The 135,175-nt window shown below is 45.5% G+C and overlaps 1 protein-coding gene across 2 annotated transcripts; it reads left to right on the forward strand.

Moving 5' to 3' along the window:
• Positions 1–39,789: 39,789 nt before the first annotated feature.
• On the forward strand, positions 39,790–103,845 carry ZBTB8B (zinc finger and BTB domain containing 8B). 2 transcript variants are annotated; one of them, XM_078680727.1, is made up of 4 exons: positions 39,790–39,969; positions 42,777–43,749; positions 60,363–60,541; positions 100,246–103,845. In XM_078680727.1, exons 2-4 carry the CDS (start codon positions 42,810–42,812, stop codon positions 100,576–100,578), a joined length of 1,452 nt encoding a protein of 483 aa, XP_078536853.1. In that variant the 5' UTR covers positions 39,790–39,969; positions 42,777–42,809; the 3' UTR covers positions 100,579–103,845. The 2 variants fall into 2 exon arrangements, with proteins under 2 accessions (XP_078536853.1, XP_078536854.1); XM_078680728.1 differs by lacking the exon at positions 39,790–39,969 and adding an exon at positions 40,025–40,050.
• The last annotated feature ends 31,330 nt before the right edge of the window (positions 103,846–135,175 follow it).

The following is a 135,175-nucleotide window of genomic DNA, read 5'->3' on the forward strand; positions in this document are numbered from 1 at the left end:
TGAGAATGTGGGACAGAGGGTGGTGAGTGCTGCCGAGCAGAGAGGGGTGGAGGAAACTCTGCAGAGGGCGATTGCTCTGGACAAGGAAAGCGGTAAGGGGGAGCCAAGGGGGCAAGAAAATGCGGATATGTTGCAGGCAATCATGCAGGTGGAAGCAGAACTTTTGACTAATTCCTCTAATCCCACATGGGGAAGCTCGGTAAGCCTAGTATCGGGAAAAGTAGAAGCTGGTCACCCCAGGGAGAAAGAAGATGTAGGCTCACTGGAGGGGGAGCATTTCTACTCAGTAAATGAGGATTCCGATGTTATACAACAAGAAGGGGAGACAACAGATGAAGAGGTGGAAGAAGAGGCAGAGAAGGAGGAGGATGAAGACGAAGAAGGTTCATTGTCAGCATCTACCTCCTCAGGAACTGACCGAGGCAAAGACACTACACAAAGAAGGAAACAGATAAGGCGCTGCAGGTATGAAAAATCACCCACAAGAGGCGCTGAGAGGAAATTGGATTGGGACTATTCGGCAACATCACAGTCATATCAGGAAGAGCATGAAACTGGTCCAAGGCAACATGATGCACTGGGAATGGTATTCAACATGTTGAAACAAATACAATCTGAAGTGAGATCTACAAGTCGTAAAACAAGACAAGACTTTAAGAAGATTCAAACAACGCTCCGGAAAACAAACAAACTATACGAAGGCCTGTCGGGGAGAGTTGCTGAGGTGGAAGAAAGAACAGGCAAGATAGAGGATGATTTTCGGAGCTTTAGCGAATTTAAAACACAACAGGAAAGGAGGGCAGACGATTTTCTTTGGAAGATGGAAGATTTTGAAAATCGTCAGAGACGCAATAATGTTCGCATTTTGGGGGTGGAAGAAGGGCTCGAAGGGCAGGACCCTAGGGGGTTCATTGTCAAACTACTAAAGGGTGCTTTTCCTGAGTCCCAGTGGCAGTGGGAGGCAGAGATTCAGAGGGCGCATAGATTCCCCTTTCTCCAGCGTAAGACATACGGAGCCGAAGGAGGCTCTAAAGCGCCACTCCCTAGAGCAATATTAGTGTACGTTGGCAATTTTCTGCTCCGAGAAGAAATCATTCAGAAAATCAGACCTGACAGCAAAAGAACTGTGGAGTGGATTACCTTCTTTTCGAGACCAGATTTTTGTCATGTGACAGTTGAAAGGAGATGGCGGCTAAGAAGTATGATCCCGCAGTTTCAGGCTCTAGGTTCAGAGGCGTATTTGTTATTCCCAGCTAGACTGAAAGTGATTATAAAAGGCAGAGTCAGGATGTTTATGTCGGATGTGAAAGCACAGGAGTTTATACAAGAACTGGGAAGGGAGAAGAAATAAGAAATAAGCGATTGATCTCTGCTAAACGGGTTGAAGGTTATTCAAAGTAAATCTATGGTCCCTTGAGGAGAAATGTATTTGGTAGAAAGGGGGGGGCACTGGAGAAGGTGGGAGAGGGGTGCGACTAACACAACCAGGAAGTGTCCACACATAGGTCATTGCTGACCTATTTGCCTGTAGGGAGGGGGATGGGGAGGGAAGGGGTGGGGAGGGGGAAGGGAGGGGGTGGGAGGGAAAAAATCAGTGGAAGGGTATAGTTTGGTTAGGGTTTGTAGCACACATTGATTGCATATATACTTTGGTGTTTATTTTGTTGAGTAGAAAAGGGAGGAGAACGTTTGGAAGAAGAGATAAGATGGCTGAAGAAATGTTTTTTTTTGCTTTAATATACAATGTCATGTAAGCTAGCCTCTATAAATGTATGTGGGTTAAACGATCCAAGGAAAAGGGCGAATGTAGCGGCTTACATCAGAGCTCTACAAGTAGACCTAGTATGCTTACAGGAAACGCATATAGAGGAAAAGCATATATTTGTAATGAACCAACTGGGCTTTGATGTACTGGCAGCTAGTAGGCAAGGAACTAGGACAAGAGGGGTTGCAATCCTGGGGAGAAGAAGAGATGCGGTAGTTAAAAGAAAAAAAGAAGATCAATGGGGGAGATGGGCCATCGCGGAATTATGTTTCAAAGGATTCAGGTTAACATTAGTAACAGTATATGGATCTACTGAGGATGATCCGGAGATTTGGCAATTTATAGATACGGAATTAGCACATGGCCTGAACCAGTGATATGCTGTGGTGATTTTAATCTACATGACCCCACAAGCTCATTCATGAATACAGGAGCGGTGTACAGTGGTAGAAAGAGAAAGGTATATAGGGCTATTGCTAACATGGTCAACAATAATCTTTTGGTAGATCCCTGGGCGATGCAACATCCACTGTTAGATAGTAGTACTTTTTTTTCTGCACCACATCATGTGTTGGTAAGATTAGACTACTTTCTAGTTTCAAGGTCTTTGGTTTCGGAGACACAAATTGAAAAATTACCAAGGATTATCTCCGATCATAGTCCATTAGTACTGACAGTGAAGGTTCCGCAGCTACAGAATAAGAGGGCAACATGGACCTTCGAGAGGAGTCTTCTCCAAGATGTCGAATATAGGAAGCACATGGAGGGATGGATTAGGTCGTTTTGGGAGATTAACCATGGTACTGCCTCTATAGGACAAACTTGGGATTGCTTTAAAGCTGGGGTTAGAGGAGAAACATTGTGCTATGTATTGACAAGACGCAAGAAGGAAAGGTTAAAGACTGAAACCATCCGGCAAAAGTTGAATATAGAGGAAGGAAAATTAGCTGCTGCAGTAGAATCTAAATCCAGTTTGGAACACATATTATTAAACTTGGTAGAATTGAAGGCAGAAGCTGTAGAGAGCTTCTCTAGAAAGCTTGCTGAAAAATATCTAGCTAAAAAAGAAGAAGCCTATGAGTGTAGCGAGAAAGTGGGGCATATCCTTGCGGTTAAAGTTAGACAGCAGAGGGCAGCTGCAGAAATAAAAGAGATATTGGATCCACTGGGTGTCACGGTTACAGACCCGGATAAGATAAGAGATGTTTTTAGAATATTCTATGAAAAATTGTATGCACGGGAAGACACGGGGGAATAGTGGAAATTAGCAATTATCTTAAGGATATAGTCCCAGCATCTATCTCAAGGGAGGAAGGAGAAATGCTAGAATCTAACCTAGGCTTGGAGGAATTTATTGAGGCATTAAGTAGTTTACCATCAGGAAAGGCATCAGGGCCTGACCAAATTCCGGTCGAGTTTTATAAAATATTTCGCGATTGTTTGTTGATTTATATGTTTGAAGTTATGTTATATGTACAACAAGGGGGGCAGCCACCGGATTCATGGGGAGGGGCCGATATAATTGTCATAGCTAAAAAAGGGAAGCCCTTAACTCTCCCGGGATCATACAGGCCAATTACACTGATGAATTCAGACGTTAAGGTATATTCAAAGATGCTGGCAAGGAGATTAGCAGGTTGTATTGAACATTTGGTAAGCCCATCACAACATGGCTTTCTACCTGGGAAGGGTACTACACAGCATATTAGGACAGTGATTACTATGCTGGATGCTGCAGAGGTCACAGGCGACCCTATCTCAGTACTCTTTTTAGATGCCGAGAATGCTTTTGATAGGGTCGCCTGGGAATATCTGTGGGAAGTTATGAAGTGGTGTGGTATCGGGCCAAGATATATACTTGCCATACAGGCCATATATAGAGACCCAGTTGCAAAAATCAGAGTGAATGGAGGGCATTCGGAGTTAGTGCATATACAAAGAGGGACTCGGCAGGGATGCCCGTCTTCTCCACTGCTTTTCGCCCTATACATAGAGCCACTACTTCGCAAATTAGAGGCAAATCCTGTAATTCGGCCTATGTCATTAAATGGTTGCACTATGAAGACTCTCGCCTACGCTGATGACGTGGCTATACTGACTCCGAATCCGGATACAGCTATAGGGGGAGTAGAAGTAGAGGCGCATGGCTTTGGGCGGGTCTCAGGATATAGCCTGAACAAAACCAAAACTTAGATTATCATGAATAGGTTTGCAAGTAGTCACGACAGCAGAGTGGTTAACAGTGCAATATATTTAGGGATTGATATTTCTGCAAATTTGGATGAGTTAGTCGAGCGTAATATGGAGCCACTGATAGTAAAGGTAAAAAGCGACTTGGAAAGGATAAATAACCTGCACCTTTCTTTGGTCGGATGCACGAATGTGTTGAAAATGATGGTCCTACCTAAATTTTTGTACCTATTTAGGTCAATACCCTTAACCTTTGAGAATAAATGGTTTAATATGTTGGAAAGGATAGCTAATAGATTTATTTGGGCCCAAGGAAAAACCCGTAGAGCTTATAAATTCATTACTTTGCCAAGGGATAGAGGGGGTTGGGGTGCACCTGATTTTAGACTGTATTACTTGGCTGCTGCTCTCCAATATATGCAGGGACTAATAGGAGGAGGCGGGGGGCTATCAAAGACTATTAATATGTCAATTGAAGCTTATACACTGGTATTAGGGCAAAATACAGAAAATTGTTTTCTGTACTTTACGGATTTGGGCTTTCTTAGAAGACAGACATTTAAGACTCTTAGGGCGGCACTAAAAATCTGGAGCTCCTTTCTGAAAAAGACGGGTATGGGTAGGTTCAATAGGTACACCAAAATCTATAAAAATAAATCATTCCCTGAAGAAATCTTTGCCGATTCCGTAATGGCGGGCTGGGAAGTCAAAGGGATACATCAAATTGGGGACTTAATAAATTCAGAGACGATTGTACAATTTGAGGATCTGGTAAATGTATATAAAATAAATAGAAGGGACTTTTTTAAGTACCTTCAGATCAGGAGTTTTTTAAGAAATAAACAAGGAGGGCCGTTGGGTTTTCAACCTAATGAATTGATGGAAGGGATAACTACGGGGGAGGAATATTCCATTAGGTCGATATATGCTGCTCTGGCAAAAAATAAAACGGATGACCTGAATAAGCACAGGGATAAATGGGGGGAGAGAATAGAGGCTACTCCCGAATCCTTTAATGAATCACTGGAATTAGGTCGGACAATGCTCTGCTCTGCCCCCTTGCAATCCCAACATTACAAAACACTATTCTCGCTGTACCACACTCCAGCTAGGATTGCAAAATGGGGGGGTACCGAGGGTATTACCTGCCCCAGATGTAATTCCTCTGAGGCAGATATTGTCCACATGTTTGCTACATGTCCCCAGCTATATACTGTAGTTAAGGATATTGAGCATTTCTTAGGCAACTCGTTAAGGATAAAGACAACTCTTACAGTAAGCTTAATTATGCTGGGAGTCGAGGCAGGAAATGCCCAACTGGATACTAACGATGCAATGTTTCTCTTTATGGTTGCTGCTGTCTTTAGATTAATGTTAGCCAGAGTATGGCTGGATAAGAGTCCCCCATCCATGCAAGTATGGTTATCAAATCTTATTGCTATACATAATCTAGAAAAACACGTATATGCAAGAAAAGGTAGGCTGGGGAGAGCGAGAGGTATTAAAATCTGGGGTCCTTTGGAGAAGTGGAGAACAGGGATAGGCTGATAGGTTGTGCTGATGATTTACTAATTTGTTTTCATAAATGCGGCAATGTGATATTTTGGTACCTTGATGTACTGGTTGCTTTTCTCTTGAGCTTATTTTGATTTAATTTAAGTGTCCCTTTTACTACTGTGAGATGAACAAATGTAAGAAAAAAAATTTGTATTATTTTAAGATGTGTGCTTTGGTTTTGAAGTTTAAAATAAAAATATTAAAAAAAAAAAAAAAAAGAAATTAAACGTAAATGACTTTTCCTTTTTAGGTCTTGCGCCTGCGATTGCAGGGGCAAAGCCCCTGCTGTCGCAAAGCGAGTCTATTGTGATCGTTTCAGTCCTTTCAGCTTTCAAGGACTACCCAGAGGAGACAAGAGACTGGCACGCGCACGCAGCCTGCCGGAATCGGATCAGGTCGCGCGCGTGAACACGTGTCACGCGCACAATAACCTGCAAGTTAACCTTGCCTCCCTTTAATCCACAACGGGCAGTAATGCCGCCCATATCACTTAATTTGGACTGAGACTCATGGAAACGAGGCTACGCTTTCAGGTGTGGCCTGCGCCAGAGGAGTCTGCTCACCTGACACCACGGTGTCGCCGTTGAGGTACAGGGCCGTTCCGAGCACCATCATGATCCCCAGGGCGAGAATGTAGGGCCGCCGGCGGCCCCACGGGGAGCGGCAGTGGTCGCTGGCGGAGCCAGCCACGGGCTGCAGCACGAAGCCCAGCACGGGGCTGATGAACCAGACCAGGCTGTAGAGGCTGCGCGGTAGGCCCACGCTCAGCAGCACTGGCATGACGTACGAGGCCTCCACCGTGTAGCAGAACTCCCATCCGAACATGACCAGGCTGTGCATAACCAGTCGGCCCGTGGGCCTGCGGGCCGGCTCCAGCTCCCCCGGGGCGTGCTTCAGGTCTGCGTCGCTGGGCTTCTTGGGCAGGCCTGACATGCAGCGAACCTCGTAGGCCAGGGCCAGCTGCAGGGTTTCCTTGGGGAGAGTCATGGTAGGCGGCCGAGCGGGAGCGTGTGGAGCTCACATGTGAGGACGGGGTCTCCTGACTCTCACCCTCGCCGATCTCGTCTGAGAGGAGTGGCGCCCTCCAGCCCTTCCTGCGTCTGAGACATCACAATATGTGGAAAGCTTCACAAATCCTTTGTCGAGGCTCATTAAAGGTGGATTTTAGCAGGGGCCTGCCTGCGGTGCTCCACCCTTGAAAGAAGTTAGCTGTTTTTATTAGGGCTCGCTGCGAAAAGCGCGGGAAAGCGCGCTCTCGCACATTAAGACGCATGGCAGAGTCGGATTCCGACGCGTGCCTTGGGATTGGGTCACGCGCGTCGGAATCCGACTCTGCCATGCGCCTTGGAAACTGAAACCTAAGAGCCGCGCGACGTGAGCTGTCTACGGTAGAAGCTCACGCGCGCGGCTCATAGGTTTTTATACATGTTAATCTCAGGTGATTTGCAAATGCCAATATGTCTTTCAAAGGTCCCTTTCCCCAAGTTGTGTGACGCCCGGAGTAGTGGCAGGTACTGTCTCCCAGCTGGGACTTCAGTTGCCCTTTGGTTTGCAGGGCCTGGGTGACCATCAGTTGGTAGGGGGAAGGGGGGACATGGAGAGACACCGAACCCCCCCACACCAAAAAACAAAGAAACCCTTAGTTGTCCCATGGAGGTCAGTGAACAATCGATGTGGACTTTAGTGTGGAAAGAGCCCTCCTCGGGATGGACACGCGCTCTCTGCAGCCATTTGCGGGACAGCTTCCCTTGCACTGTGTGATCTCGGCCTCACAGGGTGACCATGTGAGAGGAGGCGATATGGCGGGACACAGGGTGGGGCTGTCTATCTACGATTCTACCTGCACCCCTTCCCTTTTGGGCTCCTAGAGCAGGGACTCCGTGCGCTAGGCGCTGCCTCTGCCTATCAGACCCCGGAACCCAGGTCTCCCTGGTGAGGTAATGTTTATATTACTGTTCACGGCTGCTTATATTAATCTTATTATTACACCATTTACTATATAATATACAATACATAATATATAATATATAACGTTATATATACGTGTTATTCTCATCGGTATCATTATGATTACCATCATCATCTATATCACTATTATTATTATCACCACCTTATCGCCCACGGCCGTTTACATGTATGGCGCGTGCCCATTGACCCCTCCCCCAACAGCACCCGAACGTGCTCTGCCATGCAAGGGGTATATGGTGTCCCAGTGCAAGTGAACAACCAAATGGAATGGATACTTCAAATTACTGAGAACACCAGTTTCTAATGTGAGAGACGGGAAGGGCAAATGTAGCATTTAAAGAAGTACCCCTATTCAGAAGAAGCCATTATCTGCCTGCTCACTGATGCATGCAACATCCTACGATTGCAGAGGATTGAAGGAAACTGTAAACTGAGTAGAGGGCACCTTGGCTAGACCAAAGTCAGACAAGCATTTGCAATGCAATAGGTCTCGCAGTTACGAGAGTTTCAGCTATTGGAATTGTAAATAACAAAGCCTTTAATTTATGTTTTTAAAACAAAAACAAATAAAAGGCATTCTGTTTTGCAATGTCAATAGCTCACACTCGCGTGAATGCGAGACCTATTGCATTGCAAATGCTTGTTAAATAATAATATTAATAAAATTAGATTTTAAAAGACAAGCTGGTCTTGTTTATTCATGATCTAGTTACCAACAGTTGATTCTATCGCCTTTAGTGGCTTGATTATAAATGATAAATGTTTTAAACCATGGTGAAAACAGTAAAACTGCAGTTGTATATAAATGTGTAAATAGAATAAGAATAGCTTTATTAATCAGGCCACATGATTCAGTCGCTTAAAAATGGTCTCATTGGTGTTATGGGCCGTTATATGTGATTCATGTTTAATGGTAAGTATTGAGGTGATAGTTTTCGTTATTGAGACAGTTTTACAATAGGGGCGCTGGATCAATTCCTTGGTAGCAGAGTTCGGTTACTATGGTAACTGACATGTTACATGGTAATTACATAGGATCGATGTTTAACATATGTTGAATTTGTTCAGTAGTTATATGTAGTCGTAAGGTTTTTTCCAGCAGTGGAGTTACTAACTGTATTCAGTTGAAGGATTTGTAAATATGGCGCTTTGAAAATATTTTGTAAAGGAGGTGTCAGTTTACGGAGCGGAGCTGAGCTTCTCTGTCAGAAACTGCAGCAGCAGCATACGTCACAAGAGTCGCGCTGTGATTGGCTAACATACGTCACAGTGTTCGCGCACAGATTGCTTCACGTGACTAAGGCAAGTTTGCATCTGATTGGCTTATCCTGAAAAACAGCAATTCTATTGGTTGAACAGAATAGTGACATAGCTTAACCTGATTGGCTTGTTGGTGAGTTTCGCACACGGATTGGTTGGTGTTGCGGAATAACAACTTCATTGTTACGATCATTACCGAAGTAAGGGAATTAGTTTTAAAACATGGATTATTATTTCAGGAAAGAGAAAAAGAAGCTTTCATGGTTTCAGAAATTGAAAAATAAATTTAAACCTGACAAGGAAATTGCAACGCGAGGTGGAAGATTAATTTATAAGTACAAAACACCTGCAGCGTATATGTTAGGTGAATATGGTTATCATACTTGTCTTTGGATTGAGAATTGGATGGAGTACACTAAAAATGATGGTGTATTAGCATGGCCAGAAGATGGATCTTTTAACATAGCAGTTTTAAAAAACTTAAGAGAAAAGATGATGAAACTTGTACCTAAACCTAGACCTACTCAATTCGAAGCTTTAGTTGAATGGGAGGATGAGATGTTTGAGTTACAACGAGAAAGTAGAGGAGTATCAAGAAATGGACGACTAGATCTAAACAGAGAAACACATCAGGATAGAATGCGTCGATCGAGAAGTACAGACATGTGTGATGGTTTATACCCAGTGAGACTAATTGATGAGGTAACTGGACAAAAGTGTACCCAAAAGAAAAATAATATTATTGAAGAAAATGAGTTAGAAGACGCAATATTAGAAGAAATTTATACTAGAAAACCGCCACCTTATCAACCAGTTTGTACATAGACTTCTCCTAGTGCCCCTCCAAGAGAAATTATTGATGAGTCGTCTCCTAAAACAAATTTGAATAATGGAAAAACACCTGAAAGAGTAGAAACAAGATGTAGTTCTACTATATCAGGAGAAAATAGAAATTATGCTGAAACCCCAGTCCATAGAAATGAAACATCAGTGCATGAAACTCCAGTTCAGAGAAATGTAACCCTAAATAGAAAAAGAACAGAAAGGTATGAGGAATTACCGAGTACCTCAGAGAATATTCGTTCCACGAATGAATTAATACAGCAGTTAACTAAAAACATGGAAGCAGTAACAGTGCCAGTAACGATTGGGCCTGTTCTTCCAGTATTTGATCAAAAAGAAATTAGACATTCAGCTTTGACTGTTCCATTAAATTCAGAAATACAGAAAGTGACTGAAAACTTTTATTCAGATTTGTCTGAAATACATCGAGAGAAAATGTTGATGCCTGACTTAACTTTTAATCAAAGTTTGACAAGTAAAACTCCATCTGGTGCAGAATCAGACTCTGGAAGTCCAGAAAAGAGTCCGAATAAAATAGATTTAACACAAACGCCTGAATGTAAATTACTTGATGTTGCAAAATTGAAAGCAGATATAGAGGAATTAATAATTGGAACAATTGGAACTGACAGTTTGAAGCTATATCAGGAAGAAGTATTGTTTATTTGCAAAAGCATAACTTGGAAAACGAAAAACAAATATGATCAATTAGAGGAAATGGCTGCTGAATTAGAAGTAGATTTGAGTAAGCAAAAGATTATGCAGAAACATTATAGAGTGGATTTCTCTGAAAAAGACATTGAAAACATGAATACCACAGGAAGAATGATTCATATAAAAGACTTAATTGTGGTTTTGAGAAAATGGGGTGACTTAGATAAATGGAGAGTAAAATGGACTAAGAAAAGAGATGAAGACAGAACAAGCTTAGCTTTTCCTGTCAGAGAAAAGAAAGAGGAAGTGGAAGTGGTAAACGAGTTACCGATGAGAGAAATACCGAGAGGTGGGTATGTGCACGTCCCATGGTCAAGACAGGACATTTTAATGTTCACAAATGATTTCCCTCGATTAAGAGAAAAACCTGTAGAATGGTATCGACAGGTAGACAGATTTGTGAAGGTTTCAAAAGTTTTATGGGTTGATCTTGATGGATTCTTTGACATAGCTGTCCCATCAGATCTTTGGGCAGAATGTAAAATTTCTATAGATTGGCCAAAAGAAGAACCTCCTCGACATATAGTGACAGGTGCTCCTTCATCAGATGTATTGAAAGGGAACGAAAAGGTAATTGTGTGGTTGAAAAATAAGATTCCCCCAAAGGAAATAGATAGGGTTAAAATAGATAGAACAACCCAAGAGCCAAAAGAATCAGTTAATTCATTCTATGAGAGACCACTGCTGGTTTTTAAACAATACAGTGGTTATGAGAATTTAAGTGAAAAGGATATGAGCCATTTTATATACAGGTTTGTATATGGCTTGAGACCTAAAATTGGTGAAATGATTAGATCAGGAATAGTTGGTTGGCGATCACTTACATTGGATGATATTTTGAGAAAGGCAAAATACTGTAGTGATGAATTAGATGCAAAACAAAAGAAGCTAAAAGAAAAAGCTATGTGGGCACAGGTAAAAGTGGCTGAACAACAAATAGAAAATTTGGTAAATAAAAATGTTGACCAAAATCAAGGAAAATTTAAAGGTAATTATAATAAGCCAAAATTGATGGGAAATATAGAGGAGTTAAAACAGAAACTCCCATGTTTTAATTGTGGCGAAATTGGACACTGGAAGCGTGAGTGTAAGAATCCGCCCAGAAATTTTAAAAATGCATCATTAAATCCACAGATTCAGAATGAGATAAATCTGCAGCAACAGCTACAGCGACAGGTAGTGAATCAGCAAAGTCAGATACCACAACCGCCACTTCCAAATTGTGTAAATGTGCAGAGACACAGTACAAAAAAAGGATTCAGTGGAGGCGAACAGGTAAACAGACCACCAAGAGTGAATCTGTCGAATGTGTCACAAAAATATTGGTTGAAAGAAGATGGTGGGAGTGAATCTGATGATTACTTCTGACGGTGCCTGAGAGAGGAGGAAGAGTGTGTACTTGGAGCCACTCTTGAGGTAGACCAGTCCGGTCCATTTGTAAATGGTAAAGTGAATGATGTAGAAATTACTTTCCTAGTGGATACAGGTGCTACCCGTTCTACTGTTAGATCGGTGGAAATAGGGAAATTTAAAGACATGCATAAAATTATAGTTTGCAATAGCAGTCCTGTTAATCTTTTAGGTAGGGATATTCTTTGTAAGATAAACTGTAAAATATATTGCTCACCGGATGGTATTGAGCTACAAATTCCAGAAGAAGAAGGGCTTTACAGATTAACAATGTCAATGGTTGAAGCAGAAGAGAGTACATTATTTCCTGTGTTGGATAGAAATAATCTACCTGAAGAATTAAAAGATACAGTGAATGTTAACATTTGGGATTTCACTGGAGATGAAATGGGTCTGATGAAAAATGTGGATCCAGTAAAAATATCAGTAAAACAAGGAGTAGATTATCCAAACATTCCACAGTACAAAATGAAAGCAGAAGTGATTGAAGGTGTTATTCCTGTGATAGACATATTCATAAAACAAGGTGTTCTAAAAGAAATTGAGAGTAGTCCTTGTAATTCACTGATTATGGGAATTAAAAAGCCAAACGGTACTTTCAGGATTGTTCAAGACCTGAGAAAAGTTAACAAAATTATTGTTCCATGTTGCCCAATTGTGCCAAACCCAGCGGTAATTTTATACAGATTCCGCATGATGCAGAATGGTATACAGTTATTGATTTGTGTAATGCATTCTTTACTGTTCCATTGCATCCAGTAAACCAACAAAGGTTTGCGTTCATGTTCAAAGAGCGTATTCTAACATGGTGTTGTATCCCTCAAGGGTATACTGAGAGTCCATCTATTTTTAATCAGTTGTTAAAGAAATCTTTGGAGAATCTAGATTTACCTGGAAAATCTACATTTGTGCAATATATTGATGATCTCCTTGTGGCTGCAAAAACAAGAGATAATTGTGTAACAGATACTATTACTCTGTTATATCATCTGGCAGATGAGGGACATAAAGTGTCTCCTGCAAAATTACAGTTTTGTAAACAAGAAGTAAAATATCTTGGTCACAGAATTGCAAAGGGAATCAGACAAGTGACAACAGAAAGAATAAAAATGATTCAAGCAATGCAACCTCCTAAAACACAGATATATGTTAGAATGTTTCTAGGAATGGTTGGTTATTGTCGCCAATGGATTAGTGGATTTTCAGTAATTGCAAAGCCACTGCAAAGACTGACAAAAGCAGACATAAAAGACCCAATTAGTCTAACAGATATTGAGTTAGAGGCTTTTGAACAGTTAAAAAGACGTTTGTGTGAAGCTCCAGCATTGGGAATGCCAGACTACGAGAAAGAGTTCGAGCTGTATTGCAGTGAAAGAGAAGGTTGTGCATTATCAGTTCTGATTCAAAGACATGAAAAACTCAGAAAGCCAATAGCATATTTCTCAGCTGTTCTTGACCCAGTTGCAAAAGCATTACCAGGTTGCTTAAAAGCAGTAGCTGCAACCAGTGTGAGTCTGGAACAAAGTGAAGGAATAATAATGGGATTCCCAGTAAAGGTATATGTACCACACTCAGTTGATATTCTTCTCACAAGAAGCAGAACACAACATTTGACAAACAGCAGATTAACAAAATATGAAAAGGTTATCCTTGGTTCAGATAATGTCTCAATTGCGAGATGTGTGAATTTAAATCCTTCCACATTATTACCTGATGGTACTGAAACAGAAATCAGAGATGAGGCTGTTGATCATGAATGCCTGGATGTATTAGAATATTGCACGAAACCTAGAAAGGATATAAAAGATGTCCCATTAGCTGAATAAGATTATGTTTTATTTGTTGATGGTTCATGCTTGAGAACAGATGAAGGTGTTCTGAATGCAGCATATTCAGTGTGCACAGTTGCAGATGTGATTGAAGCCTCTTGTCTCAAAGGAATTCGTTCAGCTCATGTAGCAGAATTGATTGCTTTGTTTCGTGCATGTGAATTGGGTAAAGAGCAAAAAATAACTGTAGTGACTGATAGTCAGTATGGTTATGGCGTAGTCCATGATTATGGCCAGCTCTGGTCTCAAAGAGGTTATTTAACTTCTGCAGGATCACCAATTAGAAATGCACAGATGATCAAAAGACTGATCAACGGAATTCAACTTCCACAAAAGATTGCAGTTGTAAAGTGTACAGCACACAAAAAAGGAGAGGACTACATAACAAAAGGAAATTCATATGCTGATGAAGTGGTAAAATTCTGTGCGAAAAATAATGTGTCAATCAATCGGGAAAAAGCAAATGAACATGTTTTGAACTCACTTATGCTAACATCTGTAGTTGAGACTTGGCAAAGAATAAAACAGTTACAAGATGAGGCAGATGAAGAGGAGAAAAACACATGGTTAAAAGCAGGATGCAGACAAAGAGAGGAAGATGAGGTTTGGGTCTACACAGATGACAAAGTAGTAATGCCAGACAGCATGATTTCTGATATGGCACATATGTTTCATGGTCAAGGACATATTGGCAGAGACTCTATGATCAGATTATTTAGACAAACATGGTACAATCCAAAATTCAGGATAATTGCAGAATCCCTTTGCCAGAGGTGCCTTATCTGCCAACAGATCAATCCGAACAGAAAAACTGTTGTGAGCCTGGGAACCATAGAACAGGAGGGTGGTCCTTTTACCAGATTACAGATGGATTTCATTGACATGCCACCTCATAACAAATTGAGATATGTTTTGGTAATAGGCTGTTTGTTTTCAAGATGGGTGGAAGCATTCCCCACATGCCGCAATGATTCAATCACTGTGGCAAAATTACTTTTGAGAGAAATCATACCAAGGTACGGATTTCCTGTGACGGTCGAGACAGATCGTGGCACACATTTTGAAAACAGATTGTTACAATTGGTTTATGAAGCTTTGGACATAAAGCAAAAGCTTCACTGTGCTTACAGACCAGAAGCATCAGGTGTTGTTGAGCAAATGAATGGTACAATAAAAAACAGAATAGCAAAAATGTGTTTAGCAACAGGAATGAAGTGGACTGACGCACTTCCACTTGTATTGATATCTTTGAGAAGCATTCCAGATAGAAAAACAGGTTTGAGCCCTCATGAAATCGTAATGGGCAGGGTCATGAGGCAAGCATTTGTTCCAGTTGATAAATTGTTGGCCATTAATGACGGTATCATAATGGATTACTGTAAAAATCTATCTGATGTGGTGACTTCTGTGTTCCATCAGGTGGGAACTGAAGTAATTACAAAAGAAAAGGAAAAAGCTCATGATCTGTTACCTGGAGACTGGGTGAGGACAAAAGTTCACCGAAGAAGAAACTGCCTAGTACCAAGGTGGCAGAAGGCAAGACAGGTGATATAAGTCACAACAAATGCAGTTAAGTGTAGGGGATTGAAGAGATGGATTCATGCTAGTCATACCATACGAGTCCCAACACCTGAGAATCCTGACGAAGGGGATACAACTGCTGATTCAGATTCAGAAGAAGAACCTGAAAGAAATCAAAATCCAGATTCTGAAGATCGACAGGAAAGTCGACATATGGAAGATTCAAATGCGAATGAGGCATTGAATGAAGAAATTGTGATACAAGATTCTGATGACAATGAAAATGATGAAAATCTGTTAGATCAAATAGCAGAAAAAGAAGCTGAAGAAGAAGTAATTCAAAATCAAGATCGGGAGAGTATTGAAAAGCAGATTGGAAGCTCTGGAAGCAGGAACGAACATTCTGAAACTGGGAAGTTGGAAGAAATCGAAGAAGAAGAGGAAGAAGTTCCGAGTACCAGCTATAAGGATGATGTTCCTAACAGAGTGAAACTGCCGAGTAAAGAAGTTCCTGAATCTGAAAAAGAATCTGATAAAGAAAAACTGATTATCAATGAATCAGCTGATAACACAGAAAGCGAAACAGATGAAAGTGGAGATGAATCAAGAGTGAAAAGTTCAAGAAAAAGAGCTTGGAGGGTGGAACAAAATTCAGCAGAACCAAAAAGAAAACTATCAAGAAAAGGAGATAATTGGCCAAATGAAAACAAAAACCTAAAATTTAAATTAGCAAAAGAGCAGGTTAACGAGATTTCAAGTCAAAAAGAAAAAGTCTCAAATAAGAAAGATCAAGCAGGCAAAAGAATAGAAGTGATAAACAACAGAGCAAATAGAGTAGCAAAGCCAAATCAGAAGTACAAGTCCCCTGAGTGGACTTATATTATCATCCCTCCAATAGTTGAAGTAAATAGTAGTCAAAGTAATTTTGATGATGCAAGTGACAATGATTGATTTTATTCATTAAGCAGACCCCCCAGGATATAGCGGCATGGATTAGCAAATTTAGCGGCACAAAAATGGAAATTTAGCGGCACAAATATGGAAATTTAGCGGCAATTTTGCGGCATTTTATGTGGCCATTTTTCCTAGAACAAACACAGATATCTTAGTTTTTTTACTTATTTAACAACAATGTGGTGCGGTGGGTGAAGGCTCACAGCTACGGTAGGTTTCATGTCTGGCTGCTGCTAGCGTTTCCATGAGCGTTAAATGACATCACTCGGGTCATAGGCTAAAGATAGCTCGCCATTCACGAAACGAGAGGCTACGTGTGTGTCTGGCCGTCACGTGTGGATCAATCCCTCCCCCCTCAGTCCCCACCCGTCTCCCACGATGCCCAGAAGTGCAGTCCCTGAGGGAGGTGCAAGTCTGCTGGACAGCAGTCTCCAGCTGATCGAAGTTAGAATAGGCGACAGGTGGCACGTGGTCTCGATGTTGCCCCTCCTTACTTTCTAGGCATTATTGTTTCAGACAGCATTGCGTTCTTTACTGCGGAAAACTGCTCTATTTGGTAAAAAAAACATTTTCCAGTGTTACTTTATAGAACCAACACGCAGGGGCGGCTGGTGACATTTGAAAGTGGAGTGGCGTAAACTAATTTGCATATTGCACCGCAGCGAGCGAGCCCGAACCACCTTGCATCCATCCATACATCATTCATGCATCCACCCATCCATCCACCCACCCATCCTGCATCCATACATCATTCATTCATGCATCCACCCATCCATCCATCATGCATCCACCCATCATGCATGCATCCATCCATACATCATTCATGCATCCACCCATCCATCCTGCATCCATACATCATTCATTCATGCATCCACCCATCCATCCACCCATCCTGCATCCATACATCATTCATTCATGCATCCATCCACCCATCATGCATCCACCCATCATGCATGCATCCATCCATACATCATTCATGCATCGACCCATCCATCCATCCACCCATCCTGCATCCATACATCATTCATTCATGCATCCACCCATCCATCCACCCATCCTGCATCCATACATCATTCATTCATGCATCCATCCACCCATCATGCATCCTCCCATCATGCATGCATCCATCCATACATCATTCATGCATCGACCCATCCATCCATCCATCCACCCATCCTGCATCCATACATCATTCATTCATGCATCCACCCATCCATCCATCCATCCACCCAGCATCCATACATCATTCATTCATTCACCCACCCATCCATCCACCCACCCATCCTGCATCCATACATCATTCATTCATGCATCCGCCCAGTCTCCACTGCATTTCTATTATGTCCAAACGGTGCCTGGATAAGCTTGGGGACATGGCAGCCGAAATGTTTCTTTCTTTTTGAAATAGATCTATTTTTGTCTGTATGTGTGTGCACATTAATTCTAATTTAATAGACAGCATTGAAGCTTTCAAAATAAAATACCTCTCTTAACACAACAGTTGCGCAGCAGCTCATGCCTCGAAATATCTTTGTGGAAGATATGTTGGCAAAACAGCACGTGCTGTTACAACAAGGCAGGTAAAACAACCAAATGATTCAAAACCCTGTGTAGGCAGATGGTTTTGTAGGGCAGCTTAGAACTCAAACTGCTGCAACTTCCAAAACATCACAAGAGGCTGTGGACGCCTGAAGAAAATATCCGGGAACCTAACGTGTGGTTCTTTTTTTTCTCAATTGCTGCTGATCAAGGCTCCGATTTTCAACAGGCTCTTTCTGAGAAAAAAAAGAGACTGTGAGAGCTGTACACGCATTGTCCTGCTTGATCGCCTTTCACAGCTTGGCCAGGAGGAAGCAGATATTGGACGGCAGCACGGAATGACGTGTGTGCGCGCACAGCCAGTAAATGAAGATTTATGTGTTTTGCTGTCTCCCAGTAGAAACTTTTACAATATCGCGGCCACAAATGTAAATATCGCGGCGGCAATCGCGCTAGTCTCGCGAAATCGCGATAAGCTGGAGGGTCTGATTAAGTGACACAAGGTTGAAGAAATTGTGTTAGGTGACACAAGGTCGAAGAAATTGTGTTAGCTGAAAATACATATTGATGTAAGACATAAGGTCGAAAAAAAGCTGTTAGAAAAAAAATAAAAAAATAAGAAAAAAGAGGGGAGTGATTTTCAGTAATTTTGAATTTTTCTTTAAATTGTTTTTTTAAGGGTTCTTGTTTGTTAGTAAAGATGCCTTCCTATAATAATAATTCGAGATGTTCTATTCTCAGAAGATTTTGCAAAATGTCTTCAATATGTGTAATCTTGATAATTTTAGTTTGGTTAATTCTAGCTGTCATTTTTCCTTTTGGAGTTGATAAGGAAATGTATAAAACTAATATGACTAGTAAAGTTGTGATTGATCATGATAAAGCTGAAAAATCTGATAAAGTCATTGTACACAGACCAGAAATTCATCAGGATAGATCTGTAGGAGATTTTTCTAGTAATACCTTTTCTAGACTTTTATCTGAATATGTTATGGTGATGGATGCAAAAGATTGCTACATTTGTTAAAATGACCTACTTCTGTGTCGGAAGGTGTCACTTATAATATGCTTCCTCTTACTTATGGCATAACCTGTAGCGTAATAGATAGCTTGTTTTATCAAACTGGTCGTTTAGAGTATTATTACTCCGATTTTGATGACATTTTTGCAAATTTAAAGGTTGTAGATAGCTTGAATAAAGTGAAACATGCTAAACAGATGAGGGAATTTCTCCTAGTAACTAATGAACTCACTTATGAGTATGCTTTTAGAAATAATTTAACATGTAAATTGAGAGCTGAAGAAAAATCGTTCTTAAATTTGGTGGAAAAGAGAAGGGCAATTTACAAGCGAAATGAGATGTTGAAACATTCTAAGTCTAAATTTTGGCAAAGGGAAGATGAAAAACTTAATGGTAGAATTGAGAATGTTGCAATTAACATAGATACACCTGTTAGTGGAAAATTCTGCATAAGAAGAGATAATACTTTGTTTGATAATTATTTTGTTGGTGCAAGTCAATGTGAAGACACTTATCGTATAATAGGGGGTTGGGGATTTAAAGGGGGCAAAGATCCAATTTTTCCTGGAATTTATTTTGTATGTGGAAACAAAGCTTATTACAATCTCCCAGACCACTGGTATGGGACTTGTTATGTTGGTTTAGTTTTTCCCAAAATGTTTCATGTAGATAGAAATGCAAAAGGTTCATTTGAAATTGGCAAACATCTGAATGGATTTAAAAGGGAAAGTTTTTCAGAAATATTGGGAGACATATTTGGTGCAATTATACCTATGGTAGAAATAACCCTGAATGCAAACAAAATCAGAAAAATGTCTACAATCGTTGATAGATTGTCAACTGATACTGCAAATGGTTTTCAATTAGTGAATACAGAGCTTATTGCCATGAGAACTATGGTAATGCAAAATCATCTTGCTTTAGACATTTTGCTAGCAAAAGAGGGTCGAGTCTGTGGAATTTTGCATGTCCAGCATTGCTGCACATATATCCCAGACAAGAGCCAGAATATAGAGATGTACATTAGAAACATAACTGAATTACATGACGAAACAGAACATCTAGAAGATGATCGTTTTTCAGAACGTTTAAGCAAAAGATTTTCAGCTATTAGGCACTGGTTTCAAGAGATTGGTAGTTCAATTATAGGCAAAATAGTTTTTCCTTTAATAGTCATAATTATAGTGATACTTTTGTTAAAAATTAGTTGCATGATACACAAGAGAAGAAAACATGTTATGGAAAAGAAATGAATTTACAAACTAAGAAAGGAGAAAGAAAAAGAAATAGAAATAGAAGAGTTTCGAAAAGCTCAATATGAGAGTTGAAGGAAAGTAAATGAATCTGAACTTTAGAAATACTAATATTAAGAAAGTCCAAAACATGTTCAAGGGTTAAAAAAATTATAAATTTTGGGTATAGTTTGGTGATTTTAAAATCACCAGATGAGGGAGTTGATGAAGCAAGCTGCAGAACAATATTTTGTATAAACTTGCGAAGTTAGTCTCTCATAATTATAATAGAATTAACAAGCATGTGGTGAAAATACTAATCAACATGGTATAAGGTTTTTGCATCAAATACACGCGGGTTAACAAATGTGCCTTTATGTCGCATACGCGAAGAAGGAATAATAAACTAACTTGTCTATTGTCTTTGTCAGTAATAAATGCGGCTGGTTAACTAATGGCATGTGCCTATTTTGTGTGCTTATGTTATGTCCTTTCTGTGATAAAAACGCATAAAAGAGTTTCTGCAATCCTTAGGATTGTTAGATATAATGCTGCTTATTTGTGCTACAGCTAGGTAACATAATTAACGGGATTAATTAGTAAAGGGGGTGGGTAACAGAATGGGTTTCAATTCTTTTATTAATTGATGTCTTGTGTTTGTTTAATAATAGTTTCCGAGTGAGGCCTAGAGATGATTCTGAAAAATGGTTGCAGACGCTAAGCTTGTCCAGAGTGGAGCCCTGCACATGCGCAGCTGTGAAGGTTTTTACTGCATCAACATTAATTTTGAAAAAGTAGTTTTTCGGTTGTGATGAACGTGCATTCGAAGAAAGGCTCAAGGACAGGATTTTGTTATTGTCTGCCACGGCTAGGAAGCGAAAGTTATAACTCATGGAAGAAAAGTATCTTTTCTGAGGAAGTCGGAAGATGTCATAATGAAAGACAATGGGCTTATGTTTAAGCCCGGGCCTAGTCAAGTAACGGACGTGAATAAACATTTTATCGTGGACTGACGTGGCTCAGCCAATGAGAGAAACGGATTTTTACGAAAGAATGCAGAAGTTGTTAGTTTAGCTAGAAAGAAAGGTATAAAACTTGACCTTTGGAGTGGAGCAAAAACTCTTGCTGCTTGCCATTCCTGATTGACGTGATATGCTGTCGGACTTTTGGCGCACGTAAGGACAGCAGACTTTAAATGATTTTTCCTTTCTAGGTGATGAGAGAATTAGTCAGGGAAATAGTTTAGGGAATGGAAACCGTTAATTGCTATTAATTCATGATTTGATCTTGCTTTGAAGATGTCAGTATATTAATTCTTTTCCTCACTAAAATGCTGCTTTCTTGATTGCTTATAAAATAAAGAAATTAAACGTAAATGGCTTTTCCTTTTTGAATAATAAAGTTAATAAAATTAGATTTTAAAAGACAAGCTGGTCTTGTTTATTCATGATCTAGTTACCATCAGTTGATTCTATTGCCTTTAGTGGCTTGATTATAAATGATAAATGTTTTAAACCATGGTGAAAACAGTAAAACTGCAGTTGTATATAAATGTGTAAATAGAATAAGAATAGCTTTATTAATCAGGCCACATGATTCAGTCGCTTAAAAATTGTCTCATTGGTGTTATGGGCCGTTATATGTGATTCATGTTTAACCGCATGCGTGCGGGCGGAATTCCGCTCGTACGCTGACTTTTCAAAAGCGCACTTTACGTGACGAGCTGGGCTCGTCATGAGCGTGCGAGGAGGCTACCTCATGACGAGCCCAGCTCGTCATCAGCGTCGAAGGGGTTAATGGTGAGTATTGAGGTGATAGTTTTTGTTATTGAGACAGTTTTACAATAGGAGCGCTGGATCATCAGCGAGGACAACTTGGTGATAAGCACTAGCCAAACCGATGCAAGAAAATACCTGTGCACCCGCTAAAGTGGAGACCATCTCATGAAGATTGGGTAAGGGATGGGAATCTACCCAAATAGCATTATTAACACTGCGAAGGTCCACACACAACCTAAGTTCACCTGAACACTTAATGGAAATCACAATGGGAGAAACCCAGGGGGACAACTCAATAGGTTCTATGATATTTGTTTGGCATAAGTCTTTAACCCCTTGGGCGCGGGCGCGGTTCTGCACCTATGCGGCGCTTTTAATGAGTGGGCGGATTCATGACGGCCCCCAGCCGTCATCAGCGCACGCCCACCGTGGTGCATGACGGCCGGGGGCCGTCATCAGCATGGAAGGGGTTAAGCATATCTTTCAATTTGTTTCTGTATGTGAGAGGAACGTTCCTCACTTTATGACGAACAGGAACATTGTTATCATGTAATCTGATGCCATGTTCAAAACCTTGATATCGTTTTAGAGTCCTACTAAAAACACTTGGAAATAATTTCCTTAATTTATTGACCAATTGGGAATTATCTTTGTTGGAAATACAATTGGGTTCAACAACATAGACTGGAGGATCAGCTCTGGGGTCAAGTTTAATCCCTAATTGATGTTGATGCGGCCACCCTAGCAGTGATAGCCCTGATCTTGATACGTAGATCTTCCCAAAGTTATGAAGGCCAGTGAATAGTAAATTGGCACCAAAAAAATGACTAGATCAATTTTGTGTCCTGTATAACGTAGAGGAGATACATCAGGCAGAGAAAGTGTTTTGTTAGTCCACATGTCATGAAAAACACTCAAAGAAATAATAGTGTACAATGCACAGGAATCTACAAGAAATTCTAAATCAATGCTATCAACAGTAATAAAACAGGAAGGAAATTTAGTACATTCTCCACCCTCACAAATATTAATGACTGTATTAACTTCATACTCGCTCCCATCATTTGGAGTGTCATTATCACTTAAATCATGAATATAATTCACTCTCTTAGGAATGGATCTACAAAATCTCCCAAAATGATCTTTCTTGTTACATTTTGAGCAAGTTTTCCCTATTGCAGGACAGTTTTTACAGTCAGCTAAATGTCCATCACTTCCACATCTGAAGCAAAGTAATTGGAAATTCTTTTTTTATTTTTCAAACTTCTGGGTTTGCTATCAACTTTTGATGAATTGTCATTTCTCTGTGAAAAATGTCTTCTTAGTCTATCAGACTCTTTAGAAACATTAAAGAGATAATTTTTATCATTCCCTCTAATTTATTTCACAAATCTTTCAGAGTGTTCAATAGATTTGGCAAGCCCGTCTGCGCCCGTCCGCGACCGGTCGGGACCAGGGGCCACCCCCCTACATCCCGCCCCCACACATTAGGACCTACAGTCCAGAGTCCATCTATAACTTGAGGGCAATAGGTCCGGTATGCTGTAGGCATACTTATACGCCCATATAACTCCCTACACATTGTTCCGGTTGCGGACATACATTCAGAACTAATAAGTCATCAGATTCCAGACAGGAATATAGTATGTTCCTACTTAATTGTAGGTCCTTGCCAAAACACAGGACAGAAATTGCCCTCCTGTTAGAAGAACGCAAGCCCGATGCAGTCTTCTTGACAGAAAATTGGCTCACACCTCATTCTGAGCCAGACATAGTTACAGCCCTGCCCCCCGGTTTTCAAATTAACAGATTAGACCGAGTAGAGGGGAAAGGGGGAGGCTTGGCAATCATACTTAAAGATCAGTATCGCTGCTGCACCACTCCCGATTCAATCCCGGACTGCGAGAGTCTAACATTTAGTATAGACTTCTCTCCTAACAGCTCCTTTTCTGGCACTCTCGTCTACCGTCCTCCAGGCCCACCAAAACCTTTTCACAGATCACTCCCCACTATTCTAGCTGAACAAATTTCAGTTACCTCTAATTTTACACTTCTAGGTGACCTCAATTTACACTTTGATACTACCCTAGATCATATTGCTATGGAACTGGTGGATTACCTAGCGGCATTACAATTAGATCAGCGGGTTACAGCCCCCACACACGCCAAAGGTCATCTACTGGACCCTGTTTTTAGCAATTGTATAGAGCTAGCAGTTGGCCAACCAATCGGCCTCCCTTGGACCGACCACTCCCTTATCCCTTTCACCTGGTCCACCCGCAAATTCACATCTCCTATACCTCAAATTAAGAACATGAGGAACTGGGCCAGATTACCCATTGAATCCTGGACCCACAATCTAGAAGCTACCCGTCCGTCTTATAACGCAGACCCTAATGTAGCACACCAGGAATACGAAGATTGGATTACAATATCTCTCGAAACCTCCCTTCCACTCCGCAAGACTACACCTAAAAGGGCACATAAATCAGCCCCCTGGTTCTCAGACACCCTCAGAGACAAAAAACGTCTCTGCAGGAAATTAGAGAGATCGTGGCGCCTGGATTATTTACCAGAAAAAAAGCTTCGATATAGAGAAGCAATTAAGGCCTACAAAGGCGAGATAAGGGCCGCTCAATCAGCTCACTTCGCCGATAAAATTATGGCAGCTAAATCCAAACCCAAGGAAATTTTCCACTTGGTGAAAAAATTAACCAAAGTGGCTAGCTCAACTGCACCCCCTGCTAAGACTCAAGCCCAATGTAATGACCTAGCTGAATTCTTTTATAAAAAAGTCACTCAGATCTATTCCACGTTTCCAACGGCTGCCACGGATCTAAGAGCACATGACCAGGCGCCTCTGAGACAGGCCCCCCCCCCTCGGACAGGGTATTACTAGACCAATTCCCCCCTCTAGATCCTGAAACCCTTGACCAGCTGGCTCACCAAGTCAAATCTGGATCCCCACGTGACCCTGCCCCACCAGAAGCCATGATGAAGGCGAGCCAGGCCATCCCGCCCGTAATAATGAACTTATTAAACTCTTCCATCTTATCCTGCACCGTGCCCATTGCTTGGAAGAAAGCCATGGTCCGAGCTCTGCTTAAGAAGCCAAATCTCGACTCAGAGGACCTTAGCAGCTACCGCCCAATTTCACTTTTACCATGGGTTAGCAAGATTCTCGAGAAGCACATCAATGTCCATCTCATGAAGTTCCGCGAGAATAACTTGCTACTGGATGCCACTCAGACAGGTTTTCAGACCCAGACATGGAACCGAAACCGCCTTACTGGCGGTCACCGAAGAAACCCGAAGGATTCTGGATCAAGGAGGATCAGTGGCAGTGATCCTCCTTGACCTAAGTGCTGCATTTGATACGGTCAATCACATCACCCTGTTGAACCGCCTATCTAATATAGGAGTAACAGGCAATGCACTTAGCTGGCTCGAATCATTTCTGAGCAATAGATCGTTCCAGACGGGGATACGGTGTCTGCCAGCAGACCACTGAGCTGTGGGGTACCGCAGGGCTCCTCCTTAAGCCCTGCGCTATTCAACATTTACATGAAACCACTGGCTGAGGTCGTCCAGCCATTTGGTATCAAGATCATTTCATACGCTGACGACACTCAGCTAGTGGTTTCCTTGGCGCAGGAGGGCAACAGATCACCCTCGTCAGGTCTTATGAAATGCCTGGAGGAAATTAAGGAATGGATGACAACATCTTCCCTAAAGCTGAATGGGGATAAAACAGAGCTGATGCTTCTAGGACCAACATCTCCAGTACCATTCAATTCCCTCTGGCCTCCATGTCTGGGCACTCCCCCGATACCTAAAGATAACATAAAGAGCTTAGGGGTATGGCTTGATAAGACCCTCTCTTTCAACACTCAGGCCATCAAATTGTCGGCGACCTGTTTTGGCCTCCTCAGGATATTGAGGAAAGTTCTCCCGCTTCTACCTATGGAGGCCAAGCAGGTTGCAATCCAGGGTCTGATCCAGTCCCGGCTGGACTTCAGTAATGTCCTCTATCTTGGTGCCCCGGAATTCACCCTGCGAAAGCTCCAGGTGGTCCAGAATTGTGCAGCTCGCACCTTGTTGCAGCTGCCTCGTAGACAATCAGTTAAATCCGGTCTTAGTAAGCTGCATTGGCTACCGGTTGGACAGAGAATTGCCTTCAAGGCAATGTGCATCTCTCACCAGGCCTTCTGGCAGACGGGACCAGTAATTAGTCGTAATCTAATAGCTCACTACCACCCGACCAGAAATCTCCGCTCCTCCCAGGCCTTTTTAGCCCCAATACCCAAAGTTAAAAGAGCAAGAGCTGGTGGCAGGATGTTTGCACTGAACGCTGCCAAGCTGTGGAACTCTCTCCCCCTTCAACTTCGAGCCAATCCCAATCTGCTGTCTTTCCGGAAACAACTAAAAACCTTCCTGTTCACTACCCCCTGTTAAGTCTTCCGGCTGACTTCCCCTTTTAAGTGTTTGTTACTACTAGCCTGCACTAGCCCTTGGACGCCCCTGGGCAGCAATTGCGCTTTATAAATTCACTTTTCATTTCATTTCATTTCATGTCAATGGCATTATTAAAGGACATATCAGACGTGGTCCAAAGTCGTTCTTGAACTTTTCTGTTATTCGTTCTCATCAAAATTTGATCGCTTAGAACTTGTTCATATGAAAAGTGCTCAAAATCACATGTGAGAGCTAATGAACTGAAACAAAGTCTTCCACAGGTTCATCTGCTCGTTGTTTCCGAGAATAAAAAATAAATCTCTCCATAACAATATTCTTCTTTTTACCATACCGCAAATTCAGTTGTAAGGATGCGTACTCATATGCATTAAGATTTCCTGGATTAATAAGTGCAGGTAAAGTTTTAAATTCTTTCAAAGCAATACCACCTAAACAGTGTTTTAACAAAGAAAGTTTTCTGTCAGGTTCACATTCCTCACCCTCCAAAACTTCAACGTAAGCTAGAAAAACAGGCTGCCAGATCTCCCAGGCCATGGGAGGTTCACCCGGAGACGATAGAAAAGAAGGAGGAGGAACAATACCAGACATGGTAGGTCCAGTAATACAAAGATTAATGTAATGATAAATAAAATAAATAAATAAATAAATAAGAAAATGAGAAATATATATATATATATTATTGCCATGCGATAATATAAATATAAAAACAAATACTGTATATATATGTATATGTGGCACGCGGTGTGCGCGTCACCGATGGATTTAATAGTTACACCAAAATCCTTGAAGAACTGTAAATATATTGTGATGCAGGCGGTGTGCGTGTCACCGATGGATGTATCAATGACAAGGATATCCTTGATGCGTCGAAATTATGATGCGTTCGAGTTACTCTCAAACAAACTCCGAGAGGTAGTGTTGCCAGGATACAGTGAAAAAAATAAAAATAAAATGTCGCTCACATTGTGGTTCACTGCATGATGACGAAGATAAGCGTAGCCTACGTCAATTAAAGTTGCTGCTGCGAGTGCTGGCTCATCCGGAATTCCAAGTTCGAAGAAAGACAGTTGACAAAATGGAACTCCTGGCCGATTAAAAGAGGCAGTAGCAGAGAACGGTAGGATTTCCTTCTTTTAAATCGTAATGAAGGTAGTAGAGAAGAAGGTAATCCTTACAGGAGCAGTACAAAATCATCATGAACAGTAATCTGTAATCCTCATGCGTTTTTATTAAAAACAGGAAAATATATATTTTTTTAATTTATTTCTTTAAAAAAAAATGAAGATTGCTGTGAACGAATCCCGCCCGTCGCCAGTGTTAGAAAGATCTGTAATCCAGGAAGAAAAGGCACAGAGACGAAGAGAAGAGCGACGGGGTTTAATAGCACATCTGCTCATAATTAAGTCCAGTTAAGTAATGCCCAACTTCCCATACAACAATCCCCAACAAGATTCCACTTTACTTGAAACATAACATTCTACAAAACATTCTTACATGACACGAGCCAGTCATGAGCTTGAACAAGAAATCACGCTTGTGACCGCTCGATTCAACATAAACTGTTCCCAACAATATCAATAAAGAGCAGGTGGTGCAGTGCTCTATGAGGATCATCAATTGATCATGCCATTTGAGGTTCGTATGTAATTTGTCAACACTAAATGTACAGAGTTCCCCAAGAATTCGTGTTAGTGTGGCCTAGCAGTCTCTCTCTCTCAAGGAATAGAAGTGTAAACAATAAACAGGGACCCGCGGGGATCCCTTGTCGGAACTAGGAAACCTCATACAACTGGGTAGCTGAATGATTTTATTTTCATCCCGCAAGGTAGTTGTCTTGCCTCATCACCGGCTTCCTGCTCCTGCGTCAAGCCGGCGCTGCAATGCCTGACGGGTAGCACGATGTGCTACACTTTTGTGGAGATCTTTTGTTCCTTGCCGTGGTTGATTGCGTATGAGGGACTCAGAAAAATAAATATGAGGGACCCAGAAAAATAAAGTAGTGAGCGTGAGAAAGTGTATTAAAAAAGGGTAGTTTAGTCCACTAAGAAGACTTTATTCGTGTGGCTAACTGCCTAAATAAAATAGTGAAGGAGGGGTACCGAGACTCAAAAGTCAATGTATTTTGGCCTCTTTCAACCCTCGCATGTGGTCAACATGTTTCATGCCCTATGGGCAATTCTTCAGGACCTAGTCGTGCTCATAAACTAGTAAAGTACCCGATTTGGGCGTTACAGTGTATGCAGTATACAACCTGAGGGGTAAGACACCAGGGCAGGTCAGTGGTCCTGTGAGGACATCACCCTGGAAAATGACTAGGAGGAAGAAGGTACAGTTTAGGCGATGTGTCGTTAAAAGAGAAGAGCTTTGATTTATTTTTTGAAGGTGACATGACATGTGGTCAGGCTGAGGCTTTGCGAGAGGGAGTTACATATTCTTTTGGAGCTTCACGAGAAACATTGATTCATGTATCGTTTGTGCTTCAATGAAGAGGGTTCGAAGAGCAGCAATTGAAAATTTCTTGAATCTCAGTCAGCGCCTGCGCTCCTTACAACTGCAAAGCCCTTTGGGAGCAGGTCATAGGATAGCAGCATACCTGCCAACCAATAAACAAATTTCACTGTGTGAGTAGGGAATGTGGCCTTAGAGGGGCAGAGCCTTGTGCAGAGAGTTATCTGAGGGGCACTCTGTCGTATATAAATGCACCACCCTCCCTACAAAACACAAAGGGTCTCTGAGGCTGCTGCTGATGTCTTATAGCCTCCAAAAACAAGTTGGAAGGCCACTCTGCAGTGCTTTCCAGCTTGCAATCGCTGCCATTATGTGATTTTAACTCCCCACAGGCTGACTGTGTGAGGGAGCGAAATCGAGCGAAATCGAGCGAAACATGGAGGCACCGTGAGCTGGTAGGTCTGTAGCAAGGCACAAAGGAGCGGCTGCCAGCGGCGCACGCAGTGGTCCCTGTAAGAGGGCAGCCCCCTTAGTGCCGCATTAGGGACCGCACTGCGCCCTGTTGAAGGGAACCCCTACTCTGGAGTCCCTCCTACGCCCTCTGCCTCTGTGGCATCATTTCCGGTGCGCAGTGAGCTGGGGCCAGGTACTTATACTGGCCCCCACCCACTTGCCACCCTCTGTGTCCACCAAGGGACACGCTGTTACCCTCCCATCTGCTTACCCTGCCTGCCGGTGTTAGGGCTGGCTAACGAATTGAACGTATTAATGTATACATTTGTGTTGCAGGGAGAGTTACAGGGCGATCCGGAGGCTGATTGGTACGAGGGTCAGGAGCACAATATTGGTGCATTATGCCAAAATCCCAGGAGTCTTTAAGGCAGGACCCTGGTTAAAATCAACTGTGCCCCACTAGTCCCTCGGGCGGTTGTAAGCCTGAGCAACCAAGGGTTTGCCTGGATACGCTCCAACCTAAAAAGGCGTGAGTAAAAGTGATGGACTAGGGGTCCATGGCAAGTAAGGGAGATAACCCCCACATAAATGGTAGCACCGATTGGGTTGGCCACGGTGCAGTTTGGCTCATCAGGCAGGCAAGGCAGCTTGACCCTTGACCCTGTACTGGGCTGGTCGCTCCACGCACCGCGCACACTCCCCTTGAGTGAGCCCAGGCTGCCCCCCACCTCTGCAGAGTTCGCCGCTGCCCTGCAGCTGAGTTCCTGGTCCTTGCAAGTGTTTGTATTCTGCCTCTGTATTTTTCTTCTGCATTTTGCCTCTGTATTGTCTGTTCTGCCACTGTATTGTCTGTTCTGCCACTGATTTTCGTTTCCACTGTGTCCTGCCCCTGCCGCGTTTCCTGCCCTCCTCCCCGCTCCCCGCCCCTGCTCCCCTGCGGCCCCGCCCCTTTTGTTTCGGTCTCCCTTCCCATTCGCCGCCCCGCTCCCGCCTCCCAGCAGCTCCTCCCTCCCACTTGGCCATTTATGGCGGAGTGCACGCGGTGGTGAGCAGTGACCCTTGACCCTGTACTGGGCCGGTCGCTCCACGCACCGCGCACACTCCCCGTGAGTGAGCTCAGGCTGCCCCCCGCCTCTGCCGAGTTCACCACTGCCCTGCAGCTGAGTTCCTGGTCCTTGCAAGTGTTTGTATTCTGCCTCTGTATTTTTTTTCTGCATTTTGCCTCTGTATTGTCTGTTCTGCCACTGTATTGTCTGTTCTGCCACTGATTTTCGTTTCCACTGTGTCCTGCCCCTGCCGCGTTTCCTGCCCTCCTCCCCGCCGCTGCTCCCCTGCGGCCCCGCCCCTTTTGTTTCGGTCTCCTTCCCATTCGCCGCCCCGCTCCCGCCTCCCAGCAGCTCCTCCCTCCCACTTGGCCATTTATGGCGGAGTGCACGCGGTGGTGAGCAGTGACCCTTGACCCTGTACTGGGCCGGTCGCTCCACGCACCGCGCACACTCCCCGTGAGTGAGCTCAGGCTGCCCCCCGCCTCTGCCGAGTTCGCCGCTGCCCTGCAGCTGAGTTCCTGGTCCTTGCAAGTGTTTGTATTCTGCCTCTGTATTTTTTTTCTGCATTTTTCCTCTGTATTGTCTGTTCTGCCACTGTATTGTCTGTTCTGCCACTGATTTTCGTTTCCACTGTGTCCTGCCCCTGCCGCGTTTACCGCCCTCCTCCCCGCCGCTGCTCCCCTGCCCCTTTTTGTTTCGGTCTCCCTTTCCATTCGCCGCCCCGCTCCCGCCTCCCAGCTGCTCCTCCCTCCCACTTCGCCATTTATGGCGGAGTGCACGCGTACGCGCAGCGGGCGCGCCTATTGTGCGCCAAAGGCGCGCCAAAGGCAAGCCCGTCTGCGCCCGTCCGCGCCTGGACCGCGCCCAGCGCCAGGACCCCTGGCCCCCGAAGATGGTCCTTGCAAGTGTTTGTATTCTGCCTCTGTATTTTTTTTCTGCATTTTGCCTCTGTATTGTCTGTTCTGCCACTGTATTGTCTGTTCTGCCACTGATTTTCGTTTCCACTGTGTCCTGCCCCTGCCGCGTTTCCTGCCCTCCTCCCCGCTCCCCGCCGCTGCTCCCCTGCGGCCCCGCCCCTTTTGTTTCGGTCTCCTTCCCATTCGCCGCCCCGCTCCCGCCTCCCAGCAGCTCCTCCCTCCCACTTGGCCATTTATGGCGGAGTGCACGCGGTGGTGAGCAGTGACCCTTGACCCTGTACTGGGCCGGTCGCTCCACGCACCGCGCACACTCCCCGTGAGTGAGCTCAGGCTGCCCCCCGCCTCTGCCGAGTTCGCCGCTGCCCTGCAGCTGAGTTCCTGGTCCTTGCAAGTGTTTGTATTCTGCCTCTGTATTTTTTTTCTGCATTTTGCCTCTGTATTGTCTGTTCTGCCACTGTATTGTCTGTTCTGCCACTGATTTTCGTTTCCACTGTGTCCTGCCCCTGCCGCGTTTCCCGCCCTCCTCCCCGCCGCTGCTCCCCTGCCCCTTTTTGTTTCGGTCTCCCTTTCCATTCGCCGCCCCGCTCCCGCCTCCCAGCTGCTCCTCCCTCCCACTTCGCCATTTATGGCGGAGTGCACGCGTACGCGCAGCGGGCGCGCCTATTGTGCGCCAAAGGCGCGCCAAAGGCAAGCCCGTCTGCGCCCGTCCGCGCCTGGACCGCGCCCAGCGCCAGGACCCCTGGCCCCCGAAGATGGCAGCCCTCACGACAGACTTGCGACGCCACCACCCTCCACGCACTCAACGCCGGCCGGAACCCCACCTGCTACCGAGCCACTCCGAGACGCACCCACGGACCCATCACCTGCCAAGCCTGCAAGTTCACCTGCCTCCGGACCTGCACCGCACCCAAAAGGCCAGGCACCCGCAGCAACCACCTCAAGTGCATCCTGCTCAACACCCGCTCCGTCCACAGGCACGCCGTCGAACTCTGGAACCTGCTCGACACAACAGCACCAGACGTCGCCTTCCTCACGGAAACCTGGATGAACGCCTCCTCAGCGCCTGACATTGCCATAGCCATCGCGGACGGATACAAGATCACCCGGAGGGACAGCGTCAACCAGACTGGAGGAGGCATCACCATCGTACACAAGAACACCATCCGCATCTCGACCAACTCCGACGACACCTTCACCGCCGCCGAACACCTCCACTTCCAGATACACACCGACCCCAAGACGACCCTCAGAGGCACCCTCATCTACAGACCCCCGGGACCACGCACACAATTCAGCGAAGACATCCCAGACTTCATCAGCCCGCACGCCCTCCCCTCTGCTGACTACATCCTCCTAGGGGACCTCAACTTCCACCTGGAGAACAACAATGACAGCAACACCACCGCCCTGTTGGACAACCTCGCCAACCTCGGACTCAAGCAACTGGTGAACACCCACACCCACTACGCCGGCCACACGCTTGACCCCGTCTTCTCATCCAGCAGGCACATCTCCTTCAGCCACTCCACCGGACTTCATTGGACTGACCACAGCTGCGTCCACTTCAGCTTCAGAAGAACCACGACCCAACACCACCCGCAACAGGTTCCTCGCCGGAGCTGGAGCAAGATCACCGCCGAGCAGCTCTCCGCCTCCCTCAGCCAGAACCCTCCCACCAGCACAACGGACCCCAACGAAGCTGCCAGCAACCTCACACAGTGGCTGACCGCCTGCGCCGATGACCTCGCACCACTAAAGAACCCTCCCAGCAGACCCGGCAGCAAGAAAACCCCCTGGTTCACCGACGAACTCAAGGACTCCAAGAAGAACTGCTGCACCCTTGAGAAAGCCTGGCGCCACGACCAGACCACAGACAACAGGACCGCCCTCAAGCACGCCACCCGCAAGCACCACCAGCTGATCCGCACCACCAAGAAGACAGCACTCAAAGAACGACTGGACAACAATGCCCACGACAGCAAGGAACTCTTCAGCATCGTCAAAGAGTTCTCCAACCCCAGCGCCGGAAACAACGACATCACTCCCTCGCAAGACCTCTGGGACTCACTCGCCTCGTTCTTCCACCGCAAGATCACCGACATACACAACAGCTTCGGCGCACAGACCACATACCCAACCACCGAACCAACGCCCGCCACCACCACCCTCTGCAACTGGACCCCGGTCAGCACCGAAGACACCACCCGCACGATGAACACCATCCACTCCGGATCCCCAACCTACCCCTGCCCCCACCACGTCTTCAACAAGGCCGACGCCATCATCGCACCCCATCTCCGGGACATCATCAACACCTCCTTCCACACCGCCACCTTCCCGGAGAGCTGGAAGCACGCCGAGCTCAGCGCCCTCCTGAAAAAACCAACAGCGGACCCCACCGACCTCAAGAACTTCTGCCCCATCTCGCTCCTCCCTTTTCCTGCCAAAGTCATCGAGAAGACCGTCAACAGACAGCTCGCCGCCTTTCTCGAGACAAACGGATCCCTCGACCCCTCGCAGTCCGGTTTTCGAGCCAACCACAGCACCGAGACCGCCCTGATCGCAGCCACCGATGACATCAGATCCCTGCTCGACAACGGGGAAACAGCGGCCCTCATCCTCCTGGACCTCTCTGCAGCGGTCGACACTGTCTGCCACCGCACCCTAGTGCAGCGCCTCAGCAACATCGGAATCCAAGAGAAGGCACTGGAGTAGATCATCTCGTTCCTCGCCGGAAAAACCCAGAGAGTCCGCCTCCCCCCGTTCAGATCCGAGGCCACCGAAGTCATCTGCGGCGTACCGCAAGGATCATCCCTCAGCCCAACCCTCTTCAACGTCTACATGGGCCCCCTCGCAGCCATTGCACGCCAGCACAACCTCAACATCATCTCCTACGCCGATGATACCCAGCTGATCCTCTCCCTCACCAACAACCCCGCCACCGCCTGAGCCAGCCTATACGAAGGGATGAAAGACGTCGCCGAGTGGATGAAGAACAGCCGCCTGAAACTGAACTCAGACAAGACGGAGGTCCTCATCCTGGGATCATCGCCCTCCGCCTGGGACGACTCCTGGTGGCACCCTGCCCTGGGCACCACTCCCAAGCCAACGGACCACGCACGCAACCTGGGCTTCATCCTGGACTCCTACCTCTCGATGACCAGACAAGTCAACGCCGTCTCCTCATCGCGCTTCAACACCCTGCACATGCTCGGCAAGATCTTCCGATGGATCCCCACCGAAACCAGGAAGACCGTCACCCAGGCACTCGTCACCAGCCGACTGGACTACGGGAACACCCTCTATGCCGGAACCACAGCCAAACTTCAAAAAAGACTCCAACGCATCCAGAACGCCTCTGCACGACTCATCCTGGACATCTCCCGACACAGCCACATCTCCGGCCACCTGAGAGACCTGCACTGGCTCCCCGTCAGCAAGAGAATCACGTTCAGGCTCCTCACCCACGCACACAAGGCTCTCCACGACCTGGGCCCCAAGTACCTCAACGACCGCCTGACCTTCTACACGCCCACCCGCCAACTACGATCGACCAGCCACGCCCTCGCCGCCGTATCACGCATCCGCAGAGCCACTGCCGGAGGAAGATCCTTCTCCTACCTGGCAGCCAAGACGTGGAACTCCCTCCCCATCCACCTTCGGCTGACCCAAGACCATCTCTCCTTCAGGAAGCAGCTCAAGACCTGGCTGTTCGAGCAGTGACATACCCCTCTCCCCCAGCGCCTTGAGACCCTTCCGGGTGAGTAGCGCGCTATACAAATGCATTGATTGATTGATTGATTGAGGTTAGTCACCGCTGCCGGCCCTTGGATCGCCCGTAAGTTAACCCACCACGTTGGCATACTCCTTGTATGTAATAACCCTGCAGCAAACTGTTTTCCCAACAAAAATTGTGTAGACTGTTTATTTTGCGCAGCGCAACTATTATTGCTAAGCGGGGGAGGGGGGACCTAACATAGAATACAAATGTGTGACCTAACACTAGAGGCAATGCTAAGGAGCACATTTTTGGTAATTAAAACCTGTGACCAGAAATGACTACAGAAAACGTGTTAGCTTAGCATTACTATATTCTGGCATTTAAAGGACACACACAGCACGGAATCTGACTGTAGGGACCCTGATCGGTTGAGCTAACTTAATATGAGGTCTGTTTGTCGCCCAATAAATAAGCCAGAACCAGTTTACTATCAACGATTTCCTGTTTGACTTTTTCTTTGGGGGCATAGTTTGCAAAATAAATCAAATGAATAATCTGTCTGTTACTGACTCCATCCATCATTGCTGCTCCTCGTGGCTCTACACCCCTGAACTACCACAATATGTTTCGTGAGATTCCAGCGTAAATGTTTCCCGTTTCCAGCACTGAACTCTCGGACAAAATCCTCCACCTACCACTCCAAATTAGCCGAAATTGTCTGTTGTGCTGGCCGAGGGGAGGAGCCGAGACGGACGGACGTGGACCGTCTCGGGTCCCGGTCCGCGCGCTGCTCCGGCCTGGAGCCCAGCGTCTTAAGGAAGCCCTCTGCAATGCTCACGCTCCCTAACTGAAGTGGAAGGTGTGGGGCACCTGCAGGGCTTCCCCGATCGCTGCTGGTGCCTCTGGAGCAGCATTGATTGCTCCCGATCCCTGCCTCGGACCCAACATGGCGGCCCCCCGTTACCAGCCCGTGCTCAACAATGACGAGGAGCGGAGCCTAAGGCGTCCTGCCGGGGGCGAGTCTGACAGGCGCTGGACACACGAGCGGTATGTAGGGCTCTAGCCGCATCCCCCGCTGCCACCCGCCGAGACTCTGCGGTATTCCAGGGGCACACCAGAAAAGGGCTGGTGATTGACGGCGGCGCCCTCTGCTGACGACGGCGCCGCCTCGAGACCATCCTCACTCACCAGCTCCGCGGGCCTACCGCCGCTCTCCGCGACAGACGGGCCTGGGCCCGAGGGCAGAGATGTGCCCCCTCCCTTGCTGACCGCGCTGCTTCGCGCCAACGGTGCCTGACTCCAAGATGGCGCCCTTGGGGACACGCTTCCTACGACCGGCAGCCACAGGCTCCAGGGACACCAACGCATGACAGGGCCGATGAACCCACACACAACTCTCCGGGAACCAGCGCGACCGCATCTATAGCGTCAACACGGCCTTCACCCCACACGCTCAACGCCACCACCCACATTGTGATTAACTGGGCTCTGGTGAGAGGTCCCTCCTTCCTTTCAAACCTTGTTTCAAACTTTGCTGCCTCCCATCTCTGCCTGGGCGCCTGTGGTCTTTCTCCCCTGACCCTCTGGTCTCCGGACTGATCTCCTCTGCCCCAGCTCCTCTTGAACGATGAGGCTGCGACTTTGCTGCGGACTGCCCTTCTCCCCCTGGACCTGCTGGCTATGTCAGCCCTCTTCCTGGACTTTCGGACTTGGACCTTTGTGCTCCCCGCCATTTTCTCTGTATGACTCCCCTCTTCTTCTACCTTTCTCCTCCGCCATTTTAGCGATCTCTGACCTCCCCCTCTGTCCTTTCGACTTGCCTATTGTCTCTCCTGTTGCCTCTGACACACTCCTCACTGTCTTATTCACCACTATCTTCTTCCCTCTCTCGTTTATCTCACGTGCCTGCCCTTCTCTGTGACGCTTAGAGTATATCCAGTCCTATCCCTTCCCTATGTATATAGAGATAACTCTAATCACTAGTATATGCTGTAGACCGTTGTGCTCTCCACCATTCCTATGTGACTCTTAGAGTATATCTAGTCATATCCCTTCCCTATGTATATAGAGATAACTCTAACGACTAGTCTCCTATGTGACTGTTAGAGTATATCCATGTGTATCCCTTCCCTATGTATATAGAGATAACTCTAACAACTAGTCTCCTATGTGACTCTTAGAGTATATCCATGTGTATCCCTTCCCTATGTATATAGAGATAACTCTAACGACTAGTCTCCTATGTGACTGTTAGAGTATATCCATGTGTATCCCTTCTCTATGTATATAGAGATAACTCTAACGACTAGTCTCCTATGTGACTCTTAGAGTATATCCATGTGTATCCCCTCCCTATGTTGATAGAGATATCACTAGTATAGGCCTAGAGTATATCCATTTGTATCTCCTCCGTGTGTGATTTTATCTCTTGTACATTTGCAATTTTTTTCTGTTTGTACCTTTTTAGGTTTTGCCTGGCGAAAGCTGCGCTCTGCGCAGCTTTTTCGTGCAGGCGAAAACCTAATGAGTATAGTAGGGGAGACAGGAACGGCCCCTGTCTTCCATTGGCTAGCTCCATAAATGGAGGCTAGCCATTGGAAGACGGGCCTGTCCGTCAATGCCGGACCAGATTCGGGGGCCTTCCCGAGAATTTTTGGCTTTGGCTACGTCACGCTACGTCAGCCAAAAGCCGGGAACGCCCCCGAATCTGGTCCGGCATTGCCGGCACCCGCCTTCCTGCTCGGGGCCGGGGAGTTTCGTGAAAAACACCCAGAGCGCTTCATAGCGCTTTTCTGCCCTAGCGAGTGCTCACCTCGCTTTTTTGTAATTAAATTGTCCCCTGGCAGGCGCCCAGGGACCTTGCCGCTATTGTTTATTTTCACCTCGAGGGAGCCCACCCCTCGGTGAATTCACTCCCCGCCTGCAGTAGCTGAGACGGGCCGCCGCGCTGCCCGCGACGACCCGGAAGCTGAGGGGGCGACCCGGAAGTCCCGCTCCCCCAGCGCGGACAAGGAGAAGCAGCTGCACCCACTGGCAGGGCTCCATGGTGGAAGAGGAGCCCCGCCGCCGCCCGTGAGAGCACCCGGCCCCAAGAAGCGGGACCGGGTGAGGAAGAGCTGCAGCGTCCAAGTACCGGTGAGTGCGGCCGCAGAGAAGGGAGGGGTGCCGGGACACGTCCATTACCCGGAACTCGCTACATGGACGCGCGGACCGGATGCGTCTTCTGACCTTCTGACTCAGGTGAGAGCCATCCCGTCCACCCGATGCTGACCGCAGTAGCCCCTTATTATCTCTCTCTGACCTCATTCTTATTTTCCCTCCCAGGTCGCCTCGAATAGTTCTGGACGCACCCGTCCAGTACAGTACTCCCACCTTTGGCACGGGGTGCCCTGGTCGTTTACTGTACTTTTTACCACGTGGCCGACTTTGTATCCAGTAGTCGCCACCACGGTAAGACCCCCTGCCACTGTCAGTCATCACGCCGCTCGCACTCTCGTCCTCTGATAATCACCCCGTACTTTTTTTCTTTTCTTTAGTCTTCCGAAGAGCACCTGGACATCCACAGAGCGCAGCAGGTGAAACGTGCATCATTTTACATTCCTTCCGACTAGCGGTTCTTCCATGATTTCCTCCCCCCCCCCCGCCCTCCTCTGTGACTTGTATACCTTTGTGGGGTTCTTCTTGTGTTATTGACACACGATATTAATATCCTCTTTCTATGTAGACTTGACTAAGGTCTCTCCCAGAGACTGTTTTTAGACCATGCACTACTTGAGCTTCTTACATGTCACTATATGACACTATATTACCTTCTCCTACCACTCTCCAGTGTCACCTGCGTAACTGCCTTTATTCATTCTCCAGTGCGTTTGTGTGCTTAATACACGTATCATTACGAACTCTCGTCCTTTTCATTTACGTGACCCCCTTCTATTTGCCTGTAACTACGCTTGGGCTCGGGCTTGCAGTGTGTGTGGGGGCTTGCAGTGTGTGTGGGGGCTTGCAGTGTGTTGGGGGGCTTGCAGTGTGTGGGGGGGGCTCGCAGTGTGTGGGGGGGCTTGCAGTGTGTTGGGGGCTCGCAGTGTGTGGGGGGGCTTGCAGTGTGTGTGGGGGCTTGCAGTGTGTTGGGGGGCTTGCATTGTGTTGGGGGGCTTGCAGTGTGTGGGGGGGGCTCGCAGTGTGTGGGGGGGCTCGCAGTGTGTGGGGGGGCTTGCAGTGTGTTGGGGGGCTCGCAGTGTGTTGGGGGGCTCGCAGTGTGTTGGGGGGCTCGCAGTGTGTTGGGGGGCTTGCAGTGTGTGTGGGGGCTTGCAGTGTGTGGGGGGGCTCGCAGTGTGTGGGGGGCTCGCAGTGTGTGGGGGGGCTCGCAGTGTGTAGGGAGGCTCTGTGGGTGTGTGGGGGGGCTTTGTATGGCTGTGTGTGTGGGGGGCTCTGTGTGGGTGTGTGTGTGGGGGGCTCTGTGTGGGTGTGTGTGTGGGGAGGCCTCTGAGTGTGTGTTGGGGGGCTCTCTGTGGGTGTTTGTGGGTGTCATTTACGAGAGATAAAGCTAGTGGCATTGTAAATGACAATGCCATTTATTTATGTTAAAAAAAACATAAATAAAAATATTGTCAAGAGCAATGCCAATAGCTCAAACTTTAACAAAGGCAAAACCATTGCATTGTAAATGCTTGTTTGTAACGCATGTAATCTTAAATCCGTATGCTTTCAACTGGTTCTTATGTAATGCAAACATTTGCAATCTTTTTACGCATGTAACCGTCAGTCCTTATGTTTTCAACTGGATCCTATGTAAAGCGCTCTGACACCTTCGGGTAAAGTTCGCGCTATATAAAATTGCACAAATAATAAAATTGGTGAAACAACTCCGATTCCATAATAGCTTAATTGCCACATTTCTCTTGTATTTTGGTCAACATTCATCTATTCCAAAAGACATATTACAATGTGCGATATCCTACTCAGTTGGGTTGTCCTCAATGACAGCTTTAATTTTAAGGATGTCCGTGCGATCGTCGATCGCTCCTGTTAGTTCTTATCCAGTTCCAATATGGCGACGCTCTTCGTGCCTGCTGTTTCTGGTGCAGATTGGTTGACGGGAGTAGTAGTTTCTGAATGATTTCCAGTCCCTTCAGTGCTCGGAGACCCAAGCGTATTGGTGTAATGCGCATGCTCTTGGCTCGGCAAAAGGAGAAACCTGCTTGAGATGCCTTGCTGGTATACGCCTCCCTGATTGGAGCAGGTACCTGTCTTTCGAACATGAATGGGCGGGCTGACTGCTCATCCCCGTGCTAGCCTAGGTGGAGCCGCGCGGAGGGGTCGGTTAAAAGGTAAGGATGATATGGGCATTAATTCCCACAGGGTCAGAAGGAAGGATAATAGAGCTTTTGACCTTTCGCCCGGAATGGACGGTTAGTTTCGTCATAGTGAAGACCATGCAGAATGGAGAGGGGCGCAGTGGCTACCACAGGACGAGAGATGCTACGGTTATTATAAGGGGGCAGACGGACAATGGCCATCACCTGGGAGGTAGTGGTAGAGGGAGAAGCAGGGGTACCAGAGGAAGGGAGGGACGTGGAGAGAAGAAGCAGTGTGACACTGTCCGTTATTTGAACTGCAGTACAGAGAACGTAGGGGCAAAGGCAGTATGTATAATTTGGTGGTGGTATCAGAGACATTAGATACCACTTTAAGTGTGGAGGATGGAAACAATGGGGATCACCCAAAAGAGGGGGTGAGAGAGTTAGAGGGGGTCGCTGTTTCCAAGTGTTGGAAATAAAAAGGTGTAACTATTACTCAGTTTATATGGGCTGCATATTACTATTTACCCTTAGGGCCCAATTAAAGATTTTAACTCTCCTTTTACAAATCGTTGTTAGGAGTTACAGAAATTCTTGTGGTTTATTTCAAGCAATATATACCAAAATCCCATAATCCCTCACTTGTAAAAGCAAGATATTGGCTGAATAAGTAGTGCCCTCCTGACATGGAGCTGTATGGTCAGCGTGAGTAGGTTAATACTATTTAATTTACAACCTTGAAAGAATATGAGTGGGTTTGGTCTTTCTGTGAATCAGATAGTGAGCTGCAAGTCACATACGCATGTCAACAGGGAGTGCTTCTTTTTTGTCTGTTTTATATAGCCTGAACTCCACCCAAAGGTATTGGAGCGCTCACATGAGCACCAGTTACATTACACAAAGACTCATTCATTAAAAAAAAATAATAATAATTAGGCACGGGGAAATTAAGTAATTTGCCCAGAATGACAAAGAGCTATCTTGCTTTCTTAAGGGGAAACGGACGACGAGGATCACGAAGAAGCAGTGCAAGAGACACAATGAACATCAAACAGGGTTGTGTCAGAGAGACCATAAGGATACAATTGGTTCTCTCCTCTCTCTGTGTTTTTTTTGTTTGTTAGTGGGGGCGGTAAGGAGGTATAAGGTCTCTTCTAGGTTGTCACTGAATCCTGTTTTTTTTCCATAGATCTTATGGGAATGTTGTCCTGACCATGCACGTTAGATGGTCTGGCAAAACAGATCAAAGAAAGGTAGACCCTGCTGTGTGGGATGTTTGCTGTTCAGAAGTTGGTAGTTCTGAGCCAGCAAAGGGTGATAGTCACTCTTTACCATCAACTGGAGGCAATTCTATCCACGTGCAGGATGTGAGTAAACTCCTATCCCTGTACTGGCAGTATTCCAGGCTGCACCATTAAAGGAAGGTAGTTACATTCTACATCTACATGTTGTATAGTTGTTTTTGGCAAGATACTTGGAAATCTGACTGATAGTTACAGATACTCTGAATATTGTTCAACAAAACACTGTTTGAAACTTTAACTTTCAGGGCATAATGTTGGGGTTTCCCGTCTTAAGGGGTTTAAAAATTGAAAGAACCATTAACTTTATCAACTCAGCAGGCAAAAAAAGCCCATGTAACTACTAAGTTTATACTAATTATTCTTTTGTGGACGCATTACAGTCCCCCTTACAGTATAAACATTCCCTATTTCTTATCTACTGAGACCTCATTTATTTTTTTGTGTTGTATGGAATCTTTGAAATAAAATATATTAAATTAAAAAGCAATTATGCTCATGTACAGACAATAAAGAAGTTTATTCTGCCCCAAGTGAAGGAAGTTTTTGGAGTTTTGTCCAGTCCCGCAAGGCTTGCCTCACTCCTCTGACCACTCATATTAATGTCTGTTTGAAATCCTTACATGACCTTAGGGTGAATAGACAGGTGGGCTTTCGCAACTTGGTGGATGACTCCTAAGTGTCTGTAATTCTTCCTAAAATTATCAGGCAACTTTTATGAAGAAAGTACTGAATATATTGTTTAATCTTATTCTATTAAAGAATGGATATGGAGCAATTGGCTAGCCCTTAATGGAAGTGAAGCAGAATTAATGTTTTTGGAATCAGATTCCCCTAATCTGCTTAAAATCGATTTTACCTGATTGGTAGTTTGTTCCCCAAACTTACTAAGGTAAGCACTTAATCATATGTTAGTCATATATTGATATTACTGGACTCCCCCGACTTATGAAATACCACCATTTCACAGGAAGCCCTTCACCTCAGTTGAGGTAATAAAATATGTCAGCAATAAAGCTGGGTCCCTGAAGGTACCTTGAAACACGCAGTCAGGTTACAGCCTTGTAATGTGTCAGATCTGTTAAATTAAGCTTGACTGTAATCGCTAAACATATTTAACTTTTCTTATTCTCAATGCATGCCCAACTACAATTTTGTGAGAATAAAATCACAATTTATTTTCAAAACCTTCTGTTTTACCCGAGCTCTCCTTGGCTTTAGCCAGGCACTGCACGTTTTTTACTTTTCAAAACTTCATAAAGGAGGAGGGGGACAGAGCAGGTCCCGGGACCAGCTCTAGAAAGCCATTTGAAGGGACCTCCTGCTGAGGAAGAGGGAATCATTTGGCTTGAGTATTCTGTGGCGCGGCTATCTATAGTGTATGGTCTATTTTGGTATCTGTCATAGAGGTGTCTTTTGATCCTCGAGTTGCTAAATCTGCCCACCTGTCTTTTTGAAACGGGGTATTGTTGAATTGGAATCACCATTGGGGATGATGTGTTGTAACCATTTCTTTCTTTAATGCTCCCCTCGAAGCGACCCTGGACAGCACTGTGCGAAACAGAAGATATGGAAATGCCTTCCTATCACACCAAGCTCCTGGGGGAGCTAAATGAACAACGCAAAAGGGACTTCTTCTGTGACTGCAGCATCATCGTGGAAGGTAGGATCTTCAAGGCACACAGGAATGTTCTGTTTGCCAACAGCGGCTACTTCCGAGCGCTGCTAATCCACTACATTCAAGACAGTGGGCGACACAGCACTGCCTCATTGGATATTGTCACTTCAGAAGCGTTTTCAACTATCCTGGATTTTCTGTATTCTGGAAAACTAGATCTATGCGGGGAGAATGTGATTGAAGTCATGTCAGCTGCTAGCTACCTGCAGATGACAGATGTAGTCACCTTCTGCAAAGCATACATAAGGTCGTCTTTGGATATTTGCAGAAAGATGGAGCGAGAATCCACGCTGAACCAGGCGGACAGTGGCAGCTCTGGTTTTGTCAGAGAAGGGACCTCAAGGGGACCAAAGAGTCAGTGCTCAGCATCCACTGTTTCCCCTTCGCAGGACAAGGAGGCAAGCTCAGGCTGCCTGAGAGATCCTCCATGCGGTGACTGTAGCAGTTGCAACTCTCTCAACCTTCTTGTGAAAGAGCCATTAAGCAGCAGTTCCATTGAGGACATAAACTGTTCTCGACCCAAGGTGGTGGAGCCCAAAGAGGAGTTTGACTCCGATGATGTGGAGGTGAGTGAGCGGCTGCAGCAGTACACCATGCCGCTGACCCTGGAACAGATGGAAGAGGGGCTGCAAAATGGCCAGGCTTTGGACATGGCCTGCAATAACTATCACATGAAGCAGTTTCTTGAAGCCCTGTTACGAAATAGCACTTCTCAAAGGAAAGATGAGGCGCATCACTTCCCACGTGGCTTTGAAAGTCGTTCAGATGATGGTGGCGCCCCAATGAGCTCAGTGATGGATATTCAAACTGAATGGTATGCAGATGAATCAGGTGAGAGGAGCACCCATGTATGCCAGTCAACCCTGTATTGCCCCTATATGTTGTTACTCAAGAAATATATGATTTAAGGTCACCAGAGATCTTAGCAATGAATACAAATATGTAAACAGGAGCAGTGTTGTGTTGTTTCGATCAAACTACTTAAAAGATCTGTTGTCTGAGGTACCAGAAAATAGGGAAAATATTTAGGGACGACTGCATTCAGCCCCTACCGACTTTATTCAAATTGCTAATAAAACCCTCGATATTATGTACTGATTCTAGAGCATGGCAAGCCAAGCACACAAGTTCAGGCAGCGCTGGGAACATAAGAGAAACACATAGATGGTGAAGGCTGCTGCATAAAGACCCAGATGGAACAAAGCCTGTCACAATATCATAAGAGAGAGAAATGACAATGACTGTTAAAAAACATGAAGTAGGAGGAAGAATGTTGGGGAATTTCATAGGAGGGGTCTTTCTGTCAGGAGCCTGTCACACCTCTAAATATAATTGCAAGGAGTCATTTGTAGCAGGTCTGGAATAAATGGGTGATGGTAGTGGTTGGATAAGTATTAGCACATGGGAACCGATCTCCAAGTGATGGCTGAAGTGGGTTCAGTAGCCTGTGACCGACAGACATTCTTGGCGCAGACTGAACAAGTTGAATAAATTACTTCAGGTGGGAGAATGCATCTATTGTGTGTGGGTCACAGGCAGCATCTGAAGATGGTGATCTTAGATTAGCCAGGTATGAGCTCCTATTTACACTAACAGAGGTTGAGAGAAGTGTAATGGTACAATAGAGATGGTCTGTTCTAGTCAGTTTTTACATTGATAAGATTGATTGCTGAGAGATTTTAGAGCATTAGTCCCACAGTTTAGGCTTTTACAGAGTATTTCAGTTCTGGGGATGTACCCAGTCCGAAAGTGTTTCTTGTACTCTGCCAACAAAAATGATAGTATAGAAAAGCCCTTGTCTTAGTGTTAAAAAGCTTGATTGCAACCATAAGGTCTTACTATATCTGAAAACAGATGGTAAACGGAACATATTCCACTCTTCTGGCTGTTCTGTACAACATAAGGCTTGAAGTAGATCAGGGCAAAACTGTTGCCCTGATTCTACGTGATCTCTCGGCGGCATTTGACACAGTCGCTCACTGCCAAATGATAAATAAACTCCACCAGACAGGGCTTCACTCTACTGCTCTATGTTGGTTATGGTCATTCTTGAATAAGAGAACCCAGTCCGTCCAGCTGAATACAGTAAAACCGTCACCCCCATAACTAAAAATGCGGGGTACCGCAGGGCTCTTCTCTGAGCCCAACGCTTTTTAATGTGTACGTCTCACACCTCGCTAAGCTGGTTCCCAAGTGGGGATTCCAGATATGCTCATTTGCTGATGGCACTCAGTTGGTCATCTCTATTGGGGAAAAACTTGACGACACTAGACAGAATCTTTCTACTTGCCTCGCAGAGGTTGCCAGCTGGATGAAGGCACACTATTTAAAACGAAATGCTGATTAGTCTGAAATTATATTATTTGGCTTTGCTCACCAGATTTGGGACTCTTCATGGTGGCTGGTAGCTCTGGGACCCGAGCCTGGGTAAAAAAAAAAGCGGTACAAAAGGGGGTGGTGATGGACGGAGCATCTGAACCAATCAAACACTCACACCCAGTCAAAAGATCTGGGTTTAATCCATCACCGTTCTTTAGCCCACTTTGCCACCCCAGTTCAGACATGGCCATATGCAAATCAGTCTGACCCTGTGCCGGAAACAAGCATCCTAGGACCGGTTTCTCGCATTTCAGCCGTCGTCAGCCAGGCTTGCTTGAATCCAGTGGCAAAGTGAGCAAGGGACTCACGTCTGAGCATACCCTGCCAACTTATGGCGAACAAAGCGGTAGAAAAGGGGGTGGTGATGGTCGGAGCATCTGAACCGGAACCGGAAACAAGCATCCTAGGACCACTGGATTCAAGAAAGCCTGGCTGAAGACAACAGAAATGCCAGAAACCGGTCCTAGGAAGCTTGTTTCCGGTCCAGGTAAGGCATGGCTTGGCAGTTCGGGCTGGACTGTTCCCATGAAGCACAAGGTCAGACTGATTTGCATATGGAGATGTCTGAACTGGGGTGGCAGAGTGGGCTAAAGAACGGTAATGGATTAAACCCAGATCTGTTGACTGGGTGTGAGTGTTTGATTGGTTCAGATGCTCCGTCCATCACCACCCCCTTTTGTACCGCTTAGGTAAAAAAAAAAGCAGCAAAAAATACCATGTGCTACAAATACTACGGTCTGCTCAAACTATTCTTCTGGATTCCAGTAAACTGGTGCAGGACCATAGTCCAAGCCCTAGTGGTCAGTAGATTGGATGGCCAACTACCTTTTCATCAGATTCCAGGTGATACAAAATATGGCGGCAAAGCTAATATGCACCAGAGGCCAGGTACAACTCCGCCTCGGCCTTCACTGGCTCCCCATCTGAAAAAGGGCAAAATTCAAACTTCTTTGCCACGCACACAGGGCCCTTCATAACACTGGCCCTGTGATTCTTTGTGACAGTTTGGAATTTGAAATACCCTCAAGAAGTTTGAGATCCTCTAACTTAGCCTTAGCCAAATCCTTGTGCATCAAAAAGTTATGCCCGTAAGCCGATCTCGCTGCAGTACATTGGAATCTGTTACCCCTGGATCTTCGCCTAACGAATGACTACCTTAGCTTCTGAAAAAAGCTTAAGACTTGGCTTTTCCTCAAATAACTGTTCCCTCCCCTCAGTGCGTGCTTTGTCCCCTGTGATTTTGTTTCCTAAACACAACCTGTGACAGCTACAGCGCTGTGATATCCCCGTCAAGATGAATGTCTGCACTTTAAAAATATTGTTACATAAATAAATAACTGGTGTGAGCTTCTGCTGGGCTCACCAAGAGACCTCACTGTTTGATCAAGTGAGTTCTTTAAACAGGTGTTTTATCCTTAGCCCCTCATCAGTCACCTGACCCGACTTGCCTTGAAGCTCTTGCATTGCACCTCTCCTGGTCGCTCTCTATCTTTCTCCCTCCCTCTCTCTCGATCTTCTCTCTCTCTTTCTCCTTGTCCGTTTCTCTCCATTTTCTGTTCTGTTTTTACTCTCTTGTGGGCTTTTAGTCCCGGTTTCTGTTCTGTTTTGTGACTTTTTTCCCCCATTTTCAGCTCTATCTTTACACTTTTTTGTGACTTTTTGCCCATTTTCTGTTCTGTTTGCACACCATTTTGTGCCTTTTCTGTTCTGTGTTTTGCCTCTCTCCTGCTCTGCTTTTTCCTTATTTTGTGGCTCATGACCTAGAATGTGTTTCAATCCCTTTCCTCTACCCAGTGCTCCTTCCCTTGTTCCTGCTCTCCCACATCCCACAACTGCCTCAGCCCTGCCCACCAGCTCTGTGCCCCTCCCCCTTCCGGGACCTACTTAATGACAGCCGCAGCGTGTAAGAGTGCAGCGGATGCAGTCGTCTCTGGGCACATCCAATGCTAGGAACCATGGTCCTGCACGCACTGTCCGCTACCCCACTGCGACCCTCCACGCTCTCAGTCCTTGCCACCGCTCGCCACATCATACAAAACAGCGGGAGCGTTCTGCACCTCTTATAAGTATTCCTGCATCCCTACTCACAAGTCACTCCATGTGCTCACTCCTACAGCACCTTACATCCCACTCTCTTTAACTCTCACAGAGTAAGCCTCACCCGCACAGTCCTCAGCGCTCTCTTGCATAAATATGGGACCTGCTACATAACCATGGTCCAAACCCGCTCTACCTCACAGAAACATCTAAACCAAACCTCGCCACAGCCATTCCCGCTGTCTACAAGATCACCAGACAGGACCTCCAGTACAAGCCCATGGGCAGAGTCGCCATCATACGCAAAGACACCTTCCGCTTAATTACATCCACAGACACACCTACTAGCTACATGGAGCACCTCATGTTCCATCTGCAGATCAAAGCAAACTTCAGGATACGTGGAACCCTCGTATACAGACCTCCAGGGCCACGCACCAACTACGCCACCAACATCACAGAATTCATTGCACCCCTTGTCATCGACCTTCTTCCTCCCCTGAGACCTGAATTTTCACCTATAAGACCGCATCGATGTAAACACGATTTGACTTCTAGAAAGCCCTTTGAACCTCAGTCTCACCCAGCATCTTCCCGGATCCCACCGCGCAGTCCCCCCACCCCTGCCCCTCACCAACTGACCCCCCCCCGCCAAGAGGGCAGGACATGTTTTGGATCACATTTTCACCTCCTTTAGCAACATCACAGTCGACAAGCCATCGCTTGGACAGACCACGACCACATCAGCTTTAGCATCCCTGTCCTGCAATTCCACAAACCTACCACTACCAGACCTACCTGCTACTGCTGGAAAAAACATCCTAGAGGAAGAATCGACTGCTCACTCTCTGAGCACTGCCTGGAGCACACCAGAAGCCTGCCAGAACCCATCAAAAACTTCAGTATCTGCATTACCACATGTGCTGAGACCCTCGCTCCCCTCAGGCACAACAAAACAGCAAGAACCTAACCCCAGACCAGCTGGTACACAGATGAACTCAGGCCGACGAAACACCACAGCAAATAATTAGAGCGTAAGTGGAGAATAAGCCAAGGCACTGCAGACAAACACATCTTCACAAACAGATCTGGAATATCAAGTGCACAGCTCTCGCAGGCCGTATCAACAGTGGCTCCAACAGTAGCAAGGAAATCTTCATCATCATTAAAGAGTTCACAGCTCTGCACCACAGCTGCCTCCTGCCCCATCACCCCCTCACAAAACCTATGCAACCCGCTCTCTGCATTTTTCTTCAACAAGATTACCTCCATTATATTGCAACTTTGGCCCTCAACTGGCTCCCACCACCCTTCCTAAGCAGCTTCCATTTAAACCGACAAACTAACGTTGACAACGTGGCCAACCTTCACCACCAATGACCCTCTACTACCATGAAGTCCATCTACTCCGGGACCCCATCTGACCCCTGGCCCACCACACCTTCACCACAGGGCTCCTACCAATCTGCAAATCACATCCTCAATTCTTCCATGACCTCAGCCACCTTCCTGGATGCTTGGAAACACACCACTGTCAGCCCACTCACTCCACCATACAAGAAATCCTCTGTTGACACTGCCTTGTGAGCCAATTACAGACCAATCTCCCCACTACCATACCCAACCAAGGTCTTAGAGAAGCTCATCAGCAGGCGCCTCGCCAACTACCTCAGCAACTTTCAACGCCACTCAGTCTGGCTTCAGACCAAACCACAGTACAGAAACCGCCCTCACCACTACCACTGGCAACATCTGCAAGATCTTGGACAGAGGTGACTCTGTCGCCCTCATTCTCCTGGGCCTCTATGCAGCCTTTGACATGGTCTCCCTCCACATACTCATGAGGCACCTTCTTGAGATCGTGATGAAAGGGCCCATTTGCCACTGGATCCTCCCTTTCTTAACGGATAGTACACAAGTAGCAGCCTAGTGCTGTACTCCTGAGAAGCCCGCAAACTCATCTGTTGAGTGCATGGGGGAGGGAGCACACTGCCTCTCATCTCAGCACAGTTCAATCATTGCATTCTGGTAAATGCAGTACGCTTACTTCAAAGATGCTGTAAGTTTTCACCAAAGTTGGTGCAGATAGTGCTGTTATCTCTAGACATGTGTTTCTGGGTTTAACCCTTCATTAGTAGAGAGCAGAGTAAAGTAATCTGGGGTTGCTGCAAAGCTGCCCAAGTTTTCACAGGTACAGAACCACTCCACAGGCACACAAGTGCATACCAGGTGAGCTTGTTGGTTTAAAGGAGCCGTTTAAGCACAAGGGGGTAGGGAGCACACTGCCTTTCATCTCTGCACAGTTCACCCATTGCATTCTGGTAAATGCAGTACACTTAATTCAAAGTTACTATAGTTGTTCACCAACGTTGGTGCAGGTAATGCTGTTATCTCTAGACATGTGTTTCTGGGTGAATCCCTTCATTAGTAGCCAGCAGAGAAAAGTAATCTGGGGTTGCTTAAATGCTGCCCAAGTCTTCACAGGTACAGTGCCACTCCACAGGCACACAGGTGCATCCCGGGTGAGCTTTTTGGTTCAAATGAGCCTTTTAAGGACAGGAAGGAGCACACTGCCTTTCATCTCTGCACAGTTCACCCCATCGCAATCTGGTAAATGCAGTACACTTACTTCAAAATTGCTGTAGTTTTTACCAAAGTTGGTGCAGTAGTGCTGTTATCTCTAGTCATGTGTTTTGGGGTTTAGCTCTTCATCAGTAGAGAGCAGAAGTAGTAGAGAGCAGAGAAAGATAATCTGGGGTTGCTGAAATGCTGCCCAAGTCTTCACAGGTACAGTACCCTTCCACAGGCATACAGGTGCATCCAAGGTCAGCATAACAGCTCTTGGGCTTCAGGGAGCCTTCAGCGCTATTCACCCCATTGCATTCTGATAAATGCAGTGCACTTTTGAGAGGTACTAAGACCTGAGAAGACTGCAGCAGCATTCTCAGCAACCCCTGATAAAATGTGTTTTAGATTGCTACTGTTGAATCATAAAATCCAGAAGCATGTGTCTAGAGATAACTACCTGCACCAACTTTGGTGAAATACTACTACTAATATTAAAGTAAATTGTGAACTGCATTCACCTTATTCAAAGAGGCAAACTGTGCTAGGATGTGAGACAGTGTTTTCCCATCCCCCTTCTGTTTAAAATGGCTGCCTTAAGCCAGTGAGCTGACGAGCTTTTGGAGATGCAGGTGCAGAGGTTCTGAGACCTGAGAGGACTGTGGCAGCATTCTCAGCAACCCCTGATAAAAATAAATTTTGATCTCTAGTGATGAAGGATAAAATCCAGAAACACAGGTCTAAAGATGAACAGCACTACCTGCACCAACTTTGGTGAAATACTTCGACTAATATTCAAGTAAGAGCTAATTGTGAACTGCATTCACCATAATGCAAAGGGGCGAACTGTGCTGGGATGTGAGGCTGTGTCCTGCCATCGCCCTTCTATTTAAAATGGTATCCTTGAGCCAGTGGGCTGACGAGCTTTTGGAGATGCACCTGTGTGCATGTCAGAGGTACTGAGACCTGAGAGGACTGTGGCAGCATTCTCAGCAACCTCTGATCAAATATGTTTTTGATCTCCACTGATGAATGATAAATTCCAGAAACATGAGCAACAAGATGAGCAGCAACTTTCAAATAAATTTTGATCTCTAGTGATGAAGGATAAAATCCAGAAACACAGGTCTAAAGATGAGCAGCACTACCTGCGCCAACCTTGGTGAAATACTACTACTAATTTCAAGTAGGTGCTAATTGTGAACTGCATTCACTTTATTAAATATGTCCTTCTGTAATGAAACCGGTGCTATGTAAAGGGCTCTGATACCCAATGTCTCAGGTCTAGTTCGCACGATATTAAACTCTAAAAATAATAATAAATAAATAATGCAAAGGGGCGAACTGTGCTGGGAATCGAGATAGTGAGCTCCCATCCCCCTTCTCATCTGTAGAGTGCCTCAAGGTTCATCCTTCAGGCCAACCTTCTTCAATGCACACACGACTCCTTTGGTCATTGTCGTACGCGCTCACGGCATCAACATCCTTTTCTTCTCCGATGACTCACAACTCATACTTTCCTTCTACTTCACCAACTTGATGAAGTCCAACTTTCTCGAGCTGAACACCAACAAGACAGAAGTAGTTTTATTCAAGAACAACACCTCACCATGGAACACCACCTGGTGGCTGAATTTATTTATTTATTTATTTATTTATTTTTGACATTTGTAGAGCGCAGCAAATACCCGTAGGCGTCTCGGCGCTAAAAATCATCTGTCTCCTATGTATAGTCATCGCCTCACAGATTGAAGAGCCATGTCTTTAATAGTTTTCGAAATTGTTGGAGTGACGGACTCGTCCTGATGTGCTGAGGAAGGGCATTCCAGAGTTTGGGTGCAGCCACTGAAAAGCGGCGGTCACCCCAGGACACTGTTTTTGTTCGAGGAATTACTAATTGGTGTAAGGTGGAAGAGCGTAACTGTCTGCAGGGTATGTAGGGTGTTAATTGGTTTTTGAGGGCATGCGGTCCTTGGTTGTTAAGTGATTTATAAACTATGCACAAGGACTTGAACTTTATTCTTTTGTGGATCGGTAGCCAGTGGTACTGCCTGATCGTATCTGAAATGGGACTGAACTTAGCAGTTCCTGAAATCAGTCGTGCAGCCGCATTCTGAATGGACTGTAATTTTTGTATGACCCTGGCCTGGGCATTAAGAAATAGCCCGTTGCAGTAGTCTAGTGAGGACAAGACTAAAGCACTGACCAGTGTCTTAATTGCTGCCTCCGGTAGAAAGGGGCGAATCTTCCTGATCATTTTCAGTTTAAAATGGGCAGTGCTGGCAATTTTATTTGCATGGTCCAGAAAGGTGAGCCCGTCATCAAAGATGACTCCCAGATTCCTGACTTTGGCTGTTGGAGTGGGGGGTGGGCCAAAAGCTGCTGGCCACCAGCATGATGACCATGCTGGGAGGAGTGGTCCAAAGATGACTACCTCAGTTTTTTCCGAGTTCAGCTTGAGGCAATTTTTGGTCATCCACTCTCCTATTTCCAGTAGTCCCTGTTTAAAGTTTTGTGCCACTTGTCCTCCGTCACCCTTGATGGCCAGGACCAGTTGTGTATCGTCTGCGTATGACGTAAGGCTCATTCCATATGCCCTGATGACATGGGCAAGGTCCGACACGTATATATTAAATAGTGTCGGACTAAGGGATGAGCCTTGGGGGACTCCGCATGGCAGCGAGAGTTGCGCAGACTGGAAAGGTCCAAGGGTGACTGCTTGAGATCTCTCTGCTAGAAAGGAGGCAAGTAGGTCTCTGGCATGATGTCGGATGCCCAACTTTCCGACACGGTCGACCAAGATGTTGTGGTCAACCGTGTCGAAGGCTGCAGATAGATCCAGTAGAACTAGGATAGCGGTACCTCCTTGGTCCCGGATGGCTCTGACATCGTCAGCTGCCTTAATGAGGGCCGTCTCGGTCCCGTGGTACCTCCGAAAGCCGAATTGGGAGTCGTCGAGCAGTCGGTGTTTTTCTAAAAAGTCTGATAGTTGGGACTTCATGGCCTTTTCGACCACTTTGGATAAGAATGGGAGGCTAGCAATAGGCCTGTAATTTTTAAGTTCTTTTTTATCTAAGCAGGGTTTTTTTAATAAAGGTTTCAATAAAGTGTTTTTTAGGGATTTTGGGTAAATAGCCGAAGACACGATGGTGTTACAGACTTGTGTCAGCACAGGTATGATGGACTCCATTACTGGTGGTAGAACTGATAGAGGACAAGGGTCCAGGGCGGAACCACTTTTGATAGAGGAAACAATAGTCCTTATGTGCTCATCTGTGAGTGGGGTGAAGCTTGAAAACTCATTAGCTGAATGTGCACAAAGGGGATCCCTATTAATGGTCGCGGTTTTAGAGGCAAAGGCCTGATAAATTTCATCCACCTTGGTGAAAAAAAAGTCTGCCAGAGCGTCACAGAGAGCTTGAGACGGGGAGGGGGTGAGGTCAGGAACATTGCCTGCCAATATTTTCGTAACTTCGAACAGTTGCTTACTAGAGTTCTTAGCTTGATCAATTTTATTTGTGTAAAAAGTTTTTTTTGCTTTAATGATCATGGATTTGTAAAGGGCCAATGAGTCTTTATAGACTTTCTTGCTGTCCATGTCATAGGTTAGTCTCCAGCGCCTTTCCAGATTCCTGCTAGTCTGTTTTTGCAATCTTAGCTCGTCGGAGTACCATGGAGCGGTAGGTTTGGATCTATTCCTAGACAGTAATTTAGTGGGGACTGAGTTCTCCGTTGCGTGAGCGAGCCAGGTCTGGAATTGTGATGTAGCCGTGTTGGGGTCAGTGGACACCGTGGGACAGGTTTTGGCCAGTTGCGTTTTTAACTCTGTATGATTTATGTGCTTCCAGTCTTTGAAAGTGTTTTGGTTCCTTATCCGAGGTGTTTTAGGTTGAGGAGTCTCGGTGGGGATGTTGAGTTTGCCAAAAATAGCGTAATGGTCAGTCCACAGCATAGGTAAGGTGTTCATTATTTGAAGGCCCTCAACATTTGAGAATATAGCGTCAAGCGTGTGGCCAGCTAAATGTGTGGGACATGCGACCAGTTGTTTTAACCCTAATATTTCCATGTCTGTTACAAGGGAGGATGTATCAGTTTGGTCGGCTTGGTCTAGGTGAAAGTTCAAATCACCTAGAACTGTGAGTGTTGTTTCTGTGGCTAAGGTTTCCAGCATTGTGTTGATATTAGCAAGGAAGCCAGTCTTTGTCCCAGGGGGGCGATAGATCAATATTCCCTTGAAATTGAAGACGGAGCAGAGCTTTATTCCGAATTCCATCGCTTCACAGGATGTAGAAGTGATGGGGGTTACTCTAACCGTGAAGCAGTCTTTGGCTATGATGGCCAGTCCCCCTCCTTTTTTTTCCCAGCTCTATCATGTCGATAAGCCTTGTAACCCATGGGTACTGCCGTGACCATATCTGGTTCTGACGACTCATCTGCCCAGGTTTCGGTGACAAACAATATATCTAGATTATTATCGGTAATTAGGTCAGCTACTTCCTGGCTATGCTTGCATATTGAGCGGGCATTGATAAGGGCAAATAGAAATGAGTCGTTTTTAGAGGTGATCGGCTGATTGGTTTGAGCCTGGGCACAACATAAAGGAATAGAGAGATGACAATGGGTGCATAAGGCACTGGGGGCATGTGGGACCAAAGATGGATCTAGTATGGGGCAGCTTGGGTCTTGTGCAGGTCTAAATTGCAGTAACGTCGAATGTGAGTAACCGGAGTGGGGATGTAAATCCACCGGTCGACCAGGGGTCGTGGCCCTAGGCCCGGTCCTGGCGCGGACGGGCGCAAGGCGGGCCCGTCTGAAATGACTTTTCACCCACACCCACCACCAGCACACATGCCAGGATCCTCTGGATCATCATTGACAGTAAACCGGACATGACTGCACAATTCAACGCCATCATAGCAACTTGCTTCTGCACCCTGAAGTTGCTGAGCAAAATCTTCAAATGGCTACTTGGCAACATTAGAAAAAACATCACTCATGCCCTTTTCATCATCAGCAAACTGGATTACTGGAACACCCTCTATGCTGGGATCTTGAATTAACTCACCAGAAGACTACAAACCATCCAGAACTCAGCAGCCATACTCATCCTAACCTTCCACTCCGAACACAGACCACACCTCAGTTACTCCATTGGCTCCCAATACATACACACGCTCAGTTCCAACTCCTCACATGTTTACGGTGTTATACAACACAGGCACGACTACTTGAACAATCTCATCACCTTCCATCAACCCCCCATACACTTCCGCTCTGCAGGACTCCTACTAGTACACAACTCGCAATAAACAGATCCAGAGGCCGGGCCTTCTTGTACATTGCTCCTAAAACACAGAATGGCATCCTATGAGACATCAGCTCCTCCTCTCTTCTTGAGTTCTGCAAGAAGCTGAAGACCTGGCTTTTTTGGGGTTTTTTTTTTTTTATTGATTTCAAAAGATTTTATTAGAAAGAATTTTTTTTTACAAACACAGTACAGAGTAGACAAAACGAAGGCAATACTGGTCTTACTGTCGCTACAAGCATAACTATTGATACATTCTGGCTTGCTGACACGCTTGAATGCTGGTTATACATAATCAACTTATATCCTTGGTGGTTCCTCAACGTTCATATGCGTTGCCTCCGTCGGTCGGAAGAGACAGTGTATAGAGGTGAGTAGGAGGAAAGGCTAGAGGAAGAAAGAGAAACGGACGCGAGTGTGGTGAGTGGTAGGTTGCTTGACTACAGAGTTTGCTGACGGGCGGCACCAGGGGGGGGTGGGTGTGCCAATGATGGTGTCTGGCAGTGCTTTGTGTTCACTGCGGTTTTTGCGAGTCAAGGTATTTGTCCAGGGAGAGCCACATCTCGTTGCCCGGCCCCGCTTGGGGTGTTTGATTTTTTGTTATGTTGTCTGCTCCCCTTAGGAAGGTGACCCAGTTGAACCTGACTTTGAAAGTGGCTTTTCCCGTGTCCTTCCAGTTAGAAAGGATTGTCTTAGTTGCCGCCGTGAGGAGTAGGTCAATGAGGCTCCTGTCATTAATAGAGTGTATCTCTGGGGCCATGAAAGCGTTTGTTATGCTGAGGATGTGTAGTTGTGGTGTGTACCCCGTTACTTTATAGATGAAATCTCTTACTTTCCCCCAGAATGTCTTTAGTTTAGGGCAGTGGATGATCATGTGTACTAAGTCTCCTTTCTGTTTCTGGCAGTTCCAACATAAACCGTTGTTTCTGAGCCCAACAGCCGCTAGGCGCGCCAGGCGTCCAGTACGCTCTGTGTAGGAGCCAGAATTTTGTTTGTGCTAGTATGGTGGTGACTTTGTTTCTGCTTGCTGAGGACCAGAAGTGTGCCTTTTCTCTCTCGCTAAAATGCCCGGAGTGCAGCGTTTCCCAGTATTCTATGGCCTTCCTGTTTAACCTAGTTGACTTTGCACTTAGGAGTTTATATAGGTGTGAAGTTTGGTCCCCAATTTTGTTGAGGTTGGTCAAGTATTGGTGGATTGTTGGGACTTCTTTGCTGAGGCCTGCTTTGGTGATTGCTGCCTTTATTTTAAGAAAGTTATATAGTTCTATGTCTGGGAGGTCGTGCGCCCGTTGTAGGCTGGTGAAGGTGGTGAGGGACCCGTGTTCCTCTAGTTGGGATGGGGTAGAGATACCTCGCTGGGGCCGAGAGGCTAGGGTAAGTATGCTGTTTTTGTATTTTATTTTTGTGTTGAACCAAATGGATTCCCATTTTGTGTTCCTTATGCTCCTTTCCATTCTTTTGTCTACAAATAGGAGGGCGTTTTTGGTGTTTCTGAGAATTGTGTTGCTCGCCTCTGGGTGTTTGTTGGCAGTGAGGAGAGCCGCTGGGTTGAGACCACCCAGCAGAGCTCTTTCTAGCTCCAGCCAAGCTGGCGTATATCCCTGTTCAGGCGTGAGCCAGTATATGCCTTGTCTGGCTAGGCAGGCTGTCTGGAAAGTCTTAAAGTTTGTGATGTTAAGCCCACCTTGGTCCTTTCTGAGCCTTAGTTTCTGGAGGCTTATCCTGGCTTTCTTACCCTTCCAGAGGAACGTATTTATCATGGTGTTTAGTTTTTTGTGAAACTCTTCTGTGACTATTAGTGGGAGCATGCTTAGCAAGTAGTTAACTATGGGGGTTATCATCATTTTTATTGTTTCTACCCTGCCCCACCAGCTGACGTACTTCTGGGACCACGTGTCTAGCCTGTCTTTTAGCTTGTTTATTATTGATTTTTCGTTATGATCAAGTGTTGACCTGAGGTCCCTGTCGAAATAGATACCTAGGTATTTTAGGGCCCCTCCTTGCCAGTGTAGTCCTGAGGACCCTATAACGTCCTTAGTGGTGTGAACTTTGAGTGGCTTACATTCGGACTTGCTTCTATTAAGCTTGTACCCGGCTACTTTTGCATATTTGTCGATGGTATTCATCAGTGCTTCTATCGAGGGCTCTGGGTTCTCTGTCATGATGAGTATGTCATTAGTTTGACTGTGTTGCCTTTGACCGTCATCCCTTTTATCCCGGCGTTGTACCTGATCATGGCCAGTAGGGGTTCTAGGGTCAGTAGGAACAGTGCCGGGGAGAGAGGGCAGCCTTGTCTGGTTCCTCTTTCCAGAGATAGGGCTCTGATGTGCCCCCATTTACTACTACTCGGGCTTTGGGGTTTTTGTATAACGCCATCACCATTGTCCTATACTTCTCACCTAGGCCGAATTTCTGCATGCGTTGAAAGCCTTTTCTGCGTCCAGCGCAATCATTACCGCTGGTTTCGTGTTGGCAGAGGCGTGGTTTATTATGTGGCATAGGAGTCTCGTGTTGTCTTAGGATAGTCTGTTTTTAAGGTAGCCCACCTGCGTCTTGTGGATGAGGCTTGGGAGCTGTGCCATAGAGGAGGCCATTAAAGACTACCTAGAAATCAACGACAAACCATGCACAGACAAAGGAGTACTCTGGGACGCCGTGAAGGCCACAATCAGGGGCACAATAATAAGCATCAAGTCTAGAATGAACAGGGACAGAAACAAAACAATACTAGAACTAGAGAGACTGATCAAAGACCTGGAGATGCACCACAGCGCCAATCTAGTCGACAAAAACACACTGACGACCCTAACGAGGAAAAAATGTGAACTTAATAAGATATTAAGCGAGAGGGCCGGTACATGGATAAACAAGTACAAAGCCATATCCTCTGTTCAGCAAATAAAGCAGGTAGAGCCCTTGCATCATATCTTAAAAGTAAGCAGAGGAAACACGCCATTGCTGCCATGACAGACTCCAACAAGACATCCCAAACAGCCAGTAAGGAGATCCTCAGGGTCTTTAAAGAATTTTATGAGGAGCTGTACAAAGAAGACAAAGATCTAAACTCGGATGGGGGGAGCTGCCCTCCTGGGCAAGCTGAACCTACCCAAGCTAACAGAGGCTCAACGTGCAACCGAAGACCTGGCTTTTTGATTAAACCCCTGCACTGGGCAAGGCTAGGTACACGCACCGCCAGGTTACCCTCACAGATGATAGCGCGCTTAACAAATACACTTAACATAACAAGTCTTGGGGTCCATTTTGACAGGGGATATGGTGGGGTTTGGGCACCACAGTTACCGGATTTTGCTCACAGTGCTTTCAGAGACTTCATCTCAACAGCCCTTGGCAAGGTCAAAATGACATTTCGAAACAGTCTTTAGGCCAGCCGAGACTCTCGCTGAGTAAGCCAGCTCTTTGGCTGGCCAGAACATGTTCAAAAGTAGTGGTTCACAGATTGTCTTTCTGTAGCTCAATCGAAACTGTGGGTTGGTGAGATTTTCAAGCTTCTGTTCTCCCTATCCATATAAACGATCCTAATCTCCCACCACCTCGTTCTGTATTACAGGCCAACTGCTGTTACTAATAGCGGTGGAATACCACTGGGTGTCACTGTTGTGCTATATAAATTATCATCGTTGTCTGTGCTGGTTTAACAGGCGTCCTAGTTTGTCTTTACAGCCCTGAAAGTTTTACTCCAGCTCTGTACCCCCAACTCCACATGGGAGCGGTCCAAGACTTTATAACTAAAGTAATTTAAGGCATTTGTAGAAATGTCTGTCCCTGTCTAGCCATGCATTCGCGTTCAGAGCCTCCATTGGTAGCCATTTTATCAGTTTCATATACCAAGCGTTCCCACGCAGTGCTGGCCCCATCAGCCCGTGCATCATGCTGGCCTTTTTTTTTTTGCTATGAGGAATTCAAGGCTGATAAACGTCTTTTTGGTTGACCCTTCTTTTAGTGAGAGTCTGTCGCTGAAATTAATTTTTTCAGGAAACACATTCGCTTCTGTAAAAGCAGTTGATGTGTCTATTGCCGCGCGTCTGAAGGGACTGTTTCTTCTATTGGAGAAGGACCGAGACCGTCGTGCATATGGTTGTCCCCTGCCTGGTGTGCGCAGTACACAAAAAAATCGAGGTACTGGATTGCGGCATCAGCTTGTGTTCGTTTAATATAAATATACTCCCTTAGTGCACCTTGCCGTGTTCGCTGTTGTGAGCGAGTGACTCCCTATTCCGACATGCGTGCTGTGTACATACTCCAGGCATCCTCCATAAGTATTCTTTATGCAGATAACTGAAGGTCTGCATTGTTGTTTTGCCACCGCACCCTCGGACTACACACACACCTTCCCCAGGGTGTTCATCCCAATAAAGCCGGGACTCCTTAGCCGGGACTTCCTCTGACCATTCTGTTTGAATTCTAAAACCTTCTGCTAGTTTTATCCAAATACCTTTCAATAAATATATATGTTCCTATCCTGTCTATTGGTAGCTGTTCATGAAAGGGTTTGCGGTTTGTTTACCGATGGAATAACCACACTGTTATGCAGATTAGATTGGACTGCGTGGCGTGCGCATGGGTTGACCATGTGGTGTGAGAACAGGGAGGCAGCTCCCCTCAGTGGTCACTGTGGGTTCTGGCACTAGAGACTTAGCTGTGGAACCCGTCTGTGTATGGGCATGGGCATCGGAAGACAGGCCCTTAGAGATTAACTGATGAGTTAAGCGCCCCCACACCCACCGGAGGCGGATGTGACTGACCTTCAATATCTGGGTGCGGATACATGTTTTCAGGCCTCGGAAAGCTTCGCCAGGGCTGACCTTGAGGAGTCAACAGCTTCAGCAAAACCATGTATAGAAGTGTGAGCAAAAGGCGGCTCTCTGTGAATTTACTAAAGAGATGGCCAAGGTAGGAACTAGGGACCTAGCTGCAGGAGCTCTTTAAAATATCCGGACACAGAATGACACCTGGTTTCACCGCTGAATTAATTAAGTAAAGCTTTTAATACTAAGATGCTCCGCCTCCTATCATTCTTTCTGTGGGAGTGGTCATAGGGGGTTTCCTTAATAAGTGACGTTTTTACATCTGTTCATGGTTTCTTCTTCGATCTCCCTCCCTTTACGGTGTGTTTTTCTCTCTCTCTTTTATTGTAAAGGGGAGGTTCTTGTTGTTCCAATAAAGCTGCATAAGTGCCCGTTCTGCCCATACACTGCCAAGCAGAAGGGCATTCTGAAGCGCCACATCCGCTCCCATACCGGTGAGAGGCCATACCCCTGCGAGACTTGCGGCAAGAGGTTCACACGACAGGAGCACCTACGCAGTCATGCACTGAGTGTAAGTCTGGGGGGTTAGCATGTCAGACATTCAACTGTGGGGTCGTTTTTTGTTAATAACGTATCGTTTCAGTCATTTTGTATGACTGGGTATGGTTAATGCAAGCACTGAATCCTGGTTTTGATAACAGCAGTAACCGGTAGTAAACACCATGGTGTATCATGTATGGCCAATGGCAGTATCAGTGTTTTCAGGTGGTGTACAGCTGCACTCATTTTTGGGAACTGAGAATTATCTCTCATCATCACCGTTTGATCCAGAGCAACAGAGACAAAGGCAGCAAATGGAAGAGAAAGACAGAAAAAGTGACAAAGGGAGAAAACGTGGATCAATAAGAACCAATAAGAGTGAGATGAAGAAACTAAGTGTAGGGTAGTGGAAGCAAGCGGAATGAGGTGGTATCACAACTAGTCAGCCTCGATATTTGGTCACCTGTATTTATTTACTGATTTATACAAATTATTCACAGGCCAATGGCTGCATTTAACGTGTCGAAATAGTATGTTCTGTAAGTCTCGCTCCCCTGCCCTCCAGCAGTGCCCCTCTCGCTCTCTTCCCATGCTTCTGGTCTCCTTACTCTCTTGAGCATGAGTGAAGCATGTGCTGCCGCCTGTCCCCTCCCCCTAGCTGTGCGAGCAACTCACGGCCCTCATACAGTTTCTTCTTTCCCATCAATTATGTACACCAAGACCTTTTGTGGTGTTGGAACAGCCGCAGTTTATTCACATCATAAGTTGGTCCACACTTGTCATGATGACATTGGTCATCAACATGCTCATTTCTGGCTTATCATGGACTACAACGTAAGGCATTTTCATAACAGGTTACAGTGTACATCCTTTACTTTATTACGTTTTAATAACCATAACTTTCCTAATCCTGCAATGCATCATCCTTACAGTCATGATGTCTCTTCAAGGTTGTCATAAATCACTTTCACACTGCAGTGACAACTCTCCTACTGTCACTTACTTGGTACAGCGGGTCGCGGTTTCGAGGCTTCAACGTGCTACCCAGTGTCTGGCATTGCTGGCCTCTGGCCATGCCTGGGGTGCAAGTGCTGTGTCCGCCCAGGTCTGACCCTATCTTACCCTTTTTGTCTGCCCTCAAGTATGCCTGCCATAATTCACCCCAAGGACCTTGTCTGGGCACTTGTCTCAAGAGTCCCTTCCGTAAGGCCTCCTAGGAACCTTGTTCGGGCAATTGCACTTGTCTCAAAAGTCCCTGCCGTAAGGCATCCCAAGGACCTTGCACATTTAATGCCTTTTGTGATGTTTATTGTTAAACCTCATGTCTCCCCCACGCTGGAGGTGGTTTACCGACCACCAACAGCTCCCCCACGACTAGTAGATCCAGCAGCTCGAGTATCCCTAAAACATTCAGGAGGAACATGTCAATCACTCCACTGGGCATATGAACCCTGTCATCCCCGTGGAAAAAAACAGAGGAAAATGTACATGACTCCTGCAGGAGGTCGGGGCCTCGCCCTTTTAACCTTGTGGTGCACCCAGCGGGCCCCGCCGATTGGTTGTTTCAAACCAAACTGACCAATCGGCGCCTGCTGTTTTCCTGACCTTCGTTGCAGCCCGCTTTCGTTACCACCCCCTGGTAGGGGTTTGTGGCAGGTCCCTTATCAGTATTGCTGCACTTCCCCGGCCCACGTGCTATCTAAAGGACCACTGCTATCTAAAGGTTCACTGGATTGATGAACCCTTGTCATCTGAGTAATCCCAGAGGAAACACTCAGAGACTAAGGCACATGACTCTTGGTGGGGTAAAGGGTGCATGCCTTTATAACATTGTGTCGCACCCAGGAAGCTCCCCTCCGATTGGTTGCTTGAAACCAAGCTGACCGGTCGGCGCCCAGCGTTTTCCCAGGCTTAGCTGCTCCCTGCTCTTGTGACCGACCCCAGTAGGGTTTTGTCGCTGGCCCCTCACCGGTCAGGCTGGGCCTCCCCCGTCCGTGTGCTATGTAAAGGACTGGTGATCTCCAACATTGCTGTACCCAGCAGAGACAGTGAGGTTTGTGTATTTGCCCTTAGAAAAGACCCATCTCAGAAGCCCTGATTTCACTGGAATTATGCAGCAAGAAATGGCAATTATGCCGTGTAAATTATTGTGGTGTGGCCGTATTACTAGTTTTTTCTCATCTTGTCTTTGTTGACCCCCACCTGGCCACAGACTTCCTCCCCATCCTATCTGTACCGTTTTTCAATACCACCATTGTTGACTGAAGGGAGATCGGTTGAAACCTCAGCACAGACCCAGCGCTGTGTGTCGACGACCCTTTGTAATCGCTGGGTAGACCGGATATGCATACTAGTAGTTATGTGACAGGTGTGGTAAATCCATCCTTATTTGGCAGTTCGCTGAACAGCCTGACAGCAGTGGCCTTGAATGTAGTTTTATGATTCAAATTGTGCTACACTTTTTTTTGCCTAGTTTGAGAACTTTTTGTGTGGTGTTTTCACTGTTTTACAGTTTGCAGTGTTGCACAAATACTTCAAACACTGCCCTTAAGTTAAGCCTGAGGATTAAAAGAAGGTTCTTTTTTTACAGAGGACATGAAGGCTCATATTCATATGGCAAGATCCATGGGTCTCAAAGCACCTAAAAGTAAATGTGACCTCCTTGCCACTCTTTCTGGAGTCAGTCTTTTAGACGATAACCACGACTGACCTCCCAAAACTCGAAGAGTAGAGATTACAAATAAATGCAAAGCGTGTTAGCCAAGACAATAGTGACTTGTTGAGCTGCAACAACTGCTGCTGCTCATTGACCCGCCACAATTACAGTATTCCCTAACCACTTGTTCATTCATAGAATAATAAGATAGAACGTGTGTGCCCCCTGAGATAGGGGCACAACACACCGCAAAAGGATGTTCTGTGCTGCCAGCAGTTGCAGCTTGGAAAAGATTTTGCTAGCAACGTTAACGTTTGAATAACTCTTTGTATTATGCAATTTAGGGGCAGTGAGACATTTTATTTTGTCTTTCTTCTTTGGAAATCAATTTGCGGCTGTTCCAAAGAGACTGTTTGTGATTTCTCTTGGTCAATAAGGAACATTCTTGATTGCTAGAAACTGTTTCACTTTGAATTTTACAATCACTCCATTCACTAACACAATGTATTCAGGCAGAACACTGACAAGCCTATAGAGAGATCACCTTTTCAAATCCAGTTCAGGCTTTTAAAGGTACGTCTTATGGCTGGACGACAAAGAAGATGGTCGTCTAGGTCCGTAGCTCCGCGAACCTGAGGAAAACTAAGGCGATTTAAACCAGCCAAACTCGAGGTATAAACCCGAGAAAAAGGAACCAGCGAACTATGAAGATAAGGGCTACAAAGTGGTAAGAGCCGGAGATCTCGAAACAGGCTCCAACAGCTAAACCCAACTCTGAAGTGCTACAACAACAGAGAAGAGAGAAGAGAGGCAAGATGGCGACCGGACAGAGATAGGGGGAAGAGACCAGCCGAGCGAAGTGGACACTCCCAACGAAGCGACAAGCGAGAGGTGAGAGCGCCAGCGGCGCGGAAGAGAAGGGGAGAGAAAGAAAAGAAGCGCCGGAGAGCTTGTTGAAAGAAGCTGTGAGCAGAAAAGGAGAAAGGCAGATACGGGAGGCTTAACCAGACGGGACGCACCTGACAAGTACGTCTGAGCACTTAATGGTGGTAGCCCGGTAAAAGAACGAAAACCGGAAATACCGGGAGGCGGCAGCCATTGCGGGGGCGGAAGCGGAGGGGTAGCAGCGGAAGCGGAAGCGGAAGTGCACAGCCCGAAAGGAGGAAGCGGAAACGAGGTGCAAGGCCAGGCACAAAGAAGGAGGACGGTTTCCAAGAGCAGGCCCCCCCTCCGAGGCAGCGACGAAGCGCACAAACTGCAAGTGATCACACGAAGGGGGCAGAGGAGCCTGCACGACCCCGAGGCAGCGCCGAAGCGCACAAACTGCAAGTGAACACACGAAGGGGACAGAGGAGTCGGCGCGAACCCCCCCCCCAGCTAGCGCCGGAGCCGAAGCCCACACGCCGTATACGCCACAATCAGCAGATCCTAACAAGGAGGGAAGACAAAGAGCACCGAAGTCCCCCCGTTAAGAAAGGGGCACAAACATACAAAGCAGCGCCATCCAACCCGCGGAGGCTCCCCAAAAATAAATAAAAACGCTGCAGCCTGCATTTGAGATACCGCGCAAACGTGCAAACAGCGTGTTAAGGGGGAAATTTGGCAAACAGTCTGGCTGACCAACATAAGGAGGGACGGACAGACGTTCTCAGCCAACACACAGGGTGCGCACAGAGACGTGAAGCGCCTAAAGGCAGCGATGCTAAAAACCCCAATTAACAACAACAAGAACCAGTAAAAGAGACAAGTAAGGGCAACAGCCTAAAGCCCCCAACTGAGGCGAACGAAGCAAGGCAAGGCAAGCGCTGGAGGGGCAAGTACAAAAACAAGACCCGGCACATCAAAGCACCAAGCCAGCACACAAGGCAACGGCATCAACTGCAGTGCAGCAATCCACAGCAACGCGCCAAAGGGGCAGGCTGGTAAGCTATTTGGCGACTAATCGGGCATTCCAGGCGAACGAGACAAAGCAAACGCTGGAGGGAGCAAGGACAAAAACAAAGACTCGGTGTATCAAAGTACCAAGCCGCTTCCGCTACAATTGTGTAGTGCAAGCCGCAGAACAGGCACAAGCCAGACTGCTAGCTACTACAAGGAAGGTAGGCGAATCGCGAGGCCTGGGAAAATCACAGCCGCAGAAGATGGCCGATGTGAAAAACACAAACGACCTGAAGAAGCTAAGGAAAGACAATCTGGAGTCCCCCGCGAAGCTTAAGACGGAGACAGCAACACTAGAAATAGTGCTGAAAAGAATCAATGAAGTCAAGGATGTTGCAAGAGAGACTAAAAAGACAATCGATAACATGCAACTGGAACTGGCTGCAATCCGTGCTGACCAGCACAACACAAACACCAGACTGGAGACGGCAGAGAGTAGAATAAGTGAAGTTGAAGACGCAACAAGCAAGAATATCAAGATCACTGAGGAGCACGCAAAGATAACCAAGATACTACAAAAGCAGCTGGCGGAGCAGGACGACAGGGCCAGGAGGGGTAACATCAGAATCCTGGGAGTCCCAGAGGGTCTGGAGGACAAAGACAAGTCTTGCGCAGCAATGCTAGAAGACATGATCCCCAAACTCACCGGCCTAAACTTTGGGAGGCAGTTTGAAGTCAACAAAGCATACAGAGTACCAGCGGGAAAACCAGCCACGGGGAAACCTCCGAGAGCGATAATCTGCTCCCCACTAAGAGCTGACCACACTGACGCGATCTTCGCCTTCGCCAGGAAAAACCAGAAGCTTACATGGGCAAGCAGCAAGATTGTGCTCACACAGGACTACTCGAAAACTACGGTGGAGGCAAGGAAAGGCTTCCTAGCCATGAGAGAAGCTCTGCGGAAAAGAAACCTTAGCTACTCTTTCGCTGGTCCTGCCCGCTTTAAAGTCACGGACAACTGGGGATCAACTGTCTACGAGGACCCAGAGGAACTCAGACGCTACATGAGAGGACCACCAACCGAGGAGATGGAGGCGAGAGGCCAAGGCCAGGGCCAAAGCGCCCCAAAAAGAAGTGCCTCACCAAACAATGAGGATAAAACAGACTGAAAAAACACTATAGACGGAAACAGTCCCTAAGAATCTACCTCATAACCAAAAACTCAGAACCACCTCAGGACTCCCGGCTTGGGAAGCTAAGAGACCAAGGAAAAAAAAACAAAAAAAAAACACCAGCACCAAACACACGCCTACCTCACAACCACAGCAAGGAACTCTACAGAGCAAGCCTGAAGAGCAGGGACAGAACTAAGGAACGCGGGATGAACCATCCATGGATAATGCAGAAATGCATCACCAACTACCTCAGAAACCCCAAGACCCACATCCTAACAACCAACGCCAACTGCAAGAATTGTACAAGCTTTATAGACAAGGAGACTCAGAGACTAAAGACTAAAGAACAAGCGAACGATGAACACTGAAGGAATAAGAAACCAGCAACCTACCTCAGGGAAGATGCGGAGCAAAGGAACTTTGTTGTCGCACACCCACTATGCAAGTAAGGGGGGGTGGGGGGAGGGGAGGGAGGGGGGCGCGGAGGGGGGAGGGGGGTGCGAGGAGAACACACATGGGCTGATACTACTCTTTTCTCTTTTTCTATCTTATCACATCTATCACCTATCCCTAGAGAGCGCACAACGGAAGACTGAACACAGCACCAAGATAGGCACACGATCGGAAGCTAACCAGACTAACAGCCAGCCCAGACAAAACGAGAGATGACACACATTCAGACCATAATCTCACGACCGACATCAAGATAGTGTCGATGAACGTTAAGGGGCTTAACCACCCAGTTAAGAGAAGGAAGGTCCTAGACCACCTGGCCAAGCTTAAGAGCGACATCTACGTCCTGCAGGAGACAAGACTAGAGGAGGGGGACATAGACCGCCTGAAGGCCAGCTGGATAGGTCAGGTAATAGGGTCACCTGCAAAGAACAAGAAAAACGGGGTGATAACAATACTCAGCAAAAAGTCGAAACTTACACTAGCTAAGTCAAAAGGGGACACAGAGGGGAGATTACTAGTCACCAGCCTGCTCAGAGGGGAGGAACCCATACACGTGGCAAACATCTACGGCCCCAACACCGAGGATAGGGCTTTCTGGGAACAGACTAGCAAGGAGTTGGAGACACTGCCACTAGGAGAGCTGCTAATAGTTGCCGGGGACATGAACCAGGTCCTAGACCCAGCCATAGACAGACACCCACAAAGACACAGCCAGGGTACACAGAAAGGCAACACACTGCGGAACCTATGCACAAAACTAAGGCTCGGGGACCCATGGAGACTGCAAAACCCAGACCAGAGAGAGTACACCTTCTACTCAACCCCACACAACTCCTACAGCAGAATTGATTACATCCTCATATCAGACACGCACACGCACCTCATAGACCATACGGAGATAGGCCCAAGGGCCATCTCAGATCATTCCCACATCTGCCTAACATTGACAGGCAAACACAACGAACGGCCAACGCGTAGATGGAGATTTGATGATGACTTACTAAAAAATACAAACAGCAGTACTGAAATAGAACTAGCCATAAAGGAATACCTCTCAAACAACGACAGCCCAGACATAGATAGGGAGACCCTATGGGACGCGCTAAAAGCAACGGTGCGAGGCACGATAATAAGCATCAAAGGAAGACAGAACAGGGAGAGAGGCAGGAAGATAACTGACCTGGAGAGAGAAATCAAGACACTGGAATCAGGACACATAGCTAATCTAGAGGACAGGAACACCCTCACGACCCTAACAAAGAAAAAATACGAACTGAACAAGATCTTGAGCGAGAGGGCAGGGACCTGGGTCAACAAATACAAGGCAATTAACTTATGCTCAGCAAATAGAGCAGGGAAGGCTGTGGCGTCATACCTCAAAGGTAAGCAGAGACAACACACAATAGCAGCTGTCAGAGACAGGGCAAACAAATCACATACGACGAACAAAGGAATACTTGACACTTTCAAAGACTTCTACGCGAAGCTGTACAGGGAGGACGAAACACTAAATGTAGATGGGGCAAAGACCTGCTAGATCGCATCACGACACCAGAGCTGACTGAAACCCAAAGAGAGAGGCTGGACACTGAAATAACAAGCGAGGAGATAGAAAGAGCAGCCAAAAGCTTAAAGGATAACAAGGCCCCAGGCCCAGACGGATTCACAGCCAAGTTCTATAAACACTTTATCGCCACACTCAGGCCAACAATGACATCGGTATTCACAAGCTGTGTACGCAAGGGGTGTATGACTCAATCGATGGCAGAGGCCAACATCATCGTAATCCCTAAGGAAGGCAAAGACACACAATACCCCCAAAATTACAGGCCAATTTCACTCATAAATGTGGATTGTAAGATATACGCCAAGATCCTAGCAACCAGACTCAACTCATACCTACCATCCCTCATACACTGCGCTCAAGTGGGGTACCTGAAGAACAGGATGTCGCACGATAACACAAGACTACTCTGCCACATAATCAACCACGCAGCCAAAAGCAACAATGCGGCGGTCATGATCGCCCTGGATGCAGAAAAGGCCTTCGACAGGGTATCATGGCCGTACCTAGACCAATGCATGAAAAAATTCGGCTTAGGCCACAACTTTAGGAAGATGGCAATGGCCCTATATAACGAACCCAAGGCGCCCGTAGTAGTGAACGGAGGCACGTCAGAGCTGCTAAACCTCAAACGAGGAACCAGGCAGGGATGCCCGCTCTCACCAGCCCTCTTCCTACTGGCCATAGAGCCCCTTCTAAGCATGATACGAGCAAACCCAGACATAAAAGGGATACCCATAGAGGGAGAGGCCTTCAAGTTAGCAGCATATGCTGACGATGTCCTCATTGTAACAGAAGACCCAGAAAGATCCATCGCGGCCCTAATGGACACTATAGATCAATACGCCCAGGTATCAGGATATAAATTGAACAGGGATAAATCAGAGTGCAAACCACTAAATATCCACACCAACAAGACAATGCTGGGGTCCTCTGGACTGACCTGGCAAAAGAAAGCCATCAAATACCTGGGCCTCCTTTTCGAGAGAGACCTGCACACCACATTAGACAAGAACGAACAAGCCATCCTAAACAAAATCAAGGAGAAGCTCGAGGGGTGGTCTCCAAAATTCACTACATGGTGGGGGAGGATAGAAACGATCAAAATGATGGTTACCCCAATGGTTAACTACTTGCTCAACATGCTACCGCTAACCAATACAAGAGACTTCCTCAAAAAGCTAGACAAGCTAATCAACACATTCCTCTGGAGAGGGAAGAAACCCAGAATCAGCCTTCAAAAGCTCAGACTGCCCAAGACACTAGGAGGCCTCAACCTGACAAATTTTCAACTATTCCAAACAGCATGCTTAGCAAAACAAGGCCTGTACTGGCTAACGCCGAAGAATGACTACACCCCTGCCTGGCTCTCTCTGGAAAGGAGAATATTAGGCGGGATGGAACCCGTGGCCCTGCTCACGGCAACAAAACACCCCGCAATAAAACAAAACCCAATACTAAGGAACACAAGGCAAGCCCTACTAAGAATAGATAAGCTACTAGACACCAGCATCAGGCAAACGCAGCTAGAATCCCTCTGGCACAACCCTAAAATAAAATACAGGAACAACACACTAGACATGCCCACTTGGTACGGACACGGCATAACCACAGTAAGCCAGCTACAGCATAAGGGAACCCAAGCCACCTTCGACACACTCAAGGAACAACATAAGTTTGAAAGCGCAGAGCTTTATAACTTCCTAAAGATAAGAGTTGCAATCACCAAAGCAAACATAACTGAGCCCACACCCTCAATACTGCAATATGCCACGAGCCTAAACATAATAGGACACCAAGTAGCACACATGTACAAAGCCCTGTGCCCCAAGACCTCTAAACTTAACAACAGAATCACAGCCCATTGGGGAACAGCGGCAGGGAGGAAACTTACTGACAAGGAGAGCGCCGACCTCTGGTCATCCACATCAAGAAGGAAGGTGACAACAACACTAGATCAGACAAAATTCTGACTGTTACACAAGGCCTACTGGACCCCAGCCAGACTAGCATCCATGGGTATTAGAGAAAACGACTCCTGCTGGAACTGCAACAATCAGAAAGGGGACCTGGCACACCTCCTCTTTCACTGCATCAAGGTCAGGAAATTTTGGGACTCGGTTAACACAATGGTAAACGATGTCACAGGGGCCACCCTAGCACTTGACTTCCACCATCTAGCACTGGGGTACACCGATCCGTCCATAAGATCCGAAACGGACAGAGACCTGATTGACCTCCTGCTCACAGCCGCGGTCAAGACGGTTTTAACCAACTGGAAAGACACAGCGAAAGCCACCTTCAAAGCCTGGTTTAACTGGGTCATTTTCCTGCGGGGGGCTGACAACATAACATCCAACAACCTACCGAACGCAGGGAAGAAAAGCGAAATGTGGCTCTCGCTGGACAACTACCTGTCCTCACACAAGCCACCCTGAACGCCAGAGAGACAACCGGGAAATAAGCCCCAAGAAAGATGAAGCAAGATGAGACACCACTGAATAGACTACTAAGATCGCCTACTTTGTTAACTAGCCGAGCCTCTCTACTCTCTACTCACTCTACTCTCTCTACTCTCTTTCGCTATACCTCTCTCTCTCTCTACGCCACCGGGGAACGGAAAGACAATTGGACAATTCAGCAAGGGGGAAGGGGGAACGCCAAGAAAAACTGAAGAAGAAGTGAAAATAAAGTGGACTAACGGCTGCAAATCACTACCCAAACGTCCCCCCCCGGGGCCCTTTCCCTTTCCCTTGTCCTCAGTTATCTCCCATGTATATCCTGTATATCCTCTGCACCATGTAAATATAATTTTCAATAAAAATCTACTGAAATAAAAAAAAAAGGTACGTCTTATGGTAACCTCGGGTACATTTCGCATTCCTTTTTCTCGGAGTGCCTTTCGAGAGCACCAAAGGCTGCACATATCTAATTAATACATAATGGTTCTACCAAAGGCTACTTAACTCTATTTTATACATGTGAGGTTTCCACACTGGACTAACATTAACTTAACTCGGATGTCTCAACTGCATAAAACGTTAGGAAAAACCTCAAAGCATCTCTATTCAGACAAGCTTTTTATGACAAGTCTGTCATGGCGGGATTCCATCTCTGCACCAGCAGTGACTGGGCCACGGCATCGCGACCTTTGACCTCGTCCATTTGCCTTCTGTGTGGAAAGTTAAATGCCGGACTATCGATATGCACTGCAGTGACATATCAATGGCAGAGTTTGCCCATACACGTGTTAGTTAACAATAGCATTACATCCTGACCAGAAGAACCTGGCTTACCAAACACAGGCGCCTCAGGAGGCACCCGACTTGCTGCAGGTTGAGGGCTGAAGACAGCCTGCGTTAAACACCTAAAGGCTTGAAGTGAGCTATTCTAAGCATTAACAGCGGTGGCAAACTAAGCCAATTTTTGGCGTCCAGGCAGTTGCCTCATATGGAAAAAGACGCAGCAACGACTGGAACATGCTAATCGTAGCAATCCCACGATTGCGTGAGATTACCATGAAGAATGGTAACACCGTCAGTGTGACATTAGCAAAATGCGTATAAGCATATTTCAATATTTTTGGCACAAACTGACACTTTCCTTGTGTACATTCTATTTGTGTCCCCATCACTCTTACCTTATGCTGCACGTTCACTCCGGGGCACAAGGAGACGCGCAGAGGACACCTCCTCCGCATGAGGCAAGGGGCGTTTTGCCCCTATTACAAGCTTTTCTTTGGGTCCGTGGACCGCAGGCTGCTCTACATGCATTAGCTGAAGTTCAGGCTGTGCTGGCTATTATTGGCCTTTCCTCTCACCACTGATCAGCATAAACATAACCTCTGAATCTTCGTGGATGACTTTTTCCCAAAGGATAAATCACAGTCGAAGCAGGGAACATGCTACACCCATCGTGCAGAAGTCGTCCTCTGTCGGGATTTCGTGCTTGCTGTGGCTCAATAAGCCCTTCTTTTAAAGCGCTAGCGGCGGGGTTGTGTCGGTGAATAGTGGAAAGTTCACCTTCTGACACTTTGCCGCCGGTGTTAGGACTTGCTTCCAATAGATGTGCCTGTGACACCAATTGCACAAGATCTTGCCTCTGCTTAAAGGAAGGTGACACTTTAAAAAAACATTTTTAACAATTAAAAAAAAAGTTTTATTGAAAATAAAGACAGATCTTGATACACATTACAATAATATGAGATGCTGACAGAACATAAATCAATTCAATCATCTACAATGTCTAAAAGAAATGATAATTATATACAAACATCTAGAAAAATTGGGGGACTTAAGGGGGGAGAGGCTTCCATATGTCAGCTTTGTTGAGCTTCTAGGCTGGGTAATTTGGTAAAAGATACATTATAGGTAGTCTGCTAGGGCATTTGCTTGTGGTAGTAGGTCTTATGGGGGTGTGGTATTACTGTGTCAGGATTACGGGCGGCATCAGGAACTGGACCGGCCTCTGCTCTCTTATGGGATGCCTGTGGACGTGGTGAGTGGGCTCGGGCTGTGTCAAGGTACGTACGATAGATGCACCATATATCCCTTGGTCTTGAGGTTGGAGGCTGAAGTGTGGCATAAATCTCAGTTTGTAAACTACAGTAGACCATGCTGTGTGCCGATGCCATTTTTGTAGGCCTAGTTTTTGCCCCCAATGTACAGCTATTTCTCTTTTGGCAAGCAGCAAGGCAATGGCTACGAACCTACCGTAGCAAAGCCTAATGCGGTTGACCAAGCCCAACAGTCCTAGTCGTGGAGAAGGGAGGAGAGGAGCATCAATATCTCTATCCAGTATGACAGTACCTGAGGACAGGACCAGGCCATGTGGGCCAAGTCGGCATCTAGCATGTTGCATTTAGGGCAGTTGGATGACTTGGAAGTGTCAAACCTGGCCAGTTGCCGGGGAGTGATATAGATCCTGTGAACACATTTAAAATGGAGGAGTTTGTGCCTATGGTTCGGGGAGATTTTCTGGATTTGGTCAAGACAGAATGTCCATTCCTTATTTGTCAGAGAATGCCACAAATCTTCCTCCCAGTGTTGCCGGACCCCTCTGTCCCGTATCTTTTTGAGCGACATACAGGCTTTGTATAATTTAGTAACCAAGTTTGTACCTTCTTTATCTGTAATAAGCAAAGTAAGCGGGGTGAAGCCTGCATATGGGGCTGGAAAAGTAGTGATGGTGGAGCGGTGTGTCCCCAGTAGTCTGGCGACTATGAAATTGTCCATGTAAGTCATCCCTGGGAGTGCTGCCAAGTCCGACAGTGTCCGTGCCCGACCCTCTGGAAATAGCGAGCCAAGAGTGTCCAATCGTAACTTGGCGAGGGTGTTCTGAAGCACCTTTTCGGAGGTGAGTGGGAGGAATGGGTTGTTTGGTAGGGGTATAGCCGGCGAATATAGAGGGCCGTCACCCAGCATAGTGTTGAGCTTACGCCAAGCCCAACAGGTGGTAGAGAGGGGTTGAATATCCTGCGGATCTAGTGATATGCCCTTTGGTAGCAAAGTTTCCAGTGGCGTAGGGGCTGCTAGTTCCCGGCCAGGTTTCGTGTCGTGTAGGGTATGCGGACGTCCGGCTGATACCAGTGATGCGCATATTGTGCGTGCGCCACTAAAAAATAAAGTTGAAGATCTTGAACCGCGAACCCACCCCTCTTATATGGGAGTGTCAGAGTATCCCAGGAAACTCTCGGCCTGCGGCCGGCCCACACTAGTTTTATAAACAGCCCCCGTAGTTGACTAAAAAATGAGTTGGAAAGCGGAAAGGGTATAGTGCTAAACAGGTACAGGAATCGAGGCAGTACCTTCATTTTGATTAGCGCTATGCGGCCCGCCATAAACAGGGGCAGCTGTTTCCACCTCTCAACCTGTGTAGTAAGCTGCTCAACTGCAGGCCCATAGTTTAAACGTATGACTTGTCCTTTGTCTCTGTGCAGGTGGACCCCGAGGTATTAGTAGTGTCGTCTGCCCTCGGCAGCGGAAGCTCGGTCTTGTCTGCTAAGGCTGCATCCGTGATGGGAAACAAGACCGACTTGCCCCAATTTATCTTTAGGCCTGACATGGCCCAAAAACGGCCAATCTCCTAATAAGGGGTTGTAAATTATCTTTTGAGTGTCGCACAAAAAGCAGGATATCGTCCACATACATGAACAGTAGAAAGGGCCCATTGGGAAATTGGAGACCTCAGAACATGTGTTTTGCCTGCATGTGGCAGACCAATGGGTCCAGTGCTAATATAAATAATAATGGGGACAGCGGACATCCTTGTCGCGTTCCGTGTGTGATTGGAATGGGGGGTGACAGAGAGACATTTACTCGAAGTCGAGCTGTTGGAGATGAGTAGAGCAGTGCAATCAAGGCTATAAAATTGAATGGAAGGCTAAATTTGCGCAGCGTGGACTTGAGAAAAGGCCACTCGAGGGAATCGAAGGCCTTTTCTGCGTCTAATAACGCCATTGCCGCAGGAGTAGTGGGTTCTATATGGTTTATAACAGAGAAAACAGTTCTTAAATTGAGGGCTGTGGAGCGATGCGGAATAAAGCCTGACTGTACTGGGAAAATGATTTGTTCTATCAACAGTGATAATCTAGTGGATAACATTTTGGCAAGGATTTTATTGTCAAAATTTATGAGGAAGATGGGGCAATAGGATGAGCAGCTGGTGGGTTCTTTACCCGGCTTAAGTAGCAGACAAATAGCGGCCTCTCTCACGGAAGGAGGGAGGGTGCCGGTTTCCAGGGCCTCTGCATAGACTTCCGGGAGTTGTGGCGCTAAACTATCCCTGAAGGTCTTATAAAATACTCCCGATAGTCTGTCAAGTCCCGGCGCTTTAAAGCCTGTGAGGGCGTCTATAGCAAGCGTAATTTCCTCCACCGTGAAGGGGTCTGCCAGGAAATCCGCCTGACCCCTGGTGAGCCAGACCATGGCAACTCCTAGGTATGCTAGGTGTTGATAGAAATCCTTGGGAAGTGTGGTAGAGTAGAGGGAGCGGTAATATGCCACCAGTTCCACTAATATGTCATTGTCAACTGTCGCCACCGTATCGTCTTCGCGTATGATTGCCGCTATGTGTCCAGTTCCTCAGGGAGGTGGCTCCAGGCGTGCCAGCATCTTCCCGGGGCGTTCTCCCTCACCGTATCTACGGGCCGCATGATACTTCCCAAGCAATAATGCCTCCCTTTCGGTATGTTCGTTAAACTCTAAAACGAGGGAGCTGCGTTTATTCTGAGTTTGTGGTGCTGGTGAAAACGCATCCAATAGTGTTAATTCAGCTTCTACTCTGGCGAGGCTACCTCAGATTGCCCGCAGCACCCCAGCCTCTTTGGATATAGCAACGCCCCAAATATATGCCTTAAAGGCATCCCACAACATGGAATAGTGATCCACTGTACCCATATTCAGGGTAAAGTATTCGGTGATGGCCTCTTGTACCTCTGACCGGAATACCTCGTCTAATAAGGCAGAGGCAGGGAACGACCATCTGTGCTCCCATCCAGCCGAGTGTGGAATGCGCAGGTGAAGTGGAACCGGGGAGTGATCCAACAGAGTACGCAGCAGTGTGTCCACACCCATGACCCATTGACAACCCTGTGCGTCAGTTAGGAAATAGTCTATATGAGTATGTGTGGAGTGGGGTGCAGAGTGAAAGGTGTACCTAGGGGTCCTGGGATAGTGTCTACACCATAGGTCGCATAAGTCGAGGGGAAGTATGAGGTCCTTCATCATGCCAAGTGAATACGTCTTGGAGGTGGCGAGTCGATTAGAGTAGTCCAGTGTTTGATCAAGCCACAGGTTCAAGTCGTCCCCTAGGAAGTTTGAATCATAGTCATAACGATTGAGCAGGGTGTGCAGTTCCTCCAAAAAACTAGGGTCGTCCACATTGGACGCGTACACATTTAGGAAAAGGACCGTCCGACCCAGAAGTGTGCCCTTTACCAAGAAATAATGACCCTGCGCATCTGACATAGTCTCTTTATGTGCATATAGGATGGAGTGGTGGATAAGAAACATATGGATCCACCCCAAAGAAAAGGTTCCATGAAGAGTGTACTCACAGGTCATGCACATTTCCTACAGTGATTGGAAGCACATAGTGTTTGTTTAAATACCCCTCACACACCAAAAGGGCCTTTGGTGTCATGCTTCATCATGGGGGACTTCCCGCCCGCTGTGGGACGGGGCGTGCTACTACCTACGACTGCGTGGGAGCACTAATGTTCAGTAGTATGTGAAGTGTAGAGAATTGTGAGTGGAAGGTCAAGGGTGAGTGAAAACTGTGTGTTAAAATGTACCTGGCTCCTGGCTCTTAAGGACGAACATTTTTTAATATACCTTTGGAGCTGGTACTATTAAAAAGGTGGGTCGGAGGTGTCCTGCTTTAATGAGCGATCTCTCCTGTATTTGTCAACATATTTCGAAGCTCACAGGCTTCTTCTTCAGGACAAAAAACAGATCCCTTCTATTCTCACTACGCTATCGAAACAATGTCAGTATAGTAGGGAAATCGGTGAAGTAATAAATATATACAAGTGATTATATTGAGTGGAAAAGGCACATAATCATGCACAAGATACGGTACCCATTAGGTATTCTATGTGATAATTTGGTTTTGTGGAGACATTGCCCCATGAGCCTGGTGGGAAGGGTACCTACAATCAGATTTGACTCCAGGAAATCCCTCGCTTCAATAACACCGTCCTGCGACACCGATTTCCCTACTATACCGATAGCGTAGTGAGAATAGAAGGGATCTGTTTTTTGTCCTGAAGAAGAAGCCTGTGAGCTTCAAAACAAGTTGACAAACACAGGAGGGATCGCTCATTAAACCAGGATACCTCTGACCCACCTTTTTTATAGTACCAGCTCCAAAGGTATATTAAACATTTTTCGTCCTTAAGAGCCACATACCTTTTAACACATCGTTTTCACTCACCCCGACCCTTCCATTCACAATTCTCAACACTTCACATAGTACTGAACGTCAGTGCTCCCACATAGTCATAGGTAGTAACACACCCCGTCCCGCAGCGGTGCAGGAAGACCCCCATGATAAAGCATGACACCAAGGGCCCTTTTGATGTGTGAGGGGTATTTAAACCAACACAATGTGCTTCCAACCACTGTAGGAAACGCGCATGACCTTTGAGTACACTCTTGTAACTTTTCCTTGGGGTGGATCCATATGTTTTTTGGAACAAATCTAGAGGAGGACGTATCCACCTCCAGTGCCCTTCTAAGGACACTACCTCTTCACTCCCTCTCTTGTTTATATAGTGGTGGATAAGAAGGCAGACCCCCCCGATAGTAAGTACTGTAGCTTGCGAAAAACAGGTGGGATTCCCAGGAGGACGCAAATGGAGGGGTCCCCTGTATGGGAAGGTGAGTTTCCTGCAGAAATGCTATTTTTACAGTGAGTCGTCGGAGATATGCTAACACTAATTTACATTTTCTTGGATTATTAAGCCCCCGAACGTTCCACGTGATAAGATTAACACCTACCATAAGGGCCATCACCATACTCAGGCATAGGAGAGCGTGCCTAGCCAAACTGTAGAACTCCAGATGGGAGTCGTCAATGAGGGGAACCTACAGAGGGACACACATGGAGGGAGATACACATAATGCCGACATAATAGATAAAAAAAACAGCACAGTACACAAATCTTGCAAAACCCACCCACCTCCCTCACCTGGGCCCGAAGGCCCCGAGAACATGATCACTCCCCTGAAAACCCGAAAAAGGGGGAATAGGAAAAACCCCAATAGAATTGGAATCGGAATCATCCTAAGGAGGCGGGCAACGCCTCGGACGCCCAAATCAGATACTACGTAACTTTAGCATTATACATACTTTGAAACAGCGTAACATTTTGATCCTTGAAAAGAGAAGTGCGCCAAAGGGTAAGAAATCCTACTGATGTAGCAAATATACACAAATTAGTCAACATATTTTTACTAGTAATAGAGTTCCGGGTCCTCAGCTTGCATTAAAGAGGTCAGCGCTAGCGGCCATTTGGTTATCCGTGGAGGAGTGTCCAGAAGACTGCGCCAGGCTTCTCCGTACCACTCCCTGACGCTGTTTGCAGAAGGCCAGAGTATCAGTAGCATTTTTAAAGAAGCGTGGCTTACCCTCCACTATCACTCTTAATTTCGCTGAATAGAGCATAGCGTATTTCAGACCCAGGACCCGAAGTTGTCGTTTGACTTCTTGTCATTTCCGACGGGCTTCCGGCAGTGTGATGGTATGATAAGGATAAATGGAGAGCACAGTCCCCTGATATAGCACGGGGGGTTCTCCCAGGACAGACGGAGGACCATGTGACGATCTCTGTAATTAAAGCAGGCACGCTATAATAGAACCTGGCCCACCCAAACGTAACCCTTGGCCTTCGCTGTGACGGCGCAAATGTCAATACAAAATGGCATCTTTAATTTAAAACATTACTCCTAACGTTGTTTTCCTTCCTGTTCTGGGAGTTGAGTGATTTGGCCTGGGCTCTTTCTTACAGCCATCCACAATCACCCAACTCCTTTTAGAAAGGTGGGCTGTGTCATGCAGGAACAATAGGGGCATGGCGAAGGGGACAAATTCCATATTTGACACGAGTAACTTTTGCCTACCGTCCTGCTGTGTGGATATTTCCTTTTCTGTTCAGTGCTGAAGAAAATATGTTTGTTTATTCCTATTCACCGTTCCTGACTCGTGCAGCTGCATATCAGATCAGGCTGTGACACAAAGTTTGCAGTGCTTAATTTGTAAAAAAAAAAGAAGTGCTGGTGCTGAAAATTTTGCCAAGGAGGCCACCGCACACGTCTTCCTCCGGTGAGCCCCACTTTCACTTTCAACACTTTCATTGCCTCAGTCTCTATCTTCTAACCTTGATCTGTTGTCAGTCCCCTACGTCTTTGCTCTAAGAGTCTATTCTCTCACCTCTCTAATTGTTTTCTATCACCTTTGTCACACTCTGTATTTCTGATTTGCCCTCTATTCATTTTAGCCCTGCCCTTTTTTCTCTTCACTTTTATCCATGCTCTGCTCTCTCTCCCCTCGATCTTGGCTCTTTACTATCACTCTCTAGCAGTGATTAGCTGTGTCTCCATTTTATCATTTGTCTGCTTTTTTCCTCTGTCCTGTCCTCCACATCCTTTCATTCTATCTTCTCTCTTCTTAATGCTCTCTTCTTCACATCATGGCTGCTTTCTCTTTGTATCTGATTTGCTCTCCTCCTTTTCTTCTACTTTGCTCCGTTTTATCTCACTCCTCTCTTGTTGTTTCTTCTCATCTTTACTCTTGCTGTCTCTCATCTCTACACTGCTGCTGCTTGTGATACCTGTCATCAGCCTGTACAAGTCACTGCTATTTTGAACTCTGCGTTTTCCTGTTGTCATTCCTAAAGAAGCGGAAGATGTTTTACTCTCTTACCTACACTGAGTGCAGAAACAAAATGTACACCAAATGAAAATGCTTTTTTGCATATATTAATCAGTGCGGTATGACTGGGTTTCTTGCAGAACAGACGGCTGCTCGAGCACAGCAGGTCATGTCACTGCTAGTGCCGCCTGTAATTAGTAGGTACAGGGATGGCGACGGCATAGGGATCCACTGCTCAGCTTGCTCTGCTCCTGCCTACTACAGCACAGGCATTGTCCCCAGCAGTAATGCTGCCAATGCCCGTAAGTATGGCTGTGGTGCCTACTGGACTCACTCACGCTAAGCAATTAACATGCTGGGGTGCAGCGCACAGATTCTACTGGTGATGCCATGGCGCACAAAAGTTGTTTTGGGCCACAGCCGCATCGAGCACATTGAGGATAGCAGCAATGCAGGGCTGCCGGATATGCTACTCTGGCTACGCAACAAGTGGAAAGTAAACACTTACTTTCATTTATTCTTCCTCAAGAGCCCACACTCCCAAGTTCTCTCTTGCAGCTTTCTTGCCTCAACTCTGTCATGAGCCAGCCCCCAGCTACAATTATTCAATGGGAGGTTTAGGTCAGGCAGTAGCAGGGTGCAGCAGACTAGGGGAATAGAATGCAAGCCACAGTTTGTCGATAACTTCTTGGATTTGTGATCAGCGTGATTACATCATCACTAACGTGGTGATACACAATCATGCCTGCCTGGACAGGCGTATGCCGGCCTGCCTATGAACATAGACCAGCCAGTCACCATGCAATTTATGTTATTCTTTTTATTTTGAATTGAACAATTAATATTGAGACCACCACCTGCAGGTTCAGAAATTGTAGCCCCGGCCCTGTGAAAGAAGTGCAGGTGCTGAGAACCTGAAAGCACCTGCTCAAATTAAGCACTGAAAGTTTTACTAATGGAGTAGGTAAGCAAATGTGTTACTATTTGTTTTTATTTTTTTTAATCTGCACAGGCCCAGCAAGGCACATACTTTGTGTATGCTTCATTTAAATAGTTTTTATCATTATCATGGCCATGGATGCAAGACAATAATAAAAATGTCCAGATAACTGGTGATTAATGATCCTGCTGGAGAGCAATCCTTTGCCTGTTGGTAGTTTTGAAATGCAGATAAGCTGTATTTTATGTGGATAGCTCAGTGGATTACTGCCTTTGTCACAGAGATTCTTGTGTAAAAAGAGTTTGGGCCGATATACATTTCTATTAGTAAAGCCAACCCCCCAATCACTGTGGTATGCTTTAAATCCTGAATTTATGCTTCCCCAGCCCAGACCCTCCTAAAATATACTGCCCACCAGCATGGATGACGTGATTTCTACACCTTGTAATCCTCATTGGTTTATGTGGCATTCCCTACAGACTGATTTACATACTTGTATGATTTATTGTCTCTGTATAATGTGTGCTTGTGGCGTCAAAAAAGACTTTCGCACTAGCGCTAAAGTTGGCCCTGTCATGGCCTTTCTGGTTTTATTTAATTAGCAGTCAGGTCATTAGGGCAACTGTGGAACATATTAAAGTGTGTGCTAATTATATTTACTGCTATAGTCATTATTTTAAGTCTGAAGGTGTTTTTATGGGAATAAGGCAAGTGGAGCTGGATGGTGGCTGATATGGGGCTGGGGCCCAAGGTCGGCTGTGAGATAAGGTGCACAGGAGAGGGATGGTAGAAAAGTAGATAATCAGGTCTGGAAGTACTTGTATTGAAGCCTTGCCCGTTGGAATTTGAGGGTTTGCACTTAGGTCCAGACATTGCTCTTACTTTCAAATAACTCTCCAAATGCTCTGTATACACACAGAATCGATCCATTGTATCATGGTGACTGTTTGCAAGTAGATATGATGTAATCTAGGGCTTGTAGGCTACCTCAAGAAGCAACAAATTGGCCCCGCCGTGGCCCACCCAAATGCATCCTTGGCCCACCGGAAAAAATTTCCTGGAGCCGGTCCTGCTGCACACCCCCTCCTTGCCCGAATCCTCCTGAAAGTATCTACTGGTACCTGATAGGCTAAATGGTAGCAGTCACTAGCGAAAACAAAGCATACTCTGCAGCTTTAATGCCCTTTGCTGCTATTGCTATAACTTCACAGCGACCACCTTGTATCTCACACAGTCTTCTCATTTCAAAACCCTTTGTTTGCAGCTCTATAGCACGTGAGTTCATGTCAACGGTGTTGGAGAGCTTCACATGTGTACCAGTTACTTGAGCCGAGGCTCCAACCTGCTTTCGAACTCCAACATCGGCAGCTCTAACTGTTGTGCCCCCACCTTTCCCACAGAGTATTAAAGCGCCTCCATTACTTCCTCCCCGCCCGAATTGCAGCTGTGCTGCGCTTCCACTCCCAAGCAGTTCCACACTTTTGAGAGCGGCTGTGCCCCGGCAGGTTAGTCACATGGACTCATCACCCTACGTGAGCGTGGCCCCATAGTGGAGCTGCGGGAAAAGCACTTTGGTCCCTGCTTGAGCTTCGCCTGTGAAGCCTACTCGCCCGCACCAGATCATACCTGACATGGCAGTAGCAGTGAGAGGGTTCCCAGGAGGCTAGGCTATACCCCAGCCACCGTTATTGCCTAAGACCGCTCCCCTATGGACCGCCTCTTGGTGTACATTGCTTACACTGCAGCTGCCCATATTGTATTTGTTCTTCTGCTGCTCCCTCTGTACCAGACATGAGAGAAGCTAATCAGCGTTGTCTGTGTGTTGTCCTTCAGCTTTAATACTGTCCTATCATATTGTAATTTTTTTCTTCACATGTTAAGATTCTCATTAAAGGGTATTCTGTTTTTTTCCAGTTTATAATACCTGTTGGTGCAGGTATATTTATTTTTTTATTGTAATTTTAACAAGTCGTTTGATGGAAGATTCCGGTTTTGTGGAATAACTTTCATATTGTGTAGATTCTAAACATTCTAAAGATCAAGAGAGAGAGAGAGAGGAAAAAGGGAAACAGGAGGTTGAGACTCACCTTCCTCTATGTAACATAGCAATCAAAAGAGAATCAACCTGGATCATGTGAAGGGAGCCCATTTGCTATAGGGAAAAGAAACATTTCTCAAAGGAACTCTCTCTCACTGAATGTTATTCAGTGACATGCTTCAACATAGAGTTCTTCCTGATCCTCTGAGGATCGTGGCATGCTACAACCTTTTTCCTTGCAAGGGAGCACTATTCACGGAAAAAGGATGTTGGATCTATATGAAGTGAAGGTTAAAATTCCATAGACTGTGCCCATATCAGTGTTTATTCTGGGGTCCATTAACTCAAGAGCAGGTGTGTGTGTCAGAGTATTCTATGCCAGTGTATGCTGATAACATTGCAAACATATGTTATATGTGAAAGGTTCACTACACATGACAAAAATACATATATGCCCCAAGCTTTTCAAGATGGTATAAGGAATTAAACACCTACTTAATTAGTGGAAGCTTGATGACCCAATGGGTAGCGTGCACTGTACTCACACACTGTAGATGAAATTAGTATTATAACAGTTAAACCATAGCCATTCAACCTTGTACTCACCCCAGCTGCCTCGGGTAAAACAAACTTGTGTACTGACCTCGTCATGGGTCTCTCACCCCACCCCTCCCCCCTCAGCCCCTGACCTCGTATCGGGCCCCAGCACCTGCATGTTAATGATTGCAAGCCCCAGCAGAGTTTAAATGCATCCTTGCGTCCTCAATCCGAAACAGAGAGACTTCAGGGTTAGTGCAATTCACAACTAGCCATGACTTCCAAGATGGTTGCCCTTAGTGGGACTATTTCCCGGTTAGCGGGCGACCAGATAATAAAGTGCTTATTCAAGTACTCATTCATTGCAGTGATGCTGTGTAAGTTGATGAAACATGAATAAGACGAGTACAGTAATTTCATAGTCTGCAAGATACTTAAGATATTTAAAATGTCCAAAACATCAAACCATTGTAAAATTTTAAAGTATCCAAAATATTTAAATATCTAATACATACAAGTGCTTCAAGAATTCCCTGGTGAATTAGATGGCAGCTAGTATGGTTGTGGATATTCTCGGGGTATAACTGATTGACTCTGCAAACCCCAGGCACATAGCTGAAAGTGGATGTATAAAACGGAAAACAATGGACAAAAGTGAATAAAATGAGCAGAATGTTTTTATTGCTGGTCTGGAATGACAGTGCTGAGCATCTCAGGTGGCAGTGTGTCCAACAGGCCCTTTTAGCTAAATGTACTCTAAGGGATCTCATCATTAAGACCTGTCTTTAAAAAAATAATAATAATAATAATTCTTTGTTGTCATTTCAAAGTGTAAAAAGAAAACCAAACAAAATCATCGGCAAACAAGCATTACGCAGCAATGTTGTTTTACATCTCGTAAACATAATGTACACCTCGCTTAAACTTGCCAAAACGAGGTGTTGGGACAAAGCCTAGCCCCTTCTCTAGAGCCACCTGTTCTGTCGGGGAAATATCACAGTTTGTTAGATCAGTCAATCAATCAGGGGCATTGTAAAGCGCGGATACTCACCCGTGAGGGTCTCACTGTGCTGGGGGTGGGGCTTATGGTCGGACTGGGTGGCGGATCATTCGAAGAGCCAGTTATTGAGGTCCTACCTGAATTGGGTCAGGAAGGGTGGATCTCCACGTGTTTCCAGTCGTCGGGGAAGGTGGCAGTTTCAATGGAGCAGTTGATGGTGCAGCGGGCCTAGGGGGCGATGGCAGCAGCTGCTCTGTGGAAGATGTGGTACGGACATGGGTCCATCCGGTCCCCTGAGTGGGTGCTCTTCATAGTCTTGAGTGTGTCCTCTGTAGTGAGCAGGCTCCAGCAGGGCGGGTTGGTTGTCTGCGATGGTGGCGGGTGTGGCGGCCGGGACTGGTGTGTCCAAGCTGTCGTAGATCTTCCTGATCTTGTGGTGATAGAAGGTGCTGAGTTTGTTGAAGAGGTCTTGAGAGGGTGGTACATCTGAGGTCTCGCTGTTGGACCTGGCGAACTCCTTGATGAAGGTGAAGAGTTCTTTGCTGTTGTGTGCGTTAGCATTGATTCTGTCCCGGATGGCCGTTTTCTTAGTGGTTTTGTGGAGGAGGTGGTGTATGTTGACGCAGACTTGAAGGTTGCGTGAGTTTCTGGAATTTTGTTGCTCCTCCATTTCTTCTTGAGATGTTTGTAGGTGCATCTGGATTCGTGGAGGGTGGGGCTGAAACAGCTGGCCACCTTGGATCGTTATTTGCCTGGTCTTCTCTTGAGGAGAACCAGGGTGTTGGCACAGTTGGATATCAATTGGTGGAGGTTGCGTGCTGCAGTGTTGGCGTTCGTGGGCATTGACGGAGTGGTTGTACAGAGGGAGTTGACAAGGAGTTCTTCGGTGGCCTTGGTCGAGCTGCGGCTGGGGGTTGCTACAGTGATGGTGGTGTGCAGTGGGCATGTCGAAGGCGAGGTGTACACAGTGATGGTCGGTCCAGGGGAGTTTGGTGGTGAGGCTGTAGCTGATGTCCCCGCTAGCGGAGATGACGGGGTCGAGTGTGTGTCCGGCTGTGTGGGTCGGTGAGGTGATTAGCTGCTTGAGTTCGATGTTGAAGTTCTCCAGGAAGAAGACGATGTTCTGGTCGCTGGGGTTGTCCATGTAGAAGTTGAGGTCTCCAAGCAGGATGTAGTTGGTGGATGTGAGAGCCTGGGGTTCGATGAGGTCTATAATGAAGTTGGTGAAGGGGGTCGGGGGCCTGTAGATGAGGGTGCCGCGTAGGTTGGTGCTGGGGTTGGTACTGATCTGGAAGTGGAGGTTTTCCATGATTGTCATGGAGTCATTAGAGTGCGTGGGTAGTTTGAGCATGCTTTTGTTGATGATGGCCATGCCTCCCAGGCAGTCGGGACGGTCCTTGTGGTTGATTTTGTAGTCGTCGGCAATGGCAATATCTGGTCTGGACAGGGGTTGGTCCAGGTTTCTATGAAGAAGGCGATATCAGGAGCGGTGGTGTCGAGGAGGTCCTAGATTTCAATGGCGTTTTTGTGGAGGGATCGCACTTTGTTGAGAATGCAGTTGAGGCGGACGAGTGCGGTCGGCTGGGTTTGCAAAGGGGCTGGCATTGTGGTGAAGCTGAAAGTGCGGATGCAGTTCCGGCACGCAAATGGTCCGAGGGTCTTCTTCGGTGAAGTTAGGTGGCAGGTGGCGTGGCGTCCCAGGTTGAGGTTGAGGTCGAGGAGCGTCCTGGCGTCGTAGCATTGGGGGGGTCCGAGAGGCAGGGTCCCTGGCTCTGGGTGCGGTCCAGGAGGCGCCAGCGGCGTTGCTGCACAGTGACCACCATTAAGTAGTGTTGTGAGGGTGCTGGACAGCTGGTAGGCGGGAAAAGAACACTGGATGGGGGCGGCCGTGGGAGATCACAGCGGCAACGAGAGAGAGGGCAGAAGAAATGGCAAAAACAAGAGGAAAAGCAAAAAGCAAGCAAGAGAAAAAACAAAGGCAGAGGCAGAAAAAAGAGAATTTATAACAGAGAAAGGGACAGAAACAGCGAAGAGAGGGACAGGAGGTCAATCAAACAGCAGAGCAGTGACACTATACCACTGGATCACCAGGGATGAGGCGCCGGCAGGAGCCTGCGAGTGGAGGAGGGCCTTGAACTTCTGACCTCCGAGTCAGTGGCGTCAGCAATAGGAGGGGACCGTAGCAATGAGCTACCAGACGGCGCTGCGCTGTGGAAGGAGCAAGTCAACTAAGGATAGTGGACTAATGGAATTCTAAATTTGGTTGCTTGTCCCCAGGGTTAGGTCCGTCAACATACTGCGAGTGGTCACTCTCTGAATGTTCAGGTCCTCTTCCCATTGAGCTTTTCCGCCTATCTTGCAACTCATTCTCTGTGGTCCTCGGCCACTCCCTAAAAAAGACTGCCCATGTTGTTGGTGAAAGCATGAGGTCTGTATTTGGGGTACGTGGCAGAAACTAGTTGATCGTATTTAGGGCCAAGGAGTGATTTAAGTTATAGTAACTCCAAAGTCTTCCCCAGTATTTAATCTTGCCAGACGGACCCCGGAATTAATAATGATATGGGTATCACCTAGCAATTTTAGCCATCACTTTATATAGATCCCACACCCTTTTTCCTTAAATTTGCTCCCTTGCAAGGAAAGAGGTTGCAGCATGGCCCGATCCTCACAGGATCGTAAAGAACTCGATGATGAAGCATGTCACTGAATAGCATTAAGTTAGTGAGAGTTCCTTTTAAGAAAACTATGTTTTTCCTAAAATGAGTGGGCTCCCTTCACATGATCCCGTTGAACCTATTTTGATTTCTATATTCTAAACATTCCCCATGGCCATCCTCCCTGTACATGATATTTCTGGAAGGCTGGCACGGCCGAGGCAGGGTAAATCATGGTAATCATAACAAATGATGCAAAGTGTATCATACAAGCTTGCACCAAATCTGGTTAGGTGTTTAAAAGGTGAGGTCAAATTTTATGCCTTTTCAAGTGTCATTGCTTTCTGTCACAGGTGAAAATTTATTAATTGAAGTGGCAGTGCTGCCAAATTAAACATTCAGTTCTGCAGTGAGAAATTAGGGCAAATAATTGAAATGTAACATAGTGCTATTCTCTAGAGGCAGTTAGATAACTAGATCTTTCAGCGGTGACAGCAGCTACCTGGCTCTATAAACAGGGTACCCCAAATTATACTTAAAAGTTGGGAGAGGGATTATGTAAAAACAAACAATAATTACTCCCACTCAGCGTCAATTACTTCTGTCTTTGCAAAACGTCACAAGATCTAGAACACAGAATACGGCACATCATTTCAAAATGGTGATTTAATCTTTTTCACATCCCTTTTCAACATTTTATTCACATCTCAGTTCACTAAATATTTATAAAAAAGTTAGTATCAAAAGTTATTTCTAGAATTGTGTCCCTATCCACTTATTTCACTCATTCACACATTCATACTTACTGTCTCTAAATAAAAGCAATGGATCCCAAAAAACTTTAACAGTCCCCAAGACACAGTTTACATCATATTACTTGAATTCTGCACATTGCTGGTCAATATCTGGTAAACCTAAAAAAAAAATGTTGATGCAGGTTTTGGTGTTTGCTGTTGCCATGTGGCCATTTTCTTCAAGACAAACATCCAATTAAAAGTATTTTGCACCCAACAGGGTTCCAGGCTATCTTTATGCGCATTACATTGAAACCAATGATTTAACATTATTCTTGTCATAGAGCAGTAACATTAGATGATTAAATATTTTAAAACAAGACTAACAGTGATTGCCAATAGCAAACGTAGTAAAACGGTGTGCTACTCACTCAATACCGAAATCAATCGTGAGTTTAAACAGAAAAAGAAAATGGAAAGATTTCATACAATTCACCCATGCTTTCAGTAGCTGCCAGAACAACCATGCTACCCATCTATACTTTGCATTGATTCAAAAATTGTCTGCATCTCAGGAGGTGTCATTTACACTAATATAATGTGCCAAAGTAAAACACCTATCCGGGACAAAGAACAAATAGGAATAACAATAGGTACTGTCTAGACAAGTAGAAACATATTTCCCCAGATTGCTGTTTCATTCGTTGTAGAACTTGCTGTCATCCTCAAAACTTCAAAGTTAAAAACCCTTGCTGCTGGTACCACTACACACTCTCAAGTGTCACTCACCAGTTCCTTTAGGGCTCCAGTTGGAGAATACCTAACTTTGATAGACTGTGCTGCCTATCTTACTTGGAAACAGAGCTTTGTCTCTGATAGGTGTTTAACTTTGACACATGAAAAACACACTATTAGAGTGAGTGAAAACTATTGAGGTTTAGATCACTTTGTTAATCAATACGAATTGTAGATATGTAGCGTTGTAGCTCTGGAGTAAATAACTAAAACTAGGGAATGGCATGGAATTTTTCCTTTTCCTTTTCCTTTTTAGGGCTCGCCTTTCCTATTCCGCAGGAATAGGAAACGGGCCCTAATGCAGCCAAACCATACTTCAGGCCAAGCAAGGGCTCTACAGCGGATTTTCGGAAGTGCACGCCTCGTGCACGAGCTTGCCGCCTGCCTCCACCCACATCAAAGCCATCTGTTGCTCTGCTGCTCGGCCTCAGGCCGGCACTTCTCCTCCACTAATGGCCGGCCGGCACATCAAAGGCTGCTGCTCCCCATGCATCTCGTTTCACTTTCCCGGCAAACAGCTTGTTTGATTTCGCAGCCACAGCTTGTTGTCATTGTCATAGTTGTTTTGTGTTTTTTTTAAGTCTAGCAGGATGCCCTTCCTGTAAATTGCGGTTTTAGACTGACTTTGAGATGTTCTTATTATGGAACTTAACTCTTCTGTAAAACGGAGCTTTAGCTGTTGAACACTGATTTACAAATTAACACTGCCAATAACGTTGGCCTTTGTAGGACTGCTAGAAGCAACACCCTGTTTCCTCTCTTTATTGAAAAATACAAAAATTGTGGCATCAGATCAATATTTTGTCATCCTGCGCAAAAATAACGTAATCTCTCCGTAACTATTTTACTTTCAATAGTTTCTGGTCCATGATGATGTCAAGTCTATTTTACTTAAGGAAGCAGTGTTGGGTAGAGTATTTTCTTACACTTTCTTAAAAAACTAACTGTGAAAGCGCAAAAAAAACTTTCGTTCAACATTTTTATCTCTGCTAAAAATTTGCCAGATTGTTGTGTAAACATCACCCATATGTGCAACTGCATCAAAGCCACATTTGCATCTCCTACCTATGATAACGATCTTTATTTACAAGGAGACAATTTTCTCTTTAATGTGCGATGGCAGACTCGCATTCAAACACATTTAGTAACTATTGCAACTTTTCACACCACTCCAGACTTGGTGGCGGCTACACTTGATCCTGTTTTACAAGCAAGGTGTTAATGCATTTCTGGTGGCCCCCTACATGCTGCAGGTCCGTCTCACTTAGCTCGTGCTTTGAAAACGTATGCTTTTGCCAGCTAACTCGTTAGCAGCTTTCCTATAGCTGCTTTTAAAATCCCCGTACTTTTTTTCTAGCTCCTCTTGCGGCTTCATTTTGCTCGCCCCATGTCTGCTCCTTCATTTACTCCCACCCTTAACCCCCCCCCCCCTCCCCAACACCCCAACCATGTTTTTCCAGCCGTTGACAGGACTCACAATTGGTCTGAGGCCAGCAGTGCAAACACAGGACACACACTGCCAATACATTAACACTATTGTTGGCAGGGCTGGCTCTCTAAAGTATTTGCTCGCAGCTTGTGGAATGCCCGGCACCAAAGCGCTTACATACATCTGCGCACACCTCTATGGCGCTACAAAAACTGCCCTGGTGCTTTTTGCGAGTGTGCACATTAACTCAGCTGTTCCAAATCATCTCTGCACTTACTGTGCTCGTTTATGTGATACAAAATACTGCCAATACATTAACACTATTGCTGGCAGGGCTGGCTCTCTAAAGTATTTGCTCGCAGCTTGTGGAACGCCCGGCACCAAAGCGCTTACATACATCTGCGCACACCTCTTTGGCGCTACAAAAACTAACCTGCTGCTTTTTGCGATCGCGTGCATTAGCCCAGCTGTTTTAAATCATCCCTGCACGTATTACTCTGCTCGTTTATATGATACAAAACACTGTCAATACATTAACACTAATTCTAGCAGGGCTGGCTCTTTAAAGTGTTTGCTGGCAGCTTGTTTTTGTTTAAATGTAAATCATTCCATATCAAGCCGTGTGCTTCCAGCCTGCAGGCGGCTGCACCGCTCTGCGACCAGACGTTTGAAGCCCATGTTTCGGGCCAAGCAGTACCCCGTCACATATAAACACAGCCACGTGTATTGGAAATAGATAAAACTACAGAATGCGTCTTGTGACCCTAGAACTGGATGTACAGACGATTCAAGAGCTTCTAAGGGGTTTATAATCCTGCAGTGCCGGTCTAAATCTAGCTGCTATGAAGTGCAGGTGCGTCATTCATGCTGAAGTAAACAGGGCCTTCCACACATTGGACACTGCGCTGCCTCACACACACTGCGCTGCCTCACACACACTGCGCTGCCTCACACACACTGCGCTGCCTCACACACACTGCGCTGCCTCACACACACTGCGCTGCCTCACACACACTGCGCTGCCTCACACACACTGCCCTCCCTCACACACACTGCGCTGCCTCACACACACTGCGCTACCTCACACACACTGCCCTCCCTCACACACACTGCGCTGCCTCACACACTCTGCGCTGCCTCACACACTGCGCTGCCTCACACACTCTGCGCTGCCTCACACACTCTGCGCTGCCTCACACACTCTGCGCTGCCTCACACACTCTGCGCTGCCTCACACACACTGCGCTGCCTCACACACACTGCGCTGCCTCACACACTCTGCGCTGCCTCACACACTCTGCGCTGCCTCACACACTCTACTGAATGCAACGCACACTCCACACAATACCACTCAGTGCCACATAATATGCTACATAATTACACTGCACTCAATGCACCATACACTCCAAATACCACTCAGTGCCACATAATTACTCTACTGAATACAACATACACTCCCCATATTACCACTCAGTGCCACATAATTACACTCCATATAATTAGTCTTCTCAATGCAACGTAAATACACTCCACATAATACCACTCAGTGCCGTATAATTACACACCTCATACTTACACTAGTCAATGCAACATAAATACACTCTATCTATCACACTCACTCTATCGCCATCACTCTATCTATCTATTGCCCTCACTCTATCTATCTATCGCTTCACCACAGCATCACTCAGCACCACCACAGCATCACTCATGGAAAATACAACTCACTAGGCGCTACCATAGCATCAATGAACTCCACAGCATCAATCGTCGCCACCACAACATCACTCAGCGCCACCACAGCATCAATCTGTGCAACCATTCAACAACTGGTTCAAATATGTTCTCTCAATGTTTCAAGCTTTATTACAAATGTCACAAAAAGATGTTAATATTTCACTTCTGTTCTTGGATTTTCGTCACAATAAAATACAATTAACATATTCTTCACAATTTTTTTTTACAAAAGTTTAAGCTACTGCTATTATAAATTACAATAACTTTTATTTCAGTATTAATTATTAAAAACTGTAAAAGCCATTGTTATTTGAAATATCAATACATCTAAGTCACGTAAATACAACACATATTGCATTACAAATGCTATAGGTGTCACATTTGCAACAGTGAAAACTATTGGCATTGTAAATGACAAAGCAATTAAGTTTGCTATTTTCAAAACCAACACATAAATAAAAAATGTGTCATTTACAATACCAATAGCTCAAACTTTCCTAATGCGAGACCTATTGCATTGCAAATGCTTGTTCTCTGTTTAAACTTACTCTTGTTTTCAGTGTGGCAGGAGTAGCACACCTTCTTGGTGTTTTGGATAATCACTCGTAGCCAGGTTGGGGGCTCATTTTAAAACAATTTATTATGTAATATTTATGATTTGTGACAAGAATAGTATTAAAATATTGGTTTCCGTGTATTGAAGATAAAGGCAGCCGTGAATCCTAGTTAGTGCAAAGTTCTTTAATTGGATGTTGGTCACGAAGGTAATCATAGGGGAACGGGAGCCATCTGAACGTGTGTTGATTGTCCGAGTTTTTTTATGTTCACTCGACATTGACAAGCAGTGTGCGAAGAACTCAAGAAATATGTTGTACAGTGTGTCTTGGGGATTATTAATGCTAATTGAGGTCCATCTGTTAGAACTGAGGACTCCTGAGGCGGAAGCCGGGAGTTTAGGACTCTTATATTTTAAAAATCATTACTGTTACTAAGATAGCACTGCTTCTTTTTAATTCACGCATTTTGCACATATGTTCCTTTAATTGTTTCTCCCCCTCGCCGCACTCTCCCTACCTTGTGGCTTTCCTTCCTGGGACTTTTGTGGCCTTAGGGAGCCGATTTCGGGCTCCTGCTGATCACCGGCCTCAATTCCTCTCGGCGCCGATTTTGGGCGCCATCTTGGGGGAGGACGAGGACAGCGCTCTAGTGTTGCGGCCGATTTGGGGCCTATACACTATAAATTGGGTATGTGAAATCCTGTTCCTTTGTTAGAACTGAGGACTCCTGAGGCGGAAGCCGGGAGTTTAGGACTCTTATATTTTAAAAATCATTACTGTTACTAAGATAGCACTGCTTCTTTTTAATTCACGCATTTTGCACATATGTTCCTTTAATTGTTTCCCCCCCTCGCCGCACTCTCCCTACCTTGTGGCTTTCCTTCCTGGGACTTTTGTGGCCTTAGGGAGCTGATTTCGGGCTCCTGCTGATCACCGGCCTCAATTCCTTTCGGCGCCGATTTCGGGCGCCATCTTGGGGGAGGACGAGGACAGCGCTCTAGTCTTGCGGCCGATTTGGGGCCTATACACTATAAATTGGGTATGTGAAAAATTGTTCCTCTCTTAGACATGAGGACTCCTGAGGCGAAAGCCGGGAGTTTAGGACTCTTATATTTTAAAAATCATTACTGTTACTAAGATAGCACTGCTTCTTTTTAATTCACGCATTTTGCACATATGTTCCTTTAATTGATTCCCCCCCTCGCCGCACTCTCCCTACCTTGTGGCTTTCCTTCCTGGGACTTTTGTGGCCTTAGGGAACCGATTTCGGGCTCCTGCTGATCACCAGCCTCAATTCCTCTCGGCGCCGATTTCGGGCGCCATCTTGGGGGAGGACGAGGACAGCGCTCTAGTGTTGCGGCCGATTTGGGGCCTATACACTATAAAATGAATGCCACCTCCCGTCCGCGCAGCGGGCGGGCGCGCCAGAGGCAAGCCCGTCTGTGCCGGACTGGGCCGTGGGCCAGAAACGTTGGCCGTTTCCCCGGGACATCGCAGTATCTATACACGGGGAAAACTTTTGGAATTAAAACCTACGAATAACCCCTTGGAACATTTGAAATTCAGCACTAGATGACCCTTGGCCGAGAGGCCATGGTCGGGCGGGAACCATGCATGAGAAGAGAAATGCCGGAAACACTACAACTCTTTCAAGATGGTACTTTTAAACTGTAGGTCCCTCCCAAAACATGCCGTCGAAATCAATCTACTGATCCAAGATTTGAAACTGGATTTCTTGTTTCTAACGGAGACATGGCTGTCACCGAATTCAGGAGCAGATATTGTCACGGCACTCCCAGGTGGCTTTAGTATGCAATGCCAACATAGGCCTTATGGGAAAGGAGGTGGACTAGCGATAATACATAGAGACAAATTTGTCTGCAGAGTATCAGAGGGTAGTGTCAATGACTGCGAAAGCACTCTTTTTAATTTGCAGATCACTCCGAATAAATCACTATCAGGCCTACTAATATATCGCCCTCCGGGCAGTCCTGGTCAATTCACAGGATCACTCTTAGAGAACACCATTGCCTTAGCCTCGGTTGCACCCAATTTTATCCTACTGGGGGATTTAAATTTTCATTCTAATGACCCATGTGATAAGGGTGCTATGGATCTTAAGCTTGAGTTGAAATCCCTGGAGCTGGAGCAAAAAAATGAAGATGCCACCCATATTAAAGGGCATCTTCTTGACCCCATATTCACGAATGTTTTACATTTGGTATCAAGGCCCCCCCTCCCTTTACCTTGGTCTGACCATTTCTTGGTCCTATTTGAATGGCAAATTAATACTGACCTTCCACAGATTCAGGCGCCACGCACTTTAGAGAGAGTGTGGTCCAAACTCCCTATGGAAAGCTGGACTCACAGACTGGAGCAGACAATTCCCCTTTCGGATCCTGACCCCGTAGAGGCGTATAAAAACCTCACAAACAGGCTCAATAGCTCCCTTGACTCCGTCCTTCCCAAAAAAATATTGGAAAAGAAGAGCAGGATTTTTAAAACTCCATGGTACACCCCTGAACTTCGAGAACTAAGGAAAATATGCAAAAAAGCTGAACGCACTTGGAGAAAAGATTGGGCCTCCCACAATAAATTCAAGTATAGAGCAGCTATGTGGACCTACAAATTATCCCGGAAATTGGCGCAAGCCGCGTACTATGAGGAGAAAATTAGAATTTCTTCTAATTCATCTAGAGAGACATTTAAGATGTCCCCCAACTGGGCAAGAGGCATCGGAAGCTAGGTGCAATCAACTTGCCGCTTTCTTTGAAAACAAAATTCAAAATATACTAAAAACTCTGCCGCAGAATGACCAATCCTTTGACCTAGCTCACTCTTTGGCCTCTCCTTCTGCCCCTCGCCTTGACTCGTTTGCTCCAATTTCTAAGGACGACCTCCAAAAAATTCTGCACTCCGTAAAGAGTGGTTCTCCTAATGACCCTGCTCCTATGCATATTTTGAATTGGGTAACTGCCACCATTGCCCCAACAATCACAGACCCTCTGAATGCCTCTTTTACTCAGGGAATTGTCCTGCCCAGCTGGAAGCGGGCCATGGTCAAAACGCTCCTTAAAAAACCAGAGCTCGATCCCGCCGAGCTGACTAATTTCCGACCAATCTCGCTGCTGCCGGGTATCAGCAAGTTGGCGGACAAAATACCCAATCGGCAGCTTTCATCTTTCCTAGAAAGTAATAAGCTGCTTCGCAACTCCCAGACAGGTTTCCGCCCAGGGCAGGGAACAGAGTCTGCCCTTTTAGCAGTCGTGGAAGAGGCAAGATGCATCTTGGATTCAGGGGGATCAACGATGGTAATCCTCCTGGATCTAAGCGCAGCCTTCGATACGGTGGACCAATAGATCTTAATCCATCGTCTGAGCAACATGGGAGTGTCAGGTACAGCGCGGCGATGGCTCACATCTTTCTTGGAGAATCGAACCTTCCAGGTTTGGGAAGGGGCAGCACGCTCCAAATTAACCCCCCTCGAGTGCGGGGTCCCACAGGGCTCATCACTGAGCCCTACCTTGTTCAATGCTTATATGGCCCCCCTGGAGGATGTGGTGAATCGATTTGGGATTAAAGTAGTCACCTACGCTGACGACACCCAACTGGTCGTCTCACTCTCCCTAGAAAAACACTGCGTAGAAAATCTTCATTCTTGCCTCTCAGAAATCCACTCCTGGATGAATGACTCACGTCTCAAATTGAATGGAGCTAAAACAGAGCTTATGCTGCTAGGCCATCAATTAGCACCCCTACCTAATTCCATCTGGCCTGTCTGTCTGGGATCTGTACCCACCCCAAAGAATGAATTAAAAAGCCTGGGGGTATGGTTGGAGCAAGATCTTACTTTCAGGACCCAAGCAAAAAAGACAGCGGGCACTTGTATAGGGTTACTTTGTTCTGCTCATAAGATTCTTCCCCTACTGCCAGAGCACTCGAGGAAACTACTTATTCAGGGATTGATCATATCAAGACTGGATTATAGTAACGCCCTCTTCTTGGCTGCCCCCGAATCTACAATTAATACTCTCCAACGAGTCCAGAACTCGACAGCGAGACTGCTTACTGGCACTTCCCGTGGATCGTCAGCCAGACCCGCACTCAAAGCCCTTCACTGGTTACCAATTCGCGAAAGGGTCAAATTCAAGTCCTTATGTATCGCTCACAAGTCCCTGCAGGGGAACGGACCATCTTGTCCGCCCATACAAGGCCACTAGATCGCTTCGTTCCGATCATGGCAATCTGGCCATTGTGCAGAGAGTAAGGCGGACTCGAACTGGGGGACGCCGTTTTTCAGTGAACGTAGCGACCCTGTGGAATGCTCTCCCACCCAGGATCCGGATGGAGTCGAGCTATCTGAAGTTCCGAAAGCTCCTTAAAACTTTTCTATTCCCTCAGGACTCCTAGACGCTGGTACTGTCCTCGGTATTCCTTGTTCTATAGCGCTGGGACGCTCTTGGGCAGCCATGCGCTCTACAAATCCATTTTCATTTCATTGTTTTTATTTTAAGAAATGAGTGTGTTGAATGAGTGGAATTGGGGTCTCCGGGCACAATATGATAAATTAATGTTGTAAATTTATTTTTATTACGAGATATTTAATCAATCAATATTTAATGAATTGAAATGTATATAAAATGTTAAAATAGAATGTATTATGAATTGATGTGCACTATTGTTGTGTGTCATAGGTCTTCTTGACATTAAGCAAGGGCATAAGTAATAGAGGTGGAGCGGTAATAATAATTGTTGCACCTGGTACCTGGAGCAGAATATACTGGAGTAGGAGGCTGTAGAGAGGGCATAATGTAGACAATATGGAGCAATGGTCTAGAGAGAACCTAATATAGCAGGCTCTAACAAAGCAATTCTGATGAGGCAGTCGTTAGCAAATGTTGCACAATCAGAAACGAATTGCCAAGGGGCATAGACTAGAAAAAGGGACATGACAAGAAACACAGAAACAAGACCAATACAAAAGAAACCACGGACTGAAGAATGCAGGGTAATACCGGAGACCACTGGATCAGGGAGCAATGGATGCTGAGTAAAGGGAAACAGCACAATGAGCAACAAGATTAACTGAAGGCATTGAGAAAAGGACTGAACATTACCAGGGAAAGACTGGCAGACCCTGCAGCAGAGTTGGACAAAGGCAGGAAATGTGTTCTGGTAAACGCAAGAGCCAGAAGGTTCGGCTACAAATTAAATGAGATTTCAGAAGCAGTTTTGGTAGAAAGTATTTCAGCGAGTACCGCTTGGGCATTCTGGGAGCATCAGGTATTTGTTGCATAAGCAGTTACAGGTAGTAGCATGCCCCTGGACTAGCCCGCCCAAAGAAAGTCGATGGAGTGTGCAGTTCCCTCTGTCACAATGCCTGGCAGAAAGGAAGCCAGCCCCTTGCGATCCTGAAAGTTGTATGGGAAGCAATGCATGTAGTCGCCAGAATTTCGTCATGTGCAGCCATTGTATTCTTGGTAATAAAGTGTTTGGGGTGAAGGTCCAGTTTCTGCTGAAGGTCTGTTTTATTGTTTCCTTAACACATGCATAACTTTGGAATCTTTGGTCTATGCACAGGGCTAACGCAAGAGTATTTATTTAGTGATGCTCTGATGGTTAACGGAGAGATGTTAAAAGAGGATCTGAGACTCCGTTTGAGCGGAGCAGCGAAAGCCCCAGAGCTGAAAAATAAAATGGTAATAACACTTTATTTTTCAGCAACCCGTCCCGAACTAAGAGGCCTATTAGGATGGCGGAAGGACCTGCGTCCGTCGGCCACCCCCAAGGTGGAGGGACCGTCCGCAGGGGCAGCGGCAGTCCCTCCGGTGCAATTAGGATGTGACCGCCACCCTGGCGGTCACATCCCGTATCCTTAACCTTGCGGCGTGTGCTGCTTGAAGCAGCACCCACCGCAAGGTTAAAGATGCATGTTTTCCATTTACATGCACAAAGCGGCAGTCACCGCGCGGTGCCTGCCGCTTTGTGCATGTAAATGCAGGGGGGTACCATAGGTACCCCCCATGTACACCCCCCGACACCCTGGGGGCCCGCAACGGGCCCCCAAACCCCAAAGACCACATGCTTTTCCACGGCAGAAAAGCCACAGTGGAAAAGCATGTTGTGATGCACATCGTAATTTGGCGACACTGCCCCCAAATACCCCTCCACACCCCGCGGATCAGCAGCGGACGGACCTGCCGTCCGCCGCTGGTCCCACCGCAATCCCACTGCCATCCTAATCTGGCGGTGGGTGTTTTCTGTGGCCGCGGCGGTGAATCCGCATCCTCAAGGCCAGCGGTGGCTTCCGCTGGCCCGGAGGATGCGGATTCACAGCCATCCTAATCGGCCCCTAAGTATTAGGACGGGGAGGAGCCAGTGCTGCTGAGTGGCAGCAGCAGGGAGCTGTGCACTTTAAAATGTGCATGTCTATTTGGCCGGCCGTCTAGGGACGGCCAGCCAGACATGCACATTTTAAAGTTCTCTAAACTAGCTGTCTTAGACAGCTGGGTGAGAGACAGCGCATACCTACAGTGCTCTTGGGAGCGCTGGGAGAAGCTGCTCTATTCAGTACTGATGCTGCTCTCAAACTGTGAGAGCAGCACCAAGATTGGGTGATGTTTCCTGCATCGGGAGCTTGGAGCTTCCTAGGAGACACTCGATGGAGGAGGACGTCATGCTGCAGAGGTAAATGATTCTTTTTTTGCGTCGCTCCACCCTGTGTACAAGCCAGCCGTCACTGTGGTAAAATCTGCTTTCAGCCGCTCTCCGCTTAGCCAGCCAGCACTTTAACTCAAGAATAAAGATGTTGACCTTCATCTGTGCGCATCTCATCAGAAAGCCTTTGTCGTAATGTAGACACATGCAGTCAAAGGCCAGAGAAGAGGTATAGACCAGCTCTGTTGATATTTGTGAAGCCCTAGTGCCTCACAGCAAAACTTTTTCTGGAAATCGGGGATGTACTTTTTCTGGTTTTCAAGGAGAGCTTTGGCACTGCAGTAGGTCTTGCACACTGCTGACATAAAGTCCACCTTCATATCTACACCTATCTTTGTTTTTACATTTTTGGAATGTTGTCTGGTAAGACGGAGGTGTGTTTGAAAGACTAGTGGAACGTGCATGGCACCAATAGGATTCTGGAAGAAGGGTTCAGTGGACTGTTTTACTTGTGAAATACAACTATGCTGTATCTTGCTCCTTTGAATAAAGGTTTCAGTGCTATACTGTTTGTGTGCTGTTCCATCATTTAAAGGGCTTTATAGTGACAAAGAAGTAAAGGCTGTGTCAAATTTCATAGTTATTCCACACTCTGTGCTGGATGGTGTCAAGTGAGGGAAGGAGTAAACCAAATTATGAGTTAGCCCGTTCTGCTCCATCAATTTACTTGATTTCACTTAGCATAGGCAGCATTATAGACATTGTAGGTGTCATATAATCCTCTGTTATAGAGATGATGCCAAACTGCTTAGTGACCTTCACCAAGATTCTAGGTGTGACTGGCAAGATAGACTTAACTTTGTTGCTGTTTCCAAACTCTTTTGGGATGCCTCTTGTCATTTGGAAAACTAAAAGGGACTTGAGCATCGACATTGAAGAGAGAGAATTCCTACAGTGTATGCCTGTCCTAAGAATCAGATGAGTGAGCCTTCCCCAACCCTGATCTCGGAATGCAGGTCTTAATCTTTCACAGCATTCTTGTCTTAGATCTAACCACATACAGGCATCATAGCTTTGAAATAATTTACCAGTGTAAAACAATTTGAGTGCTGGTCAGGTTTGCCATTAATTGAAAATGTGTTAATGGAGCATGGCCGGACTTAGTTGAAGCTTTGAGTGTGTTGTTGGGAAGCTTTGACTTCAGTTTTCATAACATAGCAAGCTGTTCTCTCCTGCTATCTCAGTTATTAAACGGTAAGTTTTGGGAGCAATATAGATGGCAGCACAGTATTTATACCCCATTCGTGCTTGAATTATTTGTGATACCAAAAGGGATAGATTTTTCATATGTGCAGCCAACCTTGCAGAAGTGCTGGTGTCACCGAGGTCTGTGGCAGTGGCCTGTCTCAAGTGCAGCATTCAGCTTTGCAACACTTGGCAGGTTTTGCCCTCGGGCCAGAGTGGATGAAAAATATTTGGCTGTTTGTGCTTAGAGGGTTAGTAAATTATAGTACTTATGCATAGCGTATTTACTAATAAGCTCTATGTCTTGCAGGTGCATCGAGCAAATCGTCCGATTATTTGCAAAGGCTGCAGAAGGACTTTTACAAGCAGCTTATCCCAAGGACTGCGGCGATTTGGCCTGTGTGACAGTTGCACTTGTGTGACCACCACGCATGACGATTCCATGCCTATAAACCTAAGTCAGATGGAGGCCAACTCAGAGGGCCAAGACAAGGAGGAGTTGGACAATGACTGGCCCATCTACGTTGAGTCTGGTGACGATGACGATGATGATGATGATGATGAAAATGATGCCAATGAAGATGATTCCGATGACAAACCAGAGATCCATCAGAGTGGTTCTGACAGAGAGACGCTCATTTAGTGAAAATCAAAATACAGCAGACACAATTATTGTTCTATTCAGTGATTTGCAGATTTGAATACAAATCTCAAATCTGCTATGTTGTCGAACTTTTTTTGTATTTCTTCTCTCATTGGACCCTTTTGATAGTATCAGGAAGGCTTAGATGGCGTTGCACAGATAACTCATTATTGTGTACTTACTCCATGCTACCATTCAGTTCCTGTGTGCTTAGTTTCCTTCTAATTGAGTTCAAACAGTTCATGAACTACTTAATGGTTCATCTTATCCCTGGTAAAAGCAAGACACAGGAGGGGGTATGAGGCTAAAGAAACAGTAGAGACAAAAACATAGTCACTCTTCACGCGACTGGAGTGAACATTGGGTGCCCCTCACAGGCACTCTTTGCCAGGATTATTGTGAATAGCATGATCACCTGCATGCCTGACATCTCCCTGTCAAAAACAAGCGTGGTGCAGACATCTGTAGACTCTCTAATTGGAATCATATCTGGACAAAGGCTGTTATTTTAGCAAAGACAAGACTTAGCATGCTAATCCGAAATGTTAAGACCATGTACAAGAACGTGAGACCAAATAGCAAAGCATTATTTATTTTGTGAAATGTATAAAAAAATAATTCAACTAATTCTTATGTTAGTTTAAAGAGCAGTTCATTTGATTGGAGTATAGGGAAAGTCCGATAGTAACCTAACGTTTTAATTTAAGAGAGTACTTTGTGATAAACATACTTCTTTCTCAGTTGGGTTTAAAGATTACGGTGCCTAAAAGAGGGAGAGTTTTGGCACAAGGATAGTCGTTTCTGCATTCCGAACATATCGCTTTGACTTAGGCTATGATTACGAGTGGGCCAGTAAATTGCAACCTGTGCGTAACGCCCTGCTTATGCACTGGTCAGAATTACGAGTGTGACTGTATTTAAAGTATCCGAGAATTATGGGATGCGTTAAGTACCTCAGCTGTCGTTAAACTTCAGAAGGATAAACCCGCCGAAATTTAACAGGAAAAATTATACAGTATTTACAGTACCATGCAGATTTTGGTGCGTTAAAACACCAAAATACGCATGTTATGACCCTCAAACTCATGACAGGTGTTATTTATCGCACATGATAAATAATGTACTCGGTGGTATAGTTATCATGTGTAATAAATAATGCCTCAACTTGTAATCAGAGCCTAAGAAATTACAATTTCGATTGATCACCTTTGAATATAAGCCCACCAATTTTACACGGCTTAGAAAATATATACAATTTATTTCGATTAACAGCAATAACTGACTTATTAGTAAGTACCCCCAGCAAATGAAAAATACGCAAATAAAAAATTTAGACAAGTGGTTCTCAGTCAGCAATTCACAACCCTAAAATGAGCTATGTCTCTGGCTTAATGAGTCCCAGTGAACAAGAGAAGACCGAATGTGAATAACGAAATAGGAAATGGAAGTAATAGAACAAACTCTAATGTACTAAGACTGCAACAAAATAGATGCAACAGATTAAACATGTAAATGCACTTTGCATACTTGAAGATCTTGGTGTTAGAACATATTGTCTGACCTGCCAGGGTTTCACACATTTGGTAACACTAAACTTGTGACATCAGAGCAGGCCATGTTTTAGTGTAAAGATATAATTTCTGCTGTCTTTGATCAGTGTAAAATTGATCTTTCCTACAGCAGCTTACCACTACTGTGTTGCCCATTTGGAAATTGTGGTGCAAAGCTCTTTTGCGAAGTTCACCTAAAGTGGTCCTTGCAATTATAGTATTGAATTCGCTGCTAATGACACAGGTTGCATAAACCTGAGCTGTAGGTCGCTTGCTAAACCAGGAACATTTCTTTCTGACATTTCTGTGTGTTTCTGTTTAGGATGAAGATATTTGCACTTCAGGAACGCTTGGGCTTCTAAGGTCCACACTTCATTTGACTGTAGAGGACTTGCAATATAAGTTGCTTGTGTGTTTGCATAGTTTAGGCAGGTGAGGTGCTATTTTGGCATAACTATTATGCACTGTATTACACTGAGACCAGTTGCCATGCTTGAAGTTGGATATTGTAGTATGATGGGTTCTGTGATGGCAGTTAACTTCTTCAGACACTTCAAGTCCCTTGAAATTCAAAGAGTGAACAACCTCTGCTCTGGGAAATATCTGACTGTGATGAGTTCAAACGCATTATAGAGAACTTAGATGCCTTTGACTTCTGACCTCTTTATTGGAATACCTTCCTACAGAAGCACTTTTTGCATCAGATAAGAAACACACTTTATGTAAAGGTTTGCAGTACCTTTGAGAAGTGGCACTACTATTCAAGTGAGCACATTTTAACTGCCAACCTCCGTGAAGCTTACATATTGTGGCAATACCTCCAAATGATATATGTCCTGAAATTGGGTTTTAGAGAAATATAAGCACTTTACTCTATTATTTTGTGACACGATCTGTGGTTTTTTTTCAAGGCCAGTCGTTTTTCCCAGTTAACTCAGTTTCCAGAGATATATCTAGTATGTCTCCAACTGCTCAGAGAGTTTTTCCAGCCTATGATTGCGCCAAGCACTATAGATAAAGATTAACAAGGAATGTTTTGATTTTGTCTTAAATGTATAGGAAAAATGTACAGCTGTGTGTACGTCAGTAGCGACTGACATTTTTTAGTTAGGAAATCGTGTCACTAAGACTCGTCCATCCGCTGATGAGTGAGGTCTAGAAATGTGCAATTTTCGTTAACTGGTAACTACAGAACTAGACCTCTGAATTTTTATTAGCTGTCCAGAGATGAATGCAACTGCAGCATAACTCAGACAGCCTCATGTGCAATATTCAAAGTGGAAGAAAAGACAAAGTCGGCACCTGATGCCAGGTCTGCATGCAGGAGCCTAGGGCTACTCAGATCCAGGCTAGTAGCTGAAGGCCTATTGGATGGTGAAACATGGAAAGGAAAATGGGACTCGTTTCTAGTTTGCCAAGTTTGTGGATTTATCAGTGGCCCTGGTGAAGGACTTTTTTGAAGAGGTGAGACCAGGGATCTGTCAATGAACGAAACCAAAGTTGGAACATGTACTCTGACTACAGACTATCTCTACCGCAGCAGCTAGCTCTGTTTTTAAAAGTTTAAATGTATTGTAAGCTGATTTCAGTGGTGCATTATTGATGTAGTATCTATATTGTATGTTATACATTCCCTAGGAAATGTATGTTTTTGTTATTGTTTGTTCAGTTTTCTTTTATACACAAAGCACTCAAAACATAAATGATGATGAATGATTGTCCTGCTATTGTTGTCATTTACAAAGTGATGGTCATGAACAAACATGGTACAGAGGGCCCAGGACTATGGGAACATGTGAGTAATTTATACTAATTAACATAGTATGGTGATTGTGGTGAGGTTTAATTCAAAACAGCTGGATGTAGGACGCATAACATTTATGCAGCCACATGAGTGATGAAGAGGAATGATTTGTGCCCTTTGCAGGAGGAAAGTCTTGGGATGAAGTGGAAACCTTGCTTTAATTTTCTAGACTATGGGAATCTCAGAAGGGATTGTCTTGTCATGGATTGAGATGAGAGACTGCATGAGGTATCACATTTGCTCTCAGAGGAAGACTTTCTAAATCATAACAGCCATCCTCAATAAAGGAACGCATCTCAAGATGTCCATGTAGCAGTTAATTTCAATACTGAGTCAGACCAGTAGAACGGAGGGTGTTTTACAACTGAGGAACAGCAATTTTAAGAAAACCCGTAAGAAAGTCCTTGCTAACATCAGTATATAAGAGCACCAAAGATTGGAAGGGAGTGGAGAAGTTATTTGGTGTAAAATTAAAGGAAAGCACCTGGGCTTTGCAGTCTGGAATTAGTGTGGTGAATAATTAGTATGTTAGAGGGTTTGAAAACAGCCAGTGGTATAAAATTGAATAGGCAGAAGTCACCCTACAGAACGTTCAGAGAGCTAGACATTATTTCACCTTTCTTATCTGATCCCAAAAATATGAATGGAGTATCCCCTATGAATCTGCATTAACACACCTGACTTATAATGCACATTGGCAATGATCAAATTAATGTCAGTAAACAATAACCTTATAGTTTGGAGCCAACAGGAACGATGAATGTTTCGGCACTTCTCCATACCCACAGCCAAACACAATAGCAATATGTTGGTTAACTGTAGACTTTGACAGGGATAAGAGGGAAGACAGACACTGGATATCACCATTCTGACTGGTCACGGTGCTGGGAACTGACGCCTACTGTTTTTGAGAGTATACGTTCTCTGATTCTGATATACATTCAAGGTTGTCTTTAGTAAAACTTCAATTCAGTGTGTAGATCATAAATATTTTAACTGTCTTCAAAGTGAAGTGGATCCTTTTCGCTTCCTCATGAAATATAGGATCCAAAATGTGCAATAAAAACAGCTGTATAATCTTTCAAGGTAAAAATGTGTTTCCAAACATCACTTAAATCGTTAGAATATGTTGTACCTGGCCTCGTGGCGTGGTTCCCCCCGTTCCTCAGCACCCCGTTAGCCTAGCCCTGCACCCAGAAACCCCTGGTCGTCCCGTCCCCTGTCCGCCCCTCTCCCTACACGACCCTACCAACAGACGACCATCCCCGCATTCCGCCATCCCCCTTCCCGGTACCGGGCGCCCAGAACCTGCATCACCCCACAGGGCCCCCGGCTGCCATTACCCCTCCCGAGGTCCCTGACTCCCTAGGCCTTGCCTGACCCCGGCCCCAGCGAAACTTAGGCTCCAGACGCGCCATGCCCGGCTGGGGGGTAAAGGGCTTCCTGAGTGAGATAAGAGCCAGGAGTTTCGATTGCACCTCCGGCCTCCCCTGGGGGACTGGTTTCTCTCACACCTCTGGCCTTCCCCTGTGGGCCGGTTTCGATCACACCTTTGGCCTCCCCGAGAGCTGGCTCCAGACCCTGCTGAGCGTCTGGGAATTCCCGGACGCATCTTCTAAAGGATCAAACGGCCAACCGACGGAACACTCCGACGACCAGCCCCGAGGCATGAGATCTCCGCCTGCGAGGTCCGGACATCAAAGGGCCACTGCGCTAAATCAAGGCCCGTCCAAGAACTAGCGGGCAGTTGTATCCTGGACAAGAGAGCCCTGCTGATCTGATCGCGGCTCAACCCTTGGGGAAAAGACTGAAACTTGGAACTTATCGAGCCCTGCTGACGCTGTCGCGGCTCATCCTCGTGAAGAAGGAACTGGAACCTCGGAGACCTGCTGACCTCGTCGCGGCTCATCCTTGAACTCTAAGGACATTCGTTGAACACCCTGAGCCCTGCTGACGTGGTCGCGGCTCCTCAAGAACTGACAGACACTCTGTTCACTCCGGATCGAGCCCTGCTGACCTCGTCGCGGCTCGGGAGAGTACTCTGGTCCGGGTGGACCATCGACGCTACCAACACGAACTGGTTCGAGAAGAAGTGAGTGGAGCAGCCAGAACGATCGCCATCTTCCGTATCCCCTGGCTCGAGGATTGAGAGCTGTGCGCAGGGTACGCTCCGTACTGGCCTAATACTGAGACTGTCCCGCTTCCCTCCTCCTTACCACTGAGACTTTACGATCCCTCGATCGCTTGTAAATACGTGTTCATTTTGCCTAAATCTCTACTGTGTGATAAAGAACTTGCTTACTGAAATCCACGGTGTGGTGTCCGTTCATAAGTGTGGTGTGAGCTCCGTGTGTACGATCCTAGACTCGAAGTCCTCCCCGGTGAGGACCTCACGTTAAGACTCGGCAATACTCTTGGGAGAGGTGGGTCACGGAGTGGTCGGGAGAGCATATCCTGGCCCTCTGGGATCGCCCCTTCTAACAGAATAGTTCCTTGTATTCAGCTTCCTCTTTCAAACACGCTTTCAAAAGGAAAACAATGTCCACATTTTTCGCAAGCTCTGGTAGCGGAGTTCTGACTGCAGCGATTAAGTAATTTCTTGCCTACGTAGAATGATGTCAACTACGAAGAAACTTATAGACAATAACTTCAAAATGGCTACTGTCATTTACAAACAAAGTGAGAATTCAGCGGATTCATGGGAAATGCAGTTTGCGTTTGCGTGATGATGCATAGAGTGTCCTCTTGTGACACCAAACCTATCCTTCTCCATAATTAACTTACCACAAGTGAGGTTGGAGTATTGCACTTGTGAATGTCAGGTATGAAAGGTATGCTACTGGTCATGACAAATATAAATGTGGGCTTTTTTTAACTAAGCCTACAACACCCAGAACATTGAGCAGGTTGAGTTTGTATAGGAAAATAACTAAACATCTTGCAAACTGACAAAAGTTATTACAAAGTGAAATGGACATTTGTAAGGATGGAGAAGAAGTTGAAAAAGAATATATGCAAACCTTGTAAAAAAAGCAGAAGAGAAGTACCCTCTTTTACATTAAAAGGAGCTTATGAAAGGAAACCTTGAAGAAAAAAGAAGTTTTTTAAATTAGTTTTACTAGATAGTGAATGTTAATCATCTTGAGCATTTCAGGGAATTGATATTCCATAGACTTATTTTTCTTGAAAATTAAATACAGTAGATTGGTGTGAAGAGTTATGCATAACCGAAACTAATTGCACGTGGTGGTGAAGACAGGTTTGTATCACTTGCGAACTATCAGGCTTCTTCTACTTTTATGGTCTGTTTTGTTAATGAATAAGCTGCTGGTTCGAGCTGCTACCCACGTTTTCCAATCACCTCCTGCAAGTACAGATGTTATTCATTTTGTAAGTCTAACATCTTGAACACCTGCTGGACCCAGCGACAGATACACTTCTGATGCCCTTTTCTGCCAACCTGTGCCAGAAGGTCTGCATCAATTGTTGGGTGTATTTCTACCTGTACTCCCTTTGAACTTTTTATTTTCCAGGCCTGCTGTTTTGAAAGTGCCAGACTACATTTTCATATTGTTGACTTATTCAACACATGATTCACAAATAGAGTTGATTCAGTACATGGCAGAGTCAAAACGTTCTCATGAGCATTCAGTCCAAGACTTGAGAGTGGTAGTGAGGCGATTAACAGCAAGAAGAGATCATAACAAAAGCAGTGATATAAAGGGTTTCCTACATCTACTGCAGCACTTATCTGGTTTGAGACTGACAGCCTATTGGTCACTACTTTCAGAAAGTCTTGCTTTTTGTCTCTCGTTGTATTTGTTCAGCTAGATGTGATATACTCCTGCCTATATCATACCTGGTTGACAGTTTTGTAGTGTTTGTTCCTCTAAGTGATGAGGTAGATTACCCAATAGGAAAAGTGATCACTGTCAGGTGGCTCTATATTTTCACTTGCATTGGGTTACATAGTTTGATCGAAACAAGCTTTTGGAATATTTCTGTTGTTGACTACAACAGGTGTGTAATATGTTAGGTTCACAAAATGATTGACGTCTGTACATGCGGGAGGTCACTGGAATTATTTGCTTGGTAACAGCTCTGTTCAGATTGCTATTGGATGTTGTGAGGTTTTGTAACATTGGCAGCACTAACCTTATTTGATAAATCATTGATTGCAATAAAACCTGAAACATAAAATCTAACATCCCCTTAATAGCCTACATCCCAAAGTTCCAATGCAGAAGATGTTCCATGAGCCTTCAAATTTAGAGATTGGAATGTACAGTAATCTGAATCTTAAAAATGTTGTTTTTACATAACCTTCCACATTCTAACTGATTTATGGTTGGCTTGCAATAATGTTAAAGTATAAAACCAAATCTACAAGTTTATATTGCAATTGTGCTGGAAAGACTTCTTCACAACAATTATCCAACAGTGTTTTCTTTATTTGTCTCTTCCGAACACCCCTTGCAATCTCTTGAGGATATCTGGTGGGGGTAATTATTCTAGCACAGTACAAAAAGAGAGAGACCCTTCAAAACACCAAGGATACAGGGTCACAGGGACAGAAACCCAATAGACCTCCCCTAGGCAGAGACAGGGACTAGTGAAAGTGTAAACTGTGCAAACATATACACAACACATAAATATATATTTATTCATTTTGATCACATAAAATTCATAAAACATACAAATAAAGACCTCACCATACCGTGTACGATTCAATATTTTTCACAGCACTTTCCATCACACATCATAAGATCATGAATTCATATACATTTTAACATTTCAAAGACCAAATATGGCAAGAAATCTGCAAAATATGCTCATCTACACGTTTCGGTGGGTATACCGAATAAATGCGAATAGATGGTGGAATGAACTCCGGTTCTTTCTTAATTGTAAAGTACTCAAGGCAAAAGTTATGCATGCAAGCTTGACTAATGTGCTCTGTCCCAATTGCACAAAAGTGATCATGAAGGTAAGTGGTGCATCGTCATGCACCATTCAAGCTGCACTGCGAGTTACATGCGTCAACAAACATATGAGAATTCTTTGATCCAAGTAATCCACATTTATTCCATAACGTTCAAAGATTTTTTCAAATTAATAACAGAGGCAATGTGATTCCAAGCTTCAGATGCTAAAAGACATGCCGATCCGAGCTTTATCCAGTAGCACAATGGAAATTCACTATCCGTCCCAGGCAACCATATGAAAATCCAACCATTGATTTCGGGCTTAAAGCCCTTCTTCAGGAGTGACTAAAATGTAAGCATGGGTGGATTTTGCTAATTGGCAATCTGCGAAATTGCGTATTTACGGATTCGCAATCCGCTAACTCTCGCGAATTTTGCGGATTCCTTTTTTTTGTGTGTTCGCAAGTGTTTCTGCCATTTCGCAAGGGTTTTTTACCAGTTTGCAAACGCGAACTTACTTGTCGGGTAGCAACGGTCGCGAACATGTTGTTTCTACGTCTGGTTCATCACAGCACCCTCTGTTTCACCACTGCCACCCTCTGTTTCACCACTGCCACCCTCTAGTTCATCACTGTAGATTATGGGGGGAAAAGCACACTTGCCCTGCCTCAACTGACATGAATGAATTAGGGGCTGACTAATGTGTCACTGAATTTGAACTTCCAGGCTGGCACCTGCTTCCTTATCTGTAATTGCTTTCTGTTGCAGTGTAATTTTTTAACAGGACCTTTGTTGTATACTTGTAGCTATTCTCTGAGCCTGCTGTGAGGGTCAGATCAGGGTCATAGAATAGTTGCAAGTAGGCAACTGAACTCTGAAGGGGCCCCTCAGGAAGCACTACAGGGAATGGTTACTAATGATAAGATTGAACTTTTGCACCTGCTGAGTGCTTTCAGATTTGCAAAAATCCAAATATCCAGCAGCATCCACAAAAAATAATCCTTCCAGGCACTGCAGGGAATGGTTACTAATGATAAGATTGAACTTTTGCACCTGCTGACTGCTTTCAGTTTTGCAAAAATCCAAATATCCAGCAGCATCCACAAAAAGTAATCCTTCCAGGTCAAGATCCAAATCAAAGTGACCAGCACATGAAGAAAGCACTGGGAGGAGCCTGCTGGACAGGAACAGGAAGTTGGAGACTGTGGGGCACTTCCTTCCTCCCACCCACCCCCAAAATGGACTCCTTGCAAAAAAAAAGTGCAGGCAAATGTCAACCTGAGGAGTTATTCTGATAAAAATCATAATTTTCAAGGTTTATGCTGCCTGCTGGTGGATTTCTTGTGCGAAATTGCAAATTTTGCAATCTCGCAATTGCGAGATTGTCGCTGCCCGCCGCATCTACGTGTTCGCAAGTGTTTACTCTCGCAAAATTGTATAGTATTCTAGTTGGCAAGTGCGACCAAGCAAAAAATCCGCTTCGCACGGATTTACGAATTTTCGGCAAGTTCGCGAGAGTTCGCGGATTGCGAATTTGCCGAAAATCCGCAAAATCCGCGAGCGGAACGGATTTTACGCACATGCTTACTAAAATGTAAAAATAGTAATAAGCCGATCAACATCGTAGGGAATCTAAATAAACAGTAACTTAAACATCTCATAATAAAATATATGTATATCGTATATAAATGTGCAGTCCTTAGTACTGTGCTCAAATCCGCCATATGTTGAATTCAGAATATTACCTAAACATGCTTGTGGTTGCACCAAATTATATATGTAATTGTAATAAAGACAAATAAATGAATAAAGAAAACAGATAAATAGTGCCATCCTCTAAGTAAAACATGAACAAACCATTATAACAGAAATCCATCACGAGTCCGACAGTTTACTCAAGTTGCCAGAGAAGTACAAAGAAGACTTTGAAACTGGCGCTTCAACTGGCATTTGTGAAACCTACTAAAAATGAGCTCAATATCAGCTGCTCGTTTTAAACCCAGTGAAATCTCCACTGGTGCCACCATTACTGAACTCGAAACACACTGCGTGACTTCTGAGTGCAAGACCAAATAATAGATGTGGTAAAAATACGTGAACACCCTTACTACAAAAACGAAACCTGTGTTTCTGCAGTGAAGTTTTCTGTTACAAAACAACCCTCCCCCCAAAAAAAAAAATTATGCATAATAAATAAAACATGAGCCTCCGTATGTAGTTGGCATTATTCAAGATTTGAACGTTATGGAATAAATATGGTGTACTTGGATTATCATATGTTTGTTGACTCGTGTGAGAGGTGTGGCGCCGCGGCCAGGGCGACTGATGCTGGAATCTGGGGATCACGGTTCGATGCCCGGCTCCGGCGGCAGATTAGCCCAGCACCATGTGACTCTGGGCAATAGCTCGCTTAATCTTCCCGACGGCCCCAAGCGCCTAGAGACCCTTACGGGTGATTGTGCGCTTTACAAATGTGGACTTTACTTTACTTTACAGTGCAGCTTGAATGGTGCATGATGATGCACCAACTACCTTCATGATCTCTTTTGTGCGATTGGGACAGAGCACATCAGTCAAACTTGCACGCATAACCTATGCCTTGAGTGCTTTATAAGTAAGAAAGAACCAGAGTGCATTCCATCATCTATTCACATATTGTTAATTTCTTTCCCCCCGATTGTTTGCACCCTTGCTGAATTGAAAAAATATTGAATAATGCCAACTACATATGGAGGCTTCCTGGGAGCACTTAGTTACAGCTAAATATGGAAAGATGTTTACAACTTTAAGACAGCATATCACTTAATATAGAGGATTGTTTTTTTATGAGCATGTTAATTTTCAATTGCATTTCTGTTTACTCATTATGTTTCATTTATTATGCATAATTTTGTAGGGGTTGTTTTTTAACAGAAAACATCAAAGGAGAAACACAGGTTTAGTTTTTGTTGTAAGGGTGTTCACTCTTCCCCCCACATCTATTATCTGGTCTTGCACTCAGATGTCACGTGGTGTGTTTCGATTTCAGTAAGGGCAGCACCAGTGGGTTTAAAACGAGCAGCTTTTGGAAAACGTGAGATATGTTACTTGGCATAAGCGACAGCCATTTTGACTGTGGTGTCCATTTAAGTTTCCTTCGTAATTCTTTCGTCTTTTCACTCTGCTTGTGCTATCTATTTTAGTTGACTTCCTGACTCAGCTAAAAGCAATGTACGTGCTGAGAGTTTGTAGCTGCCAGTACATCTGTTAACTGTCAATCATTTACTGCTGCCATAAGCACTCCTGCTCCCCCTCCCACTTTGCTGGCCATGTAGTTATTTATCTGCCCTTGTTTGCTGATAACTATTTCTAAAAACGTGTTCTTCCTATTTCTGTTCACGTACTTACACTACACAAAACCTGTATAAAAGGGGCACTGGTTTGTGAAGCCAGTGTACCTCCTTCTTCAGCACTTGAGAGTGCTATATGGACGTGGTCCCTCTCATGAGTGATTAATAAACTTGTTATTTATTCCTACTTCAGTGCTGATCTCTATTTTGTTGTTTTTTGAACCCGTGTACAAAAGGGTGATCTTGCACCAGTGTACCCCCAAAATGGTATATTTCCACAATTTGGTGCCCGACTCATGGGGCTCCATTGAAGACGCTGCCGTCCGAAGGAGTGGTCTTGACGGAGGATTGGAATCTTACTAAGAAAGCGCACTGCATGAGTAGACCTTTGTCTTTGCAGGCCAACGTGAATTTTCAGTTTTTTCTGATTTGACCCTCCAGGTGTTAGCCGGTTTCAACTGTGATTTTCTTTGGCGCACTTTTGTAGTGACCATTAGGTCGACCAGAGATCAGCAGGTGGGAGTTGGAGTCTTCTGTTTGGTAAGGTCGCTAAAGCAGCAGTCTTGATTTGTTAAGCCTGGGCTTTTTGTTTGAATTTGTTATTCACTCTTTGCAAAGTTTGAAGGCAGGTAATGTGGAGATTTTTCTCCTTTTGAAATATTTCGAAGTAGTAATATTTTACACATATTTTTGAAGCATGCCTGTTCTCAGCACACTCCGTAGGTGGTGTTGCTGCTCTGGTGGTACCAAACAAAGGGGGTCATTAGGATGGTGAACGGACTTTGTCCGTCTGCCATCCTGTCGTGGGCATGGACCGTCCGCCATAAGGGAGGAGGTGCCGTGCCTCGAATCAGGATGCACCCACCACAGTGGCGGGTGCATCCAGCATTTTTAACTTTGCGGCGGGCGGTGCTGAAAGCACCGTCCGCCGCAATGCCAAAAATGCATGTTGTGCGTTACAAAGCACAACATGACAGGCACCGCGCGGTGCCTGCCATGTTGTACTTTGAAACACAGGGGGAGTACCAGAGGTACCCCCCATGTGCACCCCCCACACCCTCTTTCACCATGGGGGCCCACAACGGGCCACCAAAGCAAAGACCGTATGCCTTTCCGTGGCGGCATTGCTGCCACGCAAAGGCATTCCCCGAAGCACATCCTAATATGGCTGGCGGTGTCTGATAGACATAGCCACCATATTAGCCCTGTTCTGCCAAGGTCGCAAGGCGACTGTGGCGGAAAAGCGGCGGGCGGTCTTCCCGTCTGCCGCGGACCCCCCAGCCATCCTAATGTGGCGGGGTCATTTCTGTCAGGATGGCGGACGGATTGCCTCCGCCGGGCCGTTGGTGGCTACCTCCAGCCCGGCGGGGGCAATCCGTCCACCATCCTAATCGGCCCCAAAGTTTGGAAAAAGACACCTAATAGAGATATGTATGTCAAATATGGTATATCTTCCATAATGTATGGTCCACTATGGAACAAAGAAAAACCAAAGGCGGTGATGGACGGAGCATTGACAATACAAACATTCACAGGCTGATGAAGGCTGATAGCCAGAAACCGGTCCTTGGATGCTTGATCCCGGTATGGGAAAGACATGGCTTGGTAGCTCGGACTGGACTGTTCCCATGAGGCACAGGGTCAGAGCTGATTTGCATATAGCCAGTGTCTAACCCAGGGTGGTGAGGAGTACAAATAAACGATGGATTTAGGCCCAGATCCTTGTACTGGGATGAATGTATGACATTGTTCTACATTCTGTCCATCAACTGTGTTTTTTGCAATTTTTTCCACTATGGAACAAATACACAAAAAAAGATTCCGATCTACAATGGCCAGTGAATGGGTCATTTGATTTTAAAAAGGTTCAATATGTAGAGCAGTATTTATTTAAAAGAAAAAGTAGACAGTATATGTTTGATTGTGTGCGTATGTGGGAGAAAGAAGTACGAGAGAGAATGAAGAGAGCAGAAGCCATAGCAGAAAAAGTACAACATAAAACGATATATAAAAAGTGCTAGAATTAAAAACATAAAGAAAAGAAGGAAAAAATAGCGGAAAAAAAGAAGATAGGGAACGTCGATTAGAGGTAAATGGCCAGTACCCTATTAGGCACCCTATTTATCCCATACTTAATAAACCTTAGGATGACTGCATCCTATTAGAACGCCCCCCACCTCCGTATAAATTTCCCACTTTTAGTGCCCCTGATGAGGTTTCTGACGACGAGCATTTGTTTTCAGCAGAAAAAGATAAAGATAAACAAGATGGGCGACAGACTCGCTCTACTTTGATAAGAGCAAAAATCAATTAAAAAACGCTACTAGGGAGGAGGCTCGCCAGTCTCATGCTGCATCGCTCATAGTAACTATGGTTCAACAGTGGAAAAATACAGAGCTATTTTATTTTGTAGAAAGATTTGTTTGGGAGGTAACATTTGATTATAGACATATATCTCAAGAATTAGAGCCAAAGGATATAAATACTGATGATAAATGATTAACAGATGGGACTTTCCCTTTTTCGGCCTTATCTGATATGATTAGACGAGACGCAACATTATGTTTACGAAAGGAGCAAGAATTAGCTAGAAAACATAGAAGTATAGAAGCAGTTCAATCCCCAACATAGAAAGTAGATGCTCCAGTGGATGAGGTTGCACCTGATAGTAGTACAGTTGCTATACAACCTATGCGTGAAGCTGCACCCCTCTATGTTCCTCCTAAGGGTGCTGGAACAAATGATGATAAAACTTTGGATGATGCAAAGGGATATTTTATATATAATTGGGTTTACACTCCTTGGAGTAGAGCTGATGTGATGGCTCTTGAAGCTGCTTTGCTCGACCCCCGGAAAAATGCTGCTGCCTTCTATGAGGTGGAAGAAGCCATTAGCTCCTGCACTATGACCTTGCCAGATATTGATATGTTCTCTGGGTTTATTTTACCTCTTGATATGTGGACAACAATATGTAAAATAGATGACAATGTAGCATATGGTGATACTTGGTAACTTTTAGAACAAATAGATGCGGAAAGGGAGCCTGCGCAGAAACCTCAGAAGGAGGTATTAGATCTTCCTGAAGCTATTGTGACTAAGTTAAAGACTCTCATATCCCCTAATAAAATAGATTGGACTACGTTAGCGTCCTGTAAACAGAAAACAGATGAGTCGGTTTCTGACTTTTTTTTTAGGTTTGGGGAAACCTTCCATGATTTTAGTGGTCAGTAATTGGCCAATGATACGGTAATCATTTGTTTGTTCACAAATTTGTCGCTAATATGTTACCAGAAATAGCTAGTCGCTGAAATGCCAGCGAGAGTTCTTGGACCACGTCTCCCCCAGTTTCCCTTTTCACTATGGCACAAAATTGTGAGCGACAGGAACAGGAACAGGAAGCAAAAGGCAGGGAGGATAAGAAGGTTAAGGAGTAAAAGACAAAAGTTATGTTGGCTCAAATATATGGTCCACCGTTTAGGAGAGGTGGAGGAGGTGGACATGCAATGTATACACCTGGAGCACACACTTTGCCTCGAGCAAATTTGTCCCTTGATCAGTGTGCTTATTGTAAAAAGACTGGGCATTGGCGTTCTGAGTGCCCTCTTTTGCGAGGTCAGCAGTACCAAAGGGGAAGGGGTAGTATGAGAAGACGCCCAGGGAATTCAGGAAACAGGGGAGGTATTAGAGCTAGTCCCAGGTTTGAGGCAGTTGAACAGGGACCAAATTACTATAATACTTTTGTTAGACAGAATCAATATCAAATGTCTGATTATTCTGATAAGGTCCTCTTAGATTCCGATTATGCATTGGGATGCCTAGGATGGGATAAGGAACCTGTTGAGGCGCCAGTAGATCAAATGGGTCCTTGTATTGATGCAAAAAGTCTTGCGATCTACTGATCGGTTTCTGGTTGATACAGGGGCTACTCATAGTGCTCTGTCCAAAAAACTGGTTCCTAGGGCTCCCCTTTCTGGCACAATGATAACACCTTCTCCTAGCCCACTTTCACAGCCTCTTGAATTCAGACTTGATAAATTTACTGCAGCATGTCAATTTTTGCTTTCCCCTACCACACAGGACAACATTGTGGGTATTGATATGCTTAAATATTTTCGTGCCACAATACGTTGTTCTCCGGAAGGTGTGGGTGTTATTTTAAATAACAATTATCCCATAGTTGAGCGATCCTGTCTTGTCAAGTGTGAAGAAGGAACACTGTTATTGTTACCATTTCTTGCCTCCCATCATCACCAAGTCTCAAGAAAGAAATTACAATGCTGTAGAGAGCAGGTTACCTATTTAGGTCACCTCCTGTCTGAGGAGGGACGTGCACTTACACCAGAACGCATTCAGACTATTTTAGATACTCCCATGCCCCGTACTCAGAAGGATGTTCTTGCACTGATTGGCCTCACTTCTTTTTGTAGGCAGTGGATCCCTAGTTTTTCCCACATTATTAAACCTGTGTTGGCCCTTTTTGACTAAAGACACTCCGATGGACTACTGAATGTCAGAATGCCTTCCAACAGTCACGCCAAGCTCTTTGTTCTACACCAGTATTAGGAACTCCAGACTACACTCACTAACAAGAGCATGTGAGCTTAGTACAGACTTACTTGTCAATATTTTTACCGACAACCAGTACGCTTTCGGGGTGGCACACAGTTTTGGCCGCTTATGGAAAGAAAGGGGCTTTCTCACCTCACATGGGACATAGATAGTGCAAGGAAAAATAGTATATAATCTCCTTACTGCTCTAACCTATCCTAAGAAAGTGACAATTGTTAAGTGTAGTACACACAAGAAAGTGACTGATAAAATAGGAGTAGGTAATGCCTTTGCAGATCGCACAGCATGTGAAACCGCAATGCAGCGAAGTACCTCATCCATGTATGTAGTGAAGTCACAAGCTGACGGTGGAATGAACTCCGGTTCTTTCTTAATTGTAATTTACTCAAGGCAAAGGTTATGCCTGCAAGCTTGACTAATGTGCTCTGTCCCAATCGCACAAACAAGATCATAAAGGTAGTTGGTGCATCGTCATGCACCATTCAAGCTGCACTGCGAGTTACATGAGTCAACAAACATATGAGAATTCTTTGATCTAAGTAATCCACATTTATTCCATAACGTTCAAAGATTTTTTCAAATTAATGACAGAGGCAATGTGATTCCAAGCTTCAGATGCTAAAAGACCTGCCCATCGAAGCTTTATCCAGTAGCACAATGGAAATCCACTATCCGTCCTGGGGAACCATATGAAAATCCACCCAATGATTTCGGGCTTAAAGCCTTCTTCAGGAGTGACTAAAATATAAAAATAGTAATAAGGCCATCAACATGGTAGGGAATCTAAATAAACAGTAACCTAAACATCAAATAAAATATATGTATATTGTATATAAATGTGCAGTCCTTAGCACTGTGCTCAAATCCGCCATGTGTTGCAAGCAGAATATTACCTAAACATGCAATCCAAATTGTATATGCAATTGCAAGATAGAGGAATAAATGAAGAAATAAAACAGATAAATAGCGCCCTTCCTCTAAGTAAAACATAAAAAAAAAACATTATAACAGAAATCCATCACGAGTCCGACAGTTTACTCACGTTGCCAGAGAAGTACAATCAAGAATTTGAAACCTGCGCTTCAACTGGTATTTGTGAAACCTACTAAAAATGTGCTCAATATCAGCTGCTTGTTTTAAACCCAGTGAAATCTCCACTGGTGCCGTCGTTACTGAACTTGAAACACACCACGTGACTTCTGAGTGCAAGACCAAATAAAAGATGTGGAAAAAGTACGTGAACAGCCTTGCTACAAAAACTAAACCTGTGTTTCTGCTGTGAAGTTTTCTGTTACAAAACAAACCTCCCCCCCAAAAAATTATGCATAATAAATAAAACATGAGCCTCCATATGTAAGTGGCATTATTCAAGATTTGAATGTTATGGAATAAATATGAAGTGCTTGTATTATCATATGTTTGTTGACTCGTGCGACTCACAGTGCAGCTTGAATGGTGCATGACGAAGCACCAACTACCTTCATGATCTCTTTTATGCAATTGGGACAGAGCACATCAGTCAAGCTTGCACGCATAACCTATGCCTTAAGTGCTTAACAATTAAGAAAGAACCGGGGTGCATTCCTTCAGCTATTCGCAAATTGTTAATTTCTGTCCCTCCGATTGTTTGCACCCTTGCTGAATTGAGAAAATCTTGAATTATGCCAACTACACATGGAGGCTTCCAGGGAACACTAAGGGGTCGATTCCGATCCGGTAAAATCCCCGTCCGTACGAATCGTATCCGGAGCCGTTTCCGTACGACTCGTACAGACGCCGTACGACCGGACGATTCCGATCCCGATCGGCCGACCCGGACGCGATTCGTACGGTACACGTCGATTCGTACGGAAAAGCGCACAATCAACTACACACCGTACGGCGTGTACCCCATGTACGCTGGGTGTACGGCACGTACCCCGCATGACCACAGGGGTACGGCGCGTACCCCTGCGATCATGGGGGGTACGTGCCGTACCCGGGGGGGGGCGTTCCGTACCTGTTTCGGCGCGAACTCTGCGTTTATGACTGTTTTCGGCTCCCGTAGGAAAAGGGTCGTACGGCGCGTACCCGACACGAATCGTACTTGCTGGGTTGTAAAAACGTGCCGCGATGTCGCGTACAGCGGGTTCCGAGTGAGATTCGTACGGAGATTTGAGTCGTACGGAGTCCTGTACGACTCGTACGGAGTTCGGCACCTAGTACGGATCGTACTTCATCGTACATACGGGACGTCTACGGATACGATTCGTACGGGGAAAAAACTCTCCGTACGACCATTCGGAGTGCATTTTACCGGATCGGAATCGACACCTAAGTTACAGCTATATATGGAAAGATATTTACAACTTTAAGAAAGCATATCACTTAATATAGAGGATTGCTTTTTTATGAGCATGTTAATTTTCAATTGCATTTCTGTTTACTAATTATGTTTCATTTAATATGCATATTTTAGAGGGATTGTTTTTTTAACAGAAAACGTCCAAGCAGAAACACGGGTTTAGTTTTTGTTGTAAGGGTTTTCACTTGTTTCCCCCACATCTATTATCTGGTCTTGCACTCAGATGTCACGTGGTGTGTTTCGAGTTCAGTAAGAGCGGCACCAGTGTAGGCCATTTATTTACTTATTGTATTTTACGTTCTGCCATTTTCTGCCCTACGGATGACAACATGACTCCCAAAAACTCAACTCTTGGTACATGAAACTCGCATTTACTGAGTTTGAAAAACAGACCATTCTCTAGCAATGCTTGCAACACTGATCTTACATGTTGTGCATGAATGCTTATAGTGGAAGAGTAAATCAAAATATCATTGATACATACTACAGCATACACATCCAAAAACTCTCTTAAAACGTCATTCTACAAATATTGGAATGCGGCTGGAGCCTGAAGGGCATTACTGTATACTCAAAAAGCCCGTAATGCGTACGAAATGCTGTCTTCCATTCATCACCCTTTCTCATTCGTACCAGGTGATAGGCTCCTTTCAAATCCAATTTAGTAAATATTACCGCTTTCTTAACCTGATCTAACAGTACTGGTATTAAGGGTAAAGGATAACGGTTCTTCATGGTGATATTGTTGAGCACCCTGAAGTCTATGCAGGTTATTTTCTCACCATTTGCTTTAGATATAACAACCAAAGGGGATCAAGCTGGAGACTTCGATGGACATATAAACCCATTGGCTAGGTATCTGTCAAGGTGTTGTTTTAAATGCTGACTTTGTGGTTTCATAAGGGCATATAGCCCTCTACAGGGTACCACAGCCCCTGCTATTAAATCTATTTGGCAGTCATATGGTCTAAGAGGGGGTAAAACATCCACTTGTATTTCACTGAATACATCCTGAGAGGATATATATGGTGGGGGAAGAACTGTGTCTTTCTCTGCAGCGGTAGCTATCCTATGTCCCTGAGCAAAAACCTCCACTGGATGTATCTCGGCCACTAAGCAGTGGTCTCTGCAAACAAAGAATTCAAAAGAGGCAGAACCTTTTTCCCAGTTAATGACAGGATTATGCAATCTCAACCATGACAGCCTCAAGATCAATTCATACTGTGGGGCTTTTATAATGTCAAAATTTAAGGTTTCGGAATGACACTCCTCACCCATGATCAAAAGCTCTTTAGTGTGAAACCATATGGACCCTGAGGTCAGTTCCCTCCCATCTACCGCCAAAGCACACTATGGATGATCCTTTTCCAAAAATGTTATTTGTAGATCTTGAGCCACTGTTTCATCTTTAAAGAGCCCTGTAGCTCCTGAATTGATCACAGCTTGAACACTCTTCCATCCATCCTGTGTCTTTAATTGGATAGGTAAAAATAAATGTTGTTTCGCAATTATATCTGCTTCACTTAGAGAAGAGATATTAGTAGAGTTCAAGCAAGGTTTTCTCTCCAACAGCTCTTGAGCTTTCTAGTTTTCCGCCTTCTTTTCAAGATTAGCGGCTAGTGCCTTAAACCCACCATTACGATTCTTGGGCTTTACTAAGTAGTCCTTCACATAATGCCCTTTCTTTCTGCGTTAAAGCGTAAATCATTTTTACGTGTTTCTTCTGGTGTTAAGCATTCCCTAACAGAACCGATATCCATGGTTTCGGGTGTTAAACCTACTCCCCCTCTCCAAGTTTCTGTTTCTGTCAAATCTAGTTTGTGTTCTTTCACATCTCTTCCTGTCTCCCTTTCATTCACTCATCCGATAGTCCAAATCCAAATGGAGGTTGGTTAATTTAGTACAAGTGGTGAGAAGTGGGTCTATCTAGGCTAATACCTATATGAACTGTGAATAACCCGCACACTCCTTTTTTTTCTCTTATATATCCACACTCTTCTACCAATTATTCTATTTTAATTTTTGGGTGCTGTCTTTGAAAACTGACTAACTCCTGTCAGTTGTAACATAATACAAAAAGACAAACAGATCTTGTTTGTTAAAGACGCACTGTACACTTGCCCCATAGGTGCTTAACTGTTATCTGATTCCAAAGTAACTGTACTCAAAATTTAAATCTATATCATCATCATAAACATATACAAGGCTAACGAGATAGAAACAAAAAGGATACAACAGTCTCTCATAAGTTCTTCTTATTCTCTTCTTTTATTCTCTTTTCAAATCATGTTGCTGAATATCTTCAGTATCATTCTTGGTTCATTACTTCATGAATCCTTCACATTTACACTTGCTTCCCAATGCATTTCGGTAAAGTTTACCTTCGTCAGGGGAATGCTGTAATGAATACATAATAAACACTATATATCTTCTCCTTCCTGCTTCTTAGGGATTTCCCTCACCAGAGACACCAGTCTCGTGTTTATCTATACTACTATTATAAAGGAAGAACTTTGAACCTTTGAGGCGGGTAAACTCAGGAACCACAGCGCCAATCCACACACCCGATACATTGTTGTAATGGTCAGGGTGTGCAGATGGACATAGGCTATATAAAGTTAAAAAAGATACGTTATTTAAAAAATTTTGCGGAAAAAAAAGTAGTCCCGTAGAAGAAGCACCGGCCGCGACCTGCGTGCTGACGTCAGGAGCGCGGGGAGGAGCGGTGTCCAGGAGCGCGAGGAGGAGCGGCAGACATGGCGCGGGGAGGAGCGGCGGACAAGCGGGGAGGAGCGGTGAGGAGCGGCGGACAGTCGGGGAGGAGCAGTGGCGAGCGGCGAGGAGCGGCGAGGAGCGGCGGAGCGGTGAACTGAGGAGCGTGGGCGAGGAGCGGCGGCTGAGGTAAGGCTCCGGGGGACCCACGGACAATGTCGGGGCAGGCGGGGGTCGGGGCAGGCGGGGGACGGGGCGGGCGGGGGCCGGGGCGGGCAGGTGCCCTGAACACTCATGGCAGGGGGCAGGCGGGGGCCGGGGTGGGCGGGGGCCCTGAACACTCATTTCGGGATGGGCTGCTATGTCGGGGCGGGCGGGGGGCGGGGAAGCTTGATTGCTCCCGGACAAGGTCGGGGCGGGCTGCTAGTACAATATAATCGTGATATAAAATGAATCAAAAAGTCTTTGCCAACCCCCATCTCATGCTCTGTGAATATTATAAACAAATGTGTTTGGTGCCCATCTGTGCTTAAAAACCACACCTAGTGTATCAATGAGCCAAGCCTTACTAACCTGTGTTAAAATGTGTCGAAATTCCTATAACAACAAAAACGATAACAAAAACATAATAAGACTCCACTTTCTCTAGGTTACCACATTTGCTCTTACAAATGAATCCAGAAAAAAAGTCTTTCTACCTTAATCGTTGTCGGGAACATATGCACTCTCACTGTCTCGTAACACTGCTTGTTTCTTACAAACGTCGTGAATGGCATACACTGAAAGAAACACACATTGCTATAGTTTGACTTATTCTCACTAACCCTTTACTTTACTCGTGATTTTCAAATTCCCATCTATCCATCATACCTTAGTATTCAATCTCGATGTTCCAAACGCTGGTTTTCAAAATTGCCTGTTCTCCTAATCTTTCTGCCGATTAACGCGCTAAGCTTGCCGTTATGACTTTCAGTGGCGTGTGACGCGTGTGGTGATTACAATGGAAAAATGACTGCAATGGTTATCCAAACTGATTTTCAGCCGCCATCTTAACCTAGTACTTCTATCTGATCTACCTAATGTTGCTCCATTACTGCACCCATTCTTAAATACAAGCTTGTATGTGCAAATGAAGACAACCCAATAATAATGAATAAAAATAAAAAGGAATGCATGTCTGCCGTTTCCTATGGTATGCTGCACTGTGATAACATAACAGCTTGGTATGTGTCCCTGATACCTATTGTTCATGTAACCTGATGTGTCTTTGTGTGTTTAATGTCCCCCAATGTGACTATTGATTCACTTTTGTACAATGTTATTTTTGGCCACAACCTCTATACATCATTAAAATACTACATACACCTTACAAATCAATATATCTTTCCACACTTTTGTTATTTGTCAGATGTTTTACAAAAAACAAATCATTTCAATTTTGTCGTTCAGTCCACAAGGTTCCAACGTATTAAGATACTGTATCCAAAACGTTTCTCTTTGCGACAAGTATCTGTTAACATCAACGTAATCTTTTTCTACAATTTTTTCTAACACTGTGTGCCATAATTTCGGAATAGTATGTTGTCTCTCCTTCCAATGTACCGCTAAATTAGATTTAGAATTTTGTGTTCTAATCAAACTCTTGTGCTCTGTCACTCGAGTCTTAACTTTTCTAGTGGTTTTCCCCACATATACTAGCCCATACGGGCATTTAATTGCGTATACTACCATGTTAGAGTTGCAATCTGTAATGTGTCTCAATTTTATGTGTTTGCCTGTGTGTGGGTGTGTGAACACATCCCCTACAATAACATTCCCACAATTACTGCAATTGTGACATTTGATCATGCCTTTATAATTGGGCAGGACACCCTTCCCTCCGCCCCGTTTGAATATTTCTTTCAAATTTCTAGATCTTGTATTGTGAAAAAGGCTTTTTTAGAGGCAGGCAGCACTACAAATCACCCACAAGACGACAACACAATGGTGTCAAAAACAAACGAACCAGGCGGGGACACAGTGGTTTTACTGGAAGAGAACTGCATCACCCAGAAGGCTTTTTGCCATGCCCACTTGAGCAGGGGATGTCAAATCGAGTGCTCTCCATTAAGCGCCCGCAGCTGACACTTGCCAATACGCCACTGAAGAAAGGGACTTATTCCTGAAACGCGTCTGGCGTTTTACTTTTAACACGAAGTTTCCATGAACAATCTTGTTGGCAGGCTGTTGCTTGAATAAAGAGGGCAGTTACACTTACCTTCGTGACGCTCCTTTACACATGGGTTCTGCTACTGCTGGAAATGAAGCGGCCGTCCCGGTCGCGGAAGGGAGCCTGTCGCCCCAACGGATCCAGGGAAGCACCAACTTGGTGGTTCCATTCACGGAACGAAGGTGGAGCGAGGGGTCGTGCAGAGGAGTCCAGCTCTTAACCCTGAGCAACGACACGCAAAGCTGGGCAGGTTGTTCCATTGTTACTTTCATTGACTGGGCTGTCATTTGGTGCTGGCGTGCAGGCGCGCCCACAGTGGTTTTACTGGAAGAGGACTGCATCATCCAGAAGGCTTTTTGCCACGCCCACTAGAGCAGGGGATGTCAAATCGAGTGCTCTCCATTAAGCGCCCACAGCTGACACTTGCCAATACGCCACTGAAGAAAGGAACTTATTCCTGAAACACGTCTGGCGTTTTGCTTTTAATAATAATAATGAGTTTTATAGAGCGCAAACAGCTGCCTCACAAGGAGGTGTCCCGGCGCTGTGAGAACAGAATGGCCAAAAGTTGTGTGGCAGAACTTAGCATTGTGAAGTGAAAAGCCAGGTTTTTAACAATCGTTTAAAACAGGTTTCGGAAGGAGCCTGTTGTAGAGCAGGAGGGAGAGAGTTCCATAACCCCGCCACATTGGCCGAGAAGGTTCTTCCCCCCATCCGTACCCTTCGCACTCGAGGGACCATGATCTTCACCTGCCCGTTGGAGCGGAGGGTCCTTGATTGATGATACCTGGAGAGTCTGGCTTTCAAATAGTTAGGGCAGGAGCCAAACAGGGACCTAAAAGCCAGCGTCAGGGTTTTAAACTTGATCCGACTGGCCACCGGGAGCCAGTGCAGAGCCCGAAGAAGCGGAGAGACTGGGTGTTTGAAAGGAATGCACCTCAACAGTCTCGCAGTTTAACATGAAGTTTCCATGAACAATCTTGTTGGCAGGCTGTTGCTTGAATAAAGAGGGCAGTTACACTTACCTTCGTGAGGCTCCTTTCCACATGGGTTCTGCTATTGCTGGATATATATATATATATAAATATATATATATATATATATATATATATATATATATATATATATATATATATACATATATATATCACTTTGCACACTTTCCCAAAAAAAAGATGAGAGGCCACACGGGGAGTAGGGAACAAGCAGCCGTTTATTCAGAGGTCCCGGATTGGCGAATGCATTTCGGCTTATGTGCCTTCTTCAGCGCCTTCCTCCTTGACGACCTTTGCCCCAATGGACTCCTCCTGTGAATGAATGTCTGTGAGCACTGAGTTCCCTCCCCCTAATGCGTTCTGCACAGCGAATGGCAGTCCGTTTTGAGTTTTGCGGACTCCAAATCCCAGCATGCACAGTCTTGGCAATGTCAGGTAGCTGGTGTGGGGGAGTGGAGAACAATGTGGTTTTGTGCCCAGGCAGGAGGGTAGGGTGGTTGAAGGACAACGAACATTGCGGTGCCAGTCCTGTGTCCCCGCTTAACTGCAGCGCCCCTCCTCCCAGGTTGGACGTGAAACTGGGGCGGTCAAATGCGAGACAGTTTGCCCCGTCGAGATAAAATACCTCAGTCAGTGTCCTCCTTGCTGAGAATCTTCCGGACTCCCGGGGATATCAATTCCTTGATTGTCTTAAAGCTGCGAGCAGCGTGGTGCCAGTAAATCCCATAGTCACTTGTAGCTGCAGGGCCATCTCTTCTGCGCGTCTGGCTGCGCAGTATACATCAGTTTGCACACTTTCCAAAAGAAAAGATGAGAGGCCACACGGGGAGTAGGGAACAAGCAGCCGTTTATTCAGAGGTCCCGGATTGGCGAATGCATTTCGGCTTATGTGCCTTCTTCAGCGCCTTCCTCCTTGACGACCTTTCCCCCAATGGACTCCTCCTGTGAATGAATGTCTGTGAGCACTGAGTTCCCTCCCCCTAATGCGTTCTGCACAGCGAATGGCAGTCCGTTTTGAGTTTTGCGGACTCCAAATCCCAGCATGCACAGTCTTGGCAATGTCAGGTAGCTGGTGTGGGGGAGTGGAGAACAATGTGGTTTTGTGCCCAGGCAGGAGGGTAGGGTGGTTGAAGGACAACGAACATCGCGGTGCCAGTCCTGTGTCCCCACTTAACTGCAGCGCCCCTCCTCCCAGGTTGGACGTGAAACTGGGGCGGTCAAATGCGAGAGAGTTTGCCCCGTCGAGATAAAATACCTCAGTCAGTTTCCTCCTTGCTGAGAATCTTGGCGGACTCCCGGGGATATCAATTCCTTGATTGTCTTAAAGCTGCGAGCAGCGTGGTGCCAGTAAAGCCCGTAGTCACTTGTAGCTGCAGGGCCATCTCTTCTGCGCGTCTGGCTGCGCAGTATACATCACCTTGCACACTTTCCAAAAGAAAAGATGAGAGGCCACACGGGGAGTAGGGAACAAGCAGCCGTTTATTCAGAGGTCCCGGATTGGCGAATGCATTTCGGCTTATGTGCCTCCTTCAGCGCCTTCCTCGTTGACGACCTTTCCCCCAATGGACTCCTCTTGTGAATGAATGTCTGTGAGCACTGAGTTCCCTCCCCCTAATGCGTTCTGCACAGCGAATGGCCGTCCGTTTTGAGTTTTGCGGACTCCAAATCCCAGCATGCACAGTCTTGGCAATGTCAGGTAGCTGGTGTGGGGGAGTGGAGAACAATGTGGTTTTGTGCCCAGGCAGGAGGGTAGGGTGGTTGAAGGACAACGAACATCGCTGTGCCAGTCCTGTGTCCCCACTTAACTGCAGCGCCCCTCCTCCCAGGTTGGACGTGAAACTGGGGCGGTCAAATGCGAGACAGTTTGCCCCGTCGAGATAAAATACCTCAGTCAGTTTCCTCTTTGCTGAGAATCTTGGCGGACTCCCGGGGATATCAATTCCTTGATTGTCTTAAAGCTGCGAGCAGCGTGGTGCCAGTAAATCCCGTAGTCACTTGTAGCTGCAGGGCCATCTCTTCTGCACGTCTGGCTGCGCAGTATACATCACTTTGCACACTTTCCAAAAGAAAAGATGAGAGGCCACACGGGGAGTAGGGAACAAGCAGCTGTTTATTCAGAGGTCCCGGATTGGCGAATGCATTTCGGCTTATGTGCCTTCTTCAGCACCTTCCTCGTTGACGACCTTTCCCCCAATGGACTCCTCCTGTGAATGAATGTCTGTGAGCACTGAGTTCCCTCCCCCTAATGCGTTCTGCACAGCGAATGGCAGTCCGTTTTGAGTTTTGCGGACTCCAAATCCCAGCATGCACAGTCTTGGCAATGTCAGGTAGCTGGTGTGGGGGAGTGGAGAACAATGTGGTTTTGGGCCCAGGCAGGAGGGTAGGGTGGTTGAAGGACAACGAACATCGCGGTGCCAGTCCTGTGTCCCCGCTTAACTGCAGCGCCCCTCCTCCCAGGTTGGACGTGAAACTGGGGCGGTCAAATGCGAGACAGTTTGCCCCGTCGAGATAAAATACCTCAGTCAGTTTCCTCCTTGCTGAGAATCTTGGCGGACTCCCGGGGATATCAATTCCTTGATTGTCTTAAAGCTGTGAGCAGCGTGGTGCCAGTAAATCCCGTAGTCACTTGTAGCTGCAGGGCCATCTCTTCTGCACGTCTGGCTGCGCAGTATACATCACTTTGCACACTTTCCAAAAGAAAAGATGAGAGGCCACACGGGGAGTAGGGAACAAGCAGCCGTTTATTCAGAGGTCCCGGATTGGCGAATGCATTTCAGCTTATGTGCCTTCTTCAGCGCCTTCCTCCTTGACGACCTTTCCCCCAATGGACTCCTCCTGTGAATGAATGTCTGTGAGCACTGAGTTCCCTCCCCCTAATGCGTTCTGCACAGCGAATGGCAGTCCGTTTTGAGTTTTGCAGACTCCAAATCCCAGCATGCACAGTCTTGGCAATGTCAGGTAGCTGGTGTGGGGGAGTGGAGAACAATGTGGTTTTGTGCCCAGGCAGGAGGGTAGGGTTGTTGAAGGACAACGAACATCGCGGTGCCAGTCCTGTGTCCCCGCTTAGCAGCAGCGCCCCTCCTCCCAGGTTGGACGTGAAACTGGGGCGGTCAAATGCGAGACAGTTTGCCCCGTCGAGATAAAATACCTCAGTCAGTTTCCTCCTTGCTGAGAATCTTGGCGGACTCCCGGGGATATCAATTCCTTGATTGTCTTAAAGCTCTGAGCAGCGTGGTGCCAGTAAATCCCGTAGTCACTTGTAGCTGCAGGGCCATCTCTTCTGCGCGTCTGGCTGCGCAGTATACATCACTTTGCACATTTTCCAAAAGAAAAGATGAGAGGCCAAACGGGGAGTAGGGAACAAGCAGCCGTTTATTCAGAGGTCCCGGATTGGCGAATGCATTTCGGCTTATGTGCCTTCTTCAGCGCCTTCCTCCTTGACGACCTTTCCCCCAATGGACTCGTCCTGTGAATGAATGTCTGTGAGCACTGAGTTCCCTCCCCCTAATGCGTTCTGCACAGCGAATGGCCGTCCGTTTTGAGTTTTGCGGACTCCAAATCCCAGCATGCACAGTCTTGGCAATGTCAGGTAGCTGGTGTGGGGGAGTGGAGAACAATGTGGTTTTGTGCCCAGGCAGGAGGGTAGGGTGGTTGAAGGACAACGAACATCGCTGTGCCAGTCCTGTGTCCCCACTTAACTGCAGCGCCCCTCCTCCCAGGTTGGACGTGAAACTGGGGCGGTCAAATGCGAGACAGTTTGCCCCGTCGAGATAAAATACCTCAGTCAGTTTCCTCCTTGCTGAGAATCTTGGCGGACTCCCGGGGATATCAATTCCTTGATTGTCTTAAAGCTGCGAGCAGCGTGGTGCCAGTAAATCCCGTAGTCACTTGTAGCTGCAGGGCCATCTCTTCTGCACGTCTGGCTGCGCAGTATACATCACTTTGCACACTTTCCAAAAGAAAAGATGAGAGGCCACACGGGGAGTAGGGAACAAGCAGCTGTTTATTCAGAGGTCCCGGATTGGCGAATGCATTTCGGCTTATGTGCCTTCTTCAGCACCTTCCTCGTTGACGACCTTTCCCCCAATGGACTCCTCCTGTGAATGAATGTCTGTGAGCACTGAGTTCCCTCCCCCTAATGCGTTCTGCACAGCGAATGGCAGTCCGTTTTGAGTTTTGCGGACTCCAAATCCCAGCATGCACAGTCTTGGCAATGTCAGGTAGCTGGTGTGGGGGAGTGGAGAACAATGTGGTTTTGGGCCCAGGCAGGAGGGTAGGGTGGTTGAAGGACAACGAACATCGCGGTGCCAGTCCTGTGTCCCCGCTTAACTGCAGCGCCCCTCCTCCCAGGTTGGACGTGAAACTGGGGCGGTCAAATGCGAGACAGTTTGCCCCGTCGAGATAAAATACCTCAGTCAGTTTCCTCCTTGCTGAGAATCTTGGCGGACTCCCGGGGATATCAATTCCTTGATTGTCTTAAAGCTGTGAGCAGCGTGGTGCCAGTAAATCCCGTAGTCACTTGTAGCTGCAGGGCCATCTCTTCTGCACGTCTGGCTGCGCAGTATACATCACTTTGCACACTTTCCAAAAGAAAAGATGAGAGGCCACACGGGGAGTAGGGAACAAGCAGCCGTTTATTCAGAGGTCCCGGATTGGCGAATGCATTTCAGCTTATGTGCCTTCTTCAGCGCCTTCCTCCTTGACGACCTTTCCCCCAATGGACTCCTCCTGTGAATGAATGTCTGTGAGCACTGAGTTCCCTCCCCCTAATGCGTTCTGCACAGCGAATGGCAGTCCGTTTTGAGTTTTGCAGACTCCAAATCCCAGCATGCACAGTCTTGGCAATGTCAGGTAGCTGGTGTGGGGGAGTGGAGAACAATGTGGTTTTGTGCCCAGGCAGGAGGGTAGGGTTGTTGAAGGACAACGAACATCGCGGTGCCAGTCCTGTGTCCCCGCTTAGCAGCAGCGCCCCTCCTCCCAGGTTGGACGTGAAACTGGGGCGGTCAAATGCGAGACAGTTTGCCCCGTCGAGATAAAATACCTCAGTCAGTTTCCTCCTTGCTGAGAATCTTGGCGGACTCCCGGGGATATCAATTCCTTGATTGTCTTAAAGCTCTGAGCAGCGTGGTGCCAGTAAATCCCGTAGTCACTTGTAGCTGCAGGGCCATCTCTTCTGCGCGTCTGGCTGCGCAGTATACATCACTTTGCACATTTTCCAAAAGAAAAGATGAGAGGCCAAACGGGGAGTAGGGAACAAGCAGCCGTTTATTCAGAGGTCCCGGATTGGCGAATGCATTTCGGCTTATGTGCCTTCTTCAGCGCCTTCCTCCTTGACGACCTTTCCCCCAATGGACTCGTCCTGTGAATGAATGTCTGTGAGCACTGAGTTCCCTCCCCCTAATGCGTTCTGCACAGCGAATGGCAGTCCGTTTTGAGTTTTGCGGACTCCAAATCCCAGCATGCACAGTCTTGGCAATGTCAGGTAGCTGGTGTGGGGGAGTGGAGAACAATGTGGTTTTGTGCCCAGGCAGGAGGGTAGGGTGGTTGAAGGACAACAAACATCGCGGTGCCAGTCCTGTGTCCCCGCTTAACTGCAGCGCCCCTCCTCCCAGGTTGGACGTGAATATATATATATATTGGATCATCACGAAACTTAACTTACCCATCAGTGTGATCATGTTGCTTGAAATTAAATATAAACATTTTTAGTAAACAAAAATATTAATCACCGAACCCACAACCTCGACATTTAGTAGGCTGAGCAGGTTCTGCTCCCGGCCTAAAATTTCGGCCCAGCAGTATGTCATCTGATGCTGGGTGCGCTGGACCCCTGTGCTGTGGTGCACACACACCACCACACTCGCCCCAATGCTCACGTAGGCCGTAATCCTTACCGGGCCGGCTGCCAACATGCAGGGGAGGTGCGATATATTATTAGGGCAGTCACTTCATCTTGCTGAAAATGGGGGGGGCTGCACCCCTTAGCACCTGCATCACCAACAGCGGGTGTGGGTGGCATTGGCACTGCTGGCTTCTCCCATGGCATGGGAAGAGAGGGAGTTCGGACTGTGATGGGAAAGTTAGGAAGGAAAAAGGAGGAGGACAAAAAACAGGTCAGGAAAGGAAAACAAAAAACAAAGTACAAAAAGTCATTAAAAAACACAGAATTGAATTGGGATGAGAAAATATGGAGATTGAATAAAATAATAACATCTCCAACAATTGTATAAGTGAATATAAACTAATCATTATTTTTAAATATATGGTACAATTATCTGTGTTTTCCTACATGCAGCTTTTGTCAGCAGCTCACATGCAGGAACCGTCCGTACCCTTGTCCCACAGGCCAGCGCCAAGAACGGTAAGGAGGAATTCCTTATATGGAGTTAATGCCTATGTGACTTGCTACCAAAGTATCTATGACTACTATCCCCCGTTTCTTTGTGAAGCCTGAATCCATTTCCCCTGTCCCATTGTGCCCCCTTATTTTTGAGTAATAATTTGTTGTGATCAAAAATATTTTGGATCAGGTTTCAACTGTAAGGAATTGTACCTTATCCTTGTTTTTTGTACCTTTATAAATTTCTTTTATTATTATCCCTTTACACGAGCACTATATTCTGCACTCTGCACTGCACTTGGCAGTATCTCTATTTCCTGTGTATAAAGCTTTTTAAGATTTTGTAAATATTCTAATAAATGGATATGTTCATAAGTGAACATTGTTTTCCATGAACAACGTTTGGGTACATGTTATTCTTTTAGTGCAGACAGACTGATTGGGCTTGTTGTACTTTTGCCAAAGGATTGATTCCTGGTACCCAATATCCATTTGATTGACGTATTGGTTTTGAATTTAAATGATAGGTCTAGGACCATTTCTCTTCTTTACCACCAAAGTATCTATGGGCAGAGTCATTCTACCTCGTGACTTAAAAGACTTCTTTTAAGAAAAACAACTTACACACGCCTGAGTCCAACACTAGATGGCAGGAGTATGATAAGCATTTGTATCTACAGTAACATATGCTACAAACATATATATATTATACAATGGCAGTCACCACTGTGCACTTATAGTTATGACCTTCTTACCACAGGCAATTGATTTTTTGGTGTGCTAATAACTTTGGCACAGTTTGACGAATTTTCAAGAAAGTTTCCAAAAAGAAATTTCATCCACCTCAGCAACTTCCTCGATTGCTTAGGTGTGATGCGTGAAACAGTGGCCATGAAAAAGGTGGGATCCCAAAATGCTAATTCCCAAATGCAATTTCCATAGTGGATTTGAGACTGTGCTACAGCCAAACTGGCTGAATGGAATTACACCAAATTTGGCAAAGCTAGATTTGCCTAGAAAGCATGCTTTTTGTGATTTGGGGTAAATCTGTTTAGTAGTTTTTAGCAACTTTAAATAATAGATTCGCCAATGGGGCTTTTTTTATTACAATTTGTGGCCTCACTCCTGATTGGCTTTCTTCAACATAACAAGAAATGTTGTGACAGCCGTTACAGGACATTGGGACTAGGCCCCATGTTCTGGAAGGTATATGGGGCAGGGTGGAGTTGTAAGAGGTTTCCAGAGGGATCCACTCCTTGAGTCAAATAAAAAAAATTTTTTTTTAAAAGAGTCGGATCATGGGTGAGTGTGATGAGTGTACGGGTTCATGGCCCTGCTGCTAAACGTCGCTGCACACAGCTAAAGGGTGTGCGCTGCGGCGGATTGTCATAGTTATGTATGGTAATAAAATATTATTTTATTTTTTAAAAACATAGAAATCCAATGAAACAAACAAATGTTAAAGTGACATTATAGTTAGGTATGGTAATAATATCTTACTTTACATTGAAAGAAAACCTTAGAAAGGCACTGAAAAAAACAAACGTTAAAATTAAATTATAGTTAGGTGAAAATGACATTTTAAACATAACCTATAAACTAAAAACCACTGAAATTCACCAGATATAGTTATCTGAAGTAACCATAACCTGTGCCCCCACCATGCATTGCATCAGACATCACGTTACATCACTCATGTTGTTATATGACATAATTGATGACAACACTGTTCATGGTGAGGGCGCGAGTTATGGTTACTTCAGTTAACTACAACTGGTGAATTTCTGTAGTGTCTTTTAGTACAAAATGTTACGTTTAAAATAACTATATATATATATATATATATATATATATTGAAAAAAGAAACAAAGTGACATAATAGCTATTTTAAACGTAACATTTTAAACAAACATAAAACTGAAATTCATCAATGTAGATATCTGAAGTAACCATAACGCACGCCCCCACCATGCAGTGTTGTCATCAATGATATATACTGAAAAAAAGAAATAAAGTGACGTAATAGTTATTTTAAACGTAACATTTTAAACTCATAACTTTTGTTTTCATATTTGTCTTCCAAATGGTTACTGTTGTAAAATAAGGGAGCTATGAAGCAACTGAGAAAATGGGTAGGCTGAGTGAACACATGTGGAAAAGAGGTGCTATACTTATGAAGACGTCTAACTATTTCAAATATATTATGCCTCCAATTACTAAAATTTACTAAAAATCCATATCTTTCATCACATTTTTAACCCTCTGGTTTCATGCCAGCATTAACATCTCAGTGTTTATTCACTTAAACCTGTTCTTCAGAAAAGGATTTAAATTCAGCAGCTCCAATTCCAACAAAATGCTGTTCAGGAGTGTCTCACTTTTATCTTGAACAAAAAATGTTAGCGCTCTTGTTGTTCATTAGAACTCTCTGATGACGCTGCATTTAGTTACTAGGAGTTAACTGACTGCTCCTGGTTTTTTAAGCACATGTTTCTCTCTACATTTCAGAATTCTACAGAATGCTTACTGAAATAAATGAGGACACATTTGAGAACTCATGAAATACGTGTCCTCATTTTAGCTTTCTAGAGCACTAACCATAACTTCAATGACAAAAAGAACCCTCTTTTATTTCTTAATGAAATGCTTTAGGTTTTACAGCTTTGAACCCATGAAGATGACTTCATGTGTGTCACGCTTTTGTCATAAATAGGGAATTTTAGCGCTCTTGTTGTTCATTAGAACTCTGTGAGAAGCTGCAGTAGAACACTGGGGAGTTAACTGTCAGACTGTCAGAATGTTGCTGGTGTATGAAAGTATGTTTCAGTCTGCATGTTGAATGTTTTTCCGAAAAAAAACCTCATTTGGTTCATTTCTAAAGGAAATGCTTAACGTTTTACAACGCTGATTCCATCAACAGTGTTAACCCTTTAAAGCCCGCTCAACAACTTTTGAAAATGGTAATATATCAAAATCTACTGAACTGTTTTACATCAAAGAATAGTACTACCTTTTTGCCACGTTTGAAATAAATCTGTTAAGCTGTTCGATCTGTAGCTGCTTTCCCCCTCCTCTAGCGCCTTGAGACCTTCACAAGTGAGTAGCGCGCTTTACAAATGTTTTGATTGATTGATTGATTCAGCGATAGGCGTGATCAAAATTTCCTATGGCAGCTAAAATGTGAAAATGCGTACTTTATTTTTCCCTGCACTTAACATATTTTTCCCTGCACCAATCTGCACAAAAATCAGCATGCAGGACTTTATCGCATTAAGTTAGTAATTGCCATATATTGTGCAAATCACTGCATGCGGTCAAAAGTTATGTTGCACTCTGGGGACGTCCATACAAGGAGAGTGTAGGAATAACCTCTAAATGTGTACTGCATTCATTCTCAGCAGGACTGTGGCATTTAGGACAGGGTGTCATGATCTGCAGTTCACACTCACCTGCATTTGATGGACAGGTATGGAGACGTGCTCCTCCAAACTTCTTAGATACTCAAGTCTTCCACTTCAGATAAGGTCAGTGGTGCACAAAGAGTATAAGCACAACTTGGAGTGTAGCTTCTCGTCTACAAATATTGCACTATGCAAGAGACACAGGGGGACTCAAGACAGATTACATTTCCCACATCGCTAGGCAAACTAGATATTTAGTTGCAGCAGCTGGACCCTTGATACCAGAAATTGGAACTTGGGAGAGGATGTACCCTTGTGGCTAGAGCGGTAGACCTCGAAGCTGGGGAACCTGGTTCGAGTCTCGGCAACGACCCTTAACATCCTTTGATTCTGGGCAAATCACCTTATCTCCCCGTGCC

Source organism: Lissotriton helveticus, chromosome 3_1 (assembly GCF_964261635.1).
Source record: "Lissotriton helveticus chromosome 3_1, aLisHel1.1, whole genome shotgun sequence".
Taxonomy (NCBI): Eukaryota; Metazoa; Chordata; class Amphibia; order Caudata; family Salamandridae; genus Lissotriton; species Lissotriton helveticus.

Coding starts and splice junctions, on each gene's coding strand:
- ZBTB8B (XM_078680727.1), top strand. CDS start 42,810: ATGGAAATGCCTTCCTATCACACCAAGCTCCTGGGGGAGCTAAATGAA. Junction 43,750..60,362: donor ATGGTATGCAGATGAATCAG/GTGAGAGGAGCA, acceptor TTTATTGTAAAG/GGGAGGTTCTTGTTGTTCCA. Junction 60,542..100,245: donor TACGCAGTCATGCACTGAGT/GTAAGTCTGGGG, acceptor TATGTCTTGCAG/GTGCATCGAGCAAATCGTCC.